This window comes from Haliotis asinina, chromosome 9, assembly GCF_037392515.1.
Source record: "Haliotis asinina isolate JCU_RB_2024 chromosome 9, JCU_Hal_asi_v2, whole genome shotgun sequence".
Classification (NCBI taxonomy): domain Eukaryota; kingdom Metazoa; phylum Mollusca; class Gastropoda; order Lepetellida; family Haliotidae; genus Haliotis; species Haliotis asinina.
In genome coordinates, this window is record NC_090288.1 from 12,103,922 (window position 1) to 12,248,100 (window position 144,179).

At 39.5% G+C, this 144,179-nt stretch overlaps 7 protein-coding genes across 9 annotated transcripts; all 7 read left to right on the forward strand.

The window, feature by feature from the left end:
- The first annotated feature begins 428 nt into the window (after positions 1 to 428).
- LOC137296946 (cortactin-binding protein 2-like) lies at positions 429 to 74,428 on the forward strand. Of its 2 annotated transcripts, XM_067828861.1 has the most exons (23): positions 429 to 701; positions 5,677 to 5,778; positions 19,693 to 19,932; positions 21,882 to 21,989; positions 22,691 to 23,857; positions 27,722 to 27,835; positions 32,264 to 32,381; positions 49,761 to 49,991; positions 50,681 to 50,780; positions 51,813 to 51,963; positions 52,711 to 52,908; positions 53,557 to 53,674; positions 54,112 to 54,411; positions 54,804 to 54,899; positions 58,080 to 58,156; positions 58,353 to 58,439; positions 59,661 to 59,760; positions 60,907 to 61,056; positions 61,833 to 61,920; positions 62,366 to 62,662; positions 63,426 to 63,595; positions 64,828 to 65,023; positions 66,131 to 74,428. In XM_067828861.1, the coding sequence occupies exons 1-23, from the start codon at positions 630 to 632 to the stop codon at positions 66,735 to 66,737; spliced, it is 4,887 nt and encodes a 1,628-aa protein (XP_067684962.1). In that variant the 5' UTR covers positions 429 to 629; the 3' UTR covers positions 66,738 to 74,428. The 2 variants fall into 2 exon arrangements, with proteins under 2 accessions (XP_067684962.1, XP_067684963.1); XM_067828862.1 differs by lacking the exon at positions 27,722 to 27,835.
- Positions 74,429 to 82,689: 8,261 nt separating this feature from the next.
- On the forward strand, positions 82,690 to 86,918 carry LOC137296960 (betaine--homocysteine S-methyltransferase 1-like). The gene is made up of 7 exons (XM_067828889.1): positions 82,690 to 82,770; positions 84,026 to 84,216; positions 84,391 to 84,585; positions 85,096 to 85,207; positions 85,326 to 85,504; positions 85,940 to 86,021; positions 86,584 to 86,918. The coding sequence occupies exons 1-7, from the start codon at positions 82,758 to 82,760 to the stop codon at positions 86,865 to 86,867; spliced, it is 1,056 nt and encodes a 351-aa protein (XP_067684990.1). The 5' UTR covers positions 82,690 to 82,757; the 3' UTR covers positions 86,868 to 86,918.
- A 2,368-nt stretch (positions 86,919 to 89,286) lies between these two features.
- On the forward strand, positions 89,287 to 96,645 carry LOC137296965 (betaine--homocysteine S-methyltransferase 1-like). Its single transcript, XM_067828894.1, has 7 exons — positions 89,287 to 89,598; positions 90,640 to 90,830; positions 91,605 to 91,799; positions 94,213 to 94,324; positions 94,761 to 94,939; positions 95,299 to 95,380; positions 96,154 to 96,645. The coding sequence occupies exons 1-7, from the start codon at positions 89,586 to 89,588 to the stop codon at positions 96,414 to 96,416; spliced, it is 1,035 nt and encodes a 344-aa protein (XP_067684995.1). The 5' UTR covers positions 89,287 to 89,585; the 3' UTR covers positions 96,417 to 96,645.
- A 1,849-nt stretch (positions 96,646 to 98,494) lies between these two features.
- On the forward strand, positions 98,495 to 103,499 carry LOC137296962 (betaine--homocysteine S-methyltransferase 1-like). Its single transcript, XM_067828890.1, has 7 exons — positions 98,495 to 98,590; positions 99,403 to 99,593; positions 100,224 to 100,418; positions 100,865 to 100,976; positions 101,103 to 101,281; positions 101,678 to 101,759; positions 102,103 to 103,499. Exons 1-7 carry the CDS (start codon positions 98,578 to 98,580, stop codon positions 102,384 to 102,386), a joined length of 1,056 nt encoding a protein of 351 aa, XP_067684991.1. The 5' UTR covers positions 98,495 to 98,577; the 3' UTR covers positions 102,387 to 103,499.
- A 1,740-nt stretch (positions 103,500 to 105,239) lies between these two features.
- LOC137296963 (betaine--homocysteine S-methyltransferase 1-like) lies at positions 105,240 to 111,298 on the forward strand. Its single transcript, XM_067828891.1, has 7 exons — positions 105,240 to 105,379; positions 106,513 to 106,703; positions 107,845 to 108,039; positions 109,059 to 109,170; positions 109,548 to 109,726; positions 110,052 to 110,133; positions 110,809 to 111,298. The coding sequence occupies exons 1-7, from the start codon at positions 105,364 to 105,366 to the stop codon at positions 111,072 to 111,074; spliced, it is 1,041 nt and encodes a 346-aa protein (XP_067684992.1). The 5' UTR covers positions 105,240 to 105,363; the 3' UTR covers positions 111,075 to 111,298.
- Positions 111,299 to 114,263: 2,965 nt separating this feature from the next.
- On the forward strand, positions 114,264 to 120,943 carry LOC137296966 (betaine--homocysteine S-methyltransferase 1-like). The gene is made up of 7 exons (XM_067828895.1): positions 114,264 to 114,359; positions 115,846 to 116,036; positions 116,958 to 117,152; positions 118,482 to 118,593; positions 118,923 to 119,101; positions 119,261 to 119,342; positions 120,485 to 120,943. Exons 1-7 carry the CDS (start codon positions 114,347 to 114,349, stop codon positions 120,739 to 120,741), a joined length of 1,029 nt encoding a protein of 342 aa, XP_067684996.1. The 5' UTR covers positions 114,264 to 114,346; the 3' UTR covers positions 120,742 to 120,943.
- Positions 120,944 to 130,625: 9,682 nt separating this feature from the next.
- Positions 130,626 to 141,325, forward strand: LOC137296959 (betaine--homocysteine S-methyltransferase 1-like). 2 transcript variants are annotated; one of them, XM_067828887.1, is made up of 7 exons: positions 130,626 to 130,762; positions 132,056 to 132,246; positions 137,318 to 137,512; positions 138,910 to 139,021; positions 139,101 to 139,279; positions 139,752 to 139,833; positions 140,437 to 141,325. In XM_067828887.1, the coding sequence occupies exons 1-7, from the start codon at positions 130,750 to 130,752 to the stop codon at positions 140,718 to 140,720; spliced, it is 1,056 nt and encodes a 351-aa protein (XP_067684988.1). In that variant the 5' UTR covers positions 130,626 to 130,749; the 3' UTR covers positions 140,721 to 141,325. The 2 variants fall into 2 exon arrangements, with proteins under 2 accessions (XP_067684988.1, XP_067684989.1); XM_067828888.1 differs by lacking the exon at positions 139,752 to 139,833 and having other exon boundaries at positions 130,655 to 130,762.
- The last annotated feature ends 2,854 nt before the right edge of the window (positions 141,326 to 144,179 follow it).

A 144,179-nucleotide genomic window follows, 5' to 3' on the forward strand; every position in this document is an offset into this window, starting at 1 on the left:
AAAGTATATATAAAATAACATAATTTGAGAAAACATTACACAATTACAGTTTCTAATAGCATATATATAAACTGATACATCTAATTCTCGGTTCGCAACAATAGCATATAAGGAACTACCCACGGGACTACATAAATTAATTGGAATATCTGTATGTGAAAACACTGTTTAACATGAAGTAAAGTGGACCGAGAGAGTCTGAGAGCTTTACGTTTATACGCAACTACGGAGAAGACATGTGTCGCTAGCTCCGCGTGTAATTCCCCCTTACTCTTTGTGCCGCCTAAAGTACTAAACGTTAAAAGACTAAAACAGGAGTCGTTGGCGTGAAAACATGACCATAACATGAGCAACAGCACCACAATACACCAAGTAATTGTCCAGTCCATTGTTTCGAATTTAATGCATCAATATTGGTCACGTGACCAATGATGGACGAGAGATCTTGTGGCGGAACAATAATGTGATACCATTTACGGGCTCCGTGCTTTGCTTGCCATGTGTTTTTGGCGTCGTGCAATAACTGAGGCATTCATTGAAGTCATTTAAGTAATCATGAAGAAGAAATGCAGTGATTTTCACTGTTGATCAAAAAAGATCCATTTCTTTGACAAGCTTATTGTTCCAAGATGGCGTCTCGAAACGTCAACCCGATTTCTGGGCTTGATCCTTCTGGCAAACTTCAGTCTAATACGTTAAAGGTAGGATAAAGAAAGTATTTCTTCTATTTTGTTTTATAGAAATACTCGCACACATGCATCATTTCAATAATTACATGTAGATTGTGTACTGATTCTGTCCTTAATGGAATCGAAGCACTTGCTGGGCCTGTGAGTGAGACGTGAGGTTGGAAGTTCGTCGTGTAATAAAAAAATATAACAACTAAGATTTTGATGAGACAGTGACTGACAGTGTTATGAAACGTTAAGAGCGTTCTTTTTATTCAAACATATGACATGTTACAGCCATCAGTTGATGATACACAACCTTTCTTTCCATTTGTACGATGAGATTGGACATACAGAAGCATGCATTGTTAATAGTTGCATGAAGATACCTTTTATCATGAAAAGAAACTGAATGCATACAACTGATATTTGAACAGATTTTGAAATAGAGAAACATTTGAACTTTTCAACACTTTCACCTTTTCATGTGTGGATGGAAGAGATAAAAGAATCATGATGAAGTACATATTCTACATCTGAAAGAATGGAAATTGTGAAGATCCAAATTTAGGCAGCTAGGTATTTAAACAGATTTTCTCAGTGCTCACATTGTAGATATATGTACTGCTCAGCATTTTCAATGTCCTGCTTTTGGAAAATTTGTTTAAGATCTTTTATATCACAGGTGAAAAAATCTCTGAACATTTTTCATGATAATCTGTCATTGTCCTAGAAAATCAACTAATATGAAATGTTACAGTCTACCAAAGTCATCTTTCTGCAGTCTTTGCATGTTTTATGAGAGTGCATATGATAACATGTTTTATCAATATCATAGATTTTCTTCTAATCCCCACTGTTCCCAAACTATTTGCCTGGGGATACAGCTATAAAAGTTACCAAGGTATGCTTTAAACTGACAGTAAATTGAGTAATTAGAGTTCTGTCATGTCAGTGTAATCCTTTCATTCTGATTTGCTGAAGTGGTCATTTATTGCTATTACACTCATTTCCCATTCATTGTGAATTACAATGAGCCACACCCAATAAAGTGGACTACTTTCACCACTGTTGATTGACAGAGAATCCCATTTACAGTAGAGGGAGTTGCCTTTCTGTTTACTTGTGTCATTCGTGCACAGAACATTTTAGCAATATACATACATGTTTTGGATTGCTTGGAGGAATGATGCCCATGTTTTTTCTTTGTAGTACCATCATCCAGAATGGTTGGTAGGATGGCTGACCTGTGAAGGTCCTGTTTAGAATAGGCATTCAGCAACACATGCTTGCCGTAACAGGTGACTATGCTTTTCATAAGAGGCGACTAACAGAATTGGGTGGTCAGGCTAGCTGACTTTTGACATGTCATCGTTTCCCAGTTGTGCAGATCCATGCTTATGGTATTGATCACTGGATTTTCTTGTCCAGACTAAAAAATTTACAGACTGCTGCCATACGGCTGGAATATTGCTGAGTGCAGTGCAAAACTAAACTCACTCACTCACTCACTCACTCACTCACTCACTCACTCACTCACTCACTTGTAAGATAGCCAATGGTTAAGGCATTTTCTCTAATAGGGAACAATGCGTTAAGCCCATTTCTGGTGTCTTCCATCATATCCCAATTGCATAGAATAGTGCTCATAATGTTGATCACTGGATTTTCTGGTCCAGACTTGATTATATACAGACCATCGCTATGTAGTTAGAATATTGCTGAGAGTGGCGTCAAAGAACAAACCAACACACCAGCCAGTCTGGTGTTTTCTGCCAACACCTTACATTTGACTGTTCGACACCTTCTTTGTTTGGGTGTATTAGGTAAAATATTGTCTGTAAAATTAGTGTCAACGTCGTCTCCATGATCGTCTCATGTGTAAAGTCATATGACTTTCTATGCATTCAGAGTATTTTAACACTTTCTTCTCATTGGTACAGGTTTCTGTGTTCATCTCAAATCTGAAATAAAGAAAATTAACACTGGAAGTAAAGTCACTGCAGTCAGATTTGAATGTTTATCATCAATATATGAGCTGAAAACTGTGAATCAAGCTGTCAAAATTATATTTCACACAACTCACCACTTAAACTAGTCATACAACGTCTTCCCTTCAAGCTGCTGCTGCTGAAGTTTCCAATCATGCAAAGTAACAGAGCTTGTAATCCTTTATTCCAAGTACCCTGTCTCTCTTTTAACAAATATGAAGATATTTAAATCAGTGAATTTATGTAATTATAATGTGTATAAATTAATGATTGGGTGGTCATGTTCACTGACTTGGTTGACTGGTATCGTATCCCAGTTGTGTAAATTTGATGCTCATGCTGTTGATCATTGGATTGCCTGGTCCAGATTCAATTGTTACAAAGTGCTGTCGCATAGCTAGATTATTGCTGAGTGTGGTATGGAACTGAAGTCACTCACTCCAATGGATAATTTGACTCATCCACAAAATGATGAATGTGCTTTTGTAACAGTGTTCTTGTTGTTGTCAGTGCCCTTGTCCTTCTTAATGAAGTAACCCAGAACCCTTGGATGGTTTGGATAGATTTTGATTTTTAAAGCCTATTCCCAAAATATCGATTTGCCATGTTTGACGTAATTTGAAACTTGACCTACTGTAGTTATTATAACAGGATCTGTGGCAGTGTGACATTCATCAGTCATGCATTTCCACAGAATAAATAGTCCCTGGTTACACAGTATTGACAGTTAACAAGAACTGGGCGTCGTTCGGCAAAAGGGTTGTAATGTTACAAACTATGATTAATCAAAAGCCTACAAATGAAATAGTACTATGAACATCTTGTGGATAGAGTCCTTTCTTGTAGGCTCAAAATGTAGCTGAAGTATTTACAAACAAGAAAGAAGTTATGTTCTTTCAACTTCTAAATGAAATGATTTGATTTTTTTATGAGCTCAGGAGTGAGAGCAGTACATGGGATGTGGAATTTTAAGATCAGGGAAATAAACCTTTCAAAATTCTCACTAGACTACGTTGACTGGACAGTAACTATTAGTCCTGTCAGCATTTCTCCAATTAAAAAAAAAAAATCCTAGATTTGGCAAAAATTTCACTGGTCACTAGGACAACGTCAGGCTCATATTAAGTGATCCTGGTGAATTTTTACTAGCCAGGGACCACATGACCAGCGTAAAATTGTGCACATTGAAAATGTATAAGACTTTGACATCTGGCATTGCAAGGTTGGAGGTTGAATTCAACCTTGTTTCAACTTGACCACTCACTCACTCAACAAATTACAGCATTGATGAAAATAAAGGTGGTAGAGTGAAGGTTGGACTAAAGTAAGTTCACTAAGTGTTTGCATATAGTTTCATGAAGTCTGTCATTCCTACCCTGAAACTAGTACTAAGAGAGAAATACACCAAAAGTCTATACAAGTCTGTAATATGTGTCTTTCATGAACTGAAGAAGGTCTCCTTAATCATTGCATTATTTCATATGACTATACTTTAGGAACCAATTTTTCTGTAATATGTTCATTTCAAAGAGTAAATGTTATGTTATGCCTCTTTAAGCAAAATATTTCAGCAGGCGCTCAGCTGAACATCTGAACACTTCAAACCCCTACTCTTCCCTAGTGAACTTGTGTCAATTACTTCTGCTTGCACAGACTTATTACTTGACAATACTTCTAGTAGATTTTAGATTAATTATAAATATTTAATGAGTCTTAAATGATAAATATACACTTTATTTGGCTTTAGCTCAAAAGATCATTGACTTTGCTTGGGACAAATGGTATTAAGGCATTTTTATGATTTTTTTTGAAGTTTCACATGATATACAGTTCATCATTCAGAATGTTTCTTTTTTTCCACATTCTGAAATATGTTTGTGAAATCTTGGATGGCAGTAAGTCAGTAACTTTTGAAAATGAACCAAATTGAAACCCAGGTAAAGTGAAAGAATTTTGACTAGACGTGGCTGTGGGTCAGTGGATAACCTCACTGTCAGTTTGACAGCAACATTCCACAAGATCCTTTCACTATTATGATAGGCAAGTGTGTGTTTTGATCAACAGTGGTAATAGAGGTGTTCTTATTCTCTGAATTTCTCATGTTTGGTGACCAAAATGATGCATGAATTTCATACTCTACTTGACATTGTGTATGTCCAAATCAAGAATGCATGAGTGAATGTTTGGGTTACGCAGCATCAGCAGGTTTTAGAGCTATTCATGGTGAGCTTATTGGAAATTCAAGTGTAAACTTTATGAGACATTGACAAAAGGGGGATGTGGTATTAATCAGCACAAAATTGCTCTGTGGCCATCATAAGTAAATTTCATATACAAGTGCCTCATAACCAAACACCCTGCATCACATCTTGTACATGATTTTTGTTATATCCTCACACAAGTAACTATGTGAAATATGTCTCTGTTCACAGTGCATTGAATGGGTACCAGGTAGGATAAAATGATAATGTTTGATGGAGTGTACAATAAACATAATTCACGCTGTCTTCCTCTGTTGATAATTAACACATCTATAATATTCATTGTATTAAGTACACTGCTCCAATAAGCTCTAAATGACGGTACAGTGTGTGGGTGGGAGCAAGTTTAGGTAGTTTTACGCAGCTTTTACAGGGCCATTTTGCACATAAGGATTAAAAATGGCCCATTAAAATTTTAAAGTTTACTATTTATACATGGGTAGTGGCCCACTCTAAATTAAAACATTACCTGATATCCTGAAAATGACCCATAGTCAAAGTTCTCTTTCCCATTCCATGCTTTTAGCAATATTGCAGCAATATCATGGCAGGGGACAACAGAAATGGGCTTCACGCATAGTACCCATGTAGGGAATCAAACCTGAGTCTTCACTGTGACCAGTACTTTGGCATTGAAGTCAATCATCAACATGTTTGTTGACTGATGATTTCAAGCAAGATATGCTTTGTTAATCAGGATTTATTTTAAGATATTCTCATTGATGTCATTAGTAAGTACTTACTGCCCCTTTCCAGAGACAACCCAATCCGGACTGGAGCAAAAATGATTTGTTGCGGCTGTTGAGCTACTTCGAAGGGGAACTTCAAGCTCGAGATGTTACAATTGCAGCTCTAAGGGTAAGTATTTTTTAATTTAGCTCCAGAATTCTTCCTTACAAAAGGGTTGTCCCAGTAAGTTGATTGCAGTGCTTTTTCAGTACCAGCACATTGATTTTCAGTGACTATAGATATGCAAAGATTAAGTAAATGATCATGATTTTGTGTGAATAATTCAAACATGTCAAAGTACTTGAGTGACGAGCTGGTTGAAATTAATTCATACTGTCTTAAAGTAGTAAAATGTGTTAAAATGATCCAGAGATGATCGATGACCAAATACTCTTTGTTGTCATACCAGTGTACATTATGAGAAAATAAAATTATATAATATTTTCTAGATGCAATTATTATAGGCCAGTTTGATTGAATTATTGTATTACAGCTGTATTCAAGATTCATCATGAAAGTCAAGGGATCTTGATATAACTAAAATAATGCTAATATTAAAAGGTGAAAATGTAGGGAGTACTTCGATGTAAGTATTGTTGCTGGACTCTGCAGCTGTCTTTTATAGTATCATGGAGGCTGTCTTTTAATTTTAAAAAATTTTGTTTACTTATTTGATCCCTTTGAAATTGAAGACTCATGAATATATCCCCCAAACCTATTCTTGTTGAAAGGCTACCAAATATTTCGGCGTCCATTCATGCTCAATTATTTAATCTCATGTCCTTGTACTCCAGTGATATGGATGGTCCACTCTATCGTGGTCCACTCTATCAGTCATCTATTATCTGGTAGACACTCGGTTATGTACTCGTGTCATGTAGCTGGGATATTCACTTAATGTGTCATTAAACAAATGTAGTGATTTTTATACTAAAAGGTATATATTGAAAAGGTACACTCTTAACCATGCTAGAGTTCGTACTGTGGTACAAGTCTTCAGTTCTGTCTATTTCGGTTCAGTATATGAGACATGATCATAAGGCAGAAAATTGACAGCAAGAACCAAACCTACATAGATTTCTGACAAAATCATTTGATTTCGGACATTATGGGAAAGGTTTTATTGCATTACAGTAGACTGAACCAAAGGCAAAATTTGAGGTTCTACTAATACCGTGTTATACTATTTCACCCCTAGTTGTGATGACTGTTTTCAACAAGGTCTACTTCAGGTTTTTTAATTAGAGAGTATTTTTACAGTTCTCAGTCACATTTTCTGTTGTTGTATCTCACATCATGCTGATATTCTGGAAGGTTTCCATTGGTTAAGTGTACTAATCTGTGCAATGACATAGAGGTTCAAGCCTGTCTTGTTAGTCATGGACTCACAAGATGTTTTAAAATATTGTCAAGTTCCCTTTATTTCATTTATAAATCTTACTATTTATATTGCCCAGCAGGGATTGGGATAGAGAATTTTGACAATGGGTCATTTTCATGATTATTAGCTGTTTTCTGAATTTAGAATTGGCCACTGCCTTTGTATCATTGCCCTACTATCAATAGTAAACTTCAAAATTTTAATGAAGAGCCATTTATAATTCTAATGTGCAAAATGGCCCATATCCCTTGCCTTTCCCAATCCCTGGCACTGTATTAGTTTCAGTTCATCAATGAATATTCAGTTTTATTCAGATTGCCAAAAGTTAAGTGTATTAAAAGTTTTAAAATTTATTAAAAGTTACATGGTCTAGGCAGTCTTTTATGACGTGATAAGAGCCTACTCACTGAAGCTTCTTAAGTCAGGATACCTCACATTTGGTACGGTCAATAATGAAATCTTTGTCAAAGCAAAATATTGTGTCGTCCATGCACATATTTTTACCAAATACTTTCAAATGGTTGATGTATTTGTCTGCAGCAAAATCCTGATTTAACCCCATCCCCTTCCTACCAACCCCCAACAACCCCATTGACACCCAAACATAACATAGATCTTTTACTTAGATAAGATACCTCTTTGTGTCAAGATCATAGGTTACGTTCACAGAATATTGCATCAAGCAGACAATCTAAACAGCCAATCAGAGACTTCTAGAGTGTTGGTACAATTCAGTAGAGTATGCAGATCAACATAGCTGATTTCTGTAAGTGGAAGGCAAGCTTTTGTGACCTTTCTCCTGTGTACATAATGAAGACTGCCATTATTTTGTTGTGGATGTTTTATACACCCTGTTGAGTCTGCTGAGGTCAGTGGCATCTACACTTTCAAGGGAGTACAATCAAAGGATATGTGTGTCCTACTTGTATTTTCTTTTGCTATAGCATATTGTCTGTAATATTGCTGGGGTGCTTTGAAATTTGACAAGTTGAAGAGAGGGGTTTGTTTATGTATGCCTGTCATGAGTGAGTGAATGAGTCTGGTTTTATGCCGCTTTTTGTAGTATTCCAGCAATATCATTGCGGGGGACACCAGAAATGGGTTTAACACAATGTACTCATATGGAGAATTGACCCCTTATCTTCAGCATGACAAGCAAATACTTTCACCATTGGGTTACCCCAAAGCCCATATATTTCACAAGGTATTTTTGTTTACAGATTTCGTTGTAGTGAAAACTCTGGATGAAAAATAATGTTTTTAATGATAGTTACTGGATAAGTATATAACTTTTCTGTGCTGCTAATTTCTGTAAGAAGCAAATCTGATATATGCAAGAAAATAATTGCTGTTATAAATATTTTCATTCAAGGTGTGGGTCGGTTATGAAGATCACTTACAGTTTGGTTTGATAAGTTGATCTGTGGCAGTTAACAGAATGCTTAAGATGGCTACTATTTTGTATTTAGAAACAGAAGTATTGTTTTTGGAAAGTCTATTTTGGCTTAAGAATCCATACATTGTTCATGGTCTGTACCAAATCTGTGTGCCCCCTTTTGGCTCTTAGCATTATTTGTTTTCTCTATGTGGTATGTGTACTTTTGTAAGCTGAGGTTGCAAGACCAAACATAATGTTATTAGACTCGGGCATCAGACTGGTGGTTGAATTTACAGATTACCCTCAGTTTCATAGGCAGGTCAAAGGTCATTCAAGTATCACCTGACAGCCCGTGAAGTGTCCTTGCTTACTGAAGTGCTAGATCTGATTTTAATTAGATTGAGCCAGGTAAATACCTGTCATTTGTAGAACATATCATCAGTGACAGAAATACCTTTGGACTTCTGTCCTGTGTAAATTTTGTCTCTGTTTATGAGTTGTTACCTGTCTGCTGTATGTTTATGTTTGATAACAAAGCTGTATAACTGTCTGCCCAAGAGGCCAAGGGTTCTTCAGGTATCAACTCTCACCTGAGTGACTTCTCTCAGTGATCTGCTGTCAGTGATCCAGACTATAGTTCCTGTGTATTTGTAACTAGTGTATTTGTAAGTATGTAATATGCATTGGTTTGCTGTAATGGCAATTTTCCACGAAATTTTGCCAATATATCAAACTGATCACTTGTGTGAATCATCAATGACACAAAATTAAGTTTTCAGCTGAAAACCGACAGATTTTCCTGTTGCCGTCTCTGTAATTGGTTGTAGTGCAGACCATGATCCTTGCATGCAGTATGTGTTGATGATTGAGGTATACTATTGAGATTCAGCAGTTACATCAAGCACTTCCATTTTATTAATGTTCTTGTAAATGACTTTCTCATTTTTTTCTCATTGTCTCAGTAAGTGCTCCAAAATATATAGGTAATAATATGCATGCATTTTCAGAACAGAATAATTTTCATATTAAGAATGAAAACCTAGTACTCTTTGGCATAACCCAAATGTTAAAAAACACCAGCCTCAGGAACCCCAGGACCCAATGATCCTTTAACACTCAGATTTGAGCATGTTGAACAGTCTTGATATCATCATCTGATGCTACAATGCCTCAGCTTTATTATATTTTTAGGGCATAGCTTACAGATTCACTGACCTTATTGGGAAAATTCAGAAAATAGTATGCTGAGAAAGACAAGATTTTTACTTGTAACTCCTCTTTGACGTTACGTTTACAAACAAAGGGATTTTTACATGACTGAAATTTCATCATTTACGTGAATACATGATATAACTCATTATATTGTATCAGTAGCATTGTAGCAAGGTCTTTGTAGTACATAGCCTTCAGCATCACAGGCAGTGCGGTGGAGCTCCAGGCACACATAAATAACCCAGCTTGTTACAATAGTTTTCATGATGTGTTCAATCTTCTATTATGTGCAATGAGATGAAAAGATAAGCCCTAATGGCCTGAATGGGACCAGTTGACATATTGAAGCATGTCGGCCCCCTGCACTCAGATTTATGTCAGCAAATCTCACACTGTCATGTTGATCATTATGATGCAACAAAGCCCTACCATCTGTTTGCATTTCGCTTACTCGCCCACAGTTTTTCCATCCAGGCTCACCAATTATCCCCAATCAATTTCCATCCCGCTGTCAATACTCAGTTGAGGGTTATAATGACGCATAACTATTCTTCTACAGCCTCTGTTTATCCCTGTCGTTTTGGTATTTCCAAAGGCAGAGTTGTTATTCGGAAGCATGGTGGTGGAGTCTCCTCTGGGGATGTGTGAACCTTCACTCCTCATCGCTCTTGGCACTTGCATGCATTGGCTGATAAAATTCTTCATAGAGTCTGATAATCCTCCTCCAAATACATGCAATATTTTTTGTGTTTCCAGATGAGTCTTTGAACTTGATGGCAGTGTATCAGTTCTGACAATACATGATGAGGTTTCTTTGGGCTATTCTAGATCAGAGCCCTATGATGTTGTTTGATAACTGGAAGGAAGTTTGAGTTTGGGTTGAACTCGAAAAATAACTTGGCTTCCCAACTTTGTCAAACTGATGGACAATGTTATTACTCCTGATCTGTTTTGAAAACTGGTAAATCACTACCATATGCTGAACCACTTGCCTGTATTTGTACTCTGTCCCAAGATGCATGAGCATGACTCCAGGAGGTAAATGAAAATTGATAACGATACTTTGGATGTTGCTGGTAATTTCAAATATAAAAAACATCAATATTGATAATATAAGAGTTCAGACGTCATCTAGCTATGGCTTTGGCTGAAGTAACATTCTACACCTTTTGATGCCCTAGACGAAAATAAAAATAAAAACGTTTCTCATTATTGAGCAGGTAACTTTAAAACTGGCAGGTCAATGCCTTTTTGGCCCAGTCCTGAATTCAGCCATTCCTAAGTTGGTGCATTTAGACGTTTGCCTTTTATTACAGCTATCTTTCCCTTACTGTTTGTGCCATCTTGTGTTCCGTCTAAACAGCCAAGAGATCATGTAGCTCTTGATATTTTGAACCTTTACTTTTAATTAGATAATTATTTGTATTTGGTTTTTCTTCCTTAATCTGGTCTTCTATCATTCACTGACTGCAACCAATGTCAACTTGCCATTTTTATAATAATATATTCATGAGAAACACTCATTTTTTCATATGACATTACATGACACATAATCTCAATATGCACCAGATCATATTCTGTAATTTCCATGCAGTTGAACTAAGACTCTGAAGACTACTTTGTTAATGCACAGTCAGAATATAATCTTTGACAATTGGGCCCAGTACCCTAAAGTAAGGTATGTCAAAGAGCAGAATTGCATATCTGAACATTTAATTGTAGGTTGAATGCTGGTTCAGACTGGTGATGTCATGCACCATGTTCAAACTGCTAAGTTTCACTATAGACTAACACTTAGTCCCTGAACATATATAATTTTGATTGTAACAAATGAACCCATTTAAACTGAAAAGGAGCCCCAGTAAGTTGGGAGAATGTAGACTTGCGTCATTTAGACTTTTAGTATTGCGGAGATGGCAGGGCAATAAGGTAAATTATGTGTTTAGGGACAGTGACACATGCCAGTTTCAGTTTAGTGAAACTGGTAGTGATATCCAGATTAGTTCGGGCTTTTGTCACACATGCACACATGCCATGATATACCTGAAATTACTCCACATTCACTGCTGGTCACTGACACATGACATAACAGCTGTCATGTTAACAGGTATCGATGACTACTGGGCCCATGGTGTAGTCTAGTGGTTAAGATAAAACATTGGCTTGCCACACTAAAGATCTGGGTATGATTCCCCTAGTGGGTACATTGTATGAAGCCCATTTCTGATGTCCCACGCTGTGATATTGCTGGAATATTGCTAAAAATGATGTAAAACCAAACTCACTCACTTACTCACTCGTTGACACGTGACATAATAGCTCTCTTGTCAATATTTATGGATGCCTGTTAATATGTGTTATTTACGCAACTTAACACATACAGTATTATGATGCATGTGAAAATGTTGTATCCTGCTTGATGCAGAAGACTATATTTTTGATTGATCCAAAAAGTTAAAATACTTTTCCATTTTATTTTCTCAAATGTTTGGTAGCTAATGAGATGAAACAAGTTGGGCACAAGAGAAACAGGCATTTGTTATAATTTGTTGTGAAGTTTTGAAGCATGTTATGGTACATTCAGAAAACATTACAATGGTAATATTTTGGCTATTATTATGTTAATTCCATTTCACTTTTATGGAGTCAAAGGTGCAGGAATTGGGAAAGGCAGGGGCTATTGGCCATTTTGCACATTAAAATAAAAAATAGCCCATTAAAATTTTGAAGTTTTGAAGAATATCCCCGCCGTGATATTGCTGGAATATTGCCAAAAAGTGGCGTAAAACTAAACTTACTCACTTACTCACTACTGTGTTTAACTAAACTTCTTGCCCTTCCGAAGACCCAGGTTTAAATCCCAGCTTGGGTACAATTTGTGAAGCTCATTTCTGGTGTCCCCTGCCGTGATATTGCTGAAAACATTGTAAAACTAAACTCACTTACTTACCACTACTTTCACAGTCACATTTAATATTACATACATTAACCGCCTCAGTGATATTGTTGAATTTGACTTATGGCAAAGTGTAAACTTTACTCCAAACGTACTGCAATGTTGAGCTAGCAGTGCATTACACATAAGTGCAAAAAGTTTCGATTTTTTTCATCATCGTGACCACTTCAGTTTTGAACAACTGTTCACTAACACTTGACAGACACTAACATGAGTCGCATGCGGTAGTCACTGGTGATTTTGATCTGCTCTATATGCTGTGCATGTCTCATCACATACAGTAAATTACAATATCACCCACTTCCTGTCAACATGCTCAACTGACATTTGTACTTCGTAACAATATTGTTTTTGACAAGTGATGACTGATATTATCACATGTTAGTTTTGCTCTTGATATTTATAGCACCTCCTACATGAGTAGACACCATGCACTACATCAAACCAGTCCGCTTTGCTTTTGGGCTTAACAGCAGTCTGTGCCAAAAGTTTTCGTGTCTTCCCACCCAAACCTGACTCCTACTTCATTTTTAGTTCTTTACCTGGCCCAACACGACTAGAGTCATAGGTCTTTACATGTCAAAGGTCCGTAGAAGAAACATAACAGGTCCTGTCACATTATGGAAAGGGGTATTGTATAAGGTTGAGTTGCATTTTAGAAGTTGAGACATGCAATATGGAATAAATTTTATGGATAAAAACTTCTTTATTTTGTGAGTGTGACTTTTCTATGCAGATTGCTGTACCATTGTCAAGCATGACATTAAGAAAATATCTTGTAGTTAACTAATACTTCAATTAAATAAAAGGTGAGTTGTTTTAAGTGGAACATTATGTATCCACAAAATGATTGCAGGAGAAAATTTTGATCTTTTAATTCAAGAAGATACATTTTGGGAATACTTATTAATCTAGTGCTCTATAATGGCCATTCTAACACTTGTCGCATGTCCAGCTGGCATTGTCGGGCACTGCCATGTACAGGGGTCATAGGTTAATGCCATATTTGGCAGCAAGGGTGCTTCGCGCATTAGGCCTAGTGACGACCACTGATCCAGTGCAAGATGGGTCGCACTGTTTTTAATGTCAACTGGAAGAAGAAATATTCTTGGGTGGATGCATTCAAAGGGGATCGCCACAAGGCATTATGCAATGTCTGCTACAAGACAATCGATCATGGGAAGATGGGCGAGTCAGCTTTTAAATCGCAAGCACGAAGTAATTCGCATCAGGTAAACGAACGAGCACATGGCTCAAGCGTATGGTCATCCATGCCTTTCTTCTAGCAAGTGCCAACAACGAGCAACGATGATAAATCGAGCGGAGAAATTCATTCTCCCAGTGAATTATTGACCCTCACTATTCCAGCCACACCAAAATCGGAAAGTACAACTTCTGCAAAATCGGCAACAAACACGATCCCAAAATTTGTAGCAGACAATGCCGTTCAGAAATTCAATACAATCTATCCAGTACATGGTTATTAGTAAATTTAATCATCCTCTGTGGGCCTTAAATTTGACTGAAGTGGCCTTGAAAAAGCCCAAAAAGGCCTTGATTGTTATATGGCTTTACCCAGCCTGGTGGGTGTTACATGGGCTGAAGTCATTAAGTGTGAAGGAGAAACAAACCCAGGAAACACATAAAGCTGTTGAACACGGTCACCCTTGTAAACCACTTTTCATCATGGTTAAAGTGTTTGTTTGTCACACTGAAGACTCGGGTTTGGTTCCCCACAATGTGTGAAGCCCATTTCTGGTGTCCCCCTTCTGTGATGCTGCTGAAATATCGCTATACAACACGTTCACTCATTCATTTGCTCACTCTTCACTGCATACCTTTACCTTATTTGTGGCATGTGCACAGTTCAGAGAACTAGGAGTGACCAAATACACACAAGAAATTTGTGCTAGTGTTTATTTCTGCTTGACCTCACAATGACACATCGATACAGATTTTTGCCTCCTTCTTTCAATGCAAGAAACCTCTACTCTTTGCTCAACACAATGTGCTCGTACAGCAAGAAGCTAATTGTAGATCATGTATTGATTTGCTTTCATCTGACAGCATAGACGATGTCTTCAAGGTACGGCTGTCATGAGTCATACCACGACATGTGTGAGTTAATTCTCTGTGTGCATGCATCATGCTTTTACAAGGACAGAGGATAGTTCAGTGACAGTTGATTGTCAAGGACGATCATGTCTGAGCTGATTAACTGGAAAGAGTGTTAATCTTTTTCCCAACAGATGTGTGTAAATGATTCTTTTACAAGTATCCAATGATGTAATTTATTGATTCACTGGCCAGTGGATATGATGACGTGAGGGAAGGGGGGATGATACATTAGAATCAATTGGCAGAGTTCTGCCGACTTCACCAACATGATAAATGTATAGCTGTAGAATGGGGAACAAGTTAAGTGCTCTTCTCAGGAGATGGTGTTTGGACATCGATGCTGGTGGTTCACCTTGTCAGCTAACACTTCAGCATTATTAGGAGAATATGATACGTGTCACAGTTTTGGATTATCAGATACGAATATTGGGTAACATTGCAATGACAAGGTTGATGAATTATTTATTGTTCTGAGTGAAACAGTAAAATAGATTCTTTTACATGTTTTGTTCTTGCTGACAGCGTTAATTTATCACTGCAATCACCAGTTACCATTTAGTGTCAAGTTTATTATGTACGAGCCTTGAGTTATCCTATCTTGAATATGGTCCATTTTGCAGGCTTGTCTTGATAAATAACACCAGAATACATGAAGAAACAGTCCTTTTTAAAATCTTGATGTTTCTAATATTTGCATAAGTACAAAAAAACAGTTGAATGTGTGACAAGATACCTTTCGATTCATAAAATATACAAGTGAATTGGAACATCACTCATTTCTTTCGTTTGTCCTCTGCGGTGATAATGCTGAAATATTGCTGAAAGCTTCGTAAAACTAAACTTACTCAGGGTAACAGCCTCTTTGTATGAAAAGCAGAATGCAGATGGCAGGTCAAGGTTGTTATGTGTCAGTGATTCTGGTTATATTTGGTGCTGCCTGTCCAGTTTTATTCACCCTCATACAAAGTTAGTTCCAACAAAGAACCAAGTTGTGTCCCTTTAGTGTGCAAGGATATGCTGAGCCACCTTGAGCAATAATTTGTAACGCTTTATTCATGTTTGAGTTGACATCACCATGGTTGAAATGATTTCAAGTCACCATAAACTGGCAGTGGCATCCCATGCGTGTTGTAAGACGTGACTACAGGTGACGTCTGATTGTATACCAGTTGTGATGCGAAATGTCTACTATATTTCGAGTTAAGGCACATGACGTCATGTGGTGTTTTTATGATCAAGACAACATCTTCAAACCAAGACTGTATTTTGTTAATGTCTGTGAGAGACATTTTTTTTTTTTTGAGTCTATTTTGGATTGTTTAATGTGCTTTAATATCATGTTTGTCCAAAGTCAAACGCATGTAATTTAATAAATGTGACATTAATTTCTTCCAACCAGCCAAGTGTTAGTCTACTGTAGTGTAATGTTAGGGAGGACATCAGCTCATACCAGACATTGACTGCATGCTGATGTGGCAATTTGGCTTCATTGATCTTGTCGTGAACTCAGGCTCCAGATATGTCGGGGGAGGCAAGATGAGACGCTGACAGTAACTTAGTCACAAAACCATTCTTAGTCCTATTACTAACACCTCAAAGTAATTCATCATCATGACTCAGTAACTGCCATGTGCTCCCCTTTAACCCCCTTGTTTACAAGGACTGCGTGTGTAACAGGAGTACAGATTGGTACATACAACAGACGTCGTGTCAGTGATACTCAGGTAGCCTAGTTAGTGGTTTGAGTAATTGAATTAAGTTTTACGTCGCACTCAGCAATATTCCAGCAATATGGCAGCTGTCTATAAATAATCAAGTCTGGACCAAGACAGTCCAGTGATCAACAACACGAGCATCGATCTGCGCAATTGGGAACCGATGACATGTCACCCAAGTCAGCTTGCCTGACCAAGCAATCTCGCTAGTGGCCTCTTACAACAAGCAGAATCAACTTTTATGGCAAGGATGGGTTGCTGAAGGCCTATTCTGCCCCGGACCTTCACGGATCAGTTAGTGGTATGAAGAAACCAAGGTATCACTGACGACGAAAACTTACACCCAATAAAAAAATCCAGTATTTTGTAATGGCTTCAGACATCAGGTGGCTGAAAGCTCCTGTCCTCAGTGCTGTGATCTTAGTATCTGTCTGAAACCTCCTCCGTAAACCCAACTGAAAAAAATACAATGTAGCACACACCGAAACATCTGGCTTAAGTGGGTAGACAGTAATTTTCCAGTTCAATAGTTGTGGTATGGTAGCCTAGTGGTTAAAGCATTTGCTCGTCATGTTGAAGACAAAGGATTGATTTCCCACATAGGCACAGCGTGTTAAGCCCAGTTCTGGTGACCCCCAGTCATGATATTGCAGGAACGTGGTTAAAATGCGGCATAAAACTGAACTCACTCACTCCAGGTCAAGACTATTCTGTCTTGGACATTAGTTAATTGAGAAGAGACACAAACAATTTACATTGCAGGCGTTGGTCATGATATTGCATGACTGTTGATAAACACAAGAGAAAATGTGAAAATTATATTCGTTCTTGAATAGCTATGACAGAGGATAATGTTGTTCAGCTAATTGTGTTTTCATGGATCATGTTATTGTGTGTCACTCATTGTCAGATCAGTAACAAAGACTGTCAGTACATGATAATGACTACAAGAGAAGGAACACTGCATTCATCATTTGGAGAAGGGTGTTTTGGTGGTATATGCACTACAAATTTGATATTGGCATGGCACAAGCAGTAACAAACATGTGTATCAAATGATACTTGTGCATTTTTTTCATTTTCATTGAGTGATTCTCCTTAAAATGTGAAATTGTTCAAATACTCTTAGATATTTACTTCCAAAAAGCTTGATAATATTCTGGAGTGATGATTTGAGACTTGATACTGTGTGTGGGTGGCTCACTGACCATGTTCTCTGCAAGTCTTGGTTGATATTCCCACTAGGATAGTGTTCAAATGGAACCTGATACTGTGTGTGGGTGGCTTTCTGTGGTGAAACTGACCACATTTTCTGCTACCTGGTTCCAGGACTGCAAGTTTTGGTTGATAGTGTTACTCATCTCAACCAGCATTACACACAACCATCCAGCTCCCTTCCCTCCAGGCTCTAATTACCCTGATTGCATGTTGAGCTGTATTAGCTGAATCAATAAGTAATCCCACAAGACATCATAGGTGGCCTGCAACCCACTATGTGTCATACACATATGTATTGATCACTATAACACCCTACATGTTGGTATTATGGTTTCATATGTTGTCAAAGCAAATCACTGATGTGCGGAAATTCTTGTTCTCCTTTTCTAGGCGTTTTGGACGTCTGTTGTAATTTGTCATTGAATATGAATCTTTTCTTCATGGAGTCATTCATCTAGCTTGTGTCTGTGTAGTAAGTTGTCATTGAATGTGAATCATGGCTCCACGAGATGGCCATTCATCTCAGCAGTATCAGTGGAGAAGATTCTGGTTTTCTACTTGATAAACACATCCTGGGCTATAGATAGGCATGGTAAGAATTGAGGTCATGTTTGATGATTGAGGTTGTTGATCTAGATCATGGTCTCTGGTTTTATTGAAACATTTCCTTGTTTTCTCATTCAATGCTTCCTTGGTATTTGGGGATAAATATTGGTTTATTATTGAGGATCTGATCATCTTAGTTTCGTGAAGTTTTAATTAGGTTTTGAGAAAAAGGTCTGATCTTATTTCTGAAAGAAGCTGAATCTGTGAATGGAAATGTAGCGTGCTGGTTCTTCAGATTGATTTCAACAATCACTGTCTGCTAGTGTTGGTTATCGCTCACAATATTCAGTTAGATAAACAGTGCTCAGTAGTCAATCAATAATCAATTATAATCTTAAACTCCTCCAAACTCATGTGGACAGTAAAGAGACAGTCACAACATTTAAGTTAATTTTAAACTGGCACGATTGATACTACAATCAAGATGATCAAGGATATGTCCTGTTGGCATGAGTATGTTGTTTAATTTGCCTTGTTAAAGTCAGGTAACAGTGTCTGTTTATGTCTTGATTTAACAAACAACAATAAGAAACATATTTTCTGAAGCTTACTTTGATGTTTCATTATTGCTAAACGACAGTTGGGTCTCCTGAGCCCGTTATCGGGTGGTGGGTAGTCGAGTGGTTAAGGTGTTCTGACTGACTGACCTAGTCTGTACTGTTGACAATTGTCTCAAGTTTTGTCAGTGGATATCTTGACATCTGAGTTTCTTCGAGGGCTTTTATTCTTTAAAACACTGAGTCATTATGATATAGTGCAAAGTCTATGGCATCTGCTAAATTATTTCTGCTAAAATGTATTGAAAGGATTTTATTTTCTGAAAAATGGCTGTTTGAACATCTCTGAAATTGCCATATGACAGGAGCTTAACTTTTGCTCATACTGGTTTTCTTTATGATAACATCATCATGATCAGATTTTGCTTAAATCAATAGAATTTAGCTAATAATGGTAAAAATGCATGTCATGAGAAGACCATTTTTCTCCTTATAAGGTTTATGAGGCTTGGAGTTAAAATGTTGTTTTCTTTCCATGTTTACACAAGTCCATAATTACAGAAATCAGTGAACATGGTGAAATTGTTGGAGTGGAAAACTGACTGAAAATAAGCAGAAAATCAATACCAAATTACAGGAATTAAAAGTTAAACATAGTTTGCATGAAGATTCATTTCAACAATGTCAGATTACAAAAGGGTTTTTAAAAAACCAAACCCTGTAATGAAAAAAGCTTCACAAGACTGTTGATCTCTTGAACGGGATCGCACAGATTTTTCTGAATCTTTATTCCTCTTTCGAAACTGAACTTTGAATTCTCAAGTTAAATTTGAATTTGTTTAAAGTTGCCATTTGATGTTTTCTCAAGCAGAATCACTCCCCAAGTCAGCAGTTTTAGATTGCACACAGGATCAGTAGGACTAAGATGAGCATCATTGAATAATTATCTCTTCTTCTTTCAGGCTGAGAAGGCTAAAAACCTTCTGTTTCAAGCCAAGTATGGTCGTTTTGGACTAGGCGATCCCTTCATTGCTCTGCAGCGGGACTCGGAGAACATGAAGGATAACAGTTTTGATGAACCAGCAATCAAATCAATGTATGACAATCAGCTAGCTCAACTAGAAAACCTCATTGCTACACAACGCAAAGCTCAGCTGAAGATGAGGGAACAACTGGCATCAGCCGAGAAACGCTACCACAAGGTAATGTATTGTCTAGGCTATGTGTAGGTCAGGATTTTCTTGCAGGGAATGTTTAAGAGAAATTGAAAAAGATCATTTTAGATGAATCATTCATTAAGCTGGATTCATAAAATTGATTAGTGTGACTCATTTTGCAAAGAAAAATGTTCGAAAGAAAACAGTGAATGTAATGTCGTGGAGTACAGTTTAGTGTAACAAGTGTGAAATAAAAAATTCAATTCCACAATTGGTCAAGTGTCTTATAGAACATGGACAACCTTGGCATCTTAAGCACAACAATGATTGGCTGTGCAGAGTTGCTGCCCATGGGAATGCCAGGCACTTTTGGTCATGGATCCCTAGTTTCCTCCGATGGTTCTCATAGGTCGGTCTGAGAAAGTGGTTAAAATTAAAGTTGATTCTTAGACCTGAAGCCAACTGAAAACTACTCCTTCCTACAGCTTTTTTTTCTGTAAGTCCTTATGGCCAACAGCTTTTTCATCTCCAAGAACTAAGAGTTTTATTTTTCTCAAAATTTCATTAATTTCTAGTTTTCTAAATTAAACTCTATAACTCAGTTTGTTAGTTGTCACAATTTTTGTGTGCTGGGAATCACTTACATTGTAGCTGAAATTTAGGACCTATACATTCTGATTAGGATCCACAAACATATTCGGGCCTGCATCTTTTCAGGGTTAAGGGCAAACACTGTCCGAGACATGCATCACTTTTGGATTTCTTGTCTCCATATGTCGTGATGTGTGATATAACAAGATAAGATATGCTGTTCATGCACTCAGTATTTGCCCATTATAAATTGAGAACTATGAAGTAAGTCACATATAGTAGTCATCATGCTATCTATCCTAACACCATAGATTGATTCTCATGCTGTTAATCACTGGATTGTCTGGTCCAGACTTGACTACTTACAGACCCATTTAAGTCCACCAACATTGTAATCACTTTCAGCCTTTAAAGTGTAATGATTATTGGTCTCATTTAAGTGTGAATGAAGCTTAGATACACATTTTGTTTTCAGTTGCCCGGATTTCATAACTTGATTTGACCAGAAAGCAATGTTCATATGATATCAATGTGAGCTTACAAAGACTTGAAGCGTCTGCACATATCATGTGAACTATCTGTAAGAGTAATAATATTCTTACTGGTCATGACACCAGGATTATCATAACCCTACGAAAGAAGATAAGTTAGGCAGTCATAGTGCAACGATCAATTTCTGAAATGGGGACCTGGCTAGCTATTCTTGAATGTTCGTAGCCGTAGGATCTTCTTAGGCCTATTCGTAACACGTTGGGTACGATCAAAGTTATGAATTCTTAGGGCTACAAACGTTTCGAGAATAGCTAGCCTGGTCGCACTACAGAAATTGATCGTAGCACTATCAGATCTATGGAATGTTACCTGCTTCATGTTGCGTATCTATAGTACAATGATGTTGTTGCAAGTTAGTCTGTCATGAAGAAGTGCCTTAGTGGCATTGGGGTCCTCCTGTATGACAAGTGGTAGAGAAAAGAGATCGATGGTAATGATGTTATTTTGTTTACACTGCTGTTTTACAGTTCAGGAAACTGCCTCATTTGTTTATGTTTGAATTAACAAACATTACAATAAGAAACATACTTTCTAAAGTTTAATTTGATGTTTCATTGTACATGAATATTGATTAGTCTGCGGAGCCAATCGATATTCATTGACTGTAGCGAGATTGATCGATTGACAAATTGTTCCATCAATTGGTCCAGTGTTAACTAGAGGCATAGATTTTGCTAATTTAAACATCACTAAGCCATGATCTAGTATGTGAAGGAGCTTGTTTGACTTAAGAAAAAGGAGATGATGCATTACTCACTAGGCTGTTGCAACTTGTTAGCATGCTGAAGATATAAAGAGAACATATTGTAGGCAGTGGTATTCTAATGTCTCCTGGCAATTTTCTGTGATAGGTTGTGGCTGAGCTAGAAGATGAGAAACGTAAGCATGCTCAAGACACAGCTCAAGGAGACGATGTCACCTACATGTTGGAGAAGGAGAGAGAACGCTTGAAACAGGAGGTGGGGTTAAGTTTACTTCATTCCCATGTATACAAGAATGTTGACTTATTCATGTGTGTGTGCGTGTGTACAGTATACAAATTCATTACTCATTCTTAATGATATTTCAGGCAAATTTTGTTGAAGTAGTGGTACACAGTTTCTCTGTATGTGGATCACGGGGACCGTTTACCTTGTGTACTGCAAGAACATGGGAGAGCAGGAAGCAGTAGTACTCCTCTCCTGTGGGGATATCAGGGTAGACTGGGTCTAAGAAATTTATGCTGGTTCTGAAAAATGGTCCAAAGGAAATGGGTGGTCAAGGGATATGGCTGACTGAAAAGGTCAATTTCCTATCTTTATACTCCAATGGGTGGGTCATTAATTAAATGAACTGTCTGGCCTGGACTAGATCAGGCTGCCATCAGCTGGAATACTGCAGAGTGCAGCATTGTAAAACAAACATTTTACCCCTGGAACCAATAGGATTGTAACATTCTGAAAGAAACTGTTCATCATATCATGGAACCCATATATTATACGTCTCGTACATTTAGGAAAACCTTCCTGAAACAATAATTACTTTCCTTCTTGGACAGTTTTCATTTGTATTTGACAAAGTTACCCATCGCTGGCTAGAAAATATGGACGGTTTATAATTTGCTGAATTCCAGGAAAATCTGTCATATGGTTGACCTTATTGCCATGAAATTTGTTCACAGGTTGATTTTGAGAAGGGACAGACCAAGCGCATGGAGAAAGATCTGAAGAAGACATTGGCAAGCCTTGAAGAGGAGAGAGCTAACTCTGCCAAGCACAAACAGGTTGCGCTGATGTTGATTAAAGAGCGTAAGCGTCTTATGGAGCGTGTGTTCAGTGAAAGGAGCAAGACAAGCCAGTTTGAACAGATTCTTGGGGAGGAGAAAGACAAGGTGATGAATATGGCTGAGGGACTTGTGCAGGAGAGCAAGAAGAGTCTGAAGATGGAGGCTGCCATGGAGAAACAGCTCAGTGAATTTGATGTGGAGAGGGAACAACTTCGCAGCAAACTCGGGAGAGAGGAGAGCCGCAATAAGGAACTACAGGCCACAATTGACTCTCTAAACCAGCAGATAAATAATTCTCAGAAACAGATGCATTCGATGATGGAACGTTCTGCGGCCAGAGATGCTGTACAGAGCATTGAGATCAAGTCCAGCGTGACCCCACCGAGTAGGGGAAGTAACTCGAGCTCTGCCAACCCCATGTTCGTTGCATCTCCAGGACTGAAACCAGTTCCCAAAACTGCCAAACCGGGGAGTATAGACAGTCGTGGTAATACCAGTTCGCCTGAGAGAGACTTTATAGCTCGGCCTGATTCTGGTCCGCGGAAACTTGTGGCTTATGGGAGTCCAAGTGTGTCATCTACCTCTTTGGAGAGAATAGACTCTCGAGGCGAGCAGCGTTTGGCGCCAGTTGGTGCATCTGCTGCAGAAAGGGCAGCTGATGGCAGCCCAGTGCATCGTGTGAATATACCTCCTGGTTCTAGTGCTACAGTAGTGACTCCGTCTGGCGGCAAAATTCAACTCCATGTTGGAGGTGGAGGGTCGCCCAGGAAGGTAATGCCTACTGGCAGAGGTGCTCCTCCCCCCATCCCACCAAATAAACCAATTCTCAACCCGGGCACCCCAGGACCAAAACCTACTCCCCCTCCCAAAGTGGGATTATCTATGTCCAAGGACCGTGTTAGTGTCTCAGGGGCAGAAGTAGGAAGTGGGGAACATTCTAGTCGGATTACAGCATCACAGAAATCGGTGCAAATTCCAGTGAATGTAGTTGGTGGACAGAACGTGGCCCCTGGGTCTCGTACGACGTCCAGGGACAGCTCTCCCATGAGGAAAACTACCCAGGTTTGTGTCAATGCAAAATGAAGGGAGGGCATGGCAGGTGGTTGAGGAAGCAATTCTGTAGACACATAATGCAATACAAATTAAGCCTGCTGGCCACCATTGTGAGCATTTGTCCATGTGCTGCCTTGACATTGTTCTAAAATAAGGAACAACCATCTATATCCAGTCAGTAATTGACCCAGTAACTTACCACTGCCCCTGTTGCTGATGTTGACTCAGTTATGCTTAATTCTGCCTTTCTCCCTTCATTTTTGTTTGAAATTTCTGGGTGACGGGTCTTGAAGTTTGTTTTGCTTACCTCAGCTTTGTTTTCTGCCATTTTGCACACATCTTCTCTTTCCAGTATTTATTTTCAAGCATCTTTCCACCACAATTCTCTGCTTCTGTTTCCTCCTGTATGGAAGCAGTTTCACCTAACAGTTTCACTCATAACCGTGAGGGAAAGGTCAAGGCTGTATGAGCGTTAAGAACCGATATAAATGCCAAGTTTGTGTTTGTCTCTGTCCTCATGATAAGAATTAGACGTCAGTATCGGATTGTGCAATATGTTATGACTATTAACAGAATCTCATTGTGTTCAGTACATATTTTAAAACCAACATTTACTCTTTAAAAAGCATATTATATTGCTAATAATGACCATTTATTATAAATTTGTTATTAGCATAATGGCATAATATCATTAGTTTTAATGAATTGTGTTAGATGCTGCTCACACATGATTAGAATTCTATGAATTCCATGACTTGTTTATTATGTTAGTTTTGTTTATATGTTCAACATAAGTGATAGACATTAGAATGCAGTACATCATGACTTTGACAATCATTAGTTGCAGTGCTTTGCATGTGTAGAAGTCACCTGATTCTGTTGTATAGCAAGGCACAGACTTTGCGTAAGACGTAACTTTGACCAATTTGTACACAAGTAATGAATAAACTAAGGATATCTTTGTATCTCTCTCTTCTTTCAAATCTATACTGAACTGGAAGCAATCCCCACTTTTCAAACTGTTCATGTTTCAAGTTGACTGCGGATGCCTGTGCTTGAATGTACTTTGAGTGTCACAGCCTTTGCAGACATTCATCCATTTCTAGTTTCAGTCCATTGTCATGATTTCAGTTCGAGATGTTTGTGAAGAACATACTGGTGAAAACTGCTATTCATCATGAACATTGTGGATTTGGGAATGACGATCATTGGGATATGTCATGGAATTATGTCATATATGTTGGCTCATGATGTATAGCTTGCATGATTTCATATTCTTTGATCATTGTTGATGAAAATGATAGTTTACACAAGCATCAGGTTATCATGGAAATGTCATCTTCACGCTGTCGCTCCATCACATATTCAGGTCACCCTTGCTTCACAATACCACAATATATGCCAGGCTTTCTCTACCTTCTGCATACTCTATATCTACCTTGACCTGACCCACTTTTGTCTGGCCTTCACCCCTCCAGAAATTGACCTTTGCTTTTTGGTGTCATGTTCTCAGTGAAATTGAACATGTAGTTGCAAAAAGTTCACCTTCACGGATTCATAAGATGCTTGCATGATTGTGTGTCTTACTCCTGTCAAGTGACCTGTCCACAGAAATAGTCAGCCCAGTGACCTTTACCCTAATTTTCACATCCCTCACGATAATGTTGCCATTTTCTGCCCCATGTTTTGTGAATCTTGATAAAATTCTGACGTTACTTAAAGATAATTTAGCCTGCTTGAAAATTGGTGTGTGTGTTTTATTGTAATCATGCCATAATTTAACCATTTCCTATGTGACCACTGATCACCATGGAGGATTGAATCCCACATGCTTGTCCAGAGTTAATAGATGTTCTGAAGAATCTGCACCATGGGAATAGATTCCAAACAAAACCATGATTACCAATTCATTTCCGTTAGGTTGTATCTGTGAATGGTTTACCCCAATGTTCCGCACTATACAGTAGGTCCATCTCAGTGGCTATGAAAGGCATTCTGGTATGCTAGTGGTATAAGCATTCGCTCGTCACGCTGACGACCTGGGTTCATTCCCCACATGGGTACAAGTCTATTTCTGGTGTCCCGTGTCGTAATATTGCTGGAATATAGCTAAAATCAGCATCAAATTAACCTTTATCACTCAGTGGCTATTTTCGGAGTAAAAATATGATCCATTATTGCCCTCTGGTCTTTTTGTATTTGCTTTCCTCAAGTCTGTGCAATATGGTATGAGTCTTGTTATGGTAAGTATAGAGTATGTAGACATTTGGTAAATTGACAACCACATCGGGCATAAAGGGTTTCTCAGACACATGGAAATAATTCAGTGACAGTGCACCACACATGCATGTTTCCAGTCAACCTCGCCATCTTCCGGACACATTTCACTTTAGAGATAGGCCAGCTACCATCACATGACATCAATTTTAAAACAAATTTCTGCCTATATGACCTTATAATTGTTTGTCTTGGTAGGAAATAGATTATTTTTGTGTGTCATTTCATAAGTATTTTTATGACTTCGAAAATTAATCTGAAACAGTCTGAAATCAAATAAGATTTTTGACTTGGTAGAGCACTTGGAAATTGTGATAATGTCACATTAATGTGATAGAGGATCATTATTAGATTAGATTAAATTTATGTTTAAATTTTTGAATAATTTTGCATTTTGGTGTGGCTGTTTTGTCACCATCATTAAACACAGCCAAGCCAGTTAGGACAAGTGAAAATGACCAGACAACATCTGCCTATTGACTGAAAAGATCAAGGGAAGAAGCAAATTTGCTTGTTTGTAGTTGACAGAAAGGTTTTTCTTTTTCTACCCCAGCATGAGCTGCAATGCTACAGGGAGCATGTCACTATTCAGTGGTGCAGTTCAACCACAGACAGGTTGCGATGTGTGCATGTAATCCGTTCATGCATGATTCAGTAGACAGTGTTTGTTGTCAGACATTTTTATTGACTAAAGATTACCGGTGGTTTCATGATGCAGGGATGAAAAAAGGGTCAGTGTCAACATTATAAATAACTGATTAATGAATAATGCTATAGAATAGATACTGGGAAAGAACCTTGATGATGATGATGATGATGATGATGATGATGATGATGATGTGTGCATGGACCAGTCCCAAAAAATAAAAATCAAATCTTTCAGTCAGAAAAACTACTACTATGTGTGGAGATATGGCTACAACTTCTTACAAGGCTGTGTCTGGTGAACAACGAGAATACTTCAGCCAACCAGTTGTTACCTTATTAAAATGATTTGGCTTAATGTTTTTTACTGCTTTAATTTAGATCTTTCCACCCTGGCAAGGAATGCTGTAACATTTAGTCTCTCAGTCTTGTGGCTCTTTTTCACATTTGGTACTTCAGATTTATGTTTGTTTTCAATATGACGAAATCTTATACACTTGTCTGTATGCTTCTCATCCTCATTCTGAAAGTTCAGACGCCTAGATGCTGATTGGCTAATTAGAATGATCACTTTGGCCACCTGTTGGTCTGTCCTCAGATCTTCACATCATGAGGTAGTATCTTGGAAGAGAAGATTTGATTGTAATGAGATTGCATATGAATTGAATGAGAAATTCCAAACAAAAGTAAGTAAAATGGTATTGAGGTTATGATTATTAAATTTAACAATGACTAACTAAATGATTCTAATCATCAGCTAATGATCACAATGAATATTAAGCAATCTGCATGGATAAAATATTGTAGATTAAGACCAGGAAAATTAATCTTTAACCTGTTATCATTCTGATATGAATCATTTTGCATGGAATGTTAGTATTGAGAGCATGAGAATATATTTTTGTGTCGCTATAATTCTACTAATTTCACTGGATATTATCATGGTTATAGGGCCTGAGACATTCTAGACGTTATTACAATAGGAGCTCTACCATTAGGCGCTTGGCTGCAGTGTTTGAGCGGCCATGGGGCTCATCAGGATCATGGCAGTCGGAACGGCCCAAGGTACTCAAGAATGCATTCATGCATGGCCGAATCTCTCACCATTCCAGGAGTCATGTTTTTTATGCTCTGTAGATCCTTAGTCTCTCAAGGTGTTCAATTTGCAGTGAATGGCAGTTGATTTCTTTTGTTACAACTGTATCATCCTCTTGATATTTCTCTGTAGGAGCTTTATTTTTTGCATCCCAATTTTTTAAAGTTTTGTTTCTAGAAAAGGTTTGATATTGATTGGTGTAGATACCTGTTTTAGGTAGGTCCACCTGACTGATAGCTTTTTAGCAGTCTGTGGCAGTCATGTGTGATGGCTTGAACTCCTCTTTGCCCAAGCTTTGATTGGCCTAGGATGATGTATGGCATTGACACTGGATGATTTTTTCTTTTCTGAAGTACTTAATAGTACTGATTTTGTGCCTCATTTCTATCTTGTAATTTTATGGTTTCTGATTTTAACATGGTAAATACTGAAAGTAGAGTAAAATCTTGAATACAGCATGGACTTGTGTTTATGTTTCAATTTTAAGTGTTTTGGTCAGTTTGGGTTTTAGTCTGGTAACTGTGGTAACATGTTTTGTTTTTTTTTGTAATTAGTTTCTAAATCATGCTCATAATCATGATAATATCCTGGTGCAATCCTGGTGTTTAAAATTTGAATTAATTTTTTAATAGTTTTTCATGTAGTAATAACATATTTTTAGTTTGCAAGTTTTAGCATGAATAACTCTCTGTAGACTGATGCTCTCTAGAGTAGAAATATAGCAATGATTATTTCATAGTCGTCCTGTCAGTACGATGCCCACTCAAGGCAAAATAGTTCGAGGCTATTTTTGTGGATATGGCTGGACAGGTTATGTTTAAACAGTGAATAGCTGAATTTAATGCCTATTAATGTTAATCATGATATTGTATTGTATAAGCATAATATACTGAACAGGAAAAGAAAATTTCCAAGAAATTAAATCTCATGGAAGTAAGCATTCAGGTTTATGTCTTCTGTTAATAAACTTGACAAGAAGCCAGAGTTGCATTTCATTTGCTGTTCAGTATATGTTAAACATGCTATATCATACTTAGATTAATCTGGCAGACATGTGGCTAAGTACACATAAAATATTTCTGGACAGATTTATGATTCATCACTCTTCACTCAGCCATTCATATAATCAGGAAGAGCTTATAAACATGCTTATTTATAATCCATTAAAACCACTGCTTTATGAAAGACGTTTCCCGAAAACCTCTTTGTATGTCATTGAATCTGAAGCAGTTGTGAGACTCACCAGAGCATGGCGAACCGCTTCAGGAAAAATGGCACATTATGCTTCACGAGGAGTATGGGTGTTGGTGAAAATGCAGTCAACTGTGGGCTCTGGTTAAAGTTTTCTTGCTCGGTTGAGATCACAAATATATGCAGTTACAGAAAACTGATGCAAGAGGCATTCAGAGAGGATACACAAAACGAAATTGATATTCCAGGTGGCGTTTCACATTTGGCTTGAAAACGATGTTAGAATCTACATCGAAACGTCGCTCAGCGTAATAAACAAGAAGTTGTAATCCATAAAGCTGTATGTTTCATTTGAGACTCACCAACTTCTAGAAAGCCCATTAAAGAAGTATTCAAGGGGGGGTTGAACAAACACTTTAGTTTGTCTAGAATTCAGATATTTTAGGGTTTTGGTTTTCTGTTGTTCAGTCTAATACTGTTTAAGGAAGGATAACAAAATATGGATGAACAACTTCTTTTTTGTTGTCACAGCAATAAATCAGTTCATCCGTATTCTGTTATCCTTCCTTACTGATCCAGCATTTAAGTGCCTCTCAAAGAATTAATACTGTTTTGTAGTAAGATAGAAATACATAAGGATGCTTGGGAAAACAGCTGGTACAGTATTGTTAAGATAATCTAAATGGAACAAAATGTATGATACTGTTAAGATAACTAAATGGAACAAAATGTATGATGAGAGTTACTTCCCTTTATTTCACATTTCAATTGACTTAATAGAATTTTTTTTATCCATTACTAAAATAAGACTACAGTCATAGTTGGTTTTGACATTTCAACATTGTGGAGAGATCGGTATTTGTTTACAAAATCAACTTACACAATGCTACTAGAAAAAAACACTCTGAAATAATTCAGTTTGGTTTGTAATTTAGTTAAATCGTGCTAAATTCAGCATAGCTATTCAGTATGTTGCTTCAAAAAAGAAAGTATTTCCTAAAATATATGGAAGAGTATTTATTGGTAAAATCCTTACATAGGTACCACTGGAAATATCGCTTAAACGAGATCATGCAATTAAAGGAGATGTCACTTAAATGAATCTATAAGACGTCACTACTTTCTAAGCCACTGAAACTTGTAAGCTTCATTTTTGTGTTTTTATACTCAGGATACTTGATGTTAATGTTCAAAAAGTGAAAGGTTGGAAGAAATAATTTGCTTAAGAAATGGAACCTCACATTTGCTTCTTTTGAAATGAAATATATTTAAATATGTCAATAAAATCTTAAATTTAAAGTGCCAGTTCATATAAGTTTAAATTTATATGTGATGATATATTTGATATCATTTATTTTAACTGACATGCAAACGGTGTCATTGACTGTGACTAATAGCAAAGTAGGTAAAAGAAGGGAGTTTGGTCCGTTAATCTAAACCCTCAGTTATGTTAAACACCTTTTCATTAGGATCAACATCCATCAGTTGTAGTTTTTTTTGTGGCTAAGCATCTTCATCACAATGTTCCCACTTGCATATCATATCATACATCATCATAGCATATCATATCATATCATACATCATGATATTATATCATATATCATAATCTTATATCATACATCACATCATCGCATTGCATCGCTTCGTTCCAGATAACTTATTTTTTCAATATAGGAGTATTGTGAAATGTTATGAGCTCATGTAGAGTACTGAGTGGAATTTAATGGAGTACCAGTAATCTTGTGTTTCGTTTTTATATGCACCACAATGTTGCTACTCTTGTAAACAGGTCCATAAACAATAAAACAATACGTTTTCAGATAAATATGTCTGTAAATGATTCTTATACCATACACCATTGCTGTGGTGCATATCTGCTACCTTTCCAAAATTATTTCCTACTTATATCCGTACATATGCTGATACGGTCCTTATCTGGAGTCCTCCATATCAAATCTCTCATGTCACATATCACATCATGAATCAAATCAGAACAGATCAGGTCATATCATAACGTTTGTCTCATGTCATATATCTATCACACATATCATATGATCATAGCATGTATCATATGTGATATATCATATATCACATCACATCACATATCTCATGTCATGTGACGTTCTAATAGTTGTAGGATGACAGTTTAGTTCAGGCATTTCATGTCGCCATGGAAACCTTTAACAAAATGTTTCACAATTAGTGGGAAGTTTTGCACTGTGTTCCTTCAAGAACACAAAGTCACTTTAATGAATGAGTTTACTCAGTGAAATAGTTGATACCAAACCGATGACTGTTTTAACCTGCACAATCGTTTTTGATCAGTAGTTATTAGTTTGTCATGTGCTTTTTGTCATTTTTTTTGCACAAGCATGCTTTACAGTCATCAACATAGATTTCTCAGATGATTGATTTCATGTGTGCAAAGATTGTCACTAACAAAGATTTGTTTTTATTAGAAGTAATAATTTTGTTTTTTTGTATTTGGTTCTGTCTTGATATTTTATGTGCTTGGTTGAAAATGGAATCAATGACAGGAAAATCAGTGATTTAATCTTAATTCAAGTTTGAAAGAGTCAAATTTTCCAAATTCCCCTTCAAAAATATACAGAAAATATTTTGAAATAGTCATGATTCAGAGGAATATTTTTTGTTCAAAAAGTGTACAAAAGTACCATTTAGGGGAATATTTTTTAAAAATTACTGGTCCAAAATATTCAAATGTCCTGATGTCCTGAGGTCAGTTTTCTCCAACAAAATCACTGGTTTATGCTAAAGTCTTACCTTGTTGAAGAAATATTCTTATTTGACAGGTCCGAACTGCAAAAAGCATTACCCAGCAGACGTTATAACTTGCTTGTTGAATATTTCAGTTCCCTCCAAGTCATAAGCCTGCTTATTTTGGCTTGTATTGATCAAAGAAGCGAAGATAGTGATACAGCTTTTGACGGAAAGTTAGGTACATAAGTGTGTTGGAGCAGTGTGACCCAGACACAACAAGGGCCCATGCAGTTTACCAAATTTATATGTCAGTATTTGTTCTATTAAGCCTGTCATGTTTTAAGATGAAGGACAGTGAAACAAGTAGCTTCTTTGGAGAACACTTTCAAGCAAGCACATGTAGTTGATGTTGTCTTTTATTTCATCTTTATTTGCATGATTTCAGTTTTGAGTGTGCATGTCGGCATGTGCTTGATTTCTTGCAGTTAATGTCCGGTCAGGCTTACCAATCAGCCGGAATTGTCTCCCCTCACACGCCCGCGTTGGATTTTCTGGGGCCTGAAATGGCCGACTTGCAGCAATTGCTTGCCACAATGACCAAAGGTAAACGGGGCAACAGACAAAACGCAAACCACAAACTGAAACCTACAGTAGTGTGATCAAGCTCAGGCTGCTTACAAGCTGCATTGCTTTCAATATTAACCTGCAAGCTCCTACACAAAGTGACGATAGTCACACAGTTTCAAGAACCTGTTTAATACATGCCTCTGTAGAGAGACTAAGCTTGGTGCTGAATTTGAAAAACATTTGGCAGATGGTGCTTTGCTTTAGTTGTTTAATGAAGGAGAGCTTAAGGATGTCTTTTTTTATTTTATGAGTTTAGCGCTATTTCTTACTTAATGTAAAATCAATTTTAAGTTTTTAGATTATCTGTGGTGATTGACGCTTATAACCTCATTTACTGTGCAGTTCATGTATAATTATTGAGAACCCCAAGTCAGATTATCTGTGGTGATTGACGCTTATAACCTCATTTACTGTGCAGTTCATGTATAATTATTGAGAACCCCAAGTCATCAATTTTTGTACAGGGCATAAGTTAATTAGCCATGTTTCAGGGGATTTACATGTCTTCATTTATAGGTATAACACGCTTTAGTATGATGAAATCCTGGAAAATCTCTGCCAATATGTAAAGTGTAATTTTGCAGTAACACATTATCAGACACCTTTGACTCTTCAGGAAAAGTGATATCCATCATTTTTGGACAATATGCAGCCCCAGTAAATGCTTCATCACCAATACGCTCAGACTGGATTAGATATGCATGTTCCCAACAAAATGTATTTCTGCTGCTGTTATACTTCATTTTGTACAGTTGTCTGTCATGGGTGTATCCTTTTAGACATGGTGTATAGCCACTTGTGTCTAGAGTTGAGAAAGTATTGTTATTGGTAATCCATTGGTCCAAAAAGCTGTAGACATATCGGATGTTTAAATTTAGGACAAATCATTTCCAGTTTTAGACACACACCAACACATCCCACTGTTTCGATTGTTACTTTCACAATACACTCAGCCATCATACAAAGCCGTGCTAAAGCAAAATGATGTTCCAGACAATGTTTAACTACCCCAATCCACTCACCATCAGACTCTTTCATGGAACCAGAACACTAACTCGCCATCATGTTCCTCTATGGAACCAGAACACTAACTCGCCATCAAATCCCTCAATGAAACGAGAACACTGACTCACCATCAAATCCCTCAATGAAACCAGAACACTTAACTCACCATCATATTCCTCTGTGAAACCAGAACACAAATCACAATAATGTTCTTCCATGGAACCAGAACACTCTACCATCATATTTCTCCATGGAATGAGAACACTACTGGTAAACACATTTAAGATGATCCACGACCTGACAAATGACCCCAATTTGCATACTTGGGAACGCCCCACAGAACGATCCACTTGAAACAAGAGGGAGACAGGTTGTCTGATAAATATCGAAATCTGTTTAACAGTATTGAGACAGGTGTAAAACAGTAGCGAGACAGGTGTTAATCAGTAGCAGTGTTGATTTCATGTCACGGTTAGCATGTATTGCACGTGCATAATTGTCACGCTACCTGTAACAGCCAAGTGTACTCGCCCAGTTCGTTGTACCGCCTCTCTTGTCACAAATGCGTTTAGTGCGCAGGATCATCTAATATGTGTCTAGCAGTAACTCACCATCAAAATCCTCTATGGAACCAGAACACTAACTCACCATCAGATTCCTCTATGGAACCAGAACAGAAAGTAATCTCATTATATTCCCAGTTAAAATACACATGATTTTTAAAACAACATGGCACAAAAATGAAGTCATTACATAGACATCACTGCTGTAAAGTGTGCTAGAAGCACCCACTATATGCAGTATAAGACCCTCAACCATATGACAATAATACAATCTCTCGTCACTTTCATTCCTGATCCAGTATGCCGAGTAGATGCAATCAATTATTCTAGTATGTGTATTATTGTGTGTGCATAGCCGTTTCAGCCCCAAGCTCTGCAGCACCATCACTCCGGGTCAATAAGCATGGCTTACGCCACATGTAGATGCCAGAAACAAATGTGCTCAACAGTGTTAATCAGTCACAGTCATGCAATATTCATACATAAGTCACACCATGTTAGTCTTACGGCCAACATCTCCATGTATTTATAGCAGAAAAAAAGTAATCTGAATGTAACGGCTTGTATTTTTTAGATTTGTGATGACTTATGACACGCATCACATCCATCAAAATGCTGTATCGTCAATTTGGTAATTGTGCACCCATTACTACTAATGGTTTGTTCTGATTTACATTAATAAAACTGCTCCTTCCTTCTCGCATCAGATTCATTTTCAAGATGGAACCTAATATTTCAAGTATGTTATTTGAGCACAAGGATTTGTAAAAAATTGTGTGGATTTTTTAAGGGGAGTCTGTGAGTGTTAAGAGTATTTGGAACTGGCAGCTAGTTCATAATGAAAAAAACTTGTCATCACAGCTTATGATCCGTGAAAATTTTGATGAATTGATTTATCTAAAAATAGCTTTCAAAAGTTCAAAAGCAGAATTTGTGATTTTCAGTAAATGTTTCAGTAAATGTTTCAGTGAGTCTGTGAAAGTAGTTCATTATTATATTCAGTATATACCCAAAAAGTGCGTAACAAACTGTCTCCTTCTGTTTCCTTTCTTCAAGATTAAAGAAACAACCTTGGCCATGAAAAATATTAAGCCCAGTTCATTTTGGTGTTCTGTCTGAAAAGAAATTGTACAGCCAACACACAGTGAGTGCTTCTCACTAGCTGAGTGGTATTCAGATATAATCAGGATATTGCTCCATCTTTAAGTGCAAAGTTATGTGGTGTCGTGATGTGCAAATGGATTTAATGTCACAAAGCCCCTCAAAAATAACTTGAAAAACATGTCCATCTGCTCTATACTTGAAACACAGCATGTCTTGCTGTCAACTCCTACATCAGTCAGTGTAAATATTTCAGTTTCAGAATAAGGGGAAAAAATGATAAAATCCACTTCCACACAAAGTATAGTTGACCTGTAGCTCATTTGATTTTTGTTCTTTAAAATTTATATCTAAATTCAGAAAATTTTGTAATTCATTACTAGATGACAGATAGAGCTGTTGTGATGAGAGAGTGATGGTGCACTGGAATTGAGTATGAGGCTCCTGATGGCCAGGATTGTAACTGGATTTCAGTAATCGTGTTACTAATGATTATAAGCTTAGCTGGTCATTATTGACTAATGGAACAGAAAGTTGAAGACCCACATGAACTGTTGATGGCATTGGTAATCATGTTAATATCATTTAATATGTCTTGAATGTAGTTGTACACCAGTATTATGTCCACTTCACAATGTGCACATGGGTCACAGGGCCTCATGAAGCAAATGAACTTGAAGGTCACATGCAACCGAAAAATCAAACATAACTAAAACACAGTTATCACTTATGCATGATATATAAAATGCAAAGCTGGTTAAGAAAAAACAAATGAACAAATTATAAGCATGTAATATTTGCATAATGCAATATTTTGTACTTGGCTTTGCCTCCCTCGAAACGAAGCAGCCATGATACTGAACCTGTCAGAGCTGGTGGGTGTGCACTCAAGTGTAACGAAGCTTTTTCATTGGCCACTGATTCATTTGCTGATCTGCTAGGCGTCTCTTTGTGTATGGCATATAAGCCCAATAGGTGTTAATTTCAAATTGCATGTGGTCAGTGATTGAAGTTGTGCATTGCATATTGTCATTAACAGACAAACAGACATATAGGTGTCAATAAACCAGATATTGAGTTTTGTCTGTGACAGAGTCTGCTTATCACAATCAACATGTTGGGGTGTTCTTATGTAGCGATTAGATTATTTACTTGCTTGTGTACACAACCAGGATTAGACTATTGCTTACAACCTCATACTCTGAGCAGGCATGCTGTTTCAAGCTGTGCGAACCTATTCACTGTGCATGTGTTATGAGCACATTGCAGCATAGCTGTTGAAACCCCTTTTTCCCCAGTGCTGAGGGAAAATTAGTGAATCCTTTGAACTGCAATTTCGTGGGTTTTTTTATGGCAGTTTTTTTTTCAAATTCATAGGTTGACTTGGCATTTTTGATGATTTGTTTCGGTGCATACTGAAGGGTACCAGAATCTGAAAAGCTGTTTTACATTGCATGTGACCTTTAAAACAAAGGAGAATTGTTCACTAGCTCTTGGGACTAAGAAGTCAGTCTTAGTCTTTATTGGAATAAATGGCAGGTTAAATGAATCAGTGTAAAAAGCACCAAAGGTGTTTAGAAAATTGTCAAAGTGATGCCTATTGGGACTATTTGAGAGTTTCTTTTTCACCATCTGCAGCTAAATATTTGTCAGATATGGGAGATAAAAAAAACAAGCACACGGAAAAGTTAACTTCACTTTAAACTGAAATTGATTCATTTAACCATTGATCATTGTATAAAAGTTTAAAACGTGATATAAATTCTCATGCAGATTGTATCTCAGTTGTTCCATATAACACAGACTTTTCACATAATTATGTGGAGTAATTTAAAAGGTACCATGCACATCCCAATGTGCTACTTTCTTTTAGATGTCCTATGTAACTTAAGTCTTAAAAATGGCGGAAGTAGTGCACATTTTCATGTGTAACCATATTGATAGTGAGCAGTGATATCTGAAATGAACCTGATACTGTGATCATCAGATGTGCCAGTATTTAGCAACTGTCTGATTACCATGGCAACTAACATGACCTGAATTACCTGGGCTGTTGACATCCAAAGTGTGACATGCTGCTCGACAATTAGCATTATGAATTCTGATGTTAAGTTGTTGCAATGGTCAGTGACAGTTTTGTCTCTGGTTTTGTGAGGCTGTCCTGTTGAATTTGTGATGTAATCAAGAAATATACTACATTTATCTTGATGTCTTCTATTTTATGAAATACACTACATATATCATGATATTCACTAAATATCATAAAATAGCCCACATATATCATAATATCCGCTATATATCATGAAATAAACCACATACATCATTACAGCCACTGTATCATGAAATACACCACGTATCACGATATCCAGTATAATGTAAACCATGTCACAATATCTACCACATGTAATGAAATACTGTACATATATCACAATATCCACTATACCAGTATATATCATGAAAAAAACCCACCTCTCATGATATCTACATGTCATGAAATACATTACACATATCCTGATATCCACTAAATATGAGGTAAAACACCACATATATCATGATATCCACTATATATCATGAAATACACTACACAAATCCCGACATCCATTCCATGTCCCGAAATACATCTCTATGTCATAATTTCACAGTAACTGTATGTATATCATGGTTCACATCTAAAATGTGTCACAGTGCTTGTCAGATTAATGCAGATTTCATCGGAAGTTGACATTCAGTGACAGATTTTGTTGTATCATTTTTTGGGTCAAAAACGTTGGGAATAATGTACAGAATGTGAAATTGAATAATTATACTTTAAAACATGTTATTTTTATGGTCCGTCTAAGTGAAGTGACTCATTTAAAACTGACATAATTTACCAAAAAAATATATCATGCTCAAAGAAATCGGTATATGTGTATAACACTAGTGAATTGCTAAATGATCCGAACATTGATAAGGATTATTAGTAAATCACAAAGTTATGTGAATCTACTCATGAATCCAGCCAACATTTGTTTTTCCCCAATGGCTGTTTCTCCTGCCAGAATGACATAAGTGCAAGGGGAACGTGGATGACCCACTTGCCGAAACTGAGTAATTTGCTCTGTAGATTTACCTCCCTTTGACATTCCTGACATCTGATCTCAGGTTTTGAATCACAATATGCTCTGACAGTGAATTTCATAACCTGCAGTACTGAAAGGCTGTCATGTGGACCAGAATACTCATGAAACGTTACAGCAAGCTTCTGACCATTCCAGGGGCTGTGGGGTGGCCAAAAGATCAAAGCGTTCATTCGTCATGCTGAAGATCTGGTTTTGATTTCCCACATGGATACAGTGTGTGACACTATTATATTGCTGGAATATTGCTAAAAGCAGCATAAACCCAACTCACTCAGCTATAATCATTCCAGGAGTTCAACACATATTCTAAATCATTGGTTGCTGGTTGTGCCATGCATCATCACTCATGCTATCAACCATTGGTTAGGACCAGAGTTTAGATTTTTCGCAGGCCCTTTTGATATAGCTGTAATACTGCTGACAATAAACTGAATACATGATCGGGAACAGCTACAATTATTAATATAATCATAGCGTTCAAGTGCTGGTCAACCTGGCAACAATTGCTGTGTGTCATGGCAATGTCTTCTCCTAGTTGTCTGTATGTATCATCTAAGTCTTCACATCATTTCTGTCATCTGTTTCACATCTTTAGACTTATTCACTCTTACCGTATTTACCGTAATAAGTACCCTAAGTGCTTGAAAAATTAACAAGGGCAGCAATTTAAAATGATAAACATCAAGTTAAATTTGTTTTCAGAGATCGAGCGGTTGTGAACAAATTTCGCTCAAGGTAAAAAGATTTTTATAGCTACATGGCACTTGTGTACACCATCTGTGCTGCCATTTTTCATTGTGAAAATATTATAAGAAACAAACTGTCATGTACAGTTCTTGTTTTCCTATTGGGTGCTTATGAATAATAACAGGTTGGTCTAGAAGGTGGCCGTGGATGCTTATTGGAGATGGGTGCTTTATACAGTGAATACGGTAATAATTTTCACAGTTCCAGTATTGGACTAATCTGCTCTGCTTCTTTGAATCTTGTTAATATATGATTGCTGCACAAAATGTCTGCTTTCCTCATTATACTGAATGTTATGCTTGAGTAATTTGCCTGTTGAATATGTGTTAGCAGATGTGCTACAGTTCACTTGATAAGTTGTCTCCCTTTGCGTGTTCAGGAATTGATGTAACTGTGTGAAAGCATTGTGAATAACAGCTGTTTTAGTAGATTTTAGTCTCTCAACTACCTATTCAGATGTTTCCAGGATGGTTGGGTAGTTTCATGTTTAGGATGTTAGCTTTTTATGCTAAAGGTTTAGGTTTGATTCTGTGAATAGTAACAATGTTTGAAACCAGTTTATGTTGTTCTCCAGCTAAGATATTGCTGGATTATAGGGAAAACCTGATGATACTCACTAATTTAAAGGCTTATTGCTCTGGAAATGATCTTTGTATCATGGTATTATATGTTGTAGTTTAATAGTGGAAACTTTTATTAATAAAATGAACTGAAGGATGTCAATACAATAATGTAAGAAATAAATCCATTATGCAGCAAATATGATACATGAATATCAAGTAGCAAGTCAGCAGTTTATGTATTATTCATTATATTCAGAAAAACATAACAAAATCATTCTTAACATGTTTTTACCAAGGTGACATCTGACATTAATCAAACTAGTCACAACATTTCATTTAAACATGTAAGAATGTCTGCCATATGGCTTGAATATTGCTGAGTGCAGCAGAAAACTAGACTCACTGAAAGAGTGTTCACTTTTATCCTGCCTTATTAGGTTATATTGTCTTTGGAATATTTCTCTCTTTGATGAATAACACGCAAATTAAACTGAAAACAAGCATTATTTAATAAATAAAGAATATTCATTGAATGGTGGTCATCTTTGTAAAATCATTGGAATTATACCTGTGCTAGGTATTGTGTTAAAGCATAACAACTATCATAAGCCAGTTAGAAAAGTTGATCTGTTAGATAATGTTATAGTAGTCTTAGAAGATATATCTTTTGTAACTCCATCTCAAGAATAAGAGTAACTGGCAATTGAAAATAAAAAATCTTGTGGAACAGAGCCTTGGGGTAGCATAGGGGTTAAAGTGTCGGCTCATCACGCCAAAGACACGAGTTTGATTCCACCATGGGTAGAAAGTATGAAGCCCATTTCTGGTGCCCCGTGCAGAGATATTTCTGGAATATTGCTAAAAGCAACATGAAATCACTAACTCACTCACTCGCTCATTTACTCACTCACTCATTGAACATGAAGAAGATCAGAAAGAAATGCGAGTGATTAGTCCAGTAGTCCATGTTTTTGCTTACCATGAACAATAATGTGTTTGAGCCCCTCTACACCATTGCTGCAAGATCTGTGAAAGATCTACACAGTACTCTCTCGCTTTGTTCTGCAAGCACTCAGTAGTTTTAATGCTTTCATTTTGCTTTCAAACTTATAGATGTTCAATGATGTGGTATATTTCTCTGCTTGATCTGTTGTGTCATCAATGTTTACAATCAGTTTGAAAGTCAAGGGGGTCCTCCTAACTGTAATGTTAAAAGATATAAGGCTCCTTTCAATTTCAAAGGGGCAGTGATGTAGCCTTGTAGTTAAAGCGTACACTGTTTGTCACGACGAAGACCTGGGTTCCATTCTCCATGTGGGTACAATGTGTGAAACCCATTTCTTGTGGACCCCTCCATTATATTCCAAGACTTGCTCTTAATTCGAAACACTGGCCGCTATGTCCAGTATTGTCCAATGGCTGTTGTGTAGCATTCATATGAATCTACCATCATGGGCGGGGACACATTCAACCTCTCGTGTCCCAATTAATAGTATTTCACATGTACCACCTTCAGTGTGAAGGTCAAGTCCCAGTAGACCATAAATATTAAGGACTTGAATGTTAAAACTGAGGCTAGGTAGTGACATTGTCTCTTCAGCACTTGCAAGCTCATTCCTGAAAATAATCATGAACAATGCAACATGGTATGATACAGAATAATGTTATTCTGGTGGTGAGCTGCTATATAATAAAAGATGGATTGAATATTTATAATTCTAACCCTGTGTTGTCAGTCAGATGTAATGAGCAGTGTGTGTTGTGCAGTCAGTGTTGTGCTAATTCAGTTGTCTCCCTTTGTACATTAAGAGTTCCCTCCCTTTGGTTTACCTCCATTGAGACAATAGTCATTTCAGTGATTTTGTAGTTATATTTGGTCTTAGTTGTGTTTTGTTTTTGTAAACTTTCAATGTGGCATGTATAGTTCAAGTGGAATTTTGTTTTTGCATGGATTAATATGCAAATTTTAGCATATTTGTCGGCATAAAAATAACGAAAGTTTCAGATCTTCTTTTGGCAGCCTGGTAATATGAGCTGGTGTTTCATAAGGTTATGTTATTTTTTATTTATGAGTACAGTATTGGAAACTGTGTTCGATACCCAAAGAATCTCAAGCAAGTAGAAATATTATTTTGTTTATATACATACTTGAGGTTACGATATTCATAAACTGACAAATGTATTGATATATCCTTGAGGCAGTGACATTTTTCACATATAGAACAGCCAGATATATGTGTTGTGCTGTAAACATGATTTGCTGTTATGTTATTTATATTGGTTTTAGTTGTCATATACAAATCTTAATTATAAGGAATTATATTTCCTTTTGGAGAAATTCTTAAATTCAAAATGATAAAATTTTGACAAATTTTCTCAAATCTCTTAACAGTATTGTGATGCTGAAATTGCATCAATGCATAACATAACCATTGTACACCTATATAACCAGGCCTGCTTTGAACTGGATCTGACCATTGGTCAGTGTCCATCAGGAATAAGAAATCGGACCAATCAAATTGCAGGAGAGAGCCAGTCTTGTGTAGCAGATACATGCGAGTTTGGATGATCCAAGAAGTGGGTGAAAGGTACATCTTTGTTTACAGATAAATTCGTTCACTTGTATCTTAAATTTATTTTTGGATGCATTATAGTAACCTTGGTTTGATTTGTTTCAATAAATATTTTGATGATTTTATTTTTTAACAAGACTGCACAACATCACCTGCCAGTTAAATCATCTGTCTTTTTCGTTTAAATTATTTGTACCAATATGTTTTGGTTTCTTTTATTCTTTGATCTAATGATTTTGAATATGGTGAGCTTTAATATATATTCAATGGATACTAGTTGATAACCGACATTCATTATGCATCAGGGATTACTATGGCTTTGAAAGAATGACTGAATTTGCACTGTTACATGAAGGAACAGATGGGGCTAAAATTTGTGTCAGTTTGACAATCCATAAAAGTAATCTGCAAAGTGGTTCATGCCAAACAGTGAGAGAGTGGCATTCCCTCAGGAAAGGATGCCTGTTTTTACAGATTTTTATTTGCCCTAACTACTCCCGAAGTTAAGTTACTTTTTAACCCCACCTTAGGAAGCTACCAGGTCAATCAGCATCATGGATGCAATGCTTGGAAACCTTTATGTCAATAGGTATGGTTGTTCCAATGACACCACTTGAGACATTATACGGGATATCACTCAGTTACTCATCGGATTTTGCTGTGACTTATTCCAGGGACTGTTAACCAAAACTACACATATTTTTAATCATATTTGTTTGTTTTCAAACATTTCACTGAATGTAATTAAGTTTGCAGCAAAGTTATATCTGCCAGTCTTCCAGATCTGTAACCTACATTTTTGGTCTGAGAGAAAAAGAATTGATGCCATATAGTGATCAACAGTTAGTTCTACAGAGTTGTGTCCCTTTATCTTGCCAGTATCAGCTGGGCTAATATGGGAGGTGGGTAGCCCAGTGGTTAAATGGTTACTCATCTTGCCAAGAACCCAGGTTGGGATCCCCACATGGGTATAGTGCATTAAGCCCATTTCTGGTGTCCCCAGCTGTGATTTTGCTAAAATATTGCTAAAAGCAGTGTAAAACTAACCTCAACTTCATTCTAAAGATTATGCCCAGAAAATGTATATGACTACCAGAAACGTTTTTTCAAAAATCCATCAACAAGCTAACATTAAAGGAATTTAAACTCACCAACACAGCTTGTTTATTAACGTCATTAATGTTTCCATGTTCACTGTTAATTTTTTAACAGATCATAATGCTTGTTTTCTAAGATTTTACCATGATTCACAGTGCAGGCTCCAAAGGTAACAACTCCCCAACAAACACACATGGAGATATAGGGAAACAGCATTTTGTCCAAATATCCAAATGAAGATTCCAGACCCGAAAAAACCATAACCCATTAACTTTCCTTAATTGCATTGTAGCATACGTTTCCAAGAATATAAGATCAGTGAACTTACATTAAAAAATTACATTTAAGAAAGTTGTTAATGCAATGTTTATAGAAACATTGTAATTTGACTCTGCTGTACCATAGAAGTACATCTATATCTTCGTCACGAGTGCCAAGACAATTTTTTTACTGGAGCTCCAGTACGCAGTAGTCTTTGGGCACTTTGCCATGATGTTTATTATTTTGTGGCAAGATAAGTATGTTGGTAACAGTGCTAACAGTTGTCAAGGACATTGCTCTTGGCACCTACAGTACACAATACTATAAAATACTGTACAATACTGCCCTTTAGTACTACTGTCACTATTTCAAAGCAGTGCAAATAGGTCAGACCAAGACCTTTTCTCACATATTTTGGATGAAGAAATTTTTAAAAATGTCAGAGTTGGGATGCTGGCTGCTTTGGTATTTTTGTTATTTTACTTAAGGTATGCTGTGAAGTATCCGTATATTTGTATCTATTATAATTTTTGTTGACTCATAATAAGTATTGTGATAAACTTTATTTCACATGTTGAAAATACACATTTGAATTTGGGATAACATTTTGAAAATGATATTATTTTCCCAAACAGCAATGTTAACAAAACATTCTACAGCCCTATTTAAGTTTTAAAGCAAACAGTTTTTGTGTGTTAAGTGAATTACCAGTATGCAATGTCAGTACAATAGATAACCCAATAAATATGTTTTTGTCAAAGTCAGTGTGACATGCTTTAAACATTACAGTGACCCAGTTTGAATATCAACATGGTGCATTTTGCTATTCCATTGTGTTGTTTATAGCAGCCACAAATAAACCAAAATAGAGTATATTCCATCCAAAAACACAAAAAAAAAGATTAATTACATTTTAAAAAATCCTATTTCAGTCAGTAAGCATGAACCACCCCAAAAATAACTGGTTAAAAATTCCAAAGTCCAATCGTCAGTGCACAGTGTTGAGCATGTGATTTAATCATCCAGTGAGCTGGTTGTACCAGTTGACTGCATCAGTGGAGGCATCAGTGACAGTGTTGGGTTACAACAACACCGAGGATTTGACCACCATCAGCATATGATACAGTGTCTGTAGCACCCACATGGAGCATCAGGTCGCTGTGACCTCATTAGTGTTCATAACCGTAGAAGCATCAGTATCATGTCTGCCAGTCAGTGATGGCATTGGTAAGGATCCTACTGAAAGTCCTCATGCAGAATAATATCCAGGAACCCTTGCTACGGAAATAGAAGAAACCACAATGTATATGCAAGTTGGGTATTATCCTCTATCACATCTGTGACCCAGGCTTTCCCTGTAACCAATCATTTTTGTCTCTAAGCATTCAGGTTACATGGCTAAAGGTTTCAAGATTGTTTCCAGCCTTCCAAATGGTGGAAATTTTTCCTGTACTTGAAAAGTGATTTATAAAAAATTAGATCTATAATGGAAGGGACTTTTATCTGTTATCTTTTTCTTGTGAGTTGATTTATCCATTTTCCCAACCATAAAAAAAATTTTTGCCAAATAAATAGTGAAATAAAATATTTATATCAAAAATGTAACTATGAAATTATCATTTCAAATATTTTAAGGTGGTGGTGGGGGAAATATTCTCAAAACTGAAAAATCTTGTTTAATGATATGTTGGGTAATCAGTGCTTAAAAACAAGTAATAATTTGTATTAATTTGAAGAAAGTATTTGTGAGTCAGACAAATATTAATTGGAAAATCTGTAATTGTAACAGAAACAGTTAAACAGAAAACGTAAAATATAAATATCTGTAGCTATATCTTGCATCTGTAAGTGAAGAGTAATAGGATACTTTTGCATATATTATAGGGTGGTAACTGTAAAATATAAACCATCTGTAGCCATATCACATCTGTAACTGTAGAATAAGAAATCAGTGACAATGATGTCCAACATTTGTGCCAATAACGCTAAAATATCAGCAAACATGACAAAATATCATCAGTAACCACGTCATAAAATATCCCTGGAAACAATCTTTCACTATGGCTTATAAATATCCCAAAGCATACCACTGAAAATCTTTATCCATAGTTGAAATAATCTGTAGCATTAATAAAAATATTCTTTAAAATAGGAACATGAAAGAGTAAGCCTATACATTGCGGTACCAATCAGTGCTAAACATCCAGATCAGGATCCTGATATCTCTGCAGACAGTAGACATACAGATTCTCTGAATACATGTAATTTTAATAAGAAAGCAACAGTACTTTTATATTTAATAGGCCCAGTTACATTGGAAATTCAGAACCTGAGGAAATCAAGACCCCATTTACGGATTAAGCAATGTAGAGGGGGCTGGGCAGAAGGGAAAATAATGTGGTTCGTGGTTTTCGAGACAGTCTATCTCAGCATCAGCAGCATCATCCTGAGTAATATATAGCCTGGCCATTTACCCAAAATTTGCTTCCCTGCTAGACACATCAGGGCAAGTTGGAACCGGGAGAGGCTTGTCCTTTGGGACTGCTGGAGTGCTTGGGTTCACTGGTGTTATGAAGGATGTTATTCACCAAGCACTGGCTATGGATATTAGGTGGTATTAGGCTGCATGTTTACACAGTGCAACTCCTGCATGTAGATGCAGGTGTGAGTTGCAAGTGTTTATAACAGTCATCAGCTCTTTACCGTATTCCCTCTTAAAAGACAAACTCTTTTATTGCATTTTAAAACTGCTATCAGGAGTATTACGGCTGTGAGACTGCCATCTTTTAATGTTTGAGTTAGGATTAGACGAGCTCGTGAATGACTTGAGCATTTTAGTTGTCTTTCTGTTGATTCTCAGAGATTTTTTCATATTGTTATACTTATTATATATATTTTTATGAATATTTTCTACTCATTTATTTTTTTGTTTTTCAAACATTCCCATTTTTAGAGCATGTGTGAGAAGACTAACAGTCATAATGTTTGCGCTGAAATGCGATATGATTGCGCCCCTTTGCAGATTTGTGAAACCAATAAGCAACATAGTTAAGGCTACAGTATTACCAATAGATATCTTCATGCACTATTTTTCCCAAGTTTAATGTAAGAGTATGGAATGAAATTTTGAATAATTTTTGCAAAAAGATAACAAACCTTTAGTTCAGATGTACAATGAATTAAGTGTAACCCAACAGTGAAAGTATATGCGTGAACTGTAGATATATTTCTAATTTGTTGACATTGTGTTTCTGGTATTCAGTGTTCATGTCCACGACTCATCCTCCCACAGAGGTTACTTGTCATATCTTCCTACGAACCTCTGTTCTAATACCGGTCTTTCATGGTGCGAGTGTTCAAGATTCGTGATTGGTTGCCATCTGATTTAGTTGTGCAATCAGCAACGTTCTTTCAAAAGTAATCATTCGTAAGGCCTCGGTAATTTCCTTATGCATCAGGAAAACTAGAACCTCTTCCCCAACATGAGGCGCAAATTTTTCTTCCAGACAGTGCAGATCCATGAAATGTCGATTCAATGGCGTCTCCATCGCCCTCGTTGACAACAGACAAGCTAGCTATTAAACTTGTGTGTCACATCAACACAAGTCGCCAACTTGCTTAGGTTAGTCAAGCTGTATGCAAGTCGATGTATCATGCATTCTGATTGGATAGACAGAAGTGAGATACTTCGAGTTGCGATTATTTGCCGCTAGGGGATTTTGTGAGAACCAGCAAATATGGCCGTATTAGAACAGAGGTTTGTATGAAGATATGACAAGTAACCTCTGTGGGAAGAGAATGGTCCACGACTGTCCATAGGCAAAAAACATCAAGACTCACCATGGAGTGTGATTTTTGTATTGTTCATAACACATAAACAAAGTATGGTAAGTTAAGAGACGTGAATTGTTTTGCTGTTTGTCATCCAACAAACCTAATATGGTTAATACGAGTGAAAATAGTTATTTTTAGATCTTGCCCATTTTGATAAGTGTCTTGTCCAAACATAAACCAATTACATTATTTTATTTTGAAATTATTAGAAGTATTATGGTATTGATTTGCCCAGATTAGCTGAAACTAAAGGCCCAGAAGTAAAATCTGACTGTTAAAAAATATATATTACGATTTTATGTGATCACTGTGTATGAAATTGTACATTTAGATATACTTTATAACCCATGAAAGTAGGAAATCAATGAAGATATGTTTGCTTGCTAATGTTTACTTGTGTGCAACCTGTGAAGATTACGTTAGAATTGGTCTTCAGTAGCCCATGCTTGTTGTAAGAGGCGATTATACAGGATAGGTTGACACGTCAACCTATCCCAGTTGTGAAGATCTGTCTCAAGTTATCTGAGATCACTATCATATAGCAGGAATGTAGCTGAGTACAGTGTAAAACATTATGTACTGAGTATGTTGGCAACAGTGTTATGAAGACATTTAAATGCAATGAAATTAATACAATTGTATACTAAAAAACCAACAAAGTTGTCTGTTTTAAGGATTGAGATGAAAAATAAAACATGGGAAATTTGAAATTTTCAAATAAGATCAGAAGTTAGTGTTTTATGGGCTTAAGAAATTGGAGGACCCTGCCAAAGTTGGAGCTTTGCTATGCTGTTTGAATGCTAACTTTCTTTGTTACTTGTTTGTTTACACTTTTTGAATTTTGTGAGTTCTGTTTTTCAAGTTTGTATTGTTTTCATGGTTTGAGCTTTTCATGCTCTTTTTCATGTTTTTATGCTTAAATTTTAGCTCACCAGAACCCATTGTTTATATGTGCTTGTGAAATTCTCTGTACGTCCATCTGTTATTTATAGGAACTAGAATGCTAAACTTAGTATGTAATTAAGATACCATATTTCTAACTTACACCATGTTAGGATTGATGATAATGCTCTATTGTGACATATAGATTTATCAGTGATATTTCCATTAAATGCATGCTTAGAGTGACTACCGAATTCCTGGTTCAGAAACAACTGCAACAACAATACTATGACTTCAATATTGTCAATTATTTGACAGTCAAAAAATGACCTCTGCAGCAGCCATTTTGAAAATATTTCCTTATGTATGTTGTAGTGTATTTCATGTTTTGACCGTTTCAAAGATAGTAGCCAATAATTAGGTCCAGACATTTAAACATGCAAGCGAGCTATATAGAGGTACAAATCTGTTTTTTTCATTTGAGACCAGTGTAAAGACATCGGTAGGCATCACTTGTTTTTAAACATTCATGGTATATTATTTGAATTATTTGAGAACAGGGAATGGTATTTTCCGAAATCATGAATAACTGTTTTCCATAGAAATTATAATGTCTAAGATATTTTTTTTTTGGCAAATGATAACCCTTTTTTATAATGACTTAAGTGCATTATTTATTTTTTCATGATTATTTTTCTTCATCCTATTAATGGACAAATTATAAGATACGAGGACTACTTTACATGCAGTGAAATTATACTGATAGCAAAACTAAAGTGATATTTATGTCAAAATCTTGACAGTCTATTTCAAAATTTCTAAATTACTTAAACATCGCATCATATATGTATGTATGTAATCAATCTCATGGGTGTAGTGAGTGATATAATTATGAATTATATGACATAATTCATGACATTTATTGTGTGTATACAGTATATCTGTAATTGGAATCCTAATATCTTGAATAGTTTGGTATTCGAGGGCTGAATAAATTCCCATTATCTACACTGTGATAGTAATGGACCAGTAGGTGATTTGTTGGTTACAATGGCCTGTTCTCATTGGTCTCAGCAGAATGATATACTGGAGAACTCAGTCCTCAAATCCCTAATCAGTTTTTGAAATGTGTGTGAAACTCAGTTATGATTGATTTCACAAATTACGGATTTTCCAGGATAATCAGTATTTATTGCAACCTGCTCAGAAGTCGACATTCAGGTCAAGGTCTGCAGTAAATGACTGAAAGAATTCCCATTTATCCAAAATATCCAAAATATATTTTTTACAAATTTAGAATATATGAAAACAAAAAATAACTGATTTTTGACAAAATCCCAATATTTTAATGATTTGTCCAGAGGGATTAAATAATAGACAAATCCTGATTAACATGCTGTAGACAATTCAGTTGTGCTTATAAATTTATCAATGTGGTAAATGCTGTCTGGCGGTTTCATGTTGTAAGATAACTGAAATATATCACAGCACCAACAAACTCACTCACTCCTCACAGTAAATGATGCAGTTGCTTATAAACCAGAGATGATGTTCATGGAATATTTTGCCAAGATGTCTCATGATCTGTTGCATTTTTTGTCTGCAGGTGAAGCAAGTCCGAGTGATTCATTTAGTCTAGTGTTGCCAGTATCTGCCCCCTCCCTATCCTCTACCTGTTCTGTTGACCTCGTTAAAAACTCTCCTGTACACAAACATGCTGCATGTGGTGACCTTGACCTTCTCAAAACGCTTATAGTAGAACGAGATGCTGATGTGAATTTACCGATGAAGGATGGAACGACCCCTATTCACTGCACTGCCGAAGGGGGACATGAATGTAAGTGATTTGGCCATGTTTTCTATGTTACATGTTAATGTTATTATTGTGTGTATCATCTCAAGTACTTGAGATGTGCCTACTTGAATACATATTGCCGCACATTTGGAAGATACCAGTATATTTTTCTTAAAACATGGATCTCTTCATCTTCTCTGAAAAGTTGAGAATAGTGGTTTCTCAAGGAGAATTGCCTTTACAAACTTTGCATCTGTTTCCTGTGATTTAAGTAGCCAAAACACTACAAGTGAATCTTTTCAGTTATAGAAAATTACCAAAAAAAAAAAGTATTTGCAACATGTTTTTTACATAATGTGTCTTTTACATCATCATTTGTCACCATAGCAACATCCAGCAAAATTGATTTAGTGGAGCTGCACAAGGTTTTCTTGTCCCACTGAAAATGTGGGTTCGATTCCCAAAATGGGTGCAATGTGTGAAGCCCATTTCTGGTGTCTTCCTCCATAATATCGTTGAAATATTAGTAAAAGTGGCGTAAAATCAAACTCACAGACTCTGGCAAAGTACTGTTTTTGAGGAAAGCTGTGAAGAAACTGTTCTTACTGCAAATTAATCCTTTGTAATCACTGCTGATTGTGGAACGAGGTGAATTTGAACCTGTAAGGTACTGACAGTGTGTTACTTGATGACTTGTCAGTTTATACAATAAAGAGTCACTATTGTTACAGATTGTTTACAGTTTCTGTTGGACAAAGGAGGTAACCCAAATGCTCTCCGGGATGACCTCCTGAGTCCAGTACACCTGGCCTCTGCAAATGGTCATAGTAGGTAAGTGAAGGTCACAAAACTTGTGGACTTAATTGCCCAGAAAGGACTGAAAAGTAGAAAATGTATTTATCATCCAAAACTTCCACAGGAGATATCGCTTATGTGAGATCAGATAATACCTCTTGTGAGATATGGCTTTGACAGCAGATTTTGCACAATGCCCTGACAATGCTATGACGCCAATGCTATGTCATAGTTGCACTGTGCATCTAGTGCCAGTGCTGTGTTCAGAGATGTACATTTTTCATTGAAAACTAATTAAGAATGATTTTGGATGATAAATAGAATCTCACCCTCGTGTCTACTGATATCAATTATATCAACACGTGTTGACAAAGGTAAAAATATCCTCGGCAAGCCTCAGATGTTTGCTTTGCTTTATTAACTTGTGTTGATATATTTGATGTCAGTAGACACTTGGGCGAGATTCTGTATGAATTTGTGATGTAATATGTTTCTTATTAGCCCAAAATGTAATTTCACCATATCATGAGAACAAACTGAAGGAAAAACAAAGAAAGATCTATGAATAGTTGAACTAAACTGATGGCAGTATGTTGAGATACGGTTTAGAATAACAAATATGTTATCTAAAATAACCATCGTTTTGAAAACTTTTCCCTGGCATCTTTATCTTCTGCCGTAATTTTTATGTCTGTCATCCAACATGTGTTTGTGCATCATTCTTCTCCATAATCCTGTTGCCAGGCCGTGTTATACTTAAAGACCTTAATATAGGGTGAGTCATGGTTGCTGCCTGGTGCTTGGCATGGTCGACTCAGAGTCCATATAATCTGTCTGAGTGGGGTATTCTTGATTAATCTCAGTGAGCTAGTGCTATAAAACCAGCTTAAGTCAGTGCTAGTATAAACAGCCCTATGTACAAAAGCATGCAAGTCATCATATGAGCAAAGTGTTCTTAAGTGCAATGTTAAACCCCATTTCCCATGATCCTGTTGTGCTGTCCCATCACCAAAGATGATGATGATGATGATGATGATGATGATGATGATGATGATGATGTTTTTTCAGCTGCCTGAAACTTCTTCTGGACAAAGCTGCAGTGGTGAACATTGGCAATCAGACCAATGAGACACCACTTCACCTTGCTGCCACCAGGGGGCATGCCGAATGTTGCCGTCTGCTGCTGGAACACGGAGCCCGGCCATTGGTCACAAACATGGTGAGTTCTTATACACACGCACCCAGGCACGCAGGCAGGCACGCATGCAGGCACCCCCGCACGGACGCACACAAATAAAGATTCCACAGCTCATGCCAGGATTACTTTTGCTGCATTTAATAAAGGCATCACTCTAATGGAAGACAGAATGCATTTCTTTGATCAGAAGCGTTAATATGAGACATTCAGCTTTACAATTGTAGCCTAAATGATTGATTCCAAATGCAGGGGAATCATTTATTTTAGTCAGTATTTTTTATGAAAAGCAGTGGGGAGACATGTACAACCATTCTCACTCTCTCACTCACTCACTTACTCACATTGTGGAAATCAATGAGACAAAATGGTAATTTCTTTAGGTCAGTTTTCAGGGTGTAAATTTAGTCAGGAAGGTATTTAATCCAGATGACTTCGCAGAATGGTACTTCTTGGATTAGCAGGTGCTCTGTATGTTAAATTTGAACCCAAATGCCAGGACAAGTTTGATAACTGAGAGTTTGCTCTCAGTTTTCTCTCTTCATCCTAAAGACACAGGTTTTATTCTCCAGAAGTGTAAAATGTGTGGTGCCCAGTTCTTGTGTCAAACAGTCTGATTTTTCTGGAATATTGCTGAAAATGTTGTTTTATTGAAGCATATTTCATTCGTTCAAGAAGAGGATTGGGCACAAGTCATCCACTCACTCACATCCAAAGTTTAAAGTCCTAGAACGCAGATATTAATGGTTGGCATGTTGTGTTGTTTTGCAGTCTGGACTGACGCCGCTCCACACTGCTGTGATTGGCAGCCATATTGACTGTCTTAGGCATATCCTTCACCACAGTATTAAACGCCAGGGTGTCATGACTGACCTGGATGAGCAGACAGAATCTCTCCAACATGTGGTCAGCATGGCTGACAAGGGTGGCTGGACATTGGCTCATATGGCGGCCTGCCTGGAAAAAGAGGTCAGTCATGTGTGTTCACAGTGTATAGGATTAAAATCAGGTTTCCATAGTTTGAAAAATAGGGATACAGTCATAGTCGAAATGCTATGCACACTTAGCAACAATTTTAAAGATTTTGGTCGCCATTTTTGTTTTTCAGTTATGAGGGTCAAAAACACTTTCTTCTGCTTGTTATCCTACTTTCCATGATCAGCACCCTTTAAATGGGTCCATACCAAGCCTTTAAAAAACAATGCCTCAACATCTTTTAGTCTTTGTCCAGAAATGGACTTAGTCTAAGTATTATGTATCTTATCATGTGTTTGGTTGGTCAGAATACTGGTCTAGATGTTGGTTAGTTTTGGTTTTTGGTGAAGCGAGGGGCAATGGGGTTTCCTCATGGTTGAAACATTTGCTCATAACAGAGAAGAATCGGGTTCGATTCCCTACATGGGTCTAGAATGCTAAGTGTGGCATAAACTCACTTCTTTTCCGACAGTGAGCCCATTTCCGGTGTACCACGCCACTGCTGAAAAATCACCCACTTTTGGAGATGATTGTATTCATCATACTTACCGCCCCTTCTTAAATAAATGTGTGTTCTGTGTTCTTACACTGGCTATATGTTCTATTTTGTATGTCTGCACTCACACTGTATGTCTGTTCTAGGACTGTTTGCAATTGCTGATGGAACATACAAACCTTGACCTGGAGAAGAAGGACCGCCTTGGCAGGTCGGCCTTCAGTGTGGCGTCAAAGCTGTGCAAGGAATATCTCAACCAAACAGGTAAGCTGGTAGTTAATTAGCTCAGGTCCACAAAGTGTTTTTTAGCGCTATGACATACATGAGCCATGGAAGATATATCATAATGATTGATACAAAATGCTTTGTAGATAGGGACCATGGTGCATGTCTGCTGATAACCTTCAAGTCATATTGTATTCCTCAAGTCTGAATAGTATGTTTCAAAAGAGAGGAGCCCAATATTCAAAGTTAAACATCAATGTATCATGGCCTATACAAAATATCGTATTGCCATATACAGCAATTTAAAACTTTATATCGATGCACTGTATCGGTGGCCCATTGATCAAAATGGCTGCCCATGGATCGATGCATCAATACATATCGATGATTCATCTCAACCACAACCAGCACACATAGTTAGCAATCTTACTTGCTCAGCCACCACTTTTATTTGCTGCTGTTTCGTTTTCACCCAGGTTCCAACAATAACCACATAATCTCAGTCACCGTGGAGCTTCATATCCCCAAGATGACCCCTTCAGAGAGTGAACCTGACAGCCATCATCATTACGTGATTGGGACATTGGAGGTGACGCCGTTCCTCAACTGGTGCACGCTGGAGGAAAAGTGTTGTAGTCTGCTGGAGTCATATTATGTCACGCTGGACACGGGTCTGCGTACTCGCAAGATCAACCGTCTGGAGCCCGAGTCCCCCACAGACAACTCAGGCTACACTCTGGGTCTTGGGACATCCAGTATAAAACATTTCAAAATTAGTAAGTATTAACTGAATCAGGTTTAGATGTACTTGAAAACACTTAGAGCCAAGCCAGATCACATGTGCACTTGTTGCAATGTGGCTGCCTCTTGATGCTTGATGCTATGGATTTGAAGAAATATAGTATCTTATGGACTATCATGACTTTTAAGATGGAAAGCAAGTCGTCAACCCATGATGTAAGAGGTGACTAATTGGATCGGGTGGACATGCTCACTGATCTAGTTGACATGTCAGCATATCCCATTGGGGAATATCGATGCTCATGATGTTGATCATTGGATTGTCTGGTCAGGACTCGATTATTTACAGACCACCATCATAGCCCTGAAATATTGCAGAGGACACTTTTTAACAAAATTCAAACATTAAGATAACAAAAATTTTCAGGCTACTACGAGTGGACCCCAGGGAGCACATCTGACAAGCTGCCATATGAGATAGTGAGCAACAACATGTCCAACACCCTAAGTATTACACTCAACAGTAAGTACACTACTAGTACCTCATGAATTTCTTTGTCATAGGCCTAAATGCCCTTCAAAGATTTAGAGAAGACCCGGGTTCAATTCCCAACATTGGTATAATGTGTGAAGCCCATTTCTGGTGTTCCCCACCATGATATTGCTGAAAAAGTTGCTAAAAGAGTGTTTAAAAATAAACTAAACTCACTCGCTCACTCCTGCATCCATCCTTTACATTTTGCAGATTTCTGCTTCATATAAAAACAGGGGAGGTGGGGTAGCTTAGTGGTTCAAGCATTTGTTCATCACGTTGAAGACTCGGTTTCGACTCCCCACATGGGTACAATGTGTAAAACCCATATTTTTCCTTATCCTGACTCATGTTTATTGCTTATCTCCTCTTCCCTGACGATAGTAGTGGAATACCTGAAATCCCATGAAGTTCCCTTCTAAAAAGAAGCGGTCATAAAGCAGACTGTCAGCTGACCGACCATGCTTGTCACTCTCTTCTTATCGCCGGTCGAGGGCGGCTGGAGTTACCTGGAGTATCCACTACGGCGATAGGATTTTCAACTATTTCGGTCCTTGAACTATATTTATGTCATATGTGGTATTTGGTTTATGTATATGTAGCACAATTTGTGTATTTGTGATTATTGTGTGTTGATATAGCATGTATTTCGTCCACCGAAACTTAGACTTTATTTACAATGTAAATAACGGCTGTCAGCGGTTGACCCGCTTTTAGTTTCTCCGGCGTGTAAGCCCTTATGTTCTTCCACTATTTGCTTTGAATTTTACAGAAATTTATCTGTTTCAGAATTTATTGGATAAATTTGTTCTTTTCACAGGCGTGCGAGGGACAGGCAACGTCGAATTACCTTAGTCATGTCTAACTAGATGATTTAGATTCGGGTAACTGTTTTTTCATTAACTGCTGAATTTCATGCAAGTTACCAATCAGGCGTGTCCCTGAGGATATACCTTGGGTCCAGCGAGTCGTCCCCAAGACCACAGAAGAGTACTTCATCAGGAGCAGGGCCATCGCCATCGTCTAGATCACAATCGTCATCTGCAACGAAGTCGTCGCAGAATCAACATTCTTCGACGAAGAAGTCCTGTGGTGACGAGATCGTCCCTCTACAAGAATGACATATTTACGAAGAGCCGCCGTTGATGCTACACCTCGAGCAACGTAGCCCTCCATCAGAGCACCAGATGTAGACGAGGCATACAAGATCATCAGCAGTCACCGCAACAATCTTACAAGATAGACGACATTCGGACGGGCTCGATTTAGAGCCATCAACGAGATTGTCATCTCAAGTTCAGCAATCCTGCGAAGGAGGAAGAGTGAATGATCCTGTCAACTTTCGTCACTGAGAAGGATCAGCAGTTTATGTCCGAACACCTTGTCTCAACCACTGTGGGACTGAATCTACTTCCTCAACAAGATTGAAGGGGTAACATGGATGATCGCCCAAGACTTCAGAGAAGTCATGATGATCAAGTCCATCGACACCTTGACAATGGTGCTCAAGCAGACAAGTCGGCATTACGCTAAATAGTCCAAGTTCTCCAGAATCCAGAGAATGAGAGATAAGAAGTTTAATACTGGAGCGTGCAGGAGGTACACATTGAAGATCAGGGTCGGAATGTCTGGAGTTTTCCACCCTCAGCCGTTTCCATACAACCGTCTCCAGTGGGTGAATGTCTTGAACTCTACTGGAAGAAGGGGCGGTGGGGTAGTGTAGTGGTTAAGGTGTTCACTCGTCACGCCGAAGACCCGGGTTCGATTCCCCACATGGGTACAATGTGTGAGATGACTTCGAGATGACTGCAACATACCACTGCAAACTACACCTCCGATCACAAGAGATGACGGTATTATCTTTGGTGGAAAAATTCCAACACATTCGCGTTTCCCCCTCCAGTGCTGCTACAAAGATTCATCAAGAAAATCAGACAGCTGTTCAACATTATCTACATTCTACATACTTTGCAGGTCTTAGCTCAGTCGTCACCATGGAAACGGGAACCAGGCTGACCAAAGTACCCGAGCTACTTGCCTTACTACACTCCTTCAAGTTGGAGGATCAACAGCATGGGATCTAAACATCGTACTTCAACATCTCACAAGTGATGCGTGCAAACCGCTTGATCGGACCTCATTTGAACTGCTAATTCAGAAGATGCTATTTTTTACTTGCCTTAGCTACAGCTGCATGCATGTCAGAAATTCATGCTCTAGACTTCAACCGCATGAGCTGTGAAGCAAATCGAAGTCAGAGCCTTGGCCTCTACACTAGTGCTACATGGGAATTGCTCACTATCAACTATGATTTGAAACTATGAACTATATTTTCAAAGTCAAACATGGTGTTTGCCAACCATTGTCTACGAGACACAGCCATGGAGGACGTCTCTGGCATTCACCAGTTTTGACCTCTTGTCGTTGAGTTGACGCTGAGTTCACTCACCCGTTTATCACGTGACTTGTGGAAGCCAGACGCTTTGTGGAGCATAATGGTGGAAAGTCAATGCGCACGTCTTAGACAGACTAGCATGATTGATTAGGACCCTGTACTAGTAATGAAGATACTTGTACATGAAGAGGTATTGCAACTAGTCTTGATTACAACATCTTGACATTTAGTTGCATCAGAAACTAGCAGGACGCTAGTTACTTCGATGTCACCACATTCCAGTCAATGAAGTCTTCTGCTGAAGACAAGTTGGGCTGGATGTGATCCCCCCCAGAATCTACAATGAATATTAGGAGAGCGGGACTGAATTATCGCCATTACAAGTTCCCATTTGGGAGGGTGGGGGTTGGGGTGGAGGAATTATTGGACATCATTTTGATAGCCAGCAGAATCCAGCATGGCCTGACACACCGCCATTCCATCGGATTCTGTAAGCAGTAAGCATGAGTCAGGATAGAGAAAAATATGTAATTTTCTGAATAAAGATGATATTTTATACTTTTACGTCCCTTTCTTTTAGAATGGAACTTCAAGGGATTTCAGGTGTTCCACTACCTTCACCAGGGAAGAGGAGATAAGCAATAAGCCCTGTCCCTGTCTGTGATATCGCTGGAATGTTGCTAAAAAGAGACGTAAAACTAAACTCACTCACTCAAACAGAACATCCATAAGATATGTTCTTTCTTGATCGTAATGTGTCTCTGTTGTTTTGGCAGGCAGTGAGGACACCTCTGTGTCTGTGGCGTTTGACACTCTGTACCCGCTCAGCACCATTAGGAACTATCTTCGATTGGTAAGCTGTTCCTTTTGATTAGTTGGCTTTTTATTTCAAACTGACCTGTAAATAATTGAGTCATGATTATCAGTATATGAAATAAGGCTGTGTTGTAAACATTAAAGAACTTGTAAACCCATACCATATGTTACATAACCATCCAACTTCAAAATGCCCATCAAGCGTTTGATGTAAGTTATCTCCCCTGTTTCAGTTGGAGCAGTACAAAAGCGTTGTGTTCTACGGACCAGCAGGCAGTGGCAAATCCTACCTCACAGAACGACTGGCACAGTGCCTAGCGGTAAGCCGGGACTGACATCCTTTGTAAGTCAAGGATTGATCAAGGAATTCAGATACATGTATGCTTGTCTAAATGTGACACCTAGTGGAACTCAAGAAAATTCATGTCGCTTGACATCAAACCTCAGATGTTCACACACATGGGCAGCAAATCATTGGTTGAGGAATTCTAAGACTTGTTAGTGATATATGCAGACATACATGTGTATCATTTGTTTCATGTGGGGACCCAGTCTCGAATGTGGTATAGAAGAAGAAGAAACAAAAATAATGAAAAGAAAATTATTTTGAGTAACAGTTTTTGAAATTCAAGGGGTCCTGGATCCACGGGTGATATAAAAACGAGTTCCGTCCATCCGTCTGTCACACTTTCTCCTAAACTATTAATGATAGCTTAACCAAACTTGGTAAACATGCCATGCATGATCCTTAGATGTCCTTTTAGGGGTTAGACCCAGGTATGAGGTGTATTTTGTGTTATTTCCATGAAATAATGACTTAGGCTGTGGCTATCAGGATGTTATCTTGTCCTGAGCACATCCCCCAAACGTGAGCTTTATCAAACTAGGTACACATGTTCACCATGATCCATAGATGTATCTTTTAGGGGTTACACCAGTGTATGGATTTTATTTTTTGTGGTGTCAATGACAAGAAGTTTGACTGAAATTGGTGATTGTTTTTCTTTTCTGGAGCAGAACTGTTTTAATCTGAATTTGGCAGTAGTGTAAAACCTTACAATAGTATCCTTCCACTCTGCCTGAAACACACCAAGACATTAGACTTGCAATCATAACAAGTAGACATATTCATGAAGGGTATTTTGCCATTGTGGGGATATTGATGACTTAGTCTACTTGTTTGTCTTTCTATTCCTACGGTAGTCTTAATACAAAAATCACTTGTGCAATTGGGCCCAAAGATCCTCAAATATGTATCTGATATCTTACAGTAGTAACAGACTATGTGCTGACTCTAAGAGGGTGATAATTGCTAGAAGAATGTTTGGCAGTGGTGTAGCCTAGTGGTTGCCGTGTTAGCTTGTCACGAGAAAAAACAGGTTCAATTCCCCAAGTGTACATTGAGTGAAGCCCATGGTGTCCCTGTGATTTTTCGGGAATATTGTTTACAGCGGGATAAAACTCAAGTAGTTTAATAGAAAAGCGTGAGTTGGCCGGTATCAAGTACATCAGGGATTATATATGCTGCTTGTCTTCCTCAGACTAGTGAACGTGCGGCTGGACGGGAACCACAGATCCTCTCACTGTCACTCCAGTCTGGATTTTCAAACGCAGACTTTATCTCATTTCTCAAACAATCAGGTATGTGAAACACAAGAAATCTGAGGGGTCATTGTAATTTTGGGGCAGTTGGATAGGCTAGTGGTGAAAGTGTTAGATCATGCTGAAGACCCGGGTTCAATTCCCCACATGGGTACTGTATGTGAAAACCATTTCTAATGTCCCCTGCCGTGATATTGCTGGAATGTTGCTAAAGCCGAGTAAAACAGTTCTGACTAATTATGAGTTTAGAACTAAGACAGTCATATGATGTCTAACAGCATTTAGAACATGTTGTATATGACCATGGTGTGTTATGGATAAATTTTAAAGAATTAAGAGATTTATCCATAAAAGATTTTGGTCATAAGACAGTCATAATTCAAAATTTTAACATCTGTCTGTCATGTGACTTTCCACAGCCATAGTTTGATACAATGGCATAATGAAAATTAGTGTGCCTGAGGAAACGTTTAAGTGTGTCTGTTATTCATGATATACCCAGTGCTATTCCTGCTAGTGGCAACATTTACAGACTGCATTGTTAAAGTGGAATGATTTCAAATGCTATTTCCCGTGATATATCACTTCCAAATGGTGTACATGGCGCATGCCACAACAGGGAGTAAACACTTGCTGAAAATAGTGTTTTTGTCAATATTCAAGGATGTCAGCTTGCCGAAATATTGCGAATGGTAACCATGTCATCAGAAAGCCCTAAGCATACATACAAGACAAATATCTGTTTTATGTGGATTTTCGGTTGTTGAGAAATTAGTGGTCAGTGACCAGGCAATGTTGCAAGTCTCGCCAAACCGTCAGAAAGCCCTAAGCATACATACAAGACAAATATCTGTTTTATGTGGATTTTCGGTTGTTGAGAAATCAGTGTCAGTGACCAGGCAATGTTGCAAGTCTCGCCAAACCGTAGACAGGTGTTTGTTAAATCCATTCAGCAGTCTTGCATTTGACGTTCATAGGTCACTCGAAGGTTAGCTGAAGTGACCTTTTACTGGTTTATTTTTAAGAAACGAGTAAGTATAGCAGTGTAAGAAATAAAACCTAGTCTAAGTTTACAAAGAGTGTTGAAAGATTTTCTTGAAATGATGTAACCTGAATAATGATCACAGCTGCTTGTTCAGAATTGTTCCAAGCCCATGTGTCCTGAATATGACCTGTATATTGCAGGTTGTATCCTGCCTGTCCAGCAGTCAACTGACAAGCACTCACCCATCTTGCTGCTTGAGAACATGGAGAAAGTCAACATAGCTCAGCTGTTTGGGAAGCTCCTTGATCCTATAGAATACCGAGGGAAGGCATATGCGTTTACACTTAAAGGTAGGTGTACCTGTGACGATGCTGGTTAGAATTGGTCTTCAGCAATCCATGCTTATTGTAAGAGCCAACAGAGGGTTCGTGTGGTTGACACAAGACATCATATCTCTGTTGAGTAGATCGATGCTTGTGACCTTCATCATGATGTGACCCGTGAAGGTCCGGGGTAGCAACCCATGCTTGCCATAAAAGGGACTATGCTTGTTGTAAGAGGCGAGTAGTAGGACCAGGTGGTCAGACTCGCTGACTTGGTTGACACATGTCATCAGTTCCCAATTGCGCTGGTCTCAACTTGATTATTTACAGACTGCAGCCATATTGCTGAGTGCAACGTAAAACTAAACTCACTCACTCATCATGATGTCCAGACTCGATTAATTACAGACCACCATCATATAGCTGGAATATTGTAATTAAACAAACAAAATGGCAACTCTTAATGTTGTACCTTTACCTCCAAAACTACAATATTGTAGTGATTGTCACATGGATTTGCATTCAGTTTTAAGGAGATGAAAGGATTGGTTGGCTCAGAGTTAATACACAGGGACTTTGTTCAACATGGCTACACAGCTAGTGTCTGGACAGTGTACATGCATGTACATTGTGATGTTAAAATGCTTTATTCTTAAATTTGACATTGAACTTTTTTTTCTCATCTCACTTCAAATTTTTACAATGTTTTAAGATGAGTTTTAAGTCATCTTAAAAGTTGACCGAAAATTCTGCCATTCGTCATTTCTTCTGATTTGTATTTTTGACACACTGTTTGGCTGTAGATGGCTCCATCAGTGACATTGACGATGACAGTGACAGCTACTACTTGCCAGACAACTTCTACCTTCTTGCCACCATGAACAGAACAAGGTATCATCTTCTATATCATCAAAAAAAACAATAACATAATCACTGTAACAAAAACATTGTGTTCTTCATAATAGAAAAATTGAAACATTCATGCAGAATTTCTGACTTCTGTCATCTGAATACAAACATATTTCCTGCCAAGTTGCATCCTAAGGTTGCAGTGATTGGAGTCTTGTCTTGAGGACTAGTCTGAACATTGTTTCAGAGAATGGAGCTAGTGTTGCTTAAACAGTACAAAATATTGTCTTCTTTATCTTTCAGTCAGTTTTGTTCTGTTTCAATTTGTGGCCAAATGGATCCTTTGAGAAGACATATAGCTCACACTTGGTTGTAGTCAATAGGGAGCACAATCATTAGACATTAGCTGTCCTCAGAACAGTGAAGTAGCCTCGGGCTTGTAGACAATTACAGATTTTGATGACTCCTCTTATCCGTTTGTCCTCAGATCAACTGGCCTTGAACTGTGCATTCAACAACGATTCCGCTGGATTCACTTTCGCCTAGACTCGGAGCCATTCCGCAACCATCTTGCCCGTTACATTCACCGTCGCCTCCTCCACCTGTATGGGGGGCAGTTGCCCTCACCCGACAAGCCTGTCTTCCGCTGTGCTGAGTGGGTGATCTGCTTGTGGCAGAGACTCAATGACAGCCTCACCAAGCTGGGACTGCCTGATCTTGCCTTTGGTCCCTGTCTGTTCTTCAAGTGTCCGCTTGAGAAGCTGAGCCAGGAGGCTGTGCTGCAGTAAGTTCTTTCTGGCAAATGTTTTTATTGTGGTTGATGGGTAGCATAGAAATATTTATAATAGTCTGACCCATGAGGGTCCAAGTTAGAATTTGTCTTCAACAAGCCATGCTTGTCGTAAGAGGCAACTGACATTATTAGGTGATTAGGCTGACTATCTTGACTCACTCATGTCATTGTGTCCCAGTTGCATAGATCAGTGCTCATGCTGTAAATCACAAGATTGTCTGGTTTGACTTGATTATTAACACACCACCGTCATACAGCTGAACGAGTGCTTCATCAAACAAAGAAAAGCAAACAAAATGTTAACAATTATTGGAGGTTTGAGTGCAGTATGCACAAAGTAAATACAAGTAATTTATTGGAGATCCGTACTCATTATCTGTCTACATTTGCAAAAATTAAACCCATGCTTATAACTTTTGTCATGGTGGTAAATAATATTAATAACAATAATAAGTTATTATTAACCTCCCACATCAAAAATGGGTAGCTTAGTGGTTAAATTGTTGGCACATCGTGCTGGAGCCCTGGGTACGATTCATGGGTATATAGTATGAAGCCCATTTGTGGTGTTCCCCGCCGTGACATTGCTAAAATATTGCTGAACACCACATAAAACCCAACTCACTCACTGAGACACCACTATGTGACATAAATCTGACATTGAGCACTGCCCTCCACATCATATCAAGAATTATGTTTTTATGTAAAAGATTCTGCCTGCTCCTAGTTTTCTTGATATTGTCTAATGTTCTAGGTGGGTCAAGGACACATGGAATGAGTTGATTGCGCCGCAGGTCCGCGATGCCGTCAAGCGAGGTACAGGCAGCGAGACAGCCTCTGATGGTCAGCAGAAAGTAGCCAATACAGCTCTCTACGTCCTTGTCCAGAGGTCAGTCGTCCTTGGCTGTCCCCTGACTGGAAAAGGTTAGAGTCTGAATCATGTTTATTAAAGATGTTATACATACATATATTTTGCATTTTTAATGTGCCAGATCTGTCAAGGGCTCACGTTCAAAATCACATGTTATTATCTCCGTCTATGGATTTGTATCTGGTCAATATTTTTTCTCAGCGTTCTGAGGAGTATACAACCCAAGCTGCCTGAAAGGCACCATGGTCCTAATATACAAAGATTCTTGTAACATTTCTCTGAAAGCATGTAGCGTTTTTGTAAACCCTTAAGTATATCATAAAATTATGAATGTCGTAGAGCTACAAACATTTTATGTATCAGGACCCAGAAGGTTTTAACATTACCACCCATCCCAAGAGGTATCAGTTCCAAGCTACGCAAACAGAGGCATATCTTGAATGAAGTCATTTGGTGAGGGAGACAAATGTTCTTGTCTTCAGTTTTCATTAGAATCTCCCTGAGGAGTATACAACCCAGAGACTTGAAACATTCATATCTTATCCCACTCATTCACAGCTGGGGAAACACAGGCATGGTTTGGACCTGCGTTCTTATGCTGGTTGAAAATGATTGACTATTACTTAAGATTAAAATAAGCTTTTAGATTGCTATGTCTGTCTCTAATGTGAAGCTCATGACATTATGAAGCAGATTAGCCAGTTAGTACCAAAAGTTAATTTCAGAAGTGATTGAGGGATCAGTTTTACTGTATCCAGGCTGCATCAGTGTAGATAAAATATTGCCATTGGAGGTAATTTTCACTGGCAAGTTGCACCCAATGCATCAGGTAAGGCTAAATTTAAAAAAAGTGAAATGTTTCTCGTGCATCAGCACATCATTTTTATTTCTACATGTAACAATTTTTGTTGCCATTTTGGAAAAAATAGTTTTGATTTGGGAGTGTCCTGATCATTTGTCCTCTGTAAGAATGAACGTCTGTAAGAACGAGTTTGACTGAATCTACTACTCATTATAATGTGCTAAACTTTCCAAGCTGTATTTCTGAGAAAAAAATGAAAATGTGTTCCTCCCACATCACAATATTTCTGTGAAAAATTTAAAAAAAGAAGGTTCGACAGACCTTGTCACTTTCGGAAAAAATGTGCCCAAGAAACATTTAATCTTTTTTATGCAGCCTAATATATTGACTGTAAGAGCAGGGAGAACAATTACTTGTCTGACTTGTCTATAAGCGGAATCAAATGAAGTCGAGGCGTTATGAGATTAATGACTCTCTTTCCAGACAAGGAGGTTTACATGAGCGGTTTCAGTGGCAGCAATGAGCTGGACATTCCTCTCAAGATTGAGAAAAGACGTTCCTTTGGGAGTCAAGTGAATGGCAAAGAACAGAAGCAAGGGGAAGATAACTCTGCCAAGGACAAAGAGTCTCGTGTGGAGATTATTACAAGCACAGGGGTCCGGCTCCGGAACAAAAACAGGTCTGACATGTAAACTGATACTTAAGACCTCATTCACTACCTCCTACAGAGATGACTAATCCTACAATTTGATCAAAGTCTCCATGAAATTTAGCCTCAAACTGCTATAGGGCTACACTAGAAACCCAGTGACGTATAAGAAATTTTTTTCAAATCGGATATACAGGTGTTGACATTTTTTGTCGATAAAATACATTTTCAGATTTCACTTACTTTCCATTCATCAAATTTAATGACATGAACTGGGATCATTGCTAGTAACATACTTTAAACAAAATTGTCAACCAGAAATCTGATGCTGATTTCAATACCTTTGCAATTTGACCCACTTATCGTATACTGGCGGAAAATGAGCATCCTGTTGGAGTGATTTAACCGTGTGATGTTTCCATAAGATTATACGAAACTGGTATGACTCAAATCAACAGTGATTTTCACAGATAATAATTTAAATGATGTAGTTGAGTACTTACTAATTTTGTGGTCAAGCTACTAATTCTGATCCTTGAAACCACTATTTGCAACCCTTTGGAGCATCTCTGCTCACAGACCATGAAGATCTGTGTGAGAACTAGTCCTCAGCAACCCATGTTAGTTGTACGAGGTGAGTAGCGTTGTTGGGCGGTCAGGCTCGCTGACTTGGATGATGTATGTTATTGTCGCAGTTGCACAGATTTATGCTTGTGGTGTCAGTCATTGGATTGTGTGGTCCAGAGTCAAGTATTTTGACTCGCCAGTACATTCCATTGGTGGGTAATAATGGTTTATTTTTTTAACATTGCACTCAGCAATATTCCGGCTATGTAGCGGCAACATGTAAATAATCAAGTCTGGACCAGACAATCTAGTGATCAAAATATGAGCATTGATCTACACAGTTAGGACATGATGACATGGCCATCTGAACCCATTAGTCACCGTTTTGCAACAAGCATGGGTTCCTGGAGACCAGATCTAACACAGATCTTCACAGGTCTGTATCTTATGTTGATTCATCTGTATTTAATTCACGTCCACCAAAAGACCTCTACCTTTAATTGCTGATTGCTTATCACATTGACGTATTTGTCCTCAGAAAATATAAGACAAGGAAAATTCTTTTTACAGAAATGTTGAGGAATTGGTTGAGACTGGCCTCAGCAACAGCAAGCGACGGAGTCTTTCAGAATCATGTGTAGACCAAGCCTCACGTCTTGCAGAGGAGAGCCTTGAAGCAGACCCTCTCGCCTCACAACCTAAGATGCCCAAACTCGAGATCCGATCGCCGACCCTGATGGCGTTCTCACAGTCCAGTTCCTCACCCAGTTTTGACCACTCATCAAACCATAGTTCAGGCAGGGTTAGCCCCCTTTTCTCTGGACAGAGACAGCAGTTCAGTTCCCCTATGGCATCCAAGAAGTCAAGATCATCTGAAAACATATCCTCCAATACTATTTATAGCTATGCAGCGAAACGACGATCAGCGAGTCCTTTCTCCTTTTCTCTTACTACGCCCACATCAAGTCTGAATTCCTTTAAATTTTTAGAAGTGACAAGTCCACGATCCCCATCAAGTCCATCTTTGGACTCGTCTCCAGAACCAGTTGTGTTTAGAGGAAATCGGAAAGAGAAAAGTTCCAAGGTCAAGAGTCCAAGCAAAACCAGAGACAGTAATACTGAAAAACACACAGGCAATGGCATCGCTCATTCAAAACATAAGAAACGTTCAAGTTGAAGGAGTAAATATTTATTTATTGGTTTTCTTTCCTGAAATTTTGATAATGAATGATAATTTATTGGCAAACTTGTTAAGTTTTATGTAATTATTAATTCAGAATTGGGCCCAGTTGCACAAAGCTAACTTAGCTTTAAACTGATCTTAAAGCATTGGAGTTAACATGGACTCATTACATTCATTGTGCTAAGATCCTTTTACATATTTGTTGTAACGTAACTGTAGGCCTGCCCACTTGTCCATATTAAAATTATTTAACATATTTAAAATATTTAACATTTATTAAAAGAATGATATTTAGGATTGATAATTTTCTATGTAAAACGGCTGTAACATATTTCGAAGTTAGTGTGCTATGTTGTCACAAATCATTAAAATTTGTAAAATGTGCACTTTTTACAATCAGTAAATAAAATGCAGAGACATTCCATTCACCTTGAATACAGGTCGTAAAAGAATTCAGTTCTCTGCTTTTGTAACTTATGACAGTGATAGATTGACTAATGTAACATTAGATAACGACGATGCTTAATGATTCCAAAGTAGACATCCTTGAACGTATTTCCCATTTCCATTCGTTCCTGAAAACGATTTTGAGCTGTTCGGGAACTTTTTCATGACATCATGGGAGGTGTATATGTCACTTTTTCGAAGCATTAAGCATATTCAAACATAGCATCAGTTTTGACGTCTCTACAAATCAGTCAGATACAGGACACTCTCTATATTCAAGACAATTTCATTTTAATGAGATATTCCTTGGCTGGTAATCAAGAGCATCTCTGTCTGAGGATGAAATATTCCATTCATCACCAGAAACTGTGGTTACCATCTTCCTCAAACTGACAGATTACCTTTACTATATCTACAGAAAGGTAATTTAAAAAGGTAGGAACAGTTTGGGTGTGGCTTTTCATTGAAGAGCTTACAATGCATCTCATTTACCGTCTTCCCCATCTGTCTTCGCATTACACAGGACTATGTGTTCCTGAGGAACAGAAGGAGTTCTTGTTTCTGACAATCCTATTCCCCAGAAGCTTATTGGGGTATACTGTATCTGTGTTTGACCTTGTGATGGCTTTGCATCTGTGCGTGCATGTTGTTGTGTTTATTGACTGGAGATCCTCATTCCTGGTTGCCTGAATTTCTTGGTTGTTGTCATTTTCACTTTGAGACCAGCCACTTCCGAGATCTGACCCATGGAGGTCTGGGTTAGAATTGGTCTTCATGAAACCTTGCATGTAGGTGACAAACAAGACTGGGTGGTTAGGTTCACAGACCTGGCAGATAGGCGTCATTGTATCCCAGTGCTCATTACAGTCACTGGACAAACAAAGACTCTAGCTCTGTGAGAACAAACAGGGGCAATGAGTTCAATCAAGTTCATGATTCTTACAAATTTACAAAAAAACAAACAACACAGACTTAAACTAGGTGTGTTTCAAATTTCACGCAGCCTAATGTTATTTTAATTTTCAGGTGTCTGAAAAGTTAATTTGGTAAATTCTGGTTAATTTGTTGCAATATTCCTGCTACAGAACAGCAGTTTGTAAATATTTGAGACTCAGACATTTATCTACACAAATGGCATATCCTGATATGCATGGGTTGCTGAAGATCAATTCTAACCGAGGTTTGAGATTATGTGGGTATAGAGAAATTTTAGTAGATAACTATTGTAAACGGGGTAGCATATTGTTACTTTGATCTTGAATCAGTAAGGCTACTTTCTTGAATACTTGTTGTGATTAAAAGTGACAACTGAGAGAAAAATCGTGGGTTTTTTTTTTTATGTATTTGGGATGTCATGTCTGTATTGCAGGTTTCAGGAAACAAAAATGAAAGGGCTGTGATCACAATTTATACAAGTATATTTCTATTTTCAGTTTGTTTTATGCCCAGACAAGGTGTGGCTAGATGCACTCTCAGGTCACCTGGGGGTAATGTTTGTTTCTGATCTCTGAGTGTAAATGAATCCTGTGTTGTTGTGAATTTACTTGTGTGTTAGTGCTATTGTTTTACCTATCTGATTCCCATGTGTCTTACTATTGTAAAACTTCAGGCCCAGTGTAGTGAAACCTATTACGCTGGTTTTGTTTTAGTGCTTGACTGTCTGAAGTGTGTGCTATGAAGTATGACTGGAGTTTCAGAGTGGGCAGAACCATTTACTGGTTTTGGTTTGTTTTGGGTTAAAAAAAAAAAATCTTAATGTAATTTTTCAAATTTTCAAGAAACTTTTTCTGAGAATCAAGTAATTTGATTCAGTGGTGTTTTTTAATTTTTATTTCTATTGATAGTGATAACCATAAATGAGTAATTTTCTTACTGCTGACTTTTTCCTTTGAAATATTTTGCCTGTTGGCTTTTAATGTTCAATATAAAAAAACATCTACCAAAGCAATGTGAAGGTTTATACTTTTAAACTGACTAAGGCAAGCTGGAATTATGATAACTGGGGTATTGTTTTGGTTGAGAATCTTCTTTTTAAGTTAATTATTGTTTCACAACAAAAATTAAATGCCTTTAAGAGATATCTTCCAAGTGTTCAAATGATCTTTATCCAGAACTCAGGAGCTACATGCACTAATGGTAGCAGGTGCATCAGGTTTTTTCCAAGTTTAATTTATTTTTACCAGAAATAAATACTAATTCTTGAATTATTTTTATACCCCTTAGCTTACCTTTTTAATATCAACCCTTTTTAATATGCTGTTTTCTATTTTGAATTTATAAAAAAGAAAGGAATAGAAATTTGAAGTCGATAGCCCTTGTATGTTGTGAATACCTCTTGCATATTACTGACTCAGCAAAAATTATTTCTCACTGACCATTTCTCTCACTACAGTTTAATTTGATAACAAAATCAGAAATGATACATAATTACATCTACATATTTGTTTTAGTTATGCATTATTTGGCTTTGATCTCATGGTTGTCATTACAAGCAGTTTTTCTGAGCCAGTAGGATTGAATGTTGGATAAAGAAACTTTTTCGGTGTTTAGGCCAAAGCAATTATTTCTTTTTTTATGGATTTTTGTCCTCAAAAAACCAAAAGGCACAGGATTTCACTTGTGAACACTAAAAGCTTTTTCCTTTTGACAATTTATGAAATGTAAACAAGGGAGGAAAAATTTGTTTTTGAAAATTGTAAGTATATATTTTGGGTCAAAAACAACAATCCAAAACAACATTAGGCCTTTATTTTTGAGCAGGAAAAAAAAATGTTTTATTTTTTTCCCGTTGAAAAAATAAGACCGTCGGATTCTTAAAACAAGAAGTAAAATTAGTCTTGCCTTAATAAACTGTGTTCAAGGCATTGTTGCATTCAAATGGCAAGTTCGATTAAATTCGACACTGTTGTTAACATTCCTTTCCTGATCAATCCTGATTTTCTGTCAAGATTAACATGTACATCTTTTTGTTATTCAAAGTAAGTTGAATATGATTGGATTTCGTCTCATGTTTTAAATATACTCAAATGGTGTTTGTTTTTACATGGGTTAACTTTTGCTTCATATTTTTAAAATCTGTAGCTAGCATCACAATGTTTTTTAAATGGCAATTGCTAATGGCATTGTGTCTGTTTTTACAGAAGACACTGTTCTAGATGTCATGCTTGTTTTCTTATGCATATTATGGTTTGAATAATGACTGAAAGGTCAAGGCATCTTGAAGTAGGGTTACCACAGACTGTTCTAGAGTTACCTACCTTGGGTGTACCAGTAACCTGTGATACTGGGTGTGAATCTCAGATTAAGTTCCTGTCTTCATTACCACTATATCTTAGTCACAAACTGATACCAATGAAATGCTTTTATAAGAAGCAATAACCAAATGGTGTCGAGTTTGAATTTGGCAGTTAGAACACTGAAATAGGCAGCAAGGTCATGTAATAGGGCTGGGATGATTCACCATACATTTAAGTTTGATACAAGTATAGTATCACCGACTGCTATATCGATACACAACTTTTCTTTTCAAGAACAGTATTATCTTAAACATGACAAAGTACTTATCTGGAGAAAAATACACAAGTGTAATAGAAATACTTGCTTGTTTACAACAATAGTGTTTTTGCTATCCACAAATACCTGGAAATAATTCATTTTGAATCTTAATACTGGGTCATTCTTTCAAGGTGTATGGTTCATGACATTTTGCAGGTAAGATATCGTGACAGTGCATCATCTCAGCTCAGTCTAAGTAAACTTATTTCCTTACACTCCACCACCACCACCACTCCGTCTAACAAAACCTAGTAGAAGGTCACATCCGGTAACCAATGACCATCCAATCAAACGTGAGACGGATTTGACTGACTGATTGGTCAATCTCAAAGGTTACCTGACACGACCTCCCACTAGGTTTTGTTAGACTCAGTAGTGGAGTTTAGCGAAAAGTACTGAGGATAAGTTTACTTAGACTGCATCTCAGCCCTATCGCCAAGTGTCTTGCTGTTAGGTAAATACAGGTCATCTCCAAAGCCGCATAATGCAGCAACTTCAGAGTTGTTTTTTCAGCAGTTTTGGATGCTGAATTTGGCCTCTGACAGACCAAGATGAATCCCTGAAAACCTATTCACTAAACTGTTGTAGATACTTGTCAGTTTTGCAAGGAAGACTTTGATCTGCTGCCTGATTTGTGCAGTTAATGATGTGCCTAGTGAATGGGGCATAAAGTGCCAATGTCTTCCAAATGTTTACTGTGTATATGAATCATTCTTGAAGGTGTGTTTTGACGTTTCTAGGTGGAACTCTTGTACATGTTTATGACTGCAAGACAGGAATTGCCATCAAATGGTTTGCATAAACTAGTGGTTGTAATCTGAAGGCTACTGCTTTGAAGCAGACAGTTCTTGTGATTATGTGAAATGTTTTTGTGACTTATGCAAATATTTGTGCAAATATTTATTCACATCTGTAGTAACACATTTCAGGTAACTTCTATAAATGAACATATTTAGCCTGTTGCACGATTTAAGCAGCTTCCTTGAATAATTTGCTCTAGCAAGATTTTGAAGCTGAAAGATTGAGACTTCATAGAAATTCAACAGTAACTACTATATTTAATTACAAGGTCTGCAATCATGTTTTTCTGACAAGGGCGTAATGTTAACAGCGTTCCTTCTCATCAAGGCAACATGCACACCATTCATTCCTCCTTCAAATAATCTCAAGATGAATGTGCCTGGTACTTTACATACAGATTATCAGTGCAGAGAGAATGGCGATATTAATTTATCTCCTCAATTTTAGGTTTGCATAATTCAGCTTAGTGAATTGTTTTAATCCATCCATCACCACCAGCTGTTCAAGGCCACGAACGTTTCGAGAAGAAGGGCCCTGCCACTTACCTCAGATTAAATGCTGAGTTTTTCACACTAAATGCATATTTATATCCAATACTGTTAAGGGGTGTTGTGTAAATGCGTGTTATATTCACTATCTTACCTCTGCTAGTAAGATCCTATTTATTGTATTCAATTTCTGAATGTTAATCTATGCATGAAGCCCATAGTGTGTCATCATTTGTGATATGTAAATATGTACATAGTCATTGTACAGACGTCTCCAGGAAACACAGAAACGTAGCTACACTGATAAGTGTGAAGTAAGGAACGAGTAGCTAAAGCAATATGAAAGAATCAGATGGCTTCTTTGAGTGGCATTATTTAGAGGTTGGAGAGTAATGTAAGAACAAACTTTATGGACTCGAGTGGAATGTTAAAATCCACTCATATACTCCTGAGAAGTAGGGAAATTTATTTTTGTTTTACTATTGCAGAAATTGGGCGATTACCCAAGTCAGTGAGCGTTGATTAATGTTTTGAGTGTATCACAGCTTGCACCTCCTTACGACCATAGTTTGTACAGGAATTACTCTTGAAAGAAGATTTTTGTATGATGTGAAATTTCTATGAGAATGATTTACAAACAAACAGAAACAGCTATTAACAACCATGACTGATCAATCACTGTAGACCATTAATTTTGAAAATTGTTAAAGTCAAGAATGACATATATGGGGGATGCTACATTAAGATCCATGTACACAATCACTGTTTTCAGGGGTGGTGACAAGAGAAATCTTGGCGCGTTCATAAACTATGTGTTCGAAACTTAACACTTATGCTTTTAATGCAAATTGAAAGTTCATGTTCCCCTTTGTTTTTTTAATACCGACTCACCAAAGAAAGTTTTGTTGCATTTTGGAAAGTTGCCATTGTGGCCCATTTGGTGTCAGTTTTGTTCGTGACAAGTGTTAGATGAGCAAGCACTGAACGCGTTTGTGACAAGCAGGCGGGGCAAGTGATCTGGATGAATACGATTGGTTTTTGCACATGTAGATTGGTGATTAAGCGTGTGCAAAACATGCTGTCCATGGCATGAAATCAATACCACTACTATTGAACATGTGTCCTGTAGAGCAATTTAGTGCAGCAAAACACCATCATGACACAATTGGCATGAGGAACTTGAGCTTTGCAATATTTAGACAACCTGTTTCGGTCTTGTTTCAAATGGAATGTTCTGGAGGGCGTTCCTATATAAGCAAATTGGGGTCATTTGTCAGGTGGTGGCTTATCCAATACTTGCCAAGCAGTAGAGTTGGTGAACTGCATTGTTTGAGGGGACCGCATATTTCTTAGACTATAGGGGTTAAAAATGTTAATGATTGTGGGAAGATGCTGTTCATATTACTGGCGTAACATAGGCTTGACAGGCATGTTTCTTTGTTGGATCAAGAAAACATCCATTAGCCTGAAGGTGTTGCTTGAGATGGTCTCGTCACCTGCAGATGTTGAATGACAGAATGTCGATAAAAGGAAGTAATGAAAAATGAGTCTCAAGAAAAAGTCTGCATTAGTAATGTAATTAATATTAATGAATATCATAAGCACTACTTAATTTTCTCTGAACCTAAGTTATTGAAAAATGATTTATTTATTCCAGTATGATACATGACAAAATGAACAGATCACAACACTATCATCTGCAATAACTGCATCAATTGTCTGAGCGTGTTTCATCCAATATCCTGAATAGTCAAGCTTTTCGGTCAGCCATTGTCCAAAAAGAAGCCAGGAATAACTTATGTGAAATAGTTTTCTTCAATAACTGGACATTTGAATTAGTTTTTGCAAATAAGTGGAGAAAATGATGTTTTTATTACTATCGGATAGGAAGTTAACTACTTGGAGAACATGATGTTTTAGGTACAGGATATTTTATAAGAATTTTACTTTTTTTTGCCTATGACTTTCCCCGATCACAAGGTGGTCATGTAATTATCAGTGTTGTGTCAGTAGAAGCACTGGAGGTTATTTTGTGTATCTCCACCTAGGTAGCTGTGATATGAAATGTGTTGTATAGACAGACTGATTACATGTTAAAAGGATGTGAAATGTGTTTTTTTTGTAACAAGTTCAACCATACGGTATATATCCAAATGCAAAGCTGAAAAAGGTGTTGTAAATGTTTTCGTCAGTGGTGTGAAAGTAACGAAGGTTTGTGATCAGCAGGAGCACAAACCCAGCTGGGAATATCCAGAGCTGTATGGTGCCGGTCATGAGTGATGGTTGAATACTGAATGACAAGTGTTTGTTGACACTGGTGCTGAATTATGTGATTGGATTAACATTTGTGATCATGTCATTTTCACCCATGGAATAAAATATTGTAACAAGTAATGCATAGTTTGTTGAAAAATAAGACATTCCGTTGAAAGCCTCTAAGGCGTATATTTTCTAAGCTGTTTTAGTTGGAGATAGTCGTAAGTGACACACGCTAACTTCCGATCATCTTAGCGCGAAGAGAACTTTGATAATCTGTGCCGGAAGCTCTCGTAGTGAGTTTAGTTTTACGCCATTATGCTCAATTTTGCCCCACATGTCTGCCAAGATTTATCATGTGGTCACGTGATGTTAACAACCTTCTCAAATAATATAAATTGGATAGATTGTTGCGAATGGGTGGGATCCTTGCAATTGTGATTTTGTCAAATCGTGTGCCACAAATGGAGTCAACAGGAGCCGGACTTGTTGAATGCTATTTCGTCGGCATTGGAAGCCAGAAACACAAAGTAACTGTTAATTAGGAGAGGGGTTTATTGTTTCAAAGAACTTACTATTAGATACTTATTTACAGTTGTATGATCATGTGAGTACAATTCACCATCAAATAGTGGTGAAAGCAGGGTTTTACTAAAGTTTCGCCGCACTTTTGAGATCCATGATGCACAACACATGGAAAAGTAAATTTATGGAACACTATAACAAATCAAGTTTTGAATCTGACATTTGCGACTTGGGTTTTACATCGCTTTGCAAGAGTGAGTTTAGTTTTATGCCGCACTCAGCAATATTCCAGCTATATGGCGGCGGTCTGTAAATAATCGAGTGTGGACCAGACAATCCAGTGACCAACAACATGAGCATCGACCTGCGCAATTGGGAACGTGTCAACCAAGTCAGCAAACCTGACCACCCGATCCCGTTAGTCGCCTCTTGCGCCGGTTTGCAAGAACTGCAGTCATATCAACATCAACATATCAACTTTTAGTAAAACCCACTGATCTGATTCTGATAAATCCGGAAACAGTCTGGTGGATCCCAGTACCACAGCATCCTGGCGTGCCCAGGGAACAAATCTGCTCCATGTCATTGCCACTTTCCTTGTCAATGTTAGATTGGACTTCGTGAAATATACTTCAACATACACTTACGAATAGAAAGCCAGAGTTAGGCATTGACTTGGGTCAGGTGGACACATCCAAAGGAAACAGACATGGTCCTATCCTCATAGCAGCTGCGTCTTGGCCACCTCTTCAAACACCTGTCTGTTCCACATTTCGTCTGTAGGCAGACACTTATGTTGAACTTGACCATCCATAACATGATTACGGTCCAAGAACCAGGCCATTTGCACCGCGAGCCCAGAACATTCAACATAACCTGAGCTGTTTCTGGAGATCAGTTGATGTCCTCTCCCACTTGAACAAAACGTCTTTAAACTTTGGCATCAAGGGCATGCAACTCTTCAACCTCGTCAACCCACGAATCTTTGCCAGGATGACCCGGGATGACATTTTTGTGTTTTGTTTTTCATCACTTGAAGATGGGGCTTACAACAGACGTTCCTTAAAACGGATCGCAGGTGTTTCTTTGTAACAAAGTGAGTGAGAGTGGATTAGAGGGAGGTGTAAGTCTGTTATTGATCAAGTGAGTGTAGTTTTACGCCGCACTCAGCAAATATTCCAGCCACATGGCGGCGGTCTGTAAATAAATGCGTCTGGACCAGACAATCCAGTGATCAATCTGCACAATTGGGAACCGATGACGTGTCAACCAAGTCACTAAGCTTGACCAACCCATCCCGTTAGTCGATTCTTCAGACAAGCATGGGTTGCTAGACATTCTACCCCAGATCTTTACGTGTCTTATTTAGTAAGTACAAGAAAGCAGAGACAATTATTGTACCGCACGCACGCACGCACGCACACATAAACGCGCACTCACCAGAGAAATGATGTATGCAACGGTCGCAGCGAGCGATGACCCGCACCATCCACACCAACAGCAAGTTCGAACAGCGAACCCCGTTGCTACTGCTGTACAAATACAACTTCAGGTCAAAACCACTACTACTATCGACTCTGGATTTACAGCAGCCAATCGCAAAGACCATGGACGTAACCAATCACGATTAATCCATTAGCAATCATCCCACTTATGACCATTTACACATGCATACACTGACGTATAAAGACAGAACCGGACATGGGCTTTTGGGTCAAGTGAAGACCATCACCAGGTGGCAGTGCTGATAGTTGCAGGTTCTCAGGCTGGGTCGCATCCAGACGGCGTCTTGGCATCCCCTTAAAACACCTGTTCACTTCCATTACCTTGTGCCCGACATGCTTCTCGGTTTTACCCATATTTGTAGTCGGTTGATTTCACCGCGGGTTGTTAAGATCTAGCAAATCCTGAACCAAGTTCTAGCAATTGGTTGATGAGCACAGGCCATTTTCTCCTACAACCAATGCCTTGAAAACCTGCTTTAAGGGTATCCACCTCTTCTTTCACCCGAGCGATAGTTGCAGCACCCACGACTGTGTTGTTGCTAGGGGTAGTTGAGTAGGCTTGTTTCATACCTCGAACGAAGCCACGCAAGTGGATGACAAGTGAAGCGACTGGAACACAAGGAGACTTCTAAATCACTGCCCTTGTCGACCATTTTCAGTAGTCGAGAAGATTTAGCAAATCCTAAACCAGGTTCTGGGAATTGGCTCACACACGCCAGTCTCATCTTGAAAAACATGCTTTGAATGAGTGAGTGAGTTTAGTTTTACGCCACACTCGGCAATATTACAGCTCTATAGCGGCGGTCCGTAAATAATCGAGTCTGGGCCAGACAATCCAGTGACCAACAATATCAGCATCGATCTGCGCAACTGGGAACCGATGACATGTGTCAACTAAGTCAGCGAGCCTGACCACCCGATCCCGTTCGTCGCCTCTTACGACAAGCATAGTCGCCTTTTAAGGCAAGCATGGGTTGCTGAAGGCCTATTCTACCCAGGGACCTTCACGGGTCAACATGCTTTGAAAATCAGCATCAAGGACATCCACGTTTTCTTTCATCTTAAATTTTAACGATGGGGAAAGAATTTATATATTCAAGTAATATGATTAAACTGCCAGCATAAGCCAACGCTATTTGGGTAAGGTTTTATGTAGGATACGCGGACGGAAATCTTTCCACCTACACGAATAGCCAACATTCATTTTGAAGACTCCTAGTACCTAACTCATTTTAATAACGCTGGTTTTCAATCTTGTTTTTAAGGAAAGTTCCACCCTTACCGCCCTCTTTTTACATAGAATATTTCCACCCTGGCCAGTGTAATATTCCAACACTGAAATAACTTCATCGATTCATTTTTTATACCTGTCATAGTTTACTGAATGTATATTTTGTCAGATATGTTAGGTTGTAATTTTGACTTTTGAGGGTGGGGGTACTCTTTCTGTGTTGGAACACGCATCAGAACGATACTGACCAGTCTTCGTATATGCTAGCGAAGCACATACGAAGACTGGCCAGTTTCGTTCTGATGCGCAACCCATTTTGCGCTACACTTTGCCTGTGTTTGGAATATTACACCGGGGAAGGTGGAAATATTCTATGTAAAAAGAGGGGGTATGGGCGGAACTTAAGTGCACACCCACCGCCCTGACTAGGCTCGGTATCACGGCTGCACTCTTGATTATTGCACTCTTGATTTGCGATTATAGTTCTATTTGGGTTTTTTTTGTCAGCAATGCATTTTATAAATCATGAATAAGTGATAACTATTTTCATTATGTTTGATTTTTTGGTTACATCTGGCCTTTAATAACGCATGTATAGCGGCCATAACATTTTCAAGTCCCGTGCTGTGATTCGAACCACAGACTTTCTGATCCAAAGTAGGACGCCTTGTCCACATGACCAAAGAGGTTAATCCCGTCTGCAAGCTGACGAGTGAGTGAGTGAGTTTAGTTTTACGTCGCACTCGGCACTATTCCAGCTATATGACGGCAGTTTGTAAATAATCGAGTCTGGACCAGACAATCCAGTGATCAACAACAGGAGCATCGACCTGCGCAATTAGGAACCGATGACAGGTGTCAACCAAGTCAGCGAGCCTGACCACCCGATACCGTTAGTCGCCTCTTACGACAAGCATAGTCGCCTTTTATGGCAAGCATGGGTTGCTGAAGGCCTATTCTACCCCGGGACCTTCACGGGTCGCAAGCTGACGAGGTAAGGATGTCATGTGTGGGATGACTCCACGAACCGTTAATTACTCCAACCTTCAACAGAAGCCACCTCCCAGGCCGCCTAATGGGATACTGAGACTTATTTTATTCAAATTGTATATGGACGTGCTCAGTTCCACGTTGAGCCTAAATGTAGCGGACATAAAATGTCCCACTCTTGCGTCGGGATTCGAACCATGGACTTTCTGATCCGAAGTAGGACGCCTTGTCCACACGACCAAAGAGGTTAACCCCGTCAGGAAGCCGACATACTTCATTTCACTTCAGTTTTGATGGCCATTTAAAAATAAATAAATAAATAAAAAATCAAGAAAATTGTTGGAATAGTGCCTTGTTTATTGATCCAGTTATTGAAATGCATTATGTCCATGTTGATGGGCCTAATTTGAGCAAATCATTCCCATGACCAATAAAGAACAATACATAACGTTTCTTTGACGGTACCAAGTCAAACGAACGTTTCAGTATATGAACAGCGTCTGCCCGGTGGTCCGCTGCTTGCTAGTTATACGCCGAGCTCACGACTTTATTTTATAACCAGCGCTGTGGGCCAATACCCTTTCAAAGGCTACATATTTGACTATGGCACTGACTACGTGCAATATTTTGAAAATCATTTACAGTTGTGGTAGCTTGACGACGTCTGTATAGTTCATGATCAATCAAACCATAACTGCACAGATCAACCTACCCATTTATCTAACACTAAATATGACTGGTCTAGAGAATCCTTTCAGCCAATGAATAATGCTGTTCTTTTCCACTTTTCTGATTCAGGTGGCAGTGACACTGAATGAATCAGCACTGACCACCAAGTGATGGTTTTATTGAATTTGCTTTTGCGCATGTTTAAGTTTACCTCAATAACACATGGTTGGTTACATATAAATAGGGCTGGCAACATTGTTTAGTAATCAGTCCTTTGGGCTTCGTGGCTTTGCTAGGAATTTCATACACTGATACAATGCATAAAAACGCGAAACATCTGCTTAAAACATACTGTTGTGAAAAATTATAGGGAAATGTGCTTACCTTAATTTAAAGGGATGAATGAGCAAGTAAACCTTGGTTTAGATTCGATTCTGTTTGCTCCTTGCTTCTTTTCTGATCGACGTCTTGTCTTGCTCTGTAACCAGATTTGGCGGGCAAGCTGATCATGTGCCTCGATCATGCGTGAGTTTTAAGTGCATCGCGAACGAGGTGCTTGATATTCTTGCCACGCACGTGATTTTCAGGCAACATCACCCAGCACTCCCAGCATTTCATTCTTTCTTTCTTCTCCTAAGTACGAAGATATATTGTTTCATAATTCACCTGGGCTACCCAAGAAACTGAAATCTTGGAGTGTTATCCCGTGTTCCGACTGTGTCCATCGACCTGTCAGCTCTAAAGCTGTGTTGACCCGTGAAGGTCCGGGGTAGAATAGGCCTTGCCATGAAAGGCGATTATGCTTGTCGTAAGAAACGGCTAACGGGATCGGGTGGTCAGGCTCGCTGATTCGGTTGACATGTCATCGGTTCCGAACTGCGCAGATCGATGTTCATGCTGTTGATCACTGGATTGTCTGGTCCAGTGAGTGAGTGAGTGAGTGAGTGAGTTTGGTTTTACGCCGCATTTAGCAATATTCCAGCGATATCACGGCGGGGGACACCAGAAAATGGGCCTCACACACTGTACCCATGTGGGGAATCGAACCCGGGTCTTCGGCGTGACGAGCGAACACTTTAACCACTAGGCTACCCCACCGCCCTGTCTGGTCCAGACTCGAGTATTTACAGACCGCCGCCATATTGTTGGAATACATGTATTGCTGAGTGCTGCCTAAACCAAACTCGCTCACTCACTGACCTTCACGGGTCAGACAAATTATGAAAAAACGACATATAAAGGCAAAATTGTGAAGTGAATTGTCTTAGATGCTTTTTTCTTTTTAAAACACTTTGTTAGAATGGAGCTTCAGTTTGTGAGAGGCGACTAAGGGGACAGGGTGGTCAGACTCGCTGACTGGGCTGGCGTATGTCATCATATACCACTGACGTAGATCGATGCTCATGCTTTTGATGACTGAGTTGTCTGGTCCAAGCACGATTCGCTATACGCCGCGACCACACAGCGGGAATAGTGGAGAGGTGTCAGCTAAGATAGGTTAATCAATAGAAACATCCTACTGTGGGCAGTACGTGCATTTCATGCTTGAATCCACAGTCCCTCGTCATACCTTGCTGAGTGACCAAACTGCCACCTACTATTGTCTTATCTATTATTTACATCAACTATTCGTTTGGTTCGATTTTACAAGTAAACATGCTGTACTGGATATCCTATTACGCGTTCCGCTTAAGGCCCAGTTAGACCAACGTGGGTTATTTCAACATATGCATTTCGCAATTGCGTCAATTTTGGCGACACAGATATTTTAGGACGGCAACTTTTTTCTACTTCCGACAGTACTTTAGCTGTTATCTCTCGATATGAAGTTCACTTACAAACGTGACTTAACTATTTTATAGGTCAGGCACATTCACAAAGTGTTCTGTTTGACCCTGATGACCTTCGCTTTGACCAACTCTGTTGTGTTTTCATTAAAGACTCATTTCATGAAGCACGAGTTTATTCTTAACTCTATTCACCCACGATTTATTAGTAATATCGTTGGAACGATTGGGTAGCCTTGTGGTCAGGGGAGGGGGTTCATTCCGAAGGCCCGGGTTCGAATCACCACAAGGGCATAGCTCATTTCTGATGTCACTAATACTGCTGGAAAAGCGGCGTAAAACTGCACTCACACACTCATTCAGGAGTAATATCGTCCTGAATGACCAAGCTGGATAAGCTACAAAGAGTAAGGAAGTAAACATGGCTTCAAGGTTGACAAAAGGAAACAAACAATGTGTTTGAGATGTATGATGTCGTGCAAACATGAATGGGTGAATGAAATGCCTTGACCTCGCGGGCCCGTGAAGTTCCGGGGTAGAACAGGTCTTCATATGCTTGCGATAAAAGGCGACTGTGCTTGTGGTAAGAGGCGACTAACGGGATCGGGTGGTTAGACTCAGTTACTTGGCTGACACGTCCCAGTTGTGAAGATCGATGATCATGCTGTTGATTAGTGGATTGTCTGGTATTGCTGAGTGCGGTGTAAAACTAAAGTCATTCACTCACTAGCGCCGATCAAGGGTTGAGATCAGGTATAACATATCATTGCACTTCCACCAGGACATGCGTCAGCGTATTAATCGGATTGTACCACTACTCTGAACATCCCGTTGCTATCTGGCAGTCCATCCATCAGTATAAGATGGACACCCCTCCTAGACCCAGTAAAGTGTTAATCCCCTAAAGCCCAACTGTAAGGAAGGGTAACAACAAGTACCATATTGTATTGTCTTACAAGATCGACCCACGTACGGTTAGCTTTCCGGGCAAACGCTCTAACCACTGACCTCAGTCTCTCATGATCACAATTAACATGTGCATTGTTTGAGTGTTGTAACGAGTCCAATACGCAATTTATCGAAGGTAACTCGGTACACAAAACACTGTATAAAAAATCGGTACATGAAACAACGCGAAGGTTCGAACTTCAGCAACCTTCGCTTGTTGTAAACGATGACAAATGGGATCGGGAGTTCAGGATCGATGACTTGGTTGACGCATGTATCCCAACGTATCCTAGTTGCGTAGGTCGATGCACAGGCTCTTAAGCACTGGATTGTATAGTCCAGACTCGATTAGTAATGCCTTGTTCACATCTGGCCTGCGATGGTTCTACGGTGTCCACTAAACCGCTCGTAGCTCCATTTCCGTGCGTTTGTCTTGCGGAGGCAGGTGGTTACCGTATGATTATCGTAAGATTCCACGGGCGCCGTAGCCTCTACGATTTTGTCAAAAAGTGAAGTGGCTGCATGTTGATAGCGCGATAAACGCATGTTTTAAAAGGATCGTCATTCTCTTCCCACAGAGGCTACACCATTCATATCTTCCTACGTTACGTGGGAAGGCATGACTTGAACAAATAGACCCTTGACAATCAGAGATAAGTATGCATATCATGAGAACTAGACCACCTGCTAAGATTTTATCAGGCCCAAGTCTACAACCTATAAAAACCGCCAAAAAACACTTTTCTCTGACACTGAGGACTGAAGAGGCTTTGTTATTTAGTTTACATACATTACCAACACTTTCCACTACAATGCCGACGAAAGGTATGTGTATATGTAATGAGTCTTTTGTGTTATTTTCATTTCTATAAAAGCGAACTTTCTAATTTGACGGTATGTTTTCTGTACAAATGAGCAATGCAGTCTTTTTTCTGTATCCAGAAAATGAACTAAATCCACTGTTTCTGAATGCAAAGAAAATATGTCGAATCATTGCATTGTTGTGGAGATATTGTCGACAATGAACCTTCGGTGTGGCATAGAACTAAAGCTATTTGGAGCCATTAAAGAAATATATACTGAGGGGAAAAATTAAGGGTTCACATGAAAACACAAGTGTTCTCTTATGTTTTCCCAAGGTTTCTTCACATACTGTACGATACAATGCCTGTGAAGAAACCTGGAAAAAAAAATAAAGGAACACTTTTGCTTTCATGCGATCCCTTATTATCTTCCCTCAGTATATTTGCAGATTTTCTCTTGTAAATATAGACTTCGTGGGGATAATGAAATCCTGTTTTTTGAGAAGGTTTATGTATGTCTGAAGAATACAACACAAAAACTCGAGAGAATATTCAGTGTCGATTATCTTCCGAAACAGATTTAATTAAGCCTAAAAGCCATAATATTGGCACAAACTATGCGACTGGATCTTTGCAAGTAATGAGAATAAGCATGTGTTGCTTTCTTGCTGTACCGGTATCATCAAAGCTTACACAATGTGTCTTAAAATGTTCAAGAGAGTTTTGTGGGTTTTTTTCTTTTTTCTTCTTTTACTTTTTGGGGTGTGGTGTGGGGGTGTTGCCTTTCAAGAGCAAGAGCAATATAGCAATATTCCTGTCATACAGAACGGTGAAGATTGCTGTTGCTGACTGACGCAACTTCAGACTTGCATGACGCAACCTTTCATCTTTGTGCCAGAGAGGTTTCGTTTCTACGCGAAAGATATCCCCGAAGGAACAGACTGAATATCTGATACGGGACTGACCGAAAATTTCAGTTTGATCTCATCTGGTACACGAAGACAAAATCATAGACCAGGATGGATACGTGTTTGTGGCTACAGTCGAATTTGGCTTTTTGGTATTGTGTGTTAGGGATGTTGGAAAAACTAAAGACATTTTCAAAAATCAGATTTAGGTGCCATAGACCTAGTAATACTATTAATGTAGGAATAGTGAGTGAATGTTGTTTTGTGCCCTCTTAAGCAGTATCCCAACCATTCCAGGGTAGAGGTCACTAATGTTCTACAAATGGCACATGTTGACATTGACTTCTTATCAGTTGCTTTCTCTCAAAGGTCTGCTTCAGCGTCTACAAGACAAAGAGGATGTTGTTGTGGCGGAGGGATATGTGTTTGAATTTGAGAGAAGAGGCTTATTGAAAGCCGGAGCATTTGTACCGGAAGTGGTCATTGAAAGACCGGATCTGGTGAAAGGTCTCCACGAAGAGTTTGTCAACGCCGGAAGTGACGTCTGTTTAGCTTTCACGGTAGGTAAATGATTTGCTTTTCACGATTGAGATGTATCGTTAATCATGGCCGCCGATCGTTTATTCTTCATGCAGATCCTCTATCTACTACTATGGAGGTAGAAATACAAAAGCAGATGTTTAATTGCTATTGTCCAACAGGAGACAAGTAATAACGTTTCCTCGTTCATACAGTACTATGGACACAGGGAGAAATTGAGAGTTATCGGCCGTGAAGGTGACCTTGAGAAGTTGAACAGAGATGCTTTGCGGATCGCGAAACAGGTGGCAGACGACACCGGGACGTTAATGGCGGGAAATCTCTCCAACACGACTGTGTACAGGAGGGATGACAAGGACGCCATTGAGACTACGGAAGCCATGTTTAAAGTGAGTGCGCGAAAATTTCTTCCATTTCAAACGGTAGTAATTAACCTTACAACACTGAAGTCTTGCGAACATTGACAAATTAGGGTCCTTGAACAAGGTCTTCGTGATCACTTCTGTAAGTCCTCGAGATGGGTTTAGCTTTGGTTCGACCCGTAATACTAACCAACTGTAAGACTTGTCAGCTGCAAACATCACAGCTCGGAACACCAGAAATAGGCATCACACATTGCACTGCACCCATGTGGGGAATCGAACCCGGGTGGTGTGGTCGGCTTAAAGAGCGAACACTTTAACCACAAGGCTACCCCACCGACCGACATTATTAGCACCATTCTGGGATTCAAGAGAATTTATATCTGAGAGACGAACTCTCTGACGTTTGGAGATACAAGAGTTATAACCCGTCACGGCATGTGACTTATTAAATTACATTATACTGCTAGATGTAAAATGCCACTTAAGATATATATTGGGATGGTGGAAAGTGTGTATAATATTCTCTTCCACCAGGAACAAATCGAGTGGGCGGTGGAAGAAGGCGCCGACTACATTGTTGGAGAAACATTCAGCGAACTCGGAGAGGCCATGCTTGCCCTCGAGTGTATTAACAAATATGGGAACGGTAAGATTACGCAGAATTTGGTGCTAATCAGATAAAATTCTGAATAATCACACTGCGTCACGAATATTCAGCAGACCTTAGGTAGTGAATCTGAAATAAAGAGTCTACTTCATTCCAGGACTACCAGCGGCCATTAGCTTTAATTGCCATACAGTGGACCAAACGTCAGACGGTTTGGCTTTGGGTGTCGCCTGCCGCAGACTGGAGGATGCTGGAGCGGCGGCAGTTGGATTAAACTGTGGGCGTGGACCCAGGACGATGCTGCCCCTCGTGAAGGAGGTCAGACAGGCTTGCAAGGTAACCCTGGCTTTAATAAATAAGTGTGTGAATGTGTGAGTTTCACGCCTCCACCAACTGTACTTCATTGATATCACGGTGAGCCAACTAAATATAGCTTGAGAAATGTAGCCAGTAACTTCTTTGGAGAAACCTTAGAGCATGAGTATCATGCAAACCAAGAACTGGAATGACATCAGGCCGAATATGGAACTTGAGCCAAGGATCATATGATTCTGGCAGATCCAAGGTGAGGATCTCAGATGAGGAAATGTACCACAACTGGATCTGACCGTTCGTGATCCTTGTTATATTGTGCAAAATGATAGCAAAGGGATGGTAACACTGGCCCACGTAAGACCGCACTTCAGAGCCATGTTCGATACATGGATATACGCAATGTGTGCTTCATTTGTCAAGTTTTTATTCACATTTATATCCCTTTGCGGTTTATAGGGGCCAATTATTGCATTGCCCGTGACGTACCGGACATGTCCAGATCATCCTACTTTCCAGTCGCTCAAAGAGCCACTGACCGGTACGTGATTTGAACACTCTGAATGTTTACAAACGGGTTTCCGGCCCGCGATTTGCATGCTCTGAATATTTTACAAATACCTTGCAGTACATTGTTGTGAATGTTTCGTGACTGTGGCTGTTGGGACTGTTAGGTGAGTGAGTGAGTGGGTGAGTTTAGGTTTACGCCGCACTTAGCAATATTCCAGCTATATGGAGGCAGTCTGTAAATATTGAGCCTGGACCAGACAATTCAGTGATCAACAACATGAGCATCGATCTGCGCAATTGGGAACTGATGACATGTGTCAACCAAGTCAGCGAGCCTGACCACCCGATCCTGTTAGTTGCCTCTTACGACAAGCATAGTCGCCTTTTATGGCAAGCATGGGTTGCTGAAGGCCTGTTCTACTCCGGGACCATCACGGGTCGAATTGTGAGGTTGTTAAAATAAACTTTAATAATATTTCATGAAATGAAATCGTCTTTTGCGAAAGATCCTCAATAAGTTTTGAAAAGTATGTACATGAAGCACAGAAATCCTGTGAATATAACCCATAGGTGTTTCAATGTGTCTGTTGAAGGTGCCAGGGCGTTTCCGGTTGACCTTCCTGGGCAAACCTGTGGACGAACTGAAATTGCCAACTTTGCCCGAGAAGCCAAATCACTGGGCGTACAGTACGTGGGACTATGTTGTGGAAACGCTTCTCACTACATCCGAGTGGTGGCGGAGGAATACGGGCGTCGACCTCCTGCCAGTAGATACTCCCCGGATATGTCCCAGCACTTTCTTTTTGGGAAGAACAAAAGCAGCGAGGACCCCTACCAGAAGGCGCTCAAGAAGAAACTTGAAGGCATAACAGACTGATGGAAGAGAAACAAACTATCACAATTCTGTAACTAAATTAACTTCACAATAGACTGCCTTGCTTGTTATTTTTAACATAGATTTGATTTTTAGTTGATATCAGCTTACGGTAGTGACATTATACTCCTCATAAAATTACGCAGCATGCATTCTCAGTGTAAGATCTTTGCCAGTCTCGATAGCGATTTTTCTTGATACGTTACTGAAAGGTAAATATCAAATGAATGCATATTATTAACCTTTAGTGACTGTCAGATTCATTCATCTGATAACAGTGACATCACCCGAACAAAATCACACATATGGACTGGCCTGCGAGGTCACCTGGTCTTAATTCCACAAACATGCCTCGGACATCAAGAGTCGTGTTTGCGGTCACGATGTTCTCCCCAAGACTCTGGATGAACTTGTACAGGTGTTACAGAAAGAATGGTAGAACATTCCACAACAGCAACTTTAGAGGCTCATTTCGTCAATGCAAAGACGTGCCGAGGCTTGCATTCTTGCTCATGGTGGTCAAAAGCGCTACTGAACACTGCTTCGCCGTCCAAAACTCAATTGAAGTTTAATGTTAACATTTTGCTCCATCAGTACGACACATTTCGCAAGACTGTTTCACGGGTACGCGGTTTTCAAGATAGATAAGCCTATTATTGTTCAATACCATTTCATTTCGTTTTGTTAATAGCGTGTACAGATGTTTCATCTTTTCATTGCATCATTCCGTGATTTGCAATTTGCACAAATCTTCATTTCAACCACAGAAATAGTTCCGAATTCATTTTGCGTTTCGCAAAATACCCAGCCACAGATTACAAATCACAAACACGAATTTGAGAAGGCTAAATAGGAAGAATCAGTTCTTTCAATCTCCATATTTGTAAATAGCAACGCGGAATAACTTAATGAAACACTTACATACATGGTCACCTAGCTCCCGGGCTAGACAGATGTACTCTGGACTAGTACCTTGACTAGTGACTAGTGTCTGGATCTCCATCTCCGGGCCAGACAGACATATCCTGGACTAGCAGCCTGACCATCTGGATCTCCATCTCCGGACCAGACAGACATATCCTGGACTAGTACCCTAACCGTCTGGATCTCCATTTCCGGGCCAGATACATATATCCTGGACTAGTAGCCTAATATGTGGACCTCCGCCACGGGCTAGACGGATATACACTGGACTAGTATCCTGACAGCCCCAGGCTTGAGGGATATATCCAGGACTAGTATCCTGACCGCCTAGATCCCAGCTCCTGGGCCAGAGATATACCCTGGACTAGTACCCCGGACATCTGGATCTTCAGACCTGTACAGATATATCCTGTACTAGTACCCTGACATATGGATCTCTAGTCCGTGGGCTCGACTCGAAAAAATCTCGTGCTAGTACTCTGATATCTGGATTCCAACTCCAGGGGCCAGACAGATATACCCTGGACTAGTATCCTGACTCTGTATCTCCAGCCTCGGACTCGATTATTGCCGAATGTCGTGTTCGTCACACGCATTTCAAATATTATACACAAGCCACATTCGTTACACCCGTTAGTTCGTTATAAGCATGTTCTGTATAAAAGTAGTTTGCTGTATGAGCGTTTAGATGCTTACAAAATACACGGACAGGGAGGAACAAAGGCACCGATAGAAACCTGACCCGATCAAACAGAGAACGAGACCCACACTGATGCACTACAACGTCGACAGTTTCTGGGCCGTATACAAGGTCATCCACACACGTGGGGCGCGGTCGACCTCAATCAAGCTGTCACCCATCGACACGAGAATCAGTGGGTAAACAGGTAGTGTCAGGCTAACATGTCACATGGTTTTACCTCGACCTACAAAACTAACGGTACAGACATGCAGGAGGGTAGGTTACAACTGCCGTGTACATAATTTCTGTTGCATGCCTACGTTACCTGTCAGACATTACACCAATGGAACCCATGCCTATATTTGTAGAATGAGTTGATCAAAACAATCACGAAAATATAATGATAGTTATGAACGTATTCTTGCAATAGGCGACGACCGTGACATTAAAAATAGGTCCTTGTTAAGTCCCGGAGACGAATAACAAAGAAACGATATTTGCAAAAAATGCAGTCTTAAAGTGAGTTTAGTTTTGCTCCGCACTCAGCAATATTCCAGCTATATGGCAGCAGTATGTAAATAATCGAGTCTGGACCAGACAATCCAGTGATCAACAACATGAGCATCAATTGGGAACCGATGGCATGTGTCAACCAAGTCAGCGAGCCTGACCATCCGATCCCGTTAGTCGCCTCTTACGATAAGCATAGTCGCCTTTTATGGCAAGCATGGGTTGCTGAAGGCCTATTCTACCCCGCACCTTCACGGGTCCTCGCTAGATTGACAGAATATAGCAGGAAGTATACCTTGAATCCTAAAAAGAGGTGCAGTTGTTACAAGCTTAAACGTTTGGCTGAACACACAACAAACGTTTAGTTAAACAAGAAATAAACAAAAACTGTCTTGATTGGAAGTCCATGAGCGAGAGGTCAATGTGTAATGCACTATATGATTGACAGTGGTCCGGGAGGACTGGTTGTCAACCGGACCTATTTTCACGCATCTTTAACCCCCTCAAATAACGCCGCGTCCCTCCAATTTGTGCAGAGCGACCACCAACTGCTGGAACTACCTCCACAACTGCTGTGACACCAACAGCACCGACGACAAGACATCATGCCAGTCAAAGGTGACTTTGTCTTCACAGGAATGAATAATGTAGTCTGTTGTCTGGTGCAGTCATTCCATGGTATCTAATTACATGGTCTGTCTCACAGTCCCTGAACCATATTTTGAGCGAATATGTTCTCATTTGTCCAGCCCTGAATGGAACTAGTCTAAATCTTCCACCGCTCTGATCCGTTTGAATATATACGACTCAATTTGTTTGGTTGATTATCACAGACCAAGCGGTAGCATTTTAGTTTGTTTGTGTGTTGACTTTTTTTAACGCTGCATTCAGCAATATTGTGGCTAAATGGCGTCTGCGTGGACATAATCGGGTCACAAGCATCAACGCACTAGGGATATGTCTATTAATATCGGGTCACGTGTCTGTGAGCTGAACCTTTGAGACTGCAGTTTTTACAAATATCTTTTTTGTTATTCGTTCTAATTAAACGTATTTACATGCACATGCCCCTGTCAAAAGTAGTCGTCGTTTGACCTCATTTCCATGCATGCTATTTCTGTGCAGCATAAATAATTTTCACTAAATGAGATCAGGATGGATCTTTGTCAAATTTGACAGGCAAATTTGAAATTATCTCTGCTCTGCGCACATTACTTCAGCTCAGGTTTCCAACCAATATTTAACTAATGACATACACTTATCAACTTATGTATGGTTCCACAATACACGATCCCATAGGCCGCCGTGTTAAAGGAGATCACGACACTGAACATATGTTGATTAAGTTGTCATTCCATAAATAAGCAAAGGACAATCAGACAGAAATTGTGATTGAAGGCAAGATAATTGCTCACATATATGCAAAATTTGACTTGGATCTTACGAAATTCAAATGCTAGAAAACTATCTATGCTAAACAAAATTAACATGTAAGTCTATGGCAATGATGTCAACTGACGAATACTTTGCACGGTTCTGCACCTTCGTGTGTCTCCGTGACTTAACAGGAACCAATCTTTAATGTCACGGTGATGTTGTTACCTATGCAACTATCATTTATAATTTATTTTTCATTTTCAATCAACTTCTCTTTCAAAGGTCTGCTTCAGCGTCTACAAGACAAAGAGGATGTTATTGTGGCGGAGGGATATGTGTTTGAATTTGAGAGAAGAGGCTTGTTGAAAGCCGGAGCATTTGTACCGGAAGTGGTCATTGAAAGACCGGATCTGGTGAAAGGTCTCCACGAAGAGTTTGTCAATGCCGGAAGTGACGTTTGTTTGGCATTTACGGTAATATTCTGTATACAGCTCGAATCTAGTTAGTGTTGTCTTGCCTGAAACTGAATATCAGTAACTGATCCGATTCTGCTAGATCGAACACATATGGATAGGTTCCTGTTAAACTGTCATCATTTTAAATTACTTTCAACTAAAACATGAAACTATATGAGTGTTGTATATGCAAAAGCGTTATAATACTTTGAGCGAGCAAGATGGGTAATACGACGCTTATACACATTTTTTTTATTCATTTTCAAATTTTGTTAAATATATTGACTAACGTTTACAACAAACATTTTTAACCCAGCGAATATATGACATCCGAAGTTCTAGACAAGCGAAGTGGGTATAATGCTGATACAGGTGGTATCGTGCATCGATGTCAACTGTATATGGATTTGATAAGTTTTATGCTTTGTACTAAAGGCTGATTTCTTGCCTTCTATTGGTACTTGTGAATGGTAAGTTTAAACACAAGACATGTAGTGTATAGGTCTCAGATGTTCCATATGTCGCTAGAGAGGCAGACTATGTCTCAAACATTTCATACCCCACAGGACGAAGACGTTCATTGGTCGATAGATCATGGTGCTCGTCTTGTACGAACCGTGTCCAGAAAGTTTAGATCGTTGCTCATTCTTTCAACCACAAGATTGCCAGTATCCGACCTGATTATTTACAGGTTATTTCCGTAACTGCAACACAGGACAGCGAATAATTATCTATTTCTTCATGAAAGTCTACTTGGATTTTTGGGAAGATACGCATCGTTATCGTTTGCAGTACTACGGTCACAGAGAGAAACTGAGAGTTATCGGCCGTGAAGGTGACCTTGAGAAGTTGAACAGAGACGCGTTGCGGATCGCGAGGAAGGTGGCAGACGACACCGGGACACTGATGGCGGGAAATCTCTCCAACACGACGTCGTACAGGAGGGATAACAAAGAAGCGATTGAGGCGACTGAAGCCATGTTTAAAGTGAGCGTTCTGATTTCTAAAAAATTCTTTACTGCAATTTGTGGGGTTTTTTTTATTCAGTGCAATGTAGTTGCGTCGATGAATAATGGTAATAATCGTGTCGTTACCATGCAATGTCATTTTGAAAAAATAATCGGTCATAGCATATTTTTTAGCACTGTGTAAATGTAAACAAAAGATAGGGATCATTTAGTAATGATGATGATGATGATGATGACGAAGATGGTGATGATGATAATGATATAACGTTATATTTAAATATAACTGAAGTTGACGACATATTTCAGTAACATAGCTTTGAAAAAAGCGTTGAAATATGGTGAGTTGGTTTTTACGCTACCTTTAGCAATATTCCAGCAATATCAAGGCGGGGGACACCAGAATTGGGCTTAACACATCGTACGCATGTGAGGAATCGAGGAGTCTTCGGTGTGACAAGCGACAGCTTTAACCACAAGGCTACCTAGTCGCCCCCTGCTGGAATACAAGGCCTGAATCAATTGCCGAAGTTACACATTGTGTCAAGTGACATCCGGATCTGTTTCGCATATTGACCTCTCATATCCAGAAACCAAGATCAACCTTTGTTTAACGTCAAGCAAGGGTTTTTCGAGCGAGTTCCAATGGCATCTATCTGAAGAGTTTATTGACCTAATTACCCGCTTGCTGACTACTTTTGCATTTTAAATAATTTTCTGATTATACTATACATTACCAAAACTGATTTTACAGAGCTGTAATTTTCCATTATTGTCATACATGATCATCATATTATGACATTTCTTCGGTATTCTCTATGAAGGCATATCTAAAAGTTTTAACGGACGTATTGCAACACTTATTCTGCTCCGTTTTTCATATGAGATACAACGGGAAAATAAGATGCATCTGATAGAGAGCAAAAATTTTGCGCTCAGTGCAAGACGATATTTACATCTTTAGATCCTCAGTCGTCGTGCGTGGAGTGTATCGTTAGGAAAAATAGGAAAATGGGAAAATAAGATTCATCTGAGAGAGAGCAAAAAAATGTTATGCTCAGTGCAAGACGATATTTTCGTCTTTAGATGCCCACTTTAGATGTGGAGTGTATCGTTGCGATAAATGTTCCTCACTAACTCAACACGTTTTCAAAGCATATAAATGCGTCTGTTCCCATCGAGTGGCTAACTGGGCATGCAATGCTTCCACAGAACATGTCCATCCCATGTAAAAGAATCTCGCATTCAACGACCCGTATATTGACGGAAGAAGATGTCGAATAGCCCTACCTTTGGTGGAGAAGATTTTATGGACGCTTCGTTGGACTCGTAACCATGTGAGGGTCCAAGGACATTTTCATTGTGGTATCGCTCCCGCACTCCCGCGTCTTCGATCTAGTCCTGGGTTGCGATTGTGTTCGGCAGCATCAAGACCTGAGAACGATGCTACCATCGTCATGGGGCGAGCCAGGCTTTAACCAGTTAGTCAGAGCTGACTCCCGCGTCTTCCAAACTGGGTTCTTACCGCTTCACCGAATCACTCTCTTTGCAAATATGTTTCAGTGTTGAAAGTTGTTCATCCTTTAGCTTAAAGTTTATGTTCAAATTGCGCTTTGTGTAGTTAGCGAAGTTTCGCCATTTTCATGTATCATGTTTTACTACGCGCGATTTGATTGGTTTGCCACTTGGAAGTGATGGTGTACGAGAACGGTACGAGTCTTCTTGTAGGTCACGGAAAGAGACGAGTAGTTACTAATGACAGCGAGATCTGACCAACGGAAACCTGGAAATCGTGGAAATCTCAAAACGAGGCTCTGCCGCTAGAAAGGTTTAGCGGACTGGTACATAATTGAAATCAGTCTCACTGTACGTGGCAGAACTACATTGAATATGCCTGGGTGTATCCACTGAGCCGGATGCATTGTGAATCATTTTACGACCTCATCAAACAGGGACAGTCTGTGAGGTCTTAGTTAAGGTCATGTTGCCTATACCTCGCCATAAGATATAAAAATACGATGCTATTAAAGTTTAAAATTAAAACTCAGTTCTAAATACCATATTCTTATGAAGCAAGGAATTGGGATTCAGTGTAACCAGAGTTGTTTGTGATGTCTATTTTCACTTTCGCACGAGAAGATTCGGATCGACTGAAAAGTAGGTCATTGTCTGAATTGGTTATTGACTCACGTTTCGGTTGGTCGCGGCTATGATTTTCATGTAAACAAAAATTGCGATAGCCACGCAATAAAATATACAAATTGCCAGATTCTTTCTGAACATGAAACGCCCGTTTTGTTTCTCATTTATATTTACGATTAATTAATCTTATAATTAAGGACAGGTGCAGTTTGGGATTCCCTTGTTACGCCCATGTTACAGTGCATTTAAACTGTTGAAAGCGTCGTAAACTCTGTCACTAATTCTTTTCTCAGGAACAAATCGAGTGGGCGGTGGAAGAAAGTGCGGACTACATTGTTGGGGAAACCTTCTGTGAGTTGGGGGAGGCCATGCTCGCTCTCGAATGTATGAAGAAATATGGAAATGGTGAGCATAAACAATCTCTCCTGAATTTGTTGGATAGTCATGTTTCATGTCGCGTTTGTGTGTGCGTGCGTATGTGCGCCTTCAGTCCGGCACTTCTGTTCAAGTGAGTGAGTGAGTTTTACGCCGCTTGTAGCAATATTCCAGCAATATCTCGGCTAGGGACTCTAGAAAATGGGCTTCAGACAATTTAGCCACTTTTGTTCAAGATATATCAGGTACATCTGTACATAATCCTGCCTAGACTATATAAACCAGTGACTGACATCATGAGCTTTGATGGACGTAACTGGAATAAGAGAACATGTGTTAGCCAAGTCAGCAAACCTGATCATCCGATCCCGTTAGTCGCTTCTTACGACAAGCATTAGTTGTTGGATTCTAGCATGGATCGTGACGAGTCTTCAGGCTGAATTACGTTTTGATTTCCATTCTTCAGGACTTCCTGCGGTGGTCAGTTTACTCGCCCTGGAAAAAGACGAAACATTAGAAGGTTTGGCGTTTGATGTCGCCTGCCGCAAGCTGGAAGAAGCAGGAGCGGCGGCAGTTGGATTAAACTGTGGCCGTGGTCCTAAGACGATGCTGCCTCTCCTTAAAGACATCAGACATACATGCAAGGTAGATGAACCATAAGTGGGAATCCTAAAAGGTAAAATCGCTGAAACACGTAACAGCAATAAACGATGATGGTTATGACGACGACGACGACGACGATGATGATGATGATGATGATTATCGCTTTAAGCGCCTGAATGGCTTCGGACAGTGAGTTTCAGATCGGAATGGGTCATAAGCTATCATTGCTGAAACAAGTAACAACTTGTCAATAAAACAATAATAGTAATTATGTCAACACCTACGACGATAATAGCGTCGATGCTGTTGATGCTCTGATGATTGCTTTCATTGACAGGATGACGTCTGACAGTGAGATTCAGATCTAAATGTTCTAAGAGATTTTTTATTGTTGTTGCCAGGGGCCTATCATGGCACTTCCGGTAACGTATCGCACCTGCGCAGAATATCCTTCGTTCCATTCCCTTCAAGATCCAGTTACAGGTAAAAGACACTCTTTTGACGAATATTTAGTGTGTATATGTCTGTTTGTCGTCCCTTACCACAAGCAGGATTTGGTGAAGACAAATTCCAACTCGGACCTTGTGTCCTGTGCATGAATTATGTTTGCTTGATTTGAAGCGTAGACCATTTGTTTCTTGAACCCCGTATCTAATTTTCCTCTAAATTAATTTCAGATGATATGAAATTATAATGAGAAGTGTGTATCGCCAGCGGGATTCGAACCCAAGACCACCTGAGACGTCTTGTGCCGTTTCTCGAGCATTGCTAAAAGCGGCGGAAAACCATAATCACTCTTCCACGTCACTGTTGTCAATCTGTCATGGCAGTGACCAAAGCGCTGAAAGAATCGGATTTTCGTTAACGTTTTGTGAGTGGTATATATTTAGGACAGTAATTCTTTCCAGGGGCGACATTGTTCCCGCTTCACCACTGGTAGTGAGTTTAACGTTTAGTGAGTAAATGAGTTTGGTTCTGCGCCGCTTTCAGCAATAGTCCGGCAATATCACATTCGGGGACACCAGAAATGGGCCTCACGCATCGGACCTATGTTGGGAATCGATCCCAGGTTTTCGACATAATGAGGAAACGCTTTAACCACTATGCTGCCCCACCGCCCCCTATAAGGTTTAGACCTTAACGCCTGCAATTAACCTGAACGGTGATAAATTTTGACCACAATACAATAACCATGTAATATTAATTCCTCCAGTACTTAGCGTCAATATATCTTAGCGTCAATATATCTCTTTAAGGACAGAGGGCTTTCCCGGCTGACCTTCCTGGGCAAGCCTGTGGACGAAGTGAAATTGCCAACTTTGCCCGAGACGCCAAATCCCTGGGGGTGCAGTACGTGGGACTATGTTGTGGCAACGCTTCTCACTACATCCGGGTGGTGGCGGAGGTATACGGTCGTCGACCTCCCGCGAGTAGATACTCCCCCGATATGTCCCAACACTTTCTTTTCGGGAAGAACAAAAGCAGCGAGGACCCTTACGTAAAGAAGTTGTTAGTTTAATCAGCATTCGGAAATTTATCAAAGAATAGTCAGTGTGCAAGTTTCTTGTAAACCTTCAATATCATCCAAAGAATACTATAACCTGCTCTAAAAGAACATGTATTATGACTGCATATAGCAAATTATGCTAAGTTTATATGAAATGTCAGTACTTGCTCAAAGGCCAGTAGCACGGTTGCTAGGTAACAATCCAGTGCTAAAAGTACTTTAAAAGTCCTTTGCCAGTAAAGGTTTTTTGTCATCTGTTACGCAAGTGACTCAGTGCGTGAGTTTAGTTTTACGCCGCACTCAGCAATATTCCGTTTATATGACGGCGGTGTATAAATAATCACGTCTTGACCACACAATCAAGAGACAATCATCTTGAACATCGATCTATGCAACTGAGATTCGAGGACATGTGTCAACCAAGTCAGCGTGCCAGAAAATGTGATCCCCTTATTCGTCTCAGTTAATCAGTTGATAATACTTTAGTTTGAGAAGGGGCCGTTATTCACGTTTTTTTTAATCATGAAAATAAGTCACCCACAATGGCTAACTCTTAAGGCTCAACATCGAAAATCATAAAAAATCATATACCAAACACAAATATTATGTGTTCGATTGTTATTGTGTATAGAAGGAAAAACATTTTAATTATTTTAAATGTGCATAGCCTTAGACACATACGCACGGAGAGAGAGAGAGATAAACAAACACACAAGAAAGGACAGATATGCACACACAGAGTGAGTGAGCTCAGCAGCACCCCAGCTGTATGGCGACGGTCTGTTCTTGTTCGAGTCTGGACAAGACAATCCTGTGATCAACAACATGAGCATCGTTCTGTGCAATTATCTCGGACCTTTAACCTCGACTTGGGTGCCAGAGGTAATAGAACCCTCATTACTGATAATAGGGAAGGAAATAAAGCAGGACATTTCAGGTGAAATTGTGAATTATACTAAACCTTTAACCTTTATACTTATCACAACAGTATTGAACATATTTGCCGATATGTCTATGACTTTCACGAGAAAAAACGTCTTTTGAATCGCCCGAGTTAGGCTGTACACTCAACTAACCAGTGATTCACTCAAATCCATGCCCCTTACTACAACATAAGTAGCACCGCTCCTGAGATACCGATCAATACATAAATTGAGCCATTCATCAGCAATCACAACATGACGCAGATGCAATAAATAACTTGTAATGGGTAAAACCTTCCACATTTGCGATGGAACTAAACATAGTACTGAGTGGGTTTAGTTATACGCCACCCTTTGCTATATTCCTGCAATATCACGTTAAACACATTAAACTGCACATATTGCAAGAAACGAAGCACTTAGCTTATGGTCTCGCGTCTCTGTTGAAATGTGGCTGGATTGTGTTGTTAGGCTAGAAATGACCCAAAAAATCCAAACAAACGAAAAAACCGAACGGGGGGCTCGTTTCTTGTTAACGCGATATCTCATGAACTGTCGTACCCAGCCTCTTCACATTTAGTGACAGCCTACATTGGGGGAATGCGCAGACACCTATTGCTTTACTTGACCTTCACCTTATCTTCGGGGTGACTCCCGACTCTTTTACCACTTTTCAAACTGTTCTTAGCGTGACATCAATACAAACAACGGAAGCAACTCTTGATATTATGTGGTTGCTAGGGACGCGACCAGTGGCCGATATTGATGTGGCTCATCGCTAGACTACTGTTGCGTGCGGTGGTAATTTAAAACACCAAACGCGCTACTGACGTTACAATATCCATCAGACAATCCCTTTCGCTAATGCATGGTGTCGGATGAGATGACCAGTTTAGTAGCCCCTCATTCGAATCGGCTCTAAAACGTAGCTATAGCCCACTAAATCGTATTATGTTTGGAGTTATCCCCCTTTATTCATGAAGCAACGGGAAGCAACGTCAAACGTGACGCCATTACACACATCTCTAAATTACAATGTGGATCTGAATGAATGCATGGAATAAACAAATAGACCCAGAATAATCGCAGATAAGTATGCATGTGTCCACACTGGTGTGATGAGATCTGTAACACCTGGAAAGATCTTATCACAGTCGTGTCTCTAACCCCTTTCCAAAAACATTCAAGCACCGCGAACAGGAGAGGCTTTGTTCCCTACTTTGAGTGCATAAACAACACTTGCAGTTACAATGCCAGCAAAAGGTATTTGCATATTTTATCATATATCCACTGTTCGTTGTACCTTGTTATTTCTATATAAGTGAACTTTCTATTTTTCCAGTAAGTTTTCTAGACGAGTGATAGTGACTAGTATGACCAGTGTATGTTTTCTCTGTATCCAGAAAATGAACTAAACCGACATTTTCCAAATGTATATAAAAATGTCACATTATTGTATTGTGGATAGAATAAGGTTTCAGTGTGCCATAGAATCTAAGAGAAACAATGGAAGGAATATATTTTGCAGATTTTCTGTTGAACACATTAACGTAAAAAATCTTAAAGTTTATGTCTGGATGGGTGAAGAGAAAGAAAAAAAACCAGAGGGAATAATGACGATTATCTTAGGAATAAGACTCCTTTGAAAATCTTAAGAATAAGCACGTCTTGCTTTACTGGTAGCAACATAACGTAAACAATATGTCATAAAAATGTTTGTTGCTTATTAAGAGGCAAATCAGAAATTCCTGTCATATAGTATAGTGAAGATTGGAAGTTCAATGTCCGGTCAGGGTGCATGACGCAATCTTTAATAAGGGAGTCCTGCTCCAAACGCAGAGAGCTCTCGTGTCGAAGCCGAAGAATTTAAAAAAAACCAATGATAAGTGAATCACAAAAGGAACGAGCTGAAGATATGTGCCGCCGTGGATATGTTTTAAGCGACATATATATGATAATATGGTTAATATACGAATAGAGAGTGTTGTTTTACGTCGCCTTTAGCTGTATTCTAGCCACATCACGGGTCTGTACCTTAACTCACATTTAAACCTATCAGCTGCTTTCTCTCAAAGGTCTGCTTCAGCGTCTACAAGACAAAGAGGATGTTGTTGTGGCGGAGGGATATGTGTTTGAATTTGAGAGAAGAGGCTTGTTGAAAGCCGGAGCTTTTGTACCGGAAGTGGTCATCGAGAGACCGGATCTGGTGAAAGTTCTCCACGAAGAGTTTGTGGACGCCGGAAGTGACGTCTGTTTAGCTTTCACGGTAGGAAAATTATTTGCTATTCACGATTTTGATCTTGGAAACTCACAGTCTCATTTCTATGTATTGTCTTACCTGATTAGAGGCAATAAGATCCACTATAGAATTATTGCACTTACATAGTGAATGCGCGAGTGTGGCTGCATGTGTAAGTCTTGACTTCATGACGGCTTTTCACTCGTCAAGCCGAAAACCTTGGTTTGATTCCCGAAATGAGTACATTTTGTGAAGTCTGTTTCACCGCCGTGATGTTGCAGGAATATTGCTGAAGGCGACGTAAAACGAGAGTCCCTCACTTTCTCTCAGAATGGTCTTCTGTCATCTATGCAATAAAAGGCGACTAAAGGCATCTGGTGATCGGGCTCGATGAGCTGATTCGTGGATGTTATCGTATTCCAAATGTATCAGTGGTCATGACAACCAGATATGCGAGTGTTGACCTTCCGGCTTGCAGGCAAAAGTTGTATCCACTTTACAATGTGGTCGTATGTTTCACGAAAAAGCTTCATCTAAAAGAGTATGGAGGTAGATGTACAAATGTGATGTCCAAAGTGATATTGTTCTAAGCTAATAAGAAAATATACACTTTAACTATTCTTCAACAGTTTAAACAATAATGCATTTGCCCAACAGTACTACGGACACAGGGAGAAACTGAGAGTTATCGGCCGTGAAGGTGACCTTGAGAAGTTGAATAGAGATGCTCTGCGGATCGCCAGGAAGGTAGCAGACGACACCGGGACGTTAATGGCGGGAAATCTCTGCAACACGACTGTGTACAGGAGGGATGACAAGGACGCCATTGAGACTACGGAAGCCATGTTTAAAGTGAGTGTGCGACACTTCTTCCATTTCGGACGGTAATAATGTAACATACAACACTGAAAATCTTGCGAATATTGACAAATTAGCGTTCTTGAACAAAGTCGTAGTTGTTGATTCTATAAGTTCTCGAGTTGAGTTTAACATAAGTTAGACCCAGACCCGTGATACTCAGCACCTGCAAGACTTGCTCGCTGTGGAATAAATAATAAATAATAATTTATTATAAGGCTTATTAAAGGAACACAGATGCGGATATGATACGGGTAGCCTAGTGGTAAAAGCTTTCGCTGGTTTCGCCGAAAGCCCGGGTTCGATTCCCCACATGGATTTGAAGTCCACTCTGGTGTCCCTATCCAAAAACAATACTCGCTCAATCGCTCATAAAATGGAACCAGCGTGGGATGCAAATGAATTTACACCTGAGGATGTGTAATGTTCTCTTCCACCAGGAACAAATCGAGTGGGCGGTGGAAGAAGGCGCCGACTACATTGTTGGAGAAACATTCAGCGAGTTCGGAGAGGCCATGCTTGCCCTTGAGTGTATTAACAAATATGGAAACGGTAAGATTATGAAGAAATTGCAGTTGATAAGATGACATTCTGAATAATCACATTCCAATTGCGTCATGAATCTTCTTCAGCAAACTTTTGTTCGTGAATCTGAAAAGGAATCCTACTTCATTCCAGGAGTACCAGCGGCCATCAGCTTTATTCCCCATGCAGTGGACCAAACGGCTGACGGTTTGGCTTTGGGCGTCGCCTGCCGCAGGCTGGAGGATGCAGGAGCAGCAGCAGTTGGATTAAACTGTGGGCGTGGTCCCAAAACAATGCTGCCTCTCATTAGAGAGATCAGACAGGCCTGCAAGGTAACCCTGGCTTTTATGAGTGTGTGAGTGAGTGAGTGATAGTTTAACAGCTTGACCTGGCGTGACAACTACACGTAGCTTTCAAAAGAGAGCCGTTAACTTGTATTTGGAAACTGTAAAGCAGGAACTGGAATGAGATCAGGCCGAATATGAAACTTGAGCTAACGATCATAAGGTTCTGACAGATCCAAGGGTCGTAACTAGAAGATTGGACCAAACCTGATCCTGTTTATATTTAGCAAACCGACAGCAATGCTGTCTTTCGCCACAGTAAGACCGCATAGCTGAGCCATTTTCGATACATGACTATAGCCAATGTCTGCTTCATCTATTAACTGCCATGTTCATTCACATGTATTTTACGTTTGTATCACAAAATCGCCTTACTGTTTATAGGGACCACTTATAGCTTTGCCCGTGACGTACCGGACATGCCCAGAACATCCTACGTTCCAGTCGCTCAAAGATCCACTGACCGGTACGTGGTTTGAATGTTCTGAATGTTTACAAACGTGTTTCCGGTACGTGGCTGTCATGCTGTGATTGGTTACGCTCGTGTTTCCGGTACGTGGCTGTCATGCCGTGATTGGTTACGCACGTGTTTCCGGTACGTGGATTGCATGATCTGAGTGATTGCAATCTTTCCCGTACGGTGCTGAATGTTTACACACGTATTTCCGGTACATGTTTTGCATGAACTGCATGTTTACAAACACAGCTGTATGATGATGAATGTTTACACACGTGTTTCTGATGCGTGGTTTTCTTGTCCTGAAATCCTGTGAATATAGCCCATACATGTTTTAATGTGTCTGTTGAAGGCGCCAGGGCGTTTCCGGTTGACCTTCCTGCGCAAGCCTGTGGACGAACCGAAATTGCCGAATTTGCCCGAGAAGCCAAATCCCTGGGCGTGCAGTACGTGGGACTGTGTTGTGGCAACGCTTCTCACTACATCCGGGTGGTGGCGGAGGAATACGGGCGTCGACCTCTCTCAAGTAGATACTCCCCCGACATGTCCCAGCACTTTATTTTCGGGAAGAACAAAAGCAGCGAGGATCCTTACCAGCAGGCGCTCAAGAAGAAAGTTGAAGGCATAACAGACTGATGGAATAGAGAAAACAAACAATCACCACTCTGTTACTACGTAAATTTGAATTGAACCTTCATGCTTGTTTATAACATAGCCATGTTTGTTCATATCATAGTATGTGTACAACAGAAAATGTCACACGTTAGTCATATCAGATGGGCAGTGAGCTCGCCTATTGGTTAAAGCATTCGTTCGGTATGCTGAAGACCCAGGTTCGATTCAACACATGGGTACATGCCTTGTGTCACCACCGTTTCTTACCTTTTCGAATGGTTTCATGCTTGTCAGTTGCAAGTAAGGAAGCGATAAGCCCTGCAGGAAAAACAAATTTCCGATAAAACCATCCTCATCTATTACGACTGTCAGTTACTGTAACTGTGAAACATGGCTGCACAGTTGGCCGGGGCTAGTACTGTCTATATGTGGTAGTCGCGCAAACTGGAACCAGAACTGGCTAGCTATTCTCCCATACGTTCGAAGCCCTACGAACTTCTTAAGCCCACTCTTAACACATTGGCTACGATCAAAGTTACAAATTCTTAGGGCTACGAACGTTTCGAGAATAAGGGTACAGTACCCTCATCGCATATCACAAGCTGGCGTGCGCAAATGACCTGGGAACCAGGTTAGTACCGGAAGAAGCGTATCGCGACAAAGGCCCTGTTGCTGAAAGTATTTATAAGAGCGGCATAAAACCACACTCAGACATTCACCGACATTATAGATAAGTACTTAAATTTTCAAGTCAAAACATTGAGGACATAACAGTCTCATTTCCTACGATTTGTGTCCAACATATTTGAAATCTCAAAACGAGGCCAGTCCGCTAGAAAAAAATGGCGGTTTTGAACGACCTTGAATTATATCACATCGTACTTACACAATTACGAAAATACACTCATAAAAGATAAAACAGGTGTTTCGTAATACACTCATAAAAGATAGAACAGGTGTAACAAGTCAGCCAGATGACCTGTGAAGCATGGCGAAGTGGCGAACTGATTTCTTTTACCCGTCTAGTTTTACACAAAGCCAAGCCATAGATTACTATTCACAAACCACTGTAGGATAACGACCGAATACGAAATAAAGAGAATCTGTTGTTTCCATTACAGATGAAATAAACCAGGAATGCCTTGATTTATAAACACCCATTGACAATTAATCCCTAGATTAGTACCACGACCATATGGATCTAGTGCTACAACGATGCATCGAACAGTCGATGGATTGCAATTGTTGAGTCTCCGATACCAATTAATCGATTGTAGAAACGAAAACAAACTATCGACGCATCGATAGTATGTGTGATTATCAACAGTTGAGTCATTGACTTCCATTGAAAACTGCGCAGCGCAAAATACAGGAAGTACCAGATTCGTTAACTTTGATTTAGAGTTATCCGTCCCATGAAAAATCATGGCTGCAAACACGGCCTGCCTGTTTGAAATTGCGAATAACAATAAGTTTGTGTTTTAACTGTTTAGTTGATCTGGGTTTCAAGTTTCTTGTCAGTTACTGAAAGACTGAAACTACTTCAGCTTATTTTTTTTTTCACTTGGCTTCAAGAGAGAGAATTTATGGTGAAGAAAATAACGCAATACATGTATATGCAATAGTTGGTCCCAACAGACTAGCACTATCGCAATGGGTGTTTCCTGGTCAAAGGTCACCCCTAATCTCAGCTGTCCAGGCCAGATAAACCCATTGCTTGTACTCTGCCCCAAATGCAAAACCTGATAAAAACTGTGAGAAAACTAAACTATCAAACCTCCATGGAGCGTGTACCCCGAAGGCGTACCAAAGGTCGTTACAAAACAGTGCTTGTTGTCACCCTGTCTGGAACTAGGCAGTGTGTGTGTGTGTGTGTGTGTGTGTGTGTGTGTGAGAGAGAGAGAGAGAGAGAGAGAGAGAGAGAGAGTTTAGTTTTACGTCGCACTTAGCAATATTCCAGCTATATGGCGACGATCTGTAAAATAATAGAGTCTGGACCAGACAATCCAGTGATCAACAACATTAGCATCGATCTGCACAATTGGGAACCGATGACATGTGTCAACCAAGTCAGCTAGTCTGACCACTCGATCCCGTTAGTCGCCTCTTACGACAAGCATAGTCACCTTTTATGGCAAGCATGGGTTGCTGAAGGCCTATTCTACCCTGGGACCTTCACGGGTGAGGCAGTGTGGGGATAAAACAAGGCTGTCCTGGCCCGAGTCAATAAATGCATGAGTTGGTGTGTATATTGGTGACTGAGGTTGGCAGCTTAACTCATGAGAGTTTCTAAGGAATTCAGTCATGTCCCACAACGAAACACATGTGATGCATGTCGTGTCACCTCAGGGAAGTGAGTTTGTTCAAAATTGCTTTCGTTCACCCAGCTGAAAATGGGTACCCGGTGGAAGAAGTCATGTGACTATAATCCTGCGCCTAACAGGCAGCTTTGGTTATTCGGTGTAATAATGGGGGACACCTCATTGTTCCCACTGCTTTCGTTTTTGTTACTATTGCAGCCAATCATGGTTAACAGGCAGGCATTAGATGCACGTGACGATAACAGCGTAAATCCAGACTATAACAATTATGTACGTGCAAACTGACTTCGTATCACGATCCGATGAATATGTAAATGAGATCATTCTAGTCACCTCGTTAAAGTACTTCTTGAATCCAATACATGTGTGCAGTTTTCGCTTGATTAATTAATTACAAGCTTAAACGATTAGATCAACAAAAAACAAACATAGATAGATGTTATAGATAAATAAACAACAAGAAAATATGTACACATTGGAAATCTGTGAGCAAGAGTCCGAGAGGACAATGTGGTACAACAGAGTTGACAATGGTCCCGGAGGACTGGTTGTCAACTGGACTTATTTCCACGCATCTCCATCTCACGTAAGCATCACTGCGTGTCTAGAGTTCAGTTTGTGCAGAGCGACCTCAACAACCACAGTGACCAGACGAACAGCGTCGACGACCAAACACCATGCCCGCAGTGAAAGGTAGGTTTGTCTCCACAAGAACATCATGTTCTATATCCTGGTGATGATACACTCTGGTACAAACACTCCGGTGTATTTAATCACAAGATTTATCTCATAGTCCCCGAACTATATTTTCTCTTCTCCCCAGTCCCTTCCCTTCAAATAAGCCCTGAATGAAAATCTTCCACCACAATGTCCCGTTTCAATACATAAGTAGTAATTTGTCTGTATAATTTTCATAGACCATGCGGTAATATATTTTGATTGTATGTTGGTTAATTCTGGAAATAATTCAAGTCGCGAGCATCTCCGCAAATTTGATACGATTACGTGCGTCAGCGAGCCTTACAACCCGCTGCCATGAGCCACCTCTAACAAAGGTTGCTGAAATGAAAACAAATTCTATCCCGGACCTTCACGGAGCGTTAGTCGTTTAAGAATTTGGATCTATTAATAGTAACCCACAGATTCTGGTGCCAGAACATTATGCAGAAAAATGGATATCAGTAATTTTAACAAGACTAAATACATTCACATGTAGTTGTTTTGGAAATGCAACAAATGGAATTTGGGCTGACAGTCCATATAAGTATCTATGCCCGTGAGGATCCGAAATTGATCGTCAGTAACCGATGCTTGTTGTCAGAAGAGACAGACGGGATCAGGTAGCCAGACTCTCTCATGTGGTTGATGCACGTCATCGTATCCCAACTGCGTAGATTGATGCTCATATTGTTGATCACTGGGTTGACTTTTCCAGATTCGATTATTAACAAATTGCTCCCATACTGCTGGAATATAGCTGTGTGCGGCATAACACTAAGCACACTCATTTATGCATTCACATCTGGGGCACAAACATCTGTCAGTGATTCAGATGGTCTCGACGTGAATATCATGGCCATTATATATGCGTTATCGCATGTCATTTGACACGTTTCATGGGTGAGGACATGCTGATGGGAATAAGTAAGGGGACCTATACTACTTATGTATACAATACAAAGTAATTTCTCTATATTAGCGGAATATTAGCGTTCCGTCAACTTTTATCAGCATCCATTGATATAATTTCTACTAACTCTGCATACAGCGACGAAAACGACACCTCTGCACATCTGACTGCTGAATCAACAATTTCTCTTTCAAAGGTCTGCTTCAGCGTCTACAAGACAAAGAGGATGTTGTTGTGGCGGAGGGATATGTGTTTGAATTTGAAAGAAGAGGCTTGTTGAGAGCCGGTGCATTTGTACCGGAAGTGGTCATTGAAAGACCGGATCTGGTGAAAGGTCTCCACGAAGAGTTTGTCAATTCCGGAAGTGACGTTTGTTTGGCATTTACGGTAATATTCTGTATACAGTTCGAATCTGTTAGTGTTGCCTGCTTGACGTATCTGAAACTGAATAATGTTTGTTAATGATCTGATTCAGCCTATTTGAACCGTTCACACAAAGAAGTTAAACTCGTATACTTGCATTATTATAATTAAACATTACATGCCATGTACACTATATGGTCTCAAATGTTCCATGTGTGTCACAAGAGAAGACGAATAGGTTAAAATATGTAGATATTATCACCCTCCTTACTCATATCTTGTCCGTATCTCTCCGAGACGTCCACATCTCACCGTTATTAGGGCGAGGTCCGATATCGGTCGAGGGATGATACGAGGCAAGATACTGAAAAGGGAAGGTCATAATATATTCTATCACCTAAGACTAACCGAGCAATAATCTATCATTTTTAAAAACCGTTAAAATCTCAAAAATATTTCACTCAAACACTCCAAAAAAGACGCGACAAATCTATATTCAACATTAATTCAACAACTGTAGAATGCCATTTGCACACGTTGGTTCATCGCCGCTGTCGATTATCGGGCGTGGGATACGTTTGTGTCGTTTATCTTCATTAACAAGCGACAATAGAAACGATCACCTGCCATTTTTATTAACATTCGAAATTTCCATTAAATTTTACCGCAACGAAATCTGACGTAATTTTTACGACGTCAAGGGTCATTCTTTTGTGTTACGTTTCATGATGTCGCACACAAAAGTTAGGGGTCAGGTATCGGTTAGCTTCCCGCTCGAAGCAGGGATGATATGGGTTATCTTGCCGGGTTCAGATGTAGACCGAACGATTTCGCCAATATCGTTGAAGTAAAAAACGCATACACGGGGAATTTATTATCGTACTATTAAAATGGTAAACAGAAAAGCTAGAGAAGCAGAAATATGTATCCCATATTCCACTCAGCGAAGATGTTCATTTGTCGGTTGATCACCTTGTTGGACTTGCATGAATCGAGTGCAGAAGTTTTAGATCGATTACCCGACTTGATTATTTACATTTTTATGTAACTGATGCACATAATGTTATACTTATAAGGGCAGCGAAAATTTATCTACTTCTTCCAAAAAGTCTACTATTTCTATCGAATATTTTCTTCAAAGTTCACAACTTTTTACGTTTTACAGTACTATGGCCACAGAGAAAAGCTCAGAGTTATTGGCCGTGAAGGTGACATTGAGAAGTTGAACAGGGATGCGTTGCGGATCGCCAAGCAGGTGGCAGACGACACCGGGACGTTAATGGCGGGAAATCTTTGCAACACGACGGTGTACAGGAGGGATAACAAGGACGCCATTGAGACGACGGAAGCCATGTTTAAGGTGAGCGTTTGGACGTTCTTAAGCTGAACTCAGTCAAATTGTTATTTTATCTTTAGAGGGGCGGTGGTGTAGCCTAGTGGTTAAACCGTTCGCTCGTCACGCCGAAGACCCGCGTTCGATTACCCACATGGGTACAATGTGTGAAGCCCATTTTCTGGTGTCCCCCACCGTGATATCGCTGGAATATTGCTGAAAGCGGAGTAAAACTAACCTCACTCACTCACTCACTATTTTATCTTTAGAAGGAAACACCGACAAAGTGAGTTTTTTCTAGCATACAGGGTGAGTGCGTGAGCTGACGAAGCTTCATAGCAACATTCCAGCAATATCACGGCAGGGGACACCAGGAATGGGCTTAACACGGTGTACCCACATGGGAGTGAGTGAGTTTAGTTTTACGCCGCAATCAGCAATATTTCAACTATGTGGCGGCGGTCTGTAAATAATCGAGTGTGGACCAGACAATCCAGTGACCAACAACATGAGCATCGACCTGCGCAACTGGGAACAGATGACATGTGCTAACCATGTCAGCGAGCCTGACCACCCGATCTCATTACTCGCCTCTTACGACAAGCATAGTCGCCTTTTATGGCAAGCATGGGTTGCTGAAGGACTGTTCTACTCCAGACCGTCACGAGTTGTACCACATGAGAATCGAACCCGAGACTTAATGGTTTAACCACAAGGCTACGCCGCCGCCGCTTAGCATACACGGACTGACTGAATCACACATGTACTGTGAAACTGTGCCATACTGCATGTAACAAGAGATTTTGTCACCACCCTTAAAGCATTAACAATGGTTATATAAGTTAGTCGGAAAATCGACAAAGGACTGTTACACGAATGTTTAAATAATGCCGGCTAATTAATTACCAGATTCAGCTGTCATGTTTATAGAGGTGGCTTTCAATTGTAGTAGTATCCCTGATTTGTATATTCGTCACAACTCTGTTGAAGTGCATTTCAATACCAAAGCGTCGTAAACCGAACTCTGTCACCGATTCTTTTCTCAGGAACAAATCGAGTGGGCGGTGGAGGGAGGTGCGGACTACATTGTTGGGGAAACCTTCAGCGAGTTGGGGGAGGCCATGCTCGCTCTTGAGTGTATTAACAAATATGGAAACGGTGAGGATGAATATGCTCAACATGGTATTTTATCAGAGTCAAGTGGACCAATCAGAACTCGACATTCTTGAGGCTAGATAATCATGTTTCAGACTGATTGTGCGTGTGTTTGCGTGCGTCCCTTGTCCAGCGACGCGCCTATATTCCAGCCAAATGGCGGCGGTCTGTATATTCACTAGTCAGGACCAGTTAATCCAGCGATTCATGAGATAATCTATGCAGTTGGGATACGATGACGTGTATCAATTGGGATACGATGACGTGTATGTATCCAGTCAACCAGCCTGACCATCCCTGTAGTTGCCTCTTACCACAGTCATGGACTGATGGCAATCATGTCTAACATGGATCTCGAACATTGCATTTCAATTCTTCAGGACTACCTGCAGCGATCAGCTTTATCCCTTTGGAGAAAGACGAGACGGTAGATGGTTTGGCGTTTGGCGTCGCCTGCCGCAAGCTAGAGGAAGCAGGAGCGGCGGCAGTTGGATTAAACTGCGGGCGTGGTCCCAAGACGATGCTGCCTCTCCTCAGAGAGATCAGACAGGCTTGTAAGGTAGACCCTCATGAACCATAAGTGGCAATCCTAAAAGCTATCATAGTTGAACCACGTGACAACAATTACAATAAAAATAATGGCAGTGATATAGAGGACGACGACGATGATGATAATAGCTCAAACAACATATCAATGAAAATAACAATAATAGTAAAGATGTCGACACCAACGACGACGACGGCGATGATGATCATAATGAAGACGACTTTGACGATAATGACTGATGATAAATATCTGATGATTGTCTGAAATGCCAGGGTGGCGTCGGACAGAGAGATTCAGGTCTGAATGTTTTAAGCGATTCTTTATTGTCTGTTAACAGGGGCCTATCATTGCACTTCCGGTAACGTATCGTACGTGCACAGAACATCCTTCGTTCCTTTCGCTCCAAGATCCCGTTACAGGTAAAAGAAATTCTTTCTGACAAGTATTCAGTGTACATATTTGTCTGTCTTATTCTTTGTATGTTTGTCACCTCTTACGAAATTAATTTGAAATTATATGAAATTGTAATGGGACTTTCGTATCTCATGTTTCCTGTCTGGATGTTACTTAACCCCGGTGCATATTCTTTATTATATTTAGCTTAATAACAAGAATGCTAAAACTGACGTAAGTACGCTCCAGTGCAATGAACCCACAACGCTGACTCGTGGCCTTGAAACCAGTCGTTAACATTCGTTATGAACGAGTTTTTACACATAACATGTCATTGCTAATTCAGATCACACTTGTAAATGCCCCTTGGATAAGAATAAAAGTTTCATTAAATAGTAGCCGGTTGAGGCAATGGATGTACCAGTACAGTACACTATATTTAGAGAGAAATATATTTCGTTGGTTCGGGAACGAACACTTTATAATAATCAATATTTACAGATATTTACTGAAATATAATGCTCCAAATATATTTTGAGAATTTGTAAGTTAAAATGGTGGTTTTACAGCTTCAACTGATGAAATATTTTGTCTGATAATTTCTCCCCAATACAAAGTCGTACCTCGACGTAATAACAAATATGAACCCTTAAGGTAGTTCATATATTTAATCTACCTGTGTGTGAATATATGTTTTTAAGGACAGAGGGCTTTCCCGGTTGACCTTCCTAGCCAAACGTGTGGACGAAGTGAAATTGCCGAATTTGCACGAGAAGCCAACTCCCTTGGCGTGCAGTACGTGGGACTATGTTGTGGCAACGCTTCTCACTACATCCGGGTGGTGGCGGAGGAATACGGGCGTCGACCTCCTGCCAGTAGATACTCCCCCAACATGTCCCAGCACTTTCTTTTCGGGAAGAACAAAAGCAGCGAGGACCCTTACGTTAAGAGGATGTTAATTAGATAAGCATCCTGAAATTTATCAAAGAATGGTCAGTGAACAGGTTTCTTGTAAACCTTTAATATAATCCGAAGAAAAAAAGTGAAGTGTAATAAATGTAATAATTACATTTTTGGTAACTGTATGCAAAGATTAGTCAGTTCTCCGTGCTTGTTAAATTGCCATGGGCGCTCCACGTGATGTTTTGCTAGGTAATAAATCTAGTGCTAAACGTACTTTCTAGTCTTTTACCAGATTTTTGTTGTTTGTTTTTGGACGCCACACTAAGCAATATTCTAACTATATCACGGCGGTCTGTAAGTACTCAAGTCCTGACGACAGAATCCAGTGATTGACAACATGAGCATTGATCTACGCTAATGGAGTAGGATTTCATGTGTCAAATTAGTCAAGAAATCCGTCCATGCGAGCAAGTTAGTCGCCTCATACGACGAGCATGAGTTCTGACGGCCAAGTTATTGCGGCGCTAAGGTAACTTTATATAATAAGACCCAAGCAGGCATGGACACTACTTTGACGACAAATGACGTCGACGTTAACACACCTCAAGAGCAGGATGGGTCGCTTGATTGGTTGCTCATTGATGAAATCCTGGAAAAATTGTTTGAAACAGTATTTTTCAGACCAACAAACTGACATCAGCGGAGAGCAACCAACCATGGAAAATGCCAAATCAAACCAAAGTTTCTGTCATTTCAAATTCTGTATGCTTTGCATTATCGAATTTTCAAGTTCTTTCCAGAAAGTTTGGATTACTTTACATTCTCAATACACATGACATTAAGTTTTGCTATCAACATTATAATGGCTACATGCTACATTGTCAACAAGTTTCATTTTCAAAAGCTCTTTTTTGCATAAACAATTCTGTCCAAAATATTCAACTGAAAATCTAAAAGTTAAAATTCTTTCTGCAAATATACAAAATCATACACAAATCAAAACTGAATCATAAATAGTTTTTTCCATTTAAGTCAATAATACTCTCTCAAGGAAAACCAAATGATACCTTCTTCAGGTGGGTAAAGAATTGTAAATGTGAACCAATTTTGAAAGAGCCAATGTAATAATTACAGTGATTTTTGCCCATCAATGCAGGTGTCTTCTTCTCCTTGTTGCCAGTTATCAATATATTTCTTCTCTCTCCTAAAGCCTTTTTCTTATGTTGATTACACATACATCATTCAAACCAGGCATGAATGTAATACTCAAAACTTTGAATTTCTTTCTGTGCCATTATGTATTCAAATCTTGACAAATTATACCCCTGCTACCTGTATATGAGGCTATCCAGATTATCTGCACATCATTATTTATCCTTAACCTTGATATATTGTAAAGTTATTAACGGTATCAATAGTAGTATACAAACTGGGCCATCCAAAAATAATTCAGTATCATCAGTATATTGTCCTAATTTGTGTGACCCGTGAAGGTTCCGGGGTAGAATAGGTCTTCAGCACTATGCTTGTCGTAAGAGGCGACTAACCGGATCGAGTGGTCAGGCTCGCTGACTTGGTTAACACATGTCATCGGTTCCCACCCAATTGCGCAGATCGATGCTCATGTTGTTGATCACTGGATTGTCTGGTCCAGCCTCGATTATTTACAGACCGCCACCACATAGCTGGAATATTGCTAAGTGCGGCGTAAAACTAAACTCACTCACTCACTCACCAAATTTATGTTCCTGAACATCAATCACAATACCGTTTATATCACCATTTTGTCATACATCCAAGCTACCGCTACAAAAGGACACAATTGCGGTGATATTGGATCACCTTGCCTGCCACCCCGCCCATTAGGGAGGAAATCAGAGAAATGTCCCTTGTGACATCAAATGTTAGCAAAACAGAGTTGATGAAACCTTAAGAAACTCTGGCAAGTGCTCGTCCGAAGTCAATATACAATCAACAGGCCAGGGATATCTCTTCTCTGAGATCATATAAAAACTTGCATTTTCACTAAGTGTTCTACCCGGTATGAATTCAGTCTGGGTATTTTCTGTCAAAGAATCTATGATGGTTTTTAACTGGTTAGAGATACATGCACCAATTAATTTATGCAAAGCATTTAATGATAGTCTATAGTTCTTTAATAGTCTTACATTTATTGGCTTTAGTTGTACAAGTGAAAACAAGAGATGTCTTGTTTTTTTCTAAAACATCTTTGTCAAATCTAAAAATACAAATCTTTAGTTCTTTACAGAAGAACTTGAAGAAATCTGTAGGAAATCCACCAATGTCCAGGGCTTTTGTTGTTCTTCATGCTTTTTTTTGCCAGAGATATTTCATTCATGTCTCTTTGCTTTTCCAATATCTCCAAGTTGGTCAGTGACGATTGGAGCTATTGCATTGGCTAAATTTGTTTCAGTTCATTTAGAGTGATTTACTGTAAGTAATTTACCGTAGTAATACCGTTTATTGATTTACTGACATTTCTGTTTTCTAAATGGCAAAAGACTTTGTAGCTTTATTTCCTTCTTCGTACCATAAGATTCTGTTTCTGAGCTGAATGTCCCCTATCGCTTCTTCCTTAATGTAGTTCCAGATTTCATTTTGTAAGCTCTCGTACGCGTGTTGTAGGAATTCATTAATGTTTTGAAAATCTTTGCTATCTTCACACTGATTTTCATTTCCAGTTCACTGGCATTATTAATTAGTGTTTTCTTTTTAAGAAAAGATGAAAAAGACATGGATTTTCCCCTGACTTTCATCAGAAAAGTTTCCAAGAATAAGCTATCATCAATCTTCATTTTAACATCAGAATCATCAACATTTTCACCATTAGGTTTAGTATCTAAGTAAATCAACTTCGCCAGCATCTAATATTAAGGAAGTATTAAATTTCCAAGAGCCGCTTCCTCTTTTCTGGTTATTAGTGTTTCGTTTTGCTACGAAGCCTTGTGAACCCTGAAATCACAATCCGATGAATATGAGGTCATTCCAATCACTTAGGAGAAAGCACTTCTTGAATCATATATGTGGATGCAGTTTTTGCTTCATTGATAAATTAAAAGCTTAGGCGTTTAGATAAACAAACATAAACATAAAACGAACACAAAATTATTGATTGGAAATCGCTGATCAATAGTCCGGGAGGACAATATATAACTGACTACATAGTTGACAATAGTCCCGGGGGACTTGTTGTCAACTGGACCTATTTCGCATGTCTTCCTACTCAAGTGTCAGACTTCAGTTTGTTCAGAGCGACCGACTAGTGCAACACTATCAACACGTTACTGAACCAACAGACACCGACGACTAAACAGCATGCCAGTGAAAGGTTAGTTCGTCTGCACATAAAATAACACTATGTTCTGTCTGGTGCAGTCATTCCGTTGTATTTACTCACATGATCTGTCTCGCGGTCCCTTAACTATATTTTCTCTTCAGTCCAGTCCTTTTCTGCAAGTGCGGAAGTCCAGAAACTAGTCTAAATCTCTCATCTCACTGGTTCGTTTCAATAAATGAGAAGTAATTTGTTTGCATATTTTCAAAGACCGTTAGTCTTTGAGTTTGTTTGGTTATACTCAGAATACACCATCGTGTCATTTACAAAAACGATAGCAACAACATGATTTGGATAACTGTTACAGTAGCACTTATCTCTGGCAATATGGCAGATTGGTCGCATGTGACGTCACACACGGATAGGTCACGTGAAAACAAGCGGAATATGCTTGGTGGCAGAAACCCAGACAACAGATTCTGATAATGCGATTAAAAAATAAATAACCATAATTTTAAATAATAAATAAATGGTGTATAAGTGCCTGATTACTTATTTTTCACCCAGCAAATTATTACAATTTTTTAGTTTACACCTTTACCGTTGCGCTCAGCAATATTCCAGCTATATGGCGGCGGTCTGGAAATAATCGAACCACGAGCATCTACCCAACTGGGATACGAATACATGTGTCAACCTGCTTGAAAACCCAATCCCGCAAGTCGCCTCTTACGACAAGCATAGGTTGCTGAAGGCCATTCTGACTCGGATCTTCCTAAATCGTTAGTCCTTTAAGTATTGGATTCCATTAAGAACAACCCACGCTCTGCTGCAAGAACAATATCCAGGAAAATGGTTGTCAGTAATTTTGACACTGATAAATGCATTCCACGAATATGATTTTAAAATGCGACATAAGAAGTTTTGGTTGACAGCTTGTTTTATGAAGCATTTCGTAATGCAGTGTGTGTTTAGTGCATTCAAACCCGTGAAGATCCAGGTTACAGCTGGTGTTCAGTAACCTATGCTTGTCGTTAGAGGCATGATCGGGTGGCCAGGCTCGGGTTGTCATTGTATCTCTTTTTCGTAAATCGATGCCGATGCTGTTGATCGGTGGATTGTCTGGCCCTCGAATATTGACAGAGCGCCACAATACAAGCAGAATACTGCTGAGTGCGCTTACCTATACTCACTCATTCATGCATTCATATTTGAGGTCAATAACACTTGTCTAGGATTTAGATAAGTAGGGCACTCGCCATGAGTACCAGCAGTCATTATATCTACGCTATCGCATGTCAGATGACACGTTTATAGGTGCAGATATACTGATGGTAATAAGTAAGGGAACATACAAATATATATATCGACTACTTAGGTCTACAATACTACTTACACAACAGTTGCTATATATTAGAGAAATATTAGCGCTCCTGATGGGTTTTTATCAGTATTTATTTTTATTATCATTTCTATCAACAATGATGAAACCGACACCACTGCACATCTGACTGCTGAATCAACAATTTCTCTTTCAAAGGTCTGCTTCAGCGTCTACAAGACAAAGAGGATGTTGTTGTGGCGGAGGGATATGTGTTTGAATTTGAGAGAAGAGGCTTGTTGAAAGCCGGTGCATTTGTACCGGAAGTGGTCATTGAAAGACCGGATCTGGTGAAGGGTCTCCACGAAGAGTTTGTCAATGCCGGAAGTGACGTTTGTTTGGCATTTACGGTAAAATGCTGTATAGAGTTCGATTCTACTAGTGTGAACAATTCATATGTGAAACTGAATAATATTAATAAAAAAATGAAATAATCCGATTCAGGTGGATCGAACCATTGTCACAAAGACAATACTGATGCGTTTCTTATAGAATCCCAGCATTTTAATTTGCTTTCAACTGTTTCATCATCACTGTTTCAACAAACATGAAAGTGTGTAAATTGTAAAATTGTTATGCAAAGGTGTTGTAATGCTTTGAGCAAAGGTTCATTTCTGCTATATTATTTCATTTTCAAACTATGAAATACCTTGACTAACGTTTACAGCGAAACATTTTTACCCAGCGAATATATGGCACCCGTAGTTCGAGACAAGTGAAGTGGGCATAATGTTGACAGGCAGTATGATGCATCGATGTCAACTATATATGGATTTGACGAAGTTTTATGCTTTGCACTAACGACCATTTTCTTGCCACCTGTGTTGGGAATCATAAGTTTAAACACACGTCATGTACGGTATAGGGGTATATGAGTGTTCCATGTGAGTGAGTAAGTACGATAGTGAGTGAGTTTAGTTTTACGCCGCACAAACGTTCCATGCGTCTTACAAGATACGCGGAATAGATATGAACTATCTACCCCCACACGTATCGCTAGAGAAGCAGAATAGGTCTCCAATATTCAATTTCCCACCGGGCGAAGGTATTGATTGATGGGTTCATCACATTGTTAAACTTGTACGAAACTTGTCCAGAAGGTTTAGCTCGTTGCTCATTTTTAACCCCACGTTTGCCAACCCCCATCCGGATTATTTGCGCACCTACAGGAGATATTTTGAGGACATTGAGCAATTATCTTCTACTTTCAAAATTTCTATTAAAAAAAATCAAATCATTTTTTTTCAAAGTACATGTCTTTTTTTTTACAGTACTACGGTCACAGAGAAAAGCTGAGAGTTATCGGACGTGAAGGTGACCTTGAGAGGTTGAACAGGGACGCGTTACGGATCGCGAGGAAGGTAGCAGACGACACCGAGACGTTAATGGCGGGAAATCTCTCCAACACGACGGTGTACAGGAGGGATAACAAGGACGCCATTGAGACGACGGAAGCCATGTTTAAAGTGAGAATTTGGACATTCGGAAGCTAAATGAAATCAGTCAGTTGTTTCATCTTTCACACTGACATTTGATCAAGTTATATGGTTTCTTCCTGGCATTCAGGGTGAATGAGTGCGTTTGGATTTACGCCGCTTTTTAACTATATTCCAGCAATATCACGGCGTGGGCACCAGAAACGGGTCGGCTCCACATCTTGTACCCATGTGGGGAATCGAACCCGAGTCTTCGGCGTGACGAGCGAACGCTGAAACAGAATCACACAGCGAGTGTGTGGTATGTGGATTTGTGCCATATTGCATGTAACAAGAGAGTTTGTCACTACTCATAATGCATTAACAGTAGTTATATTAGTCACTCGGAAAATTGGCCCTGGAGGGAAAATCGACAAAGGACTGTTACATGAATGATAAATAATACCGGTTAATTAGTTGGCTTTCAACTGTAGTCTTATACCTTTGTATATTTCGTTTCATTTGTATAAGAGGCCTCTGAGACAACGGAAGCCATGTTTAAAGTGAGGTCTTAGACATTCTCATTTCGCAAGAAAATTGGTACAATTTTTGTTACTTATACCATGCATGCGATGATGGTTATTCGATGCTGGATAAATAAAAATAATAATATAGTCTATGATATGCAGTTATCATGAAATTCCATTTTACAACAACAACAAACGTTTAAGACATATTTTAAGCATTAAGTAAATGAAGGTAGCAATCATGTGTTTATTTATCGGTTACCAGTTCGTATAATCGAATCTATGATATGATTAAGTTTCCTCTTTTACGTTTAACCTGAGACACCGGACGTATGTTGTCTTGTATATTCCAGCAATATTCCAGCAATATCACGACCAGAAATATTACATTGTAACCATCTGGGGATTCGACCCCGGGTCTTCGGCATGACGAGCGAACGCTTTAACCACTGGGTTACCCACCGTCTGACACATATGGGTCGTTTTAAAGTATAATTTAATGCTGAAATATATTAACAGCGTGTGTCCATGATTCATATGTTTCGTTTCCGGATTACGCGGGCATAATTTTTACACAAACCAAAATGGCGACGACCGTGCTATAAAATTTACAAAATGACCCATTTTCTCCGAAACAAACACGATTTGTGCATAATTCTCAGTTATTTGATTCTCAAAGTATAACGACAGATAGAGTTTTGGATTCCTTTGTGACGTCTTCGCATCAACACAGTGAAGAGAATACTTTTCATAGCTTACACCCATAAATCCTGCTTTCCTTATGCGTTCCACTTCTAGGTACCCTTCAAAGATTTGCTCACAGTGTCGTAAACCAAACTATTTCTTTTCTCAGGAACAAATCGAGTGGGCGGTGGAGGAAGGTGCGGACTACATTGTTGGGGAGTCCTTCAGCGAGTTGGGGGAGGCCATGCTCGCTCTTGAATGCATTAATAAATATGGAAACGGTGAGCGTGAAGAATGTGTTCTGAATGTGCTGAATACTCCAGTTTTAGACTAATGATGTACGTCCGTGCCTCTCCAGTTTGTTTGTTGTTCATAACCTATGTGCAAGCAATATGAAGACAGTCTTTGTTTAATTGTGTCAATGCCATAAGTGACTGAGATCATGAGAGCACTGACTACGAACATGTCTACCAAGTCAGCGAACCTGACCTCCCGATCCCGTTAGTCGCTTCTTACAAGCATGGGGTGCTGAAGATGAGATCTAACATTCAGACGTGATTGATATTTTATTAACAATCAAGTCTTTGGACACTACATTTCTTTTCTTTAGGACTACCTGCAGCAATCAGTCTTATCAGCCTGGAGAAAGACCAAACGTCAGACGGTTTGGCGTTTGACGTCGCCTGCCGCAAGGTGGAGGAAGCAGGAGCGGCGGCAGTTGGATTGAACTGTGGGCGGGGTCCGAAGACAATGCTGCCTCTCCTTAGAGAGATCAGACTGGCCTGCAAGGTACATATTACTGAGCCTTAACTGGCAATCCTAAAAGGTATAACAGCTGAAACACATAACAATGAACAATGATAGTATTGATGTCGACGACGACAACGACGATGATGATGATGATTATGATGATGATGATGAAAGATTCAAATTCATTGTTTTTGCCAGGGGCCAATCATGGCACTTCCGGTAACGTATCGCACGTGCACAGAGCATCCTTCGTTCATTTCCCTTCAAGATCCAATTTCAGGTAAAGAACATTTCTCACAAATAATAAGAATGTATATTTATTTGTTTGCTTATTTCTCGCCTCTCATAGTAAGCGTGGCCAGTTCAAGACCAAATGTACTCCCGACCTTCTTGTGTCCAATACATGTTTTGATAGTTGATTTGAAACGATATTTCTTTCTTAAACCCTGCTACTTACTTGGCCGAAAATGAATTTTAGATGATATGAAGCAATAATGGGACATCTGTATTGCCGGTGGGATTCGAACCAGTGACCGCCTTGTTGTTACCCTACTGTGTACCGTACTTGAATACTGCTGAAAGCGGCGTAAAACTAAACTCATTCATTTACTCACGAGTTATCCTACCTGTACAGTTGATAATATGACTTATAATGCCTTGATACAAAGAAAGCCTTAGAGCTCCGTGTCTCATTGTGTATGTGCCCATTCTACTCAAAAGATGTTAAGAACACTCTCCTCTTTCATATCAGAATCATCAGTTGCAATGAGTGTAAACAATGTCTAGCCCTTGAAGTCTACAATTAATCTGAACAAAGTCTTGCATACAATTGTTCTCACGATTTGTGTTTCAACACAGAACATTCCATCGATAATTCTGATCCGCTTGTACGGATCAATTATACAAATATATATTAAGGATTGCATGACTGAGAATGAACAGTAGCCGTTGAGGGCAAGTCCAGCATCAGTCGAGGGGCAGTGGGGTAGCCTGCTGGTTAAGGTGTTTCCTCGTCACGCCGAAGATCCGGGTTCGATTCCCCGTATGGGTACAATGAGTGAAGCCCATTTCTGGTGTCCCTCACCTTGATGTGCCTGTAATATTGCAATATATGGCGTGAAACTAAACTCACTCACCTGTATCAGTCGATAGAAAAGAACACTACCATATCCAAATGTATTTTTTTGTGTGTTTTAGTTCGTTACCGATATTGATACCCCAGAATATATTGCTGAAAATAGTTTGACTATATTCACTTGAAAAACATATCATGTTTCGCAGCTTAAGCTCATTCTGTGTGATAATTTTACCTCATACCAAGTTGTATCGCGTGATAATATCAAATATTATTTCTGTACGTAATTTTACATATTATAATTAATGTATAATTTATACTTATACTTGAATATACATCTTTATTAGGGCAAAGGGCTTTCCCGTTAGACCTTCCCGGGCAAGCGTGTGGACGAACGGAAATTACCGACTTTGCCCGAGAAGCCAAATCCCTGGGCGTGCAGTACGTGGGACTGTGTTGTGGCAACGCTTCTCACTACATCCGGGTGGTGGCGGAGGAATACGGGCGTCGTCCCCCCGCCAGTAGATACTCCCCCGACATGTCCCAGCACTCTATTTTCGGAAAGAACAGCGATCCATACATTAAGAAGTTGTCAGCTTCATAAAAATTATTCTATAATTATTTCAAATTTACCAAAGCTGGTCAAGTTACATCTTCACATATGATTTAGTCCAAATAAAATTTTCAGCAGGACTTTTTGTATGCTTATATATATAGATATATGTTAGTTCTTAGTTCTTGTTTACCTATCAGCGACGTTCCAAATACACGTATATGACCGTTGCCAGTAAAGAGTTTCCGTTGTTTGCCAAGTGTCGTTTTTTTAGCAATATTTTAGAAGCAATATATATATATGTCTCCGTGAATTTCTTCAACAGAGCAATCGTAGGTCTGATACTTTATATTAATGCAGACGTATGATCATCGTAGCGTTACGATGATCCTAAGTTTAATACTTTTGGATGGTGCGACGATCACTGTAGAGCTAAGGTGATCCTAAATCTGATACTTTTGGGTAGATTTACGATAAGGATACACTTACGATCATCGCAGCGCTGAGATGATGCTAAGTCCTTTACTGTAGGGTAGACTTACGATCAGGATACACTTACGATCGTCGCAGCGCTGAGGTGATCCTAAGTTTGATTCTTTTGGATAAACTTACGGTCATCGTAGCGCGAAAACGATGCCAAGTCCTTTTTTCAGGATGGACTTACGATCAGAATAGGCTTATGATCATCGTAGCGCTAAATTCCAAGCGGACATGGACAGACGTAGACGACTAATGGCGTCATCATGCCACAGAACAGAACAGAACTTTATTACGCCCAGGCCGATATCCTCGGCATATGAGGTACAAATGGCAGTAAAATGTCAACATAGCGGAATAGTGGTTAGCCGGAAGTTTTTACAGTTTGCATGATACATTTGCAGAATTTGCTTAGGTTTCTCAGGACAGATATCTTTTTACACGTAAATAGTGATCTAAATTTTAACATGTTTGGTCTTTTTACAAAGTTACTGGGTATATACATTGATCTTTCTTTTCTAAAATGTATACATTTAAAAATATAATGAAATTCATCACCAACGTCATTTAAACAACATAATTTACATTTTCTCTCATCTCTTGGTATCCTATTCCATCTTCCTTTTTCAACTGGTAAATGGTGGCAGGAACTACGAAAGTGAAGTAAGGGAATAGCTTTATTAAAGGGTAGGGACGTTAGGTATCTTTCAAATTCAAACTGGGGTTTCATGAGGGAATATGTTTGACCTTTGGGGGAACTGTCCACCTCTGAGCTCCAAAGTTGAATAGCATTGTCAATTAAGATTGAGTGAGCTGTATTTTTAATCCAGGAAGTTGAAATAGGAGACTGCGATAACCATACATACCTCAGACCAATATTATTAAGAATAGTCTCTATACACGGTACCCAGCTACAACCATGGGTGCCTTCACTGTGGAGATTATACACGATAGAATACAGGATTGAAGACAACTTAGGAGAATTCTTTGTACATAGTTTAGACCAAAACGTTACCATGCGGGTTTTAACATCAACAGAGAGTGGGGCTCTACCGAGTTCACCATAAAGCATGAAAAGTGGAGTACTTTTTTTAACAGGTAGTAGTTTTCTCATGAAACATATATGTACATTTTCAATCTGTTTTAGTTGAACATATCCCCAGATTTCACAACCGTACATTAAAATTGGTTTTACCATAGAATCGAAGAGATATAATTGGCATTGTATTGATAAGTTAAGCGTTCTACTTCTGCGTAAGACGAAATGCATGGCTTTAGTAGCTTGTTGGCAGAGATGTGATATAGCTGATTTGAAAGAACATTTTTTATCAAAAATAATTCCAAGATATTTATATTCATTAACATGTTCTAAGGGGATTTTGTGTAGAAGAATATCTTTACGCATGTCATTTTTATTACCACCAAATACAAGAATTTTTGTCTTTTTTATATTTATAGTTAATTTCCAAGTTTTGCAATAAACTTCAAAGTGATTAATAGCTTTTTGGAGATAATCTCTTGAAGAAGCTAGGAGGACGGTGTCGTCTGCATATAGAAGAACAAAAAGCTTGAGGGAGAAGTCTATCATGGTATTGAATGTTTCTGAGTTGATAATTACACTCGGACATTCACTGGACATTAGAAAGGCTTCTAGGTCATTTAAAAACAAAGAAAACAAAACTGGAGATAAATTTTCACCCTGCCTAACGCCAACTAAACAAGGGAAATAATCTGATTCCGCACCTTGTACACTAACGCACGATTTTATACCATTATACATAGATTTTATAATTTTTAGGCATTTGCCGTCTATACCTTGTTCAAGTAATTTACTCCATAGTGCTGCCCTCCACACACTATCAAAGGCCTTTTTGAAATCAATGAAACAACAGAACAATTTCTTCTTTCTATATCTAAATAAATCTATTAAACAGTAGAGAGTAAATGTATGATCATTTGTAGAATACGATTTTCGAAATCCAGCTTGTGCTTGTGATAAGATATTTTGATCTTCTATAAGGTTTTGAATTCTGTTACTAAGGATACTTGTAAATTGCTTACCAAAACAACTTATGAGACTAATTGGTCTGTAGTTTTCTGGGTTATCTTTATCACCTTTACCTTTATAGATAGGGCGAATTATTCCACTGAGCCACTGCTCAGGGTAGACACCATCATCTAAAATTTTATTAAACAGTTTGACGTAAACAGGTAATAATACCCCTTGAGTGGTTTTAATGTATTCATTTATTATAGCATCAGGACCGCAGGCTTTATTATTTTTCAGATTGGAAATAGCAAGCAAAATTTCTTCACATGAAATTGCCCTATTAAGAAACGAATTACTTTCTTCAGTGTTGACATCGAAGTGATCAGCTATATCGTCAGGTATTTCAGCAGTCAAATCAGAATTTAAATCTTTGAAATATGAATAAAGTTTCTTAAGTGGAGGTACATCTTTATCGTTGTTGCTTATTCGCAGTAGTTTCCAAAACGATTTTGAATCATCTTTTCGTACTTTTGTCAGTTTGCCCTGTAAATTATTTCTGTGTAGGTTATGGAATTTTGTCAATGTTTTTTTTGTATGATTTACTTGCGTTGATAAGTCTTCTTTTATTTTCCATAGTTTTATTCTTTCGAAATGTAGATTTAGCCTGGTGATATTTTCCTCTACTGACTTTACAGTCGCGACCAAACCAAGGTCTTTGTCGTCGCTTATTTGTATGGGTGACGTTGTCGGGTTTCCTAAAACCAAAAACATATTTAGCACTGTCAATAAAAACATTGTTGATTTCAGAAACAAGATTAGTCAATGATACATGATCACCTGTTGCACAGTTATCAATGCCAGATAAAATGTTGTCAATTTCATCTTGACGGGAGTCAATTGCACGATGGAATTGAGAGGCACGCCGTTTGTCCCAGCGGCGGTGGGAGCACGTAGAGTCCGTGTTATTGTCAATTTCTGGTCGTGATTGACAGTTCGGAGCTATTATACCACACATGTTAACACTCAATTTCAATGCGCAGTGAGCATCTGAGAGTACTGGGTCAAAATCCAGTACACTGAAGTCCGTTATTGTTTTCAACATATTAAATGAGCAGATGCAGTAATCAACTAAGCTGCAGCCTTTACAAGAAGTTTTGCCAATGTATTTATCATCACCAAAGCGGCCATTAATGATAAACAAATCATTATTTCTACAAATATCACTTAGCTTATGCCCATGGTTATTTATTCTTCCAGAGTCAGTAGAAAATCTATCAATACCCAATCCAAGTGAAGAGAACATAGATAATACATCTCTTTCATTAAAAACATCTTCTGGAATACCAATGTTATCACATACAGAGTGTGAAAGTTGAATAAAATCAGCCAGGGTCTTAGTTCTAGCGTTAAAATCACCTAGCATCATTATTTCACAATCATTTGCAAATTTATTAATATCATTTTCCATGTCAATAAAATGGGAGATGTTGTAATAGGGGGAACTCTCTGGTGGAATACATACTGCACCTATAAGCAGATCCCTGTCTATATTTAGTACATGATGTGAAACTCTTATCCACTGAACACGTTCTGTGTTTGTTTTAATAACTTTAACATATTTATTCAATGAACATTTGACTAAAACTGCAATGCCTCCTGATCGCACTCTGGAATCTCTGTTCTTAACATATACATCATAACCAGGCATATCAATATCATCAACATTTCCAAGTTTAGTTTCTGCGAGTAATATGAAATCATGGTTGTTGCCATAAGCATGAAAGTCAGGGTTGATGAGTTTGCTTAAAATCCACAGACATTAATGAAGAAGAATGTCAGAGTATTCATAGTTGTATATCTTCCTTGACACCCCTAGTGAGAGTGGGGATTGTCACTGTACCTTGCTTTCTTCTCTGGTTGTCTGTTGTTGGTAGGGGTTAAGGATGAGGGGGGATCTCTGTTAGAAGTAAGGGGAGGGAAATCTCCTGTAGGATCTATGTCAGGGGTGGAATCAGGGTAGATTCTTTTACCATCAATGTACAATCTATCTCTGACAAATGAGGTTTTGTGGCCATTACTCTTAGCCTGCTTGTATCTATGCCAAAGCTGTTTTCTCCTTTGTTGAATTTCATAGGGAAAATGTTCATTTATTGCCATCGGTGTTCCTTTCAGTTTATAACTTTTACTTTTAACAATATCCCTGTCCTTTTTTGAGCTAAACACAACAAGAATCGGTCTACATTTCGTTTGATCACTCCTCTTCTTTCCTATTCTGTGAGCTTTTTCAAAGTCAACTGGTGTTTCCATTTGTAAATTATTCTCCATCACATCTTGTACTTTCACCTGGACATTTTCCTCCTCTGTCTCTTTTAATCCAATAAATATGAGATTGTTTTCCATATTTCTACACTGCAACTCAAGTAGCTGCTCTTTTATCTCATAGTTCTGGTCACATACTTGAAGTAATCTACCATACAGATAGTCAATTTCCTCATGACAGTCATCAAGTTTACCCTCCAGGCTGTTTATTGAGTTTGTGTTTTCCTCTCCTGTAGATTTAGTTCTATCTACTTTGACAGATAGTTGAGTCAGGGCACTTTCAATGTTCGACACTCTCATTACAGTTTGTTGGACAGTTTGATTGAGAGTGTGTAAATTAATGTCTATGTTTTTAACCCTCTCCTGAATTTTGTCAATTTGTTCAGATCTCTTATCAATAATAGAGACTTTTGTTTCAATATCGGAGGAGCAGATGTGATGTTCAAGAGGAGTTGCTCAGGGATGACACTCTGGAGAAAACAGTATTTTTCAGACCAACAAATTCAAATCTGCGGAGAGCAACCAAACCATGAAAGACGAACCCTTTTTAAACAGACACAATCTCACAATCAAAATGAAACTGTTATGAACGTCAAGTAAAAGGTATACATCAAATCCACTCGTACAGTTAAATCGATTATACAACAATTTGGCTACAGTTAATAGAATCTATTTTAGTACACCAAAACACTTCATCGCACACAATAACACAATTAATAGGGCGCCCTAGCAAAAATGATCATAAAAGAAGAAACATCGCATGAAATCTTATCGTGGTGCGCAAGTTACAATCACCCTAAGTCATTTCGTGTCCCAGTCGATAGTGAGTGAGTGAGTGAGTGAGTTGAGTTTTACGCCGCAATCAGCAATATTACAGCTATATGGCGGCGGTCTGTAAATAATCGAGTCTGGACCAGACAATCCAGTGATCAACAACATGAGCATCGATCTGCGCAATTGGGAACCGATGACATGCGTCAACCAAGTCAGCGAGCCTGACCACCCGATCCCGTTAGTCGCCTCTTACGACAAGCTGAGTCGCCTTTTATGGCAAGCATGGGTTGCTGAAGGCCTATTCTACCCCGGGACCTTCACGGGTTCCAGTCGATAGTGGCAAGAGTCGATTCTTCTTGGAGGTCACGGACTTGATAACAATGCACACGTAAGTTATAATCGTGTGTATGCAGCATATACCAAACGGCAAATAAATATGCATTTAAAAGCAACAAATCGTCCTTTACGGCAGAAGCGTTAATCATTTGCCCACAACAAAAACATTACAGTAATTTCAGACATTGACATGAAGAAAATAAAGTACTGTAATACACTCTTCAAAACAAACAAACCAAGGCGTTTTCAGCAGTTAATTTCGAGACATTGTGACAGCGATCGTCATTAAGGTTTATGGGTTATCTAAATTTGCCCCCAGACCGTCCGGCTGGCTAAATGCAAATTAAAACCGTCCGTCAGATATCTAGCCCGTCTCAGGCGGTTGGACGGGCCTTATTTCATGCACAACTTTCAAAATCATTTACAACCAGCTTTGTGTTGTTTTCCGCTGTGAAACTAAGGGCGTCTGCTGCACCAGGGGAGATAATTCTAGATGTAGTAAGATTCATGAAGCCTACAAGAGTTGCCTCCGATACTGAGTGCCTTGTTACATAATATAACACCTATTTAGAAACTTCTATTATCAACATTAGAAAACAAAGATTCTCTCAATATGTTCTGGGAATATGTTCAGTCCCAGGGCGGGGGACAGTCCCAGCAGTCCCAGTCCCAGGGCGGGGGACACTCGCAAACTTTGCAGATGTCACGAATTCGATACACCTTAGGCCGCCTACTTCACTCATTGCTGACTCAGTACATTCTGGTACTTTCAAAGCGGTACACAGTTAGCAGTCTAGACTAGCAGTTTTATATTGTGGAGGTCGCGGTGGCTGAACGGGTTAGGCGGCTGACTTTGTGTGCCGGCGATTAGGTGACTGACTGGGGATGTTGGTTCGAATCCCGATGGGTACAGCTCAACAAAAAGTTCTAGAATATTTTGTTTATTGAGAAGGTGTAATCCCAAATATAACACATGATATTCCAGAAATTGTATCCAGCTTCCACATGGGCTTTGAGTACAGTGCTGTGGAAGCCCATTTTATTGTAACAGAATGATCCAAATCTGGGCCTGGATTTTCGAAGCTCTCTTATCGCTAAGATAGCCGTATGTGCCTTACATTAACATTAACTTACAACCATCTTAGCGCTAAGAGAGCAGGGCTCCAGATAAGACGCGTATTTGCGTATTTTACTACATAAAAATCACATTTACTCAATTAATTACAAATCTGGGAGTACAAAAAACGCACAAAAATTACTTAAAGCCAAATAGGTCTATAATATCGTGCGTACTTCATTCAAGGAACTAAACTGGCTTGCGTATAATAATTCGCCGTAAAGCCCGAACTCTACAACTGTGTTAGCAAATGTTAAGTCACGCCTATGTATGCATGTACATATACTAGTCTATCAAAGTCGAAGCCGCTGTCTGGATTTGACGGTAGTAGCCTTGTTACTTCCATGTAGCCTGTACAAAAATGGCTGCCAACAATTTGTGAACAAACAAATTACTATAACAACTTATGCCTATTGAGAAGCATTTATATTTACATGTTTATAAGTGTTAATTACCCAATAAGGCAAAGATACACTGAGTAAAAGTACTCAGTTCTTTAAAACAGTGATAGTGTACAAAATGCTAGTTACTCCTCAAAAAATGCAATTACTCATACATAAACAGGCGTGGGAGTAAATACTCTATTGCTTCGAAAATCTAGGCCCAAGCTTCTTCATAGCAACGTTCTTGTCGGCCATAGTCCTCAGACAGTTGAGGTTTCCATCTGGAACTAAAACCTGCAGCAACCTCCTTCCATTCCTCTTCAGTTTTGGGGCACTTGAGTACTCCGTCCTTGTAAACGTCAATGATGTCTTTGCAAACTTCGACCCGTTAAGGTCCCGGGGTAGAATAGGCCTTCAGCAACCCATGCTTGCCTTAAAAGGCGACTATGCTTGTCGTAAGAGGCGACTAACGGGATCGGGTGGTCAGGCTCGCTGACTTGGTTGACACATGTCATCGGTTCCCAATTGCCCAGATCGATGCTCATGTTGTTGATCACTGGGTTGTCTGGTCCAGACTCGATTATTTACAGACCGCCGCCATATAGCTGGAATATTGCTAAGTGCGGCGTAAAACTAAACTCACTCACTCACTTTGGAAACTTCTGGTAAGAACTTGCAGAAGTGCCATACGTAAACACTAACTTACGACTATCTTAGCGCCAAGAGAGCTTCGAAAATCTAGGAACTGCAGTGTAGACCGGCAACGGAATCACCAATTTCTTGGAAGAGAAGAGTGGTTGCCAGCTCGAGTCCCACCTCCAGAGTTTTCTTCATGAATGTGCTCTTCCAAAGATGAGTCCACTTCTCCACCATCTCTTGGAATAATTGGCGGGAAATTCTCAGGTAAGTTCTGGAGCCTCTTGGATCTTCTTTGTGGAGTTCTGTCAATAACTGATTGTAATGTCTGAAGTGATGTCTTATCCATTCCTTCTCCCACTCTGTCCTAGCTTTCCTTTTTCTAGTCGGGGCTACGTCTTGTCTGATCTGCTCATGCTTCATTTTCTGATGGTCTTCAAGAAGTGATAGTGCTGCAGCCGCGAGGTATAAACACCTTTTCTTTTCTGCAAATAAGAGCTTGTTCTCTTCACGCATGCGCGAGGGGCCTGTGGCAATGCATGCCCAGTCTGGAACGATGAGGGTCGTGCGGACCACTAGACGTAATCAGTGAGCCAACAGTAATTGACCTCGACGTGAACACGTCGCGCTAGCGTACCACTGCGTGACAATGCGCGCCATTTTAGGTCACGCCTGGTGCGTAACATATACGTAAACAGGACGCGAACAGTGTGCAAATTAGGCTAATGTTCGCCGGTACCATCTAAATTAAACGCATTGCCACGACAAATTGCAGTGCAAATGTCAAGATTTAGTCACTGGGCTACCACAACGCCTCACCAAACAGTAAAATACACAGTCATGTTTGATGAGTCCCGTTTCTATTGAAATTTGTCTGGGTTTTATTGATGGGTTTGATTTGGGGGGAAAACCCATGCTTATTATTTGAGAACATCGGGGTCTTAAAGTAGGGGGTGTATCATGTTCATAGCTGTAACAAAAGCAGGAACCATTTTTTTTCTTCTATACTTATGAATTAATAAAGACATCATGGCTGGTTGAAATATAGAGAACCGTGAAACGACCCGTGAAAATGTTCAGTGATTTCTTTCAAACCGCAATTTGCAACATTCATCCTGTATTGCGGTGGTCCCTACAGACTCGAGTTGGAATAGACAATAAAGTGATCAACAGCATGAGCATCAATCTACACAATCGAGAAACGATGACACGTCAACCAGGTCAGTGAGCCTGCGTTCATCTACGAAATGATGTTAAAAGTACGTCATTTCGATAAATGAATGTCAAAATCAATTTGAATTTAAGTAACTAACCTTGAAATTGATATTTTTTTAAAACGTTTGTGATGATTTATGATCATATTGAAAATGGCAATGGCGACAAAAAGGCGCCCATCTCGAAAGAGCATTTACAGAGGGGCTGCACTTTAAGTTTCAAAGTGGGCCAAGTGAAGCAACCTTCCAAGGCTTTGTCAACTAGGGTCTAGGTGATCCCCGGGCAAATGTTTACACGCAAATGTATATAGGTCATCGCTCGTGTATATCTTTAGATGGCACTGACCTACAAAGAAAATTACCTATGGAGCTACAGCAGAATTTTTCCAAAACATAGATGGTAAATATATTGGGAGACATTCCGTTCTGATGAAAAAGAGATTATATGTCTGCTGTTATTGTTGCATCAGCTACATGTTCTCATGATTGCTCAGCTCTAGAATCCATACACACATAAAAGACCACATATCAGGTTTTTATGATGATGACGAGCGTCAGTATGCCTAGGTCCCTATTCTGTATCCCTGTTTCAGTTATGGGTGAGCCCATGTGTGGTGCAACCGATCAATATCGGTAGACGTCATGCACGAGTGACGGTTTTCAAATCCGGTGCCGTATGGAATTAGACCAAACCGACTAGCTGTCGCGATGTCATGACATAACAGTTTAGTCAGGCTACTCGGAGAAGGATCGGGAAAGGTGCTTGAAGCTGAATAACAGAAACCCGGTATTCTCACGACCAAGGATAGCAAAATGCCCAGCAAAAGTAGGTATATCTCTAACAGTTGAAACCTAAAAAGTTGAGCTGAGAAGATATGGGTTTTAACGCTGAGTTCGATATTATTGCATTTATGATATTGCGTGCCTGCGTTCGTTAGTGTGCGTATGTGTCGGTTTTATAGAGCTGGTCCACTGAGAAAAAATGCCACAGTTTAACACGGATTACCATTCCCAGACACATTAAACCATTGGCGATTGGTAGCCTAGCGGTTAAAGTCGCCGTTCGTAACGCCGAAGACCCGGGTTCGATTCACAACATGGGTACAATATGACAAGTCTATTTCTGGTGTCCCCTGCCAAGATATAGATTGAATATTGCTAAAGGGGACGTAATACCATGCTCATTCACACTACACTGCTAACAGTTCATGTTTTGTTAAGTCCAACAGTCAGGCACGGCAACAACAAGTACCATTTATTACGTCCTAGTATACACCAGTGAGGCGGATATTACATGTTAAAGAGCCATGAAGGTTAGTGTAGCCCATCAGCAACCCATGATAGCCATAAAGGGTGACTAACGGGATCGGGTGGTCAGTTCACTGACTTGGTTGACACATGGCATCGATTCCCATTAGCTCAGATCGATGCTCATGCTGTTAATCACTCGATCATGTACAGACAGCCGCCATAAAGCTGGAATATTGCTTAGTGCAGCGTAAAAATAAACTCACTCACTCACTCACATATTAAATAAATCTATGTGCAAGAGTTTACGGAATAGTTAAATATAAATAAAAAAAATTGTACATTCCATCAGACCATCAAAATATAGGAATCTTACTACATCTAGATCACCTATACCATAAACTCTTGCCCCTGATATCGTGTTTGCTTTGTATGCATTGCTCTGTGGGGCAAGTGTCTAATGTATTATATTTCACATGCATGATGATTCATCAAATCACGGTGCTTATGTAAATAGCTGACAACCGGGCTCATTTCTTGAGGAGGCATGTGAGCGTTTGAATAAATGTCTGAGTGAGTAAGGTTTTATGCCGCTTTTAGCAGTATCCCAGCAATATTGTGGCGGGGGACACCAGGCTTGGGCTTCATACATTGTACCCATGTGGAGAATCGAGATCGAGATCGAGATCGAGAGAGAGAGAGAGAGAGAGAGAGAGAGAGAGAGAGAGAGAGAGAGAGATTCATACGCGCGGCATCGTTACCAAAGGAAGCATTCGTTAAATCACCATTTAAAGAATGGCTACCAAAACGCTGTGGGGTAATGTGATCGAAACGCTCACTGGCGGTGACTTAAATATGTTTTCTTTCAAAGGTCTACTTCGGCGTCTACAAGACAAAGAGGATATTGTTGTGGCGGAGGGATACCTGTTTGAATTTGAGAGAAGAGGCTTGCTAAAAGCCGGTGCATTTGTACCGGAAGTCGTCCTTGAAAGACCGGATCTGGTGAAAGGTCTCCACGAAGAGTTTGTCAATGCCGGAAGTGACGTTTGTTTGGCATTTACGGTAATGTAGAAGAAAAGGTGTTTAAGATACATAGTTCCCATCCTCGATATCTCCAGGGTATACGTTCCGAAAAGTCTCCACTATACCCTGGACGCATCTACGGGTCGGCCCGATAATTTTATTACCTCCCTTTGCTGACTCCGCTTTCTCACAGTAGCCAATCAGAGTGGTCGCCGTTATAACCGAATTTGCCAGTGTCAACAAAGGTAACAGTTGCAACTGCAAAGGTTTGCTCGCCGTGCGACTCACAATTTGGGGAAATCATATATGCAACTTTATAGGTCCGAAACCTTTTTTAAAACATATGCAAGAAATCCATCTAATACTTCCAGAGAACCTACGCATGGTTTGTTTACCAAATTTAATCGGTTAGAGAATTTAAAAAGCGAAAGTGAGTTGTGATTGGTTCGCTCAAATTCCCAGCGTAGACACCTGATTGGATAAAAAGCCAGCCAAGGGAGGTAATAAATTTATCGGGCTGAGCCGTAGATGCATCCAGGGTATAGTGGAGACTTTCCGGAACGTAGACCCTGGAGATATCGAGGATGCATAGTTCCAAGCCTGTATCGGTTTCCGTGTTTACAATTAATATGAAGAGATTTACAAATTCTTTCGAACCAAAAATGAAACGCACAAGTCAAAATAAGGAAATGTTAATTAATCTTGAACATGGTTGAAGGAAATTCGATACACGTAGGAATATATGTATAGTAGTCATATTGTCAGTGTTAATTCTGTTCTCTCGTTGTGTGGACACAAGGGGGCTAACACATCAGTACCTGTGACACCAGCCACTGTAGCGGTCATTGCTTTACATTCGCCTTGGACGGGATTGCACAATAATTTTGCATGGAGAATTCATGATAATTCCTCTAGCAACACGTTGCCAAGTCATGCAAGTGTCTAAGGACGATGGCGACATGTACGCACGTATTGTGTGTCCGGTGAATTTCTCGTGATTTTAATGGGGATTTATAATTTCTGATTAGTTTCAAATTAACAAAAGGAAGAGAAAGAAATGTTAGCTTTTAATGGGGATTTATGAGTGAGTGAGTTTAGTTTTACGCCGCAATCAGCAATATTACAGCTATATGGCCTCGGCCTGTAAATAATCGTTAGTCGCCTTTTGTGGCAAGAATGGGTTGCTGAAGGCCTATTCTACCCCGGGACCGTCACGGGTCTAATGGGAATTTATAATTTCTGATTAGTTTCAAATTAACAAAGATAAGAGAAAGAAATGTTAGCATTTCCTTATTTGTAAACTTGAAAACCTGTACATGATTTAGTAAGTTTTGTATCATTTCTGATACCGCAAGTTGGTAGAGTAAGTATGAAATACTTAGAATATAAGATCATATTGCCAGTTTTAAAGCAAACGGATGTACACGTGTTTCCACGAAGTAAAAGCATTTGGTTTTTTTGCCGTCAAACCCCATGCCACCACTTAAACTGCGAAGTGTTATTGTCTGCCGCCGCACTGAATAATACAGTATTCCAGCTGTTCAGTTGTTGTTTAAGTCTGTACTGAACAATCCCGCAGGAACATCGAGCTACGCATGACAATTGTCAACGATGACGATCCAGACAGTTGCCTCTCTCGACCAGCATGGGTTGCTGAAGACAAATTCGAACCCGGACCTTCGGGGCTAATTGGGAAACGTTTTTGGTCAGGGTGAACGAACACTTTTGTGTTTGTGTGAGCTGACCCGCTCGTATTCTTTTATCTCCCTTCGCGCGATGGCAGTGAGTGAGTTTGCTTATACGCCGCTATTAGCAATATTCCAGCAATATCACGACTGAGAATACCAGAAATGGATTTTACACACTGTACCCATATGGGCAATCGAACCTGTGTCTTCGGCGTGACGAGCGAACGCTGTAACCACTAGGCTACCCCACCCACCTTCTGTGACAGGGCAATAGAGGGTCATAGAATGAGAGATGATTTATTATGATCACTCCACAGGCTGATATGACGAAATACCAATGCATTGTACACATTTGCCACCCTCTTAATGGATTATTTAACATATGAAACAGTTAGCTACGGTTGTAACGAATTCAAATGGGCCAATAGTTATTTAGCGACGTATGAATAGTATACGTCTTTCGACTAAAAGATACCGCAGGTGACCTGGGGCTCGTTTTAAGAAGTAACCTGTACTAAAGTAACTGCGCTAAGGTTACCTTAGTGACTTACGATCATCTCAGCGTTTTGTGAAACGGGGCCTTGAACGATATGAAGTCTATGGTTCCGATCAAGTAAGGGTGTGTACCTCTACCTCATTCATAAGCCTATGAAGTTACAATAGCTCATTACGATTATTTGGGAGTCGGGACCCAGTTCACTGACACCTTAAGTTTAAGCATGATCGTTATGTACTCAAGTAACGATCACGCTTAACATAAGGTGTCGCTAAACTAGGCCTCGATCCACCAAGCATTCGTCATGAGCTTATTTGCATGAGATTTCATATTTTTTTTTCGAAACTTGTGTTTCTTTTGCTGTTCATATTATATTAGGCACATAAAGAAACTGTGCATACAAAAATTTAAAATCAAACTTTATCAAACCTGGATCTCAAGGAATTAGTGATGTGTATTCAGCACGCTTGCACAACGTCATGAGGCCATTTGAGTGGTCAACGACAAGTGGCTGCACATTTCAAATGCCACTGGAACACAATTTCTGCACTGGTGAGACACTATCAGAAAACCAATGACATCATCGGCCACGTTCTGGACGTCCACGTGTAACAACGCCAAGACAGGACAAATGGATAAGGGTGACCCATCTTCGCCACAGGTTCCAGACTGCAATGATGACTGCCCGGACCATACCAGGACTTCGCCGTATTCACCCCAACACAGTTCGACAACGTTTACATCATCACGGGATCAGACCACGACGTCCCGCCATACGACCTATTCTGACACAGCGTCATCGACAAACTCGCCGAATGTGGTGCCGAAATCATGTCGGCAGACCCTTGTTTTGGTGGAGAAATGTTGTTTTTACAGAAAAGTCCAGGTTTAACATCGCCCATAGTGATGGACGTCAACGTGCCAATAGACGCTATGCACGGGCATGTGTCTTGGCGAGGAATCGATTTGATGGTGTTCCATGTTCATTTGGGATGGAATAACAGCACGCCAAAGATCTCCTTTGGTGATTGTTCAGAGCAACTTAACTGGTGTTGGCTACAAGGATCAGATTCTTAGACCTTAGGCAATTCCTTTTCTGCAACGTCATGGTCCTAGGTTAACATTCCAACAGGACAATACCCGCCCTTATACGGCAAGGGCTGCTATGGATTTCTTGCAACACGTTGACTTAATGCCTTCGCGTGCAAGTTCACCGGATCTCTCCCCGATAGAGCATGTTTGGGACGACGCCGTCTTCCTCGTCCGCCAGATAACGTCCTTGACCTTGCAACAGAACTGGAGCGAGTCTGGCGCGACATCCCACAAGCCTTCCTTGCCCGTTTGACAGGCTCTATGTGTCGTCGATGCACTGCTGATCTCAATGCCGATGGTGGACATACCCGTTATTGAGCTTGTGACATGGTCGCTTGACCCCTGTCCCGCTTGTTGACTCGCGACATCATTGTGATTGACTTTTCAGTTGATGTTCTCCCGATCCCTCCATTAAAGTGCATATGTACTTTTGACATTTTCATCGTACTTATCAACTGGGATAACATTTTGACAACGCACACTTTCGTTATGTATCTAGTATATAATGAATAGAATCAGTCATCGTTTCACTAATCAGAAGAGAAGAAAAGCAGTTGCAAGATAAGCGATTGTCATACACATTAAAGAAACGCTGAACACCTCGGTTAAATGCGAGCAATGCAAACATATAACAAATGTAATTTTGTTTAGCAATAAAGATTTGGATTTAGGTATATAGCTGAAACATTCACTGAAGAAAAGGAATAAAATAAATCACAGGATAACGCAACGCTCATGTCTACTGAAGGATCGCCGGAGATCCTCGATATAATACGAAACAGCTTCCAACATATTGTTTGGCCATATACTAAACTCTTCAAGCAAAGCAGCAGGATAACGGTAACGGCTTGTTACATGTCACACAGTGCGTTGTTGTCAACGTACCGTGTGAACTCTGCCGATATGCCATGCGTTATGTTTTGCATAATCTAACAAGAATTTGATATATTTTTTTGGCAAGTAAATATGAAATTCGCCATAAATTCCAGGACGCATTGACACTTATGTCATTAGGGTAACGTTTTTTATATTTGTGTTGCATTGCAAGTTTTGTTTTAGCGACATGGTACCAATATCGGGACGGGAAACACCAGAAATAGGCATCACACATTGTAATCATATCGGGGATCAAACTCGGGCCTTCAGCGTGACAAGCGAACGCGCACTACGCTGCCACCCTGCCACCTGTATGAAGATGGTTATGGCGGTAATAATATAGTGTCTGAAGTTGAGAACTGTGAATATTATTTGTATTTTCCCTAAATAGGACAGGTAATACATTCCATTCCCCACTTCAGTGATAGTCACCAATTTATTCATTTGCAATGCTCTGTTTACAATATATTCCCCACGCAAAAAGCCTGCATGAGCGGGGGCTAACCACAGCTGTCGTCTAAAGGGTATTCTGTTTGTTTGTTGTTTAACGCCCCACGCAGCAATATTCCAGCTATGTGAAGTGTTCTGTAACAGTCAAACTTGGACCAGACAATCCATTGATTTAGGAAGAGATAATTATCTTGGCATTTTGGATTTGATGATAAGTATCAACAAAGACAGCGCGCATAACGGCCATAAACGCTGGTAGCCTCTTTAAGACGTTGATTGGTCGGTTGATCACGTTGTTCAAATTGTTCCGGAAAGTTAGATCGTTGCTCATTCTTTCAACCACTAGTTTGTAACACCTGACGGGATTATTTACACGTCGCCACTGTGTAAATATACAGGTTATATTTCTATTTTATTTCTTCAAAGAAGAAACATTTTGTATTTATTCAAACGATTTTCACCAAAGTACATAATTATCGGGTTTGGGTTTTTTTTTTTCATTTTACAGTACTACGGTCACAGAGAGAAACTCAGAGTAATCGGCCGTGAAGGTGACATTGAGAGGCTGAACAGGGACGCGTTGAGGATCGCGAGACAGGTGGCAGACGACACCGGGACGTTGATGGCGGGAGATCTATCCAACACGACGGTGTACAGGAGGGATAACAAGGACGCCATTGAGACGACGGAAGCCATGTTTAAAGTGAGATCAAAGATTTGTTCTGACGTTTAGAAATATTGGTCAGTGAGCAAAGTCTCTCAACTAATACTAACGCGAACTTTAGGGCAATGAAGCCGATTCAATACCGCACAAGAACCAAGTCGCGGGTTCGATCCCCGGCCGCGTCATACCAAAAGATGTTTAAATATGTTACTTGTTGGCCCATGCCTGGCGCTCGGCATTAATGGATACAACAAGGACTGGTGGGCTCGGAGTCAGTATAACGTGTCTGAGTACAGTATTCATTCTCAACTGCGGCATAGTATCTCAGTGAGCTAACACTGTGAAGCCGGTGTCCGGGAAAGCCACATTGGAAAAGTACCAACTGCCGCTAAAGCCACATCTAGTGCACGAAAGTCCCAACGAGTAATAGAATCATTACCGTTATTTCTCAATATAAGCGTCACCCAGTGATCACAATGGAGGAAAATTATTTTAGTGACTTGTCATTTGTTTGTTTAGTTGATATGCGATAGGCGACTTCTCGCATAAGTTTGTAATTAACATTTATGTTTATTTGGTCTTTAATCTTGCGTTTTATACTTTTATTGTAGATCGAATAATCTTAATTCTTATGCATAGAATATGCTCTGAAATAAAGTGATACAAGCTAATGGGTCATTAGAAAAAGGTAATTTCAGCTTTTGTTCTTAAGAAAATTTTATTAGTATTTTATGTATATATGCCTTCATGTAGACTACTTTACATCTTTAATCCTCGCAATGAAACGAGTGCCTGTGGTACAAGTAGCCACACACACGCGGTCGTTATATGAGCGAAATATTCATAAGAACGACGTTAAACCCTTTTTCGCCTCACCAAAGATGACGACCGTGCTAAGCATGCATAGTCAAACAGTCTGTAAAACAATTAAAGCTGCAATTTCATTTATCACGTACATACGGACAAAGACATTTTGAGAGCGTTTACGTTTAGGACCAAAGCTAATAAAACCAGTTAATTCTCCGCAAAGATTTGCGATGACCTGAACGTGAGACAGAAAGTAAAGATGTCACAGGTATATTGAAGACGAGGCAATATCTACTGACATAAGACATTTGTCAACCCACTAGACATAGCTGGGACATTCGAATTAATTCTTGAATTGTGAAAAAAAACAAGGGAGACAACTTCTCCAGGAAATCCCGTGAAGATCCGGGTTAGAATAAATTATTGATCTTCAATAACTAAGGGGATCGGGTGGTCAGAATCGCTAACGTCGTTCACATATGTCATCGTATTCCAGTTGCATAGATCGATGCTCATGCTGTTGGTCACTGGACTGTCTGGTCCCGAATCGCATATATACAGACTGCTGTCACTGAGTGCGACGTTAAACTGCAAACAAGGGAATGACTCAAAGACTATTTTATCCTCAGGAGCAAATCGAGTGGGCGGTGGAGGAAGGTGCCGACTACATTGTTGCAGAGAGTTTCAGTGAATTTGGGGAGGCCATGCTTGCCCTTGAAAGCATTTACAAATATGGAAACGGTAAGACTTCTTAAAAAAATATCATTTCAAAACGGAATAGCTTGCAAACATGCTGTAACATACTGACCTGCATTTCCAGGTCTGCCAGCGGCCATTAGCTTTATTCCCCATGCAGTGGACCAAACGCTCGACGGTTTGGCGTTTGGCGTCGCCTGCCGCAGGCTGGAGGATGCAGGAGCGGCGGCAGTGGGACTGAACTGCGGGCGTGGTCCCAAGACAATGCTGCCTCTCGTAAAGGAAATCAGACAGGCTTGCAGGGTAAAGGACATTCTTAATTTACGTCGACATTTTTTAGCTCATCTCTTGAACATCCCGGTCATGTTGCCTACGAGCACGTTGCAGATACACGTAACCATCAATGCATACCCATAACTGCTCTACTTTCATTTTCATTTCAGACGTATACACTGTACAAGATCAATTTTATTTCATACCATTCTGTATACCATATTGATCTTTATATAGAGTACAGCAAAAGAAAGGAAATTTTCGAAATATTGAAATCTCATCAAAGTAAGTATTCAAGTTTATGTCGTCTATTTGAAAACTTGATTTAAAAATGATGCGTTTCTTTTGCTGTCAGTATAGCATAGAAATATTATCAACCAGGTGAAGTTATCAACTGTCTACTCCTCTGAGATAATTTGTCACGATATACTTTGTTGATCTGAGTAAAACTAATGTCCATTCGTTCGGCTGAAAACATCTTTTAGTTTTGTTTTTGTTTTAGGGGCCTGTAATGGCACTCCCTGTAGCATATAGGACGTGCCCAAAACAGCCGACGTTTCAGTCCCTCACAGATCCCGTGACGGGTTGGTGCTGTGTTGATAATGTTTTGTAGACCTGTGAAGTGCGGGTTAGAATTGGATTTCCTTAACCCATGCTTGTCGTAAGAGACGACTAACGGGATCGCAGTCAGTGTTACGTCCCTTGTACGAGTTTTATTTGCCCGATGTCGTGTCCTAAAGTATTGTGTCCAGTCCAGTTTGACAGGAAATGAACCAACTGACCTGCAAGATCCAGGTTAAATCGTAAGCAGTGACACAACGGGATCAGGTGGTCAGGCTCGCGGACTTGGTTGATACATGTCATTGAGTCCCAATTATCTGGACCGATGGTCATTCTGTTGATCATAAACAAAATATGTTGCTGTTTCGAATGCTTGAGCTGGAATATGTATAGGCTTGTTTTGAGGACTTTAACTGTTTGTCTAGCGTACTTCCGTTTAGTCATTGCAACGCTGTTGTTCGTTCATTAAACACGTCGTGTTGTAAGTCAACTTGTGCTCTTTGAGAAAACCATTATCTTGCACAGGTTGGATCCTCAAAACAATTAATAGAAAACGTTTGTCACTGGAATCCGGGTAAATATATTGACCGATCCGACTCATATATTCTCCCATCTGTCTGTTGAAGGTGCCGTGTCATTTCCGGTCGACCTTCCTGCTCATGCCTGCAGAAGAAGTGAAATTGCCGGATTTGCCCGAGAAGCCAAATCCCTTGGCGTGCAGTACGTGGGACTATGTTGTGGCAACGCTTCTCACTACATCCGGGTGGTGGCGGAGGAATACGGGCGTCGACCCCCAGCGAGTAGATACTCCCCCAATATGTCCCAACACTTTATTTTCGGAAAGAACAAAAGTAGCGAGGATCCTTACAATCAGGCACTGAGGAAGAAAGTTGCAGGCATAACAGGTTAAACGAGGAGAAGCAAATCGCCATTCTTTAACTAAATGCCTTTGAAATACATTTGAGTTACTCAATGCACATGCTCCATCTTAAAGGCACTATTTCACACCGAATTTCTCTAAGAATAAATAACGTATGTCTCTCAATAATGCTGATTATCGGTCCTCTTGGAAGCTACCATATGATATATTTCAAGAAATTACGTGCTTAGACTATAATATTAAATCAAAATGTTCCGATAAGTTCATGCAACTTTTCATTACATCGACTCTCGCGCCCTCTACCTGCCGAACATTGTTTCAAGCGAATACCGTAAAGTTATGTCCCTTGGGGCGCTCTTTACGAATATGGCCACAGTGTTCAGCCGAGGAAGCAGACGCAGATGTCTGGCGAAAAAAACAATCAAACCCATAACACAAAAAAGCATAGGTTGAAGCCACTTGGATTGAAACCAGTCAGCAAACACCGACACTCCGATTGCGACAGTGTTCGATGCACAGAGCAATTGTTTGCATTCCATATGGCAAGTGTTCTTTTGCTTGGAAGCTGTTCGCCTCAAACTTTCAGTTATCGATATGAATATACGGACCGCTGAATAAACGGAGTCTGAGAGCGAGTCTTTTAACGGAGTTATTCAGTAATAAGAAGCCACGTTTGTAATAGCGAGGCAAATTTCCAACTCTTTTCACGTGAAACATATTATCCAGAGTCTTTGAATGGCATTTAGAAGTGGTACACATAAAGAGTTTTTTTTATGGGTGACAAGGTCTTTATTGTGAAGAGTCACGACGTTTCGACGTATATTCTTACTTCTTCATCAGGTAAATGAAACGATGGAGTACACCGAGCTATTTATGTACATGTAGGAACAACAACAGTATGACAAAGGAAGCTTGTAGTTAATTGGTGGATGGACAGGAGTGGACGCCAGGGGGTTTTTACCCCAGGATTGATAGGTAAGACAAACAATACTATTAGGAAGACAGATGGGGCGGGGTATAATGGACAAGGGAAGTCAGGAAGTGTTAATCAAGGCGTGGCTGACACAGACAATCCAGACAATGAGTCTGGTCCAGACAATATAATGATCCAGTGATTACGAGCATCGATCTGCGCAATTGGGAACCGATCGCATGTGTCAACCAAGTCAGCGAACCTGATCACCCGATCCCGTTACCTGACATATTATCAGATCATAACATATTATCCAGTCAGAGATCCACTCTGATATTTGGTGGGGGTCTATAGCCTGAGATTTGTTTACTTACAGACATTGATTGACGTCGGGGTGCAGAGGAGAAGGATCCAGTCGGGAATCGAATATTCGGTGGTTCGGTCCCTTGTCGCGTCCGGATCTCCTTTCACGTAGCATCCTTTGCTAAGGTTAACCGTAAGTCCCATTCTTTAACATTGCACTAAGGTCACCTTACTGACTTACGATCACCTTAGTGCTGGTGTCCTCCCAAACCCAAAATTCGATTTCCCCTATTCCCACCTAGCCCAAAATTCAACTTCCCCTATTCCCACCAAGCCCAAAATTCGATTTCCCCTATTCCCGCCTAGCCCAAAATCTATTTTTCCCTATTCCCGCTTAGCCCAAAATTCAACTTCCCCAATTCCCGTCTAGCCCAAAATCTAGTTTTCCCTATTCCTGCCTAGCCCAAAATTCGATTTCCCCTCTTCCCACCTCACCCCAAATCTATTTTCCCCTATTCCTACTAGGTCCCAACCCCAAAGGAGCAGTGTTGTTACACGGGATTAACGCTCTGAGTTACAGCCTGTTTCCACAATATTTTGAGTGAGTGTTCACTCTTTGTCATCCACCACCTTGGATAAAGATCTTGCCTTGGGTCAGCGTTCACTCACTATCTTTAGTGTTCACTCAGTGTCATCCAGTTCATAGTATAACAACTTAGACAGCTTCACTCAAAATCGCAAACGCACAGGTACAAGTTGAATATATTGATAACCTTAGTCTACCATGGCTTTCAGTTCGGCGTTAAGGACAGGCATAGGGACACAGTAGACTCATCCCATGGCTTGTCGAGCGACAGCTACGACACAGAACGCTGCCTTAGTTAAGTCAGACCAGGACCACAACCACCAGAGTGACCGCCGTTCTACTGAAAGTACCAAAATTGTGAATCATATATTTATGTACCCTTCTGCAATGTTTTTCTCGACAAATGAAAAATGCAGCACTGAGCTCCCCACAGAGACATTCCCGATTCAACAAATTCATGACATGCAACAGTCTTACCGATAGTGCCATTAGAGAAACTAGACGATGTGTGGGTTCAGGCCTTGGAAGACCGACCATCAGAAGTAACCGACCTAGATTGGTCTGCGGACTATGTTACTGAGAGGTAGGTTCAGAAAGGTCGCCAGACGTGGAACCACTTTGACACCCAGGGTCCCCGTACAACAAACCATCTTGAAGGGTGGCACCACAAGCTCAATAACGCCATCAAGACACCCCATCCTAACCTGTACAAGTTTATCAATGTCATCAAAACCACACAGGCCCAGAATGAAATTTCAATAATCCATCTCCAGACCACAGGTAGACAGAAGTGCAAGAAGAATAAGTATCGAGATCTGCAGATTCAACTCCAGACCAGATACCAATGTTGCGAAATTGATGTCATGTTTGCAGATGCTGCTTCCTACTTAATAAATGTCGACATATAAATTATAAAGTGTATGTTCAGATGATAATCTGAAACAGACCATATCAATCTGTATTGAAGTTTGTGTTTATTTAGTACGACTAATCCCTGAACCCAAACGTTATAACCATTCCCACATAGCCCAACGTGTTTGTTTGTACAACAGAGTAGTTACAGCCAGTTTGGGGCTAGGAGGGCATGAACCTTAGTGCTTCGTGAAAGGAGGTCCTGAAACATACCGTACTTGTTTTTAGCCTGCCTGACGCTGAGCATTGAGTGGATATGTCAAGGACCGGTCCGTTTACAGTCTGTTTTCTAAGCCTTTATTTGGTATTGATGCGACATGACATCACAGAAGGTTGAAATTATGAAACCGATATCAGTCCGGACAAATACATGCAGGGAGATAAGCTGTGTTGCGATATTTTGCCGCCAGGGGATTTTACGAGAACCGAGAAATGTGGGTGTTATAGGACGAAATTACAAGGGATGATAAGACCTCAGTAACCTCTGTGGGAAGAGAATGGGTCTCACATGAGATATATATCTTTTGCAGTTGGAAATACACATGTTTAAGAGGGAAAGAGTGAATGAGTTTAGTTTTAAGCCGCACTCAGCAATATTCCAGCTATATAGCGGCGGTCTGTAAATAATTGAGTCTGGTCCAGACAATCCAGTGATCCAGTGAGCATCGATCTACGAAACTGGGAACCGATGACACGTGTCAGCCAAGTCAGCGAACTTGATCACCCGATCCCGTTAGTCGCCTTTTATGGCCAGCATGGGTTGCTGAAGGCCTGT

Excerpts from the sequence above, each read along its gene's own strand:
- LOC137296963 (XM_067828891.1), top strand. Across the intron at positions 106,704-107,844 it reads ACGTTTGTTTGGCATTTACG|TACTATGGCCACAGAGAAAA; the intron begins GTAATATTCTGT and ends TACGTTTTACAG. Across the intron at positions 109,171-109,547 it reads TATTAACAAATATGGAAACG|GACTACCTGCAGCGATCAGC; the intron begins GTGAGGATGAAT and ends TCAATTCTTCAG.
- LOC137296946 (XM_067828861.1), top strand. The coding sequence starts at position 630 with ATGGCGTCTCGAAACGTCAACCCGATTTCTGGGCTTGATCCTTCTGGC. Across the intron at positions 50,781-51,812 it reads TCTGCAAATGGTCATAGTAG|CTGCCTGAAACTTCTTCTGG; the intron begins GTAAGTGAAGGT and ends ATGTTTTTTCAG. Across the intron at positions 65,024-66,130 it reads CGGCTCCGGAACAAAAACAG|AAATGTTGAGGAATTGGTTG; the intron begins GTCTGACATGTA and ends TTCTTTTTACAG.
- LOC137296962 (XM_067828890.1), top strand. Across the intron at positions 100,977-101,102 it reads TATTAACAAATATGGAAACG|GAGTACCAGCGGCCATCAGC; the intron begins GTAAGATTATGA and ends ACTTCATTCCAG. Across the intron at positions 101,760-102,102 it reads GCTCAAAGATCCACTGACCG|GCGCCAGGGCGTTTCCGGTT; the intron begins GTACGTGGTTTG and ends TGTCTGTTGAAG.
- LOC137296959 (XM_067828887.1), top strand. Across the intron at positions 132,247-137,317 it reads ACGTTTGTTTGGCATTTACG|TACTACGGTCACAGAGAGAA; the intron begins GTAATGTAGAAG and ends TTCATTTTACAG. Across the intron at positions 137,513-138,909 it reads CGACGGAAGCCATGTTTAAA|GAGCAAATCGAGTGGGCGGT; the intron begins GTGAGATCAAAG and ends TTTTATCCTCAG.
- LOC137296966 (XM_067828895.1), top strand. Across the intron at positions 117,153-118,481 it reads CGACGGAAGCCATGTTTAAA|GAACAAATCGAGTGGGCGGT; the intron begins GTGAGAATTTGG and ends TTCTTTTCTCAG. Across the intron at positions 118,594-118,922 it reads CATTAATAAATATGGAAACG|GACTACCTGCAGCAATCAGT; the intron begins GTGAGCGTGAAG and ends TCTTTTCTTTAG.
- LOC137296960 (XM_067828889.1), top strand. Across the intron at positions 84,586-85,095 it reads CTACGGAAGCCATGTTTAAA|GAACAAATCGAGTGGGCGGT; the intron begins GTGAGTGCGCGA and ends CTCTTCCACCAG. Across the intron at positions 85,208-85,325 it reads TATTAACAAATATGGGAACG|GACTACCAGCGGCCATTAGC; the intron begins GTAAGATTACGC and ends ACTTCATTCCAG.
- LOC137296965 (XM_067828894.1), top strand. Across the intron at positions 91,800-94,212 it reads CGACTGAAGCCATGTTTAAA|GAACAAATCGAGTGGGCGGT; the intron begins GTGAGCGTTCTG and ends TTCTTTTCTCAG. Across the intron at positions 94,940-95,298 it reads ACATCAGACATACATGCAAG|GGGCCTATCATGGCACTTCC; the intron begins GTAGATGAACCA and ends TGTTGTTGCCAG.